Here is a 144,179-nt window from a genome sequence, read left to right on the forward strand (position 1 = left end):
GTCCACTTGCTCTTCTTCCTGTTTCATTTCTTTAATATCTTTCTCCTCCTCTTCTTGTTGGCACCATTAATGAAAACGTTTGTGGATCAAACAAATCAAAAGCAGCTTTAAAATCATCGATGACGAGTTACAGGCGCATGGGCAGGAGAGGCTCTAACAATGGAAATTCCAAACCACCCGTTGTATAATTAAGCAATAATACATGAGAGGCCATGTGTTATGACCTTTTTCTCATGTCTGTGATGTGGTCATAGCCACGAGGCGAAGCTGCTTTTATGAAATGGGTTACCAGCATTAAAAATCAAGATTATTTCCCAATAAGGCCCGAGGAGGTGTGGTATATGGCCAATATACCACTTCTTATGCACGACGCAACGCAGCCCTTAGCGCTGGTATACTGGCCACATATCACAATTCCCAGAGGTGCCTTATTGCTATTATAAACTGGTTACCAATGTAATTAGAGCAGTAAATTGTTTTTGTCATACCTATGGTATATGGTCTGAATTACCACGGCTGTCAGCCAATCAGCATTCAGGACTCGACCCTCCCTGTTTATAATTAGATTTTCATAATGGCAAGCTAGGACTGATGATTTGGTTTGCGAAACTAGCAAGTCTGTTTGCTTGGTTACCACGGTAACTACTGTAGTTATCTAGTAAACTTGCTAGCTACTTCAGTTGATGTTGAACACAGTCCTACCGGCAAATGAACACATTTCCAGTGGCAAACGTGTTCAGTTATAGCCATGTTATAAAAGCGATAATCAACGCAGGGCTCTATGCGTTCTCTGGAAAATAAGCGCAAAGCTCCTCGTTGATCATGCCTTACATATTTCATCCACACAGATGCCACCTTGCATACTGTAATAATGTATTGGCCATGAACAGCCTCATCTTGTGCATGCTGGTTCTCTATGCTACAATAATGCAAACATAGATGTCAGCATGATTTAGTCAGCATGATTTAAGAGCAGATTATATACTCTTATCATTGGTATTTGGAAATTGGTGCTCAGATAATTATCCTAAAAGGAGCTGCAATATGCTTATTAAAGTGGAGGAATATTCATGTTCATGTATGAGCGCAGCATTCTTAATCGTTAATGTAGTCCATGTGTAAAATACCTTGTGGAGTTACAGTGACATAATAAATAATGCAGGGATGATGAATGAAATTGTCTGGCCCAAGCTATGCAAGTAAGATAAACACACAGCATATGTGTAATGGCACTGCTGTTGCCACAATGTGCTTTGTAAAGTCCATTCCCCTGACAGAACATATGTATCAGTGAGACACGCAAGCACACATACGCATACACACGCACACGCACACACACACACACACACACACACACACACACACACACACACACACACACACACACACACACACACACACACACACACACACACACACACACACACACACACACACACACACACTACCTGAATTCACGATGATCCGGCTCAGTTTAATACGCCAGTATTCTACAATATTGTGTTTCTCACCTTGGTTTATGACCTGTATCTGCAGTAGATGAGGGCGGTGTACGTAATCAACAAACGTGTCTCTTTCAGGTCTTTAGTGAAGGTCGGCCGAGGTAGGAAGGGAGTCCATATTAATTACCTTCAGAATGGAGGGTATTCAGCTCTTCAATCTTCTTTTTCAGATTTAATCAGGCTCTGGAAGGACTGGCTGAGATTTACTAAGAACGAGCAGGAAGGAGAGAGGAGGAGGGAGAGTAGGAGGGGGAGTGTTGAAAAAGAAGGCTTTCTCTGAGAATCACTATGAGGCCGTTTTTACATTCATTATGGCTTTTTAATTTCTATAAGTAATTGTGTCTTTTCACAATGGGATTTATTTTACAGTGCAGCTCACACGGCCTATGGTTACTGCCCATAGAGCTGCTTGTCGGCTGCTGTACTGCTCCACCGTGGCTGCCAATGCGAGCATAGCAGGCTCTCCCTGAACTGTAATGGAATGATGAATTAACGATCACACATTCAGTACTGGCACACGAATGCCAGCATTAACGGACAGGCATGCACGCACGCACGCGCACACACACACACACAGCTGTGTCCTTCAGAGACAGCTGTTCCATCACAGGTCTCCATTCTCTTATGCAGTGGTTACAGGAAAAGCCACTCTATCTGCTAGTCATGCACTTTTTTCCCACACTCTACACCATAGCCCTGGACCACTCTGCATAATGGTGTGCTTGGCCCTCGCTTATCGATTTTTCCACTGTTTTCACCTGACTCCTGGATTAGGGTTAATTCTCTGATCCAGCAGCATTCTCAGCATTTAAAGGCCATGGCGTATCCATGGCGATGGCAGACAGCAGTCTGTTCTTCATAAAGGTGTGACAATTCAGGACCCCCTTTTCTTCACCCACCTCTCTCTCCATTCCCACACTCTTGAATCCTGAGGTGTGATATTTCTTTGTCAACCGTCACCCCTCATTTTCAAATTATTACAGTGCAATGTGACACTTCTGGGTCAATGAATACTGGAGATATTGATTTAAAAAATACACTCTGCTTGACTTTTGTGTTATATGTGTATATGAATACTATATATAGTAGTCAAATATCCCTCAAGTAGAGTTATTATATGAGGCCCCCCTCTTTATATTAACTACTACCTCCAGGCAATAAAAAACTTATTGGGTGCTGGAACAGAGGTGAGACCTAATGGGGAAAAAAACACAATTTCATATTATTCTCCAGCAGTATCTGAAGGATGAACTTTTTTTGAGCAGTCAGTAGTACTTGTGACGTAATTCGTAATGTGGTGTTAATTCTCCATTATGAAGGAATCAAACAAGATGAAGCTACATTGCTGACATAGATACCTGTAAGTGATACAACAGTGTGTTGTTAAAGCTTTTTACAGTTTTGAGAGACGTCACATTCTTCCCATGCCACAACCACTTACATCAATGAAGAACTTGACATCTAATAAAAAAAGACAGACTTCCATTTACACTTGAAATGATGAAGAGTGGAATATGTAAGGTATCTATCACATGTCACAACACATACTGGAATTTTTGCCTAAAAGGCACTATTTGACCAGGGCAAAAATCAATTTAGGTCCATTTCACACTTTCAGGTTTTTCTATCTCTCTGGTGTTATTTTATTCACTCAGTTTAAACAGATTATGCTGCTTGGAGGAACTCAGAGTTCTTTGGGGTTGACAAATTGAGCAGTTCCTTTCTCAAGGTTTCCCTTTATTTGCTATGGAAGACTAAGGCAGACAGGGAGGATGAGTAGGAAGAGGAGGGGGGACTGAGAGTTCTTGGCTGATAACTTATTCCTCTGTTGTCAAAAACTAAGTTAGAGATATTTTTTTTACATAAAAGAAGATGGAAAGTCCAGGCTTCATAACGCAGCCTGATCAAGCTGGTGTCCTGTGTGTTTTGGAATACAAATTAGTAAAATGTGCCGAGCAAAGACAGTTTACCTCTGCCCCACAAGGACACTGACTGTAATCTCAATGTCAGACAATTTACTGTGTGTGTGTGTGTGTGTGTGTGTGGGGGGGGTTGTGCAGAATTCTGAAAGAGCCATATCTGCTTGACCTTGCATCCAATAAGAAACAGTAGTCTTGCCTTGTTTCCCCATGCATTTTGGCCACTACTTTATTTATCAATTTAAGCTCTCTACTAGCACACTGGTTTATCACCAGATCCACAATGCAGACACATCCTGCTAAGTTTAGCAGCACAGTGAGCCCAGCTTAATGGTCAGACTCATTGGTAAGTGGAAATGGGAGGTCAAGAAGCTAATATGTCCTCGACTGTCCCAGATAAAATGGTCTCGGATAAAATCTTTCTAAATTAATTTCCTTTATTTACTTATTCCAGACACTGTCTGAGACTCTTTTGATCCAGGGGATGAGATCACCACTAAACCAGGCTTCTGTATATCATAATCATTTCTCTACAATTAACCTCACTTTTATTTATCTGATAGATAGATTCAGAGGTTTGCCCTTGCCCCTTGCTTCACAGACACTTCTGTCATCTGTTGTGGGCACAGAAATACTCCCAGGAACATTATGTAAGTATCTCTAAGACCATGCCTCTGTCAGTTAGGACATCACAAAGTAGAAGAGCTGGCTGGCTGGTTCAGCACCTTGGAGAGCTCAAGACAGAGTAGTGCTCGGTTTCCCGATAGTGATGGAATTTAGGCTTATTAGTGTTTTAACAATGCAACTTTACTACAACGGCCGAAGATGTAACATTTGTTTCCCAAAATGCCACGCAGAGAGAACAGTCGCTAAGGGCGTCATTGGAGCATGTGTCGATGCTGATAGGATCGAAAGAAAGGTACTGTAGCGCTGCTCTCGGATCAGCTTTCTCAATTCTAATCTTTAACATTATAATTATTTCACAATACTGACCACAGATCAGCTCCTAGAGACATATTGCCACCTACGGCTGCACATATTGAGGCGGCTTATTCTAATGCTTACCCAATAATAACGCAGAAAATCACAGATTTGGCACATCATCACATGTTAATTTGATTTAACTAGGCAAGTTTACAATGAAGGCCTACCCTGGCCAAACCCAGAAGACGCTTAGCCAATTGTGCACCGCCCATTGGAACTCCCGATCATGGCCGGATGTGATGTAGCCTGGATTCGAACCAGGGACTGCAGTGACACCTCTTGCACTGAGATGCATTGCCTTAGACCACTGCACCTTTCAGGAGATATGTTAGGCTACACATCATTAAATATATTGAGACTTATTACAGAAAGTAGCCTACAAGTTGCAAAGTAGTGAAAATGAAAACGGTATATTTCAATACGATTGAAGTAGGCCTATATCTTACTGTATTTATATTTAATGCAGTCGTCTCGGTTTCATTTGAAGCATCTTTTTAAAAGTCACTTGTTTGTATCAATTGTAAAGACATGGTCAACTTTGTATTTGTAGTCAACTTTGTTCTGAAGTTATCGGCAGTCACAGAGAGACAGATAAACCATGAGATTCTATGTTTAGCGGAGAAGATCTCTGTATAAATTGATGCGGTAAGGCAAAAAAAGGATCTAAAGACGCACTTAGCCGTTCTATGACTGGTCTGAGGCAGGCATTAGATTATGAGTGTTTTCGAGTGTAACATTAATTATGACTGTTTTTGGAAACAGCTTGCAGATTTACCGATGCTCCAACGAAGGTTCTAATGTTGAACTTAGCCTTAAGATGCTTTTGGGAAACTGGGCCAAAGTCTGAGGAGGGATGGAGGCTAGTGGCTTCCTGTCCCATCCTGTGGCAATCTGTTTTGCCAGTAGTGGGCCGTAGCAGTCACACTGACCCCGTGGCACAGTATAAACAAGATTTAGTGGGCAGTCAATATGTTCCAGACAGCTCCAGCCCCTTTCCTCGGCCTGATGTAATTGGAAAGAGCTCTCAGATATGGTGGATCCACACTCTCTCAGCTTCTCACTCAGTGACAAAAGGAGAGATCCTGCACGACCAATGAATCCCATTTTACTCTAACTGATGTTGTTAGACACAGACAAACTCCCTTATGACAGAATGAGGGGACAAACTCCTTATATGTGATTGTGAAATCTTAGCTGATAGCTTTGATTGCAGTTAAACTCTGCATTCTAAACATTTCTGGTTGAATATTTTCGGCATCATATCTAGACAGTATATTAGGCCGACAACGACCATTGTTGCTTCCTTGTTGTCTTTCTCATTTAATTTCACTCTCGCCTCTCCCCCCTTACAGATTCATTACAGTTTGATGATATCAGATGATTGCCCTCACTCCTGGAACAATAGGCTGCTGGTCCCCCTGGCATGAGATCTAAATTTGACGGGCTTTTCACTCAGACATCAATGAGTCACTTTGCCAGAACATGTCTGCCTCTTACCATATCCTACTAGACATGAAGGGAGAAAGAAATTCAATAGAATGACTTGAATGCCAAATCAGTGTGAATGGGATTCTGGTACCAACATTTTTGGGGTTTACATATATACTGTACAGTAGAGCAGGCGTATAGGTATTGTTATCACTACTCTTTCAAAACTTGCATGCCTTGATTAGAATGTTATGTTGCTGACATTCTATTGATATATTGCACAGCAGAACTCATCATTGCCTCTAGAGTTTTGCTACAGTAGCCTTCCAAATGCAGCTCAGTAGTAAATGTTGCAGATCCTCTCATACTATGTTTAATTTTTTTTTAAATATGGCTAAAGACATTCTTTGTTTAGAACATATAACATGGCAGTTGTAATTTCATTTGAAAACAATCATGCAAAGTGATTTACTTCGTATTTCAGAATGGAATGAGAAGCACTATTAGAGCAGCCAGTGAGGACACAAACCACACTGTCATTACGGAATACCTGTGGAACAGATCGTGGCTGACAGCTCTCTCTGACACATGGGAAAAGCAATCACAAATGGAAGCATTTTCATTTCCATTAATTTAGTTATGGATTAAAACCTGACCCATTTACTAATCGCGGCAGTGGCACGCTTTTGTCAGCGCCCGTGCTGGGGTCCTGGTTGTTAGACAGATTACACCATTAGACTATCATCCCTGCTCTGTATCCGGGACCACCTGAAGGCAGGTGGTGGGTGGGGCTTTAAATCAATCACAATATTTAGAGATAAAGAGACCTACTTTGCTATCCTTTGCAACCACATAGTACATGGAGGATTGGCAGGCAGTTGAGTAGCGGTATATACAGTATGTGATGATGGTGGGGCATGGGTTATTTTTAGATTGGTGCTCTTTTCAGATTTTGTATCTCTTGCTGGAAGGGAAATCAGTGGGTGAGGAACAGGAGGGGGAGATAGAGGAGGTAGAGGAGAAGATGGTGGGAGGAGAAGTATGAGGAGGAGATGGAGGAGGAGGTGGGGGAGATGGAGGTGAAAGAGATGGGGGAGAAGGCGGAGGGAAGAGAAGTTGGAGGATGAGGAGTGAGAGGAGGAGGAGAGTGGGTCAGAGGAGATGGGGGTTTGCCACAGAGACAGGCAGCTCCTCGGAGTCAGGAATAGGCAGGCCGATCCTCCAAGTCTGCCCGAGGGGGGCCTGGTTATTACACCAGCGTCTGCCTGGCACCGTGCTCTCCTCTCTCCACTTGGGGCGATGAAGCCATGTGGTGCTGTACCCAGCCTCTCCTTCCACTGTCTCTCCCTTGCCTCTCCCCTGCCTTTTTGTGTATCCCCTAACAGCTGTCCACACGCTTGTTCCACATTGTGCATAGAAAACGACCTATAGGTCTCTGCATGAGAATGATACACCTCAGAATGATGGCCCAGGCTGACTTATGGAAAAGCTGGCGGTGCTTCATATGGTTCTAGAGAGGACCTCTCCAGCTTGGTCCTATGTACCTGGGTAGAGAGAATGGTATGGTGAATGACCAACGTGTGAGTAAATTTCAAGTGTCTCCCAATAGCCACTCCATCTCGGAGATCATCTTGTTGGACATGACATAAATTATAGACAGGATAGATGCTGTTGTAGTACTGAGCATGAGTCGTATGGAGGACACATACTTCACTCAGGCATTGAGGAGTGAACATGGATCCACAGAGGAGAAACGTGTTGGTGTAATTTTCATTGTTTGTGGTTCTTTACAGATATTAGAATCCACAGTCTTTAATCAGAGTATCCACTGGCAAAAAGCAGCTTTTAAATTCTGTGGGTGGAATGAATCATGGCTGAAGTCAGGGCAGCGTTTCACTGCTAATGGCCGAAGTGCATTAATGTGAAAAGTGCATTAAAACTTTCAATGGTTTATCCGGTAGTCTGTAATAAAAACGGAGAATGTCAATTAAAATATGCAATATTAATGAAATCATATAAGGCGCAACGATACTGTACAAGGAAGACCCAGTTAGCTGGAGGCAATTTTTTTTATTTTCAAATGGTTCAGCTCACTCAAATGGGAAACAGGCTGTTATCCAGTCCTTTCAGTGACAGCAACAAGCAGTCACAGCATGTGGGTAGCTAGCCCAGTAGTGGCCTTTTGTGACCACACACCAGTCTTCAAGGATAACAATACACCCTCTTGTGGCAGACAGAATCCATATCACAGTGGATTTCCAATATAGCTACCTCTTTGGCAAAAGTGGTTGCTAAGTTTCCCCTTATTCTTAGAAAGCAATTCCATTTTCCCATTTGCCATATCAACAGTAGCAGCTGAGTTGCCTGCTACAGTATCTGTCACTGCAGTTATCACAATCGAAAGTTCTGTTCAAGTGCTTATTGAGGGGATGTTCGGTTGAACATCAGTCTCTTGTTCCCCAGTAATCTGATGACCGTCAACAAAAGGACAGCCCGCTTCAAGATATCACAGACATTGTTTTGCTCTATTACTGTACCTCTGTAGTAATTCTGAAATTACCACAGCCACAACATTGTACTATGCTCTGTCTTACCACATGTTATTAAAGGTCAACATAGGGCAAAAACACAAAAATAACGTATTTAAACTGTAGAACTGATCAATGTACCATCATACCAGGTCATTTAATGTTAAAAATAAAATACAAATGGATGAATAAGATATTTGGCTACAGAAGTGCCGTTTCGTACCGGTCTCTTCATCTTCTGTCCACCAAAAAAATCCTATGAAATGAAGTCAACACACACTAGAGGGGTTGTTGGCTAGCTAAAGTGGCTAGTTTATCCAACGAACTAGCTGCGTCGGTCGCGGCGCGCATGACCAAAATGACACATTGACGAACTACCAAAGGCACACTCCATTTCTGTTTGAAAATTGAGAAAGGCGAGGAGTTGAACCTTTAAAGAAAAGTAGCTTTATAGCAAAAAACTATTTCTCAAGCAATAATTTAGCTAGGACTGTCTGGGAGTGCTCTGAATAGGCAGGGGGAAACTGACAACTAGCTGTAACTTTACATAGAGGTTTGGAACTCTCTTTGTTATTGGTCTATTAACCAATTTACCTCATGGTGATGTCACCATGGAAAGCCAAAAACTCCTGCCCATGCAAACCTGCTGATAAAAAGGTAATGTGTAGATTGTATTTTCAACCAGCAACTACCAGGAAAAAACACTGATACATTTTCATTTAGTTTCATTAGCTGTTGTACAATATGACAAAAAACGAATTTTGACTAACCTTGGCCTCTAACATGGAAGTCTTGTCTGTGGTGCTGAAAATATCCTTTAGGTTAAATTATATGTAGTGGCAGTCCCACAATTATTGTAGCAAGCAGAGCAATAATCTTAGCATTCTCCATGTGTAGGGTGCTCACCCACTCTGCCCAGACTACAGCTCGGCTTTCAATACCATAGTGCCTGCACAGCTCACCACAAAGCTCAAGGCCCTGGGACTGAACTCCCCCCTATGCAACTGAGTACTGGACTTCCTTACAGGCCACCTCCAGGTGGTGAAGGTAGGCAACATTACCTCCTCCACACTGGTTCTCAACACGGGGCCCCACAAGAGTGCGTCCCCAGTCCCCTCCTGTACTGCGTGTCCTCACACAGTTCCAAGTCCATCATCAAGTTTGTAGACGACCTGACAGTAGTAGGTCTGATTACCAACAACGACAAGACGGCCTACAGGGAGGATATTCGCACTCTGACGGCGTGCTGCCAGGTAAACAACCTCTCCCCGAATGTCAGCAAAACAAAAGAGCTGATTGTGGACTTCAGGAGGAACCAAGCTGGGCACGCCCCCATCCTCATCAACCGGGCTGCCATGGAGATGGTCAAAATCTTCAAGTTCCTAGGTGTACATATCTCAGAGGAGCTGAAATGGTCAAACCACACATACACAGTGGTGAAGAAGGCACAACAGCTACTCTTCAACCTCAGGATGCTCAAGAAATGTGGCTTGTCCCCCCGAACCATGGCATGTTTTCCCCGTTTCTATCACTCAGACGTTGGCAGTATAGGAGCATCATGGCACAAATTGTAAAACTGGCCAATAGTGTCTACCCCCAGACCATCAGGCTGCTGAATAGCCACCACTAGTCAGCTACCTGCTCACCCTGTGCATTGTTTTATTTCACTTTGTCCTGTATTGTTTGAGCCCGTAGCTCAATCATTTCACTGTACACTGTAAGTACATCTGCAACCCTGTACATGTGACTATTAAACTCTTTAATCTAATCAACATTTCACTTTCTTATGTTTTAAATACATTTTAACAAGACAAATATAATTTGTAATGTTCTGAATCATTCAGCGGGGTCTTTCTCTAACATAATCATAAACATTAGAGTGCTGTGAAAAAGTATTTTGCCCCCTTTCTAATTTTGGTCAAAATATATATGCGCTTCAAGTATCAATGGTAAAGTGCTTGCAGAACAATAGCTCCATATGGAGCCTAAGTCCCATTCATGGTTGAAATAAATATCGCTCTCCTGGGGGTGATATGCCACTGAGAGGTACTCATACTATTCTAGAAAAACAATCATGCAAAACAATTGTAGTCAACAAGTAACTGTGAATGTGATGCAACAGCAGCAAGCCATTCATTGTGGGAAATGCCCACACAGGACGTGTGCAATACAATAAGTAGCCTACAATAGGGTAGAGTAAAATCGTGACTTGATATGGGGAAGTTTATTTGCAGACATTTAGGGGAAAATAATATTCCTTGTCTCTTTAAAAATATTAAGCAGCTTTATTGAAGTTCCTTCCAGGGCCACTAGATGTATCTCTGTTCCATTTTTCGATCAGCGCATCCTCTCGCCAACAGGGACGAGAGGAGACCTCGGCATTTTGTCAAGCAAGTGCACCCTGAATCGTGAGCGAAGAAAATATATTTAAGTTATTTATTTTTCGTGTCGTTAAGATAAAGAGGTGTGCGCAAGAGCCGGAGCAAATGGTCGTCTCTGGTGAAGGAAACCGTTTTTGGATTAAAAACACTTTATTCCGGCAGAGGGGGATCCTTTAGTTTTTCTCTTCTGCAAAATTGTTGGACGGAATTATGACGGAGTATGAAAAGGCGAGTTTATAACCTTTGAAGTGAAGTATTTTTCTTTGCCAAAGCTTGTGCCTCAGATTTTTGGGGAGATGATTCTAAAGAGCTTTGCACTCTGAAATAACGGGACATGGCACTGAGGGAAATTGTCTGAGGTGACGAGTGGTGGAGATCAAGCCTCATGGTAAATATACAATATTGAAATATGACTGTTCAAACATACTATTCGGTCACAGCCCTTGTCTACTTTTATCAAATGGCGATTTTAAATGCGAGCTTTGAGTCGAGGTCAATTGTAAGATATTGGGAAGGAGGGAAAAACTAGTTCTAGACTACCTAGCCTACATGCATTTATTTTCATGCATAATGTGTATATTAGCCTATATAGCCTATATACATATCCTAGAGTTATGATGAATTTGAAATTGGGATGCTGGCATGGTGGCTACATTCAACGACAGAGCATATTTTGCTATGTTTGGCACATATGCTCCTGTCCAGCTCTCTGTTGAAGTCTCTGTCTTTTGGAAGCTCACACACTCACGTGCTTTCATGTTTAATATGAAAATGTGATTAAACTACTTTCATAATGGTCGGTTGTGCTGATGCCAGTTGCCCAGGTGCTTAGGTCCAAATCACCATCCATTTTAATACCACCTGCAGCCCTGTGAAGAGACCTAACCCTATTTATTAAGTGCAATAAAGAACCAGTAATGCATTTCTCTGTGAATTGTAATACAACATAATCATCACTGATGAAGGAAAATTAATTTCCACCCGTCTAAATTCAATTGAAATGTTAATTGATATTCATTTAGCCATAAGGGTAAATACCTAACGCTGAGTCGGGAATGTATTAGCCTTCATTCATTCATTAATTTCAATGACTATGTTCGGAAATGACTCTCAGATGGTGGATAAGCATCGCTATGCTATGAATAACGGAATTAGATGGTAAATCGTGTAGGTGACGTTTGAATGGGAAAGTTCAACACTATTGGCTATAGGTACAGGGCACCAGAAAACTGGATAAATGCAGTATTTGTGTGTGCTCAATTTATAGCCCAAAGGCAGAAATAGTCATAGCAGTAAAAAGCTGACTGGATTAGTTCATTTGGCTTTGGCAAATAGTCGTTAATAACATTATCAACAATATGGATGTTTTATGCATGTTTGATATGGGGGATAAACTCCCCAATTATCATTACGTGATCTTCGAGCTATTAGTCATTGACTTCCATTGCTATATGCATACGTGGCCATTTTTCCTACAGTGAGCTCTGTTGTGGTCCTGTTAATTACAGTTTGTATAGACGTGAACACTGCATGCCGTGTCGTTATAGCCACCTTGGATTTTACTCTTGTAAAAGCTCATAAAATGAGGTACCCAATCAAATCTTACACAATATTAGATTCAAGGACAAAGTTGAATGTGATTTGAGATAGAGAGAGACATATGATTGTCCTCTATTGTGATGCAGGGACAAAAAAGTATATATTATACACATCCATTTGTGACATCGCTCTCAATGCAACTATCCCAGAAGGCAACACCTGGTTGAAAAGAAGTCATTATGATGTCTTATTTATATATAGCCTACATCTTTTTACTGACAAGAATATTATGTATGTTTCTGACCACCATATAACCAGTTGATCATAATTGTGGCCTATATCTTACCAGTTGGTCATAGTTCTGACCACTACTGATTCAGAAGGGTTAGGTTAAATGCGGAAGACACATTTCAGTTGAATGCATTTATATTATGTGCTATATTATGTACTGGTCATAATTAAGACCTCATCATAACCTGGCAATGACACCTGACTACAGCACTACAGTATTGCAGAGGACAAAGTTGGATATTGAAAAGATTGTTCATTACATTTCTATTTGTTTCCATAGGCACCAATTCAAGTTCAAATCAGCAACATTCATACATTTAAAATAGATCAAGCAATGGCAAAAAAAATCTACATCACAATTTTTTTGCACATGTGCATACAGTTATTGTTTCATAATTCCCCCACAGACATTACATGCCTAGAAAGACTGGGACACAATGTATATAGGCCCATTGTTTTGTTTTATTAATGATTAATAAGAGTGGCGTGATTGGGTAGATACTCATCAAGGACTTCTGAGCATAGAATGCTATCTGGAGTGTAGTGGCTCTCCTGACGAGTGGTGTGATGTGTCCGATCTGCAACGAAGATAATCAGCGTATTACAACTTTATACATTTCAGATTTGAAAAGAACTAGAGAAGGACATTCCTGAAGGAACTTTGTGGACCTCCATGGTACTAGTTGAAAAAGTTTGTGGCAGTATAGCTTAGAGATAGATGTCTTCCAAAAAGAGCAACTTGCTCATATACAGTGCTTTCGGGAAGTATTCAGAGCCCTTGACTTTTTCCACATTTTGTTACATTACAGCCTTATTCTAAAATTAATTAAATCGTCTTTTTCCCCTAAGCAATATACACACAATACCCCATAATGACAAAGCAAACACAATTGTTTAGAAGTGTTTGCAAATTTATTAAATACAAAAAAAACTGAAATATCGCATTTCAATAATTATTCAGACCCTTTACCCAGTTCTTTGATGAAGCACCTTTGGCAGTGATTACAGCCTCAAATCTTATTGAGATTGATTTTACAAGCTTGGTACACCAGTACTTGGGGAGTTTCTCCCATCCCCCTCTGCAGATCCTCTCAAGCTCTGTCAAGTTGCATGGGGAGCGTCGCTGCACAGTCATTTTCAGGTCTCTCCAGAAATGTTTGATCAGGTTCAATTCCGGGCTCTGGCTGGCCAGTCAGGGACATTCAGAGACTTGTCCCTAAGCCACTCCTGCGTTGTCTTGGCTGTGTGCTTAGGGTTGTTGTCCTGTTGGAAGGTGAACCTTCACCCCAGTCTGAGGTCCCGAGGGCTCTGGAAAAGGTTTTCATCAAGGATCTCTCTGTATTTTGCTCCGTTCATCATTGTCTCGATCCTTACTAGTCTCCCAGTCCCTGCTGCTGAAAAACATCCCCACAGCATGCTACCACCAAGCTTCACCATAGGGATGGTGCCAGGTTCCCTCCAGATGTGAGGCTTGGCATTCAGGCCAAGGAGTTCAATCTTGGTTTCATCAGACCAGAGAATCTTGTTTCTCATGGTCTGAGAGTCTTCAGGTGCCTTTTGGCAAACTCCAAGCGGGCTGTCATGTGCCTTTTAGTGAGGAGTGGCTTCCGCCTGGCCACTCTACCATGAAGGCCTGATTTGTGTAGAGATTAAATGGTTGTCCATCTGGAATATTCTCCCATCTCTACAGAAGAACTCTAGAGCTCTGTCAGAGTGACCATTGGGTTCTTGGTCACCTCCCTGACCAAGGCCCTTCTCCCCAGATTGCTCAGTTTGGCCGGGCGGGCAGCTCTAGGAAGAGTCTTGGTGGTTCCAAACGTTGTCCATTTAGGAATGATGGAGGCCACCGGGTTCTTGGGGACATTCATTCATTCATTCATTCAAGGTTTTGCTTAATCTAAATTGCAATGTTCAAACAACTTTTTATTAACACACCGCTCCATAATCCTTAAGGCATTTTTCTAGACAGAGGTTCCCCAATTGATGACAGCTTGGCAGTCTTAAAAAAAACAAATTGAATGCAACAATTAAAGTATAAAATAAAATAATAACGAGACAATAAAATATGATCTTTTTCAAAAGTTGTGTGTCTTTCATATCATTCCTGCACCAAACATAGTTAGAAATGGTTGTAATTGGCAAATCTCTTCCTCTTCTCTGCAACTGTGCACATTTGTGTGTTTGAGTGAGGGCCAGGGAGAATGAGCAAGAGAGAAATGGGATAAACTTTACATGACTCACCGAGGGAGGTGTCTGTTGAATCTGGACACAAGGATTTTGCACCTGAAAAAAAGGCGAGTTAAAATAGGATTTTATTTGCTTTACAAATGTATATTATTAGAGTGGTGCTATTTCAATTGGATCTACTAACACTAAGATCAGGCAAGCATGGGCAGCTGAATGGCATGTCTCTTGGGGAATCCAGTCTCACCTGATGCAGAGAAGAAACTTTAATGATCATCAGCATAGCTATTACAAACCTAGCTCTTACACAAGTGGCTAGTATGAATCAATAAACATTAAAGATCAGAGTATCTTTTTGCACACACAACTAACTGTCAATGATTATGGATTTAAGAAGGGGTGGTTCTGCGCTCTCATTTCCCTGGGATGTGGCAGAATAGGTCAATGGTAAGTGAATGGGTGGCCAAACACTGCTGTAGAGGCCATGCATTTGGTCATTGCCATGTTTCAACTGTAAAGGCAGAGTCAAATCATGATGAACCATTAGTTAAGGCAGGGATGGGCAACATTGATGAGGGTGGGGGCTACAGAAAAATGGAACTCATAATGAGGGGCCGCAGTGGCCCCACCTTGCGAGCAAAACATTTTAGCAGCCCGCCTCGTGACAGCGAAGATAAAAAAAAAAAAAAACGCTTTAAAATTTCCTGCAATTCTACACATTTTGCCTTGCGGCTGAGAGAATATTTTGCAATTTTACAACTAATTTCATGCAAATTTACTCATTTTGCCATTTATTATGATAACTGGTGATCAATCGGCCCAACCAAGGTCATTAATTCAACCATGCTTACTACAAGTTTAGATAACTGGCTGCTAGAATAACTTACCAATAATTTAAAAAAGAATAATGCTGAAATGGGCTCATTAAGTGACTGCTGATTCACAACCAAATTTAGTGTATTCTATTATTCTAACTCTTAACAGTAAGTTGAGATCCCGACTGAGTCCTCCCGCCAAAAAAATATTAGACTAGCTTAAAATGTCTCACACACACAATAAATGTTTCCTATATGTAAATTCATCAACCATCTCTCTCTCTCTCTCTCTCTCTCTCTCTCTCTCTCTCTCTCTCTCTCTCTCTCTCTCTCTCTGTCATTAACTAAACAGATATCAAAATATCAAAATGTTTGCTAGTTAGCTACAACCAATGGCTACAACAGGTAAAAATGAAAAGTTACCATGTCCTTGGAGGATTAACCATAGAGCTAACATTAGCTAGCTACAATTACCCGGCTAAGCAAATCTTTCCTTGACATTTTTCTCTCCAACAAACTGCCGCTTTACTTACAAAAATTAAAATAACAATGCAGGAGAACAGGGACTACCACTTAACAGTAAAAACGTTTAGATTTTTTGTGTCAATTTTAAGAAATGTTATTTTTCAGCTGTGTTGTTGTGGAGCCTACTGGGCGCTCTGTCCCAACGGCCTTATGGAATAATGACAAGTTTTAGCTTGAACTGAAGTTTTAGCTACTGAAATGTAATTACTACATGCATTATGTTAATTGCTTAAAAACTTTAAGCGAAAACACAATAGTCATATTGTCATGGTCAAATTCAGGAGCTTAAATTTTTGACTAATTATTGATGGGAATAAATAACATAAAAATTGGGTTTTGTAAATCCTGGTGGATTGTAGTAGGATATTGAAATGAAATACATACTGTAGGTCTACGTGTTATGTATTAAACATCAAAACAGCGTTCATTGGGACAGAAGAAAATGTGCAGCACAATAAACAGTGCAATTAGCTAAACCAGACAACAGGTTACCATTAGAACCCAACATACACAGCAAGCTATCACATACAGCATCATTAATAAAGCAAAGATTATGTACTGCTGTTTTACTGCATTTTAATGGTAGTGAATTTTTGTTAGGGTGTCCTGTATTATTGTGCATGTTTATCTTACATGCTGGTAGCCTATAACAAATATTATGGAAGTGAATGTTCACTTTGCAATTGTGTGGAGTGCAACTACAAAAACCACTGCTATAGCCTGTTGTCAAATGTGCTCAGCTGAATCATACAAACTCTGCTGAAAAAGAACATTACTCCAATTGTAATAATTGTAATCGTTCTAGTGTGGGTCCATGGCCCAAAAACTCTATACATGTTTATAACGATTGCTGTCTATTAATTGAGTAGAATTTAGATAACTGGTCAGTAGTTATATCAGATTTCAACCAAAAATCAGATATCAACAAAAGTAAGACTTACTATATATCATGAAAAATACCACTTAATCCCAACCAGATTTCAAACAGAAAAAGACGTCTTTATGACGTCGTATGCCCACTGGGTAAAGATATGATCATGACTCACTCAACTCACATCAATGAAGGGTTGTATAGTAGGCCTAGCCTGTGCCTCATAGCCAAATGTATATGAAACAAAGGGATAGTTTGTTGAATATTGCCAAGGCTACTGTGAATGTTTTTTGGTGTTGTTTTTTACGTGTGGCATCTAAAAGTGCAGAAGTTCGTACAACAATTTTCTAAGTCCATTGATTTAGTGTCACGTCAATAGCCTGAAAGGTTAGAGCTCCTTACAATAGGCTGCCTCCTCTCCTTAAACTCCTGGCAGCATCCAACTCAGCTACCCACTCTGTACATAGGAGGGAGCTAGTTCATAAATAATGGAAGTGTTGACTCTTTTGTGTTCCTGTTGTTTCAGGTGCGTTCTTTTTTTTGTAACCAACTTATTATTTATACTTTTTTTTAAACAATCAAAGACCTGCATACAAAGATAACCCCTAGCCCATTCCCCTGTTCAGATAGGAAAACTGTCATTGGGATGATTCTATTTTCTTTTACAGTATTGTCAGAGAGCTTCCAACTGTTGTATGTCGTCGTACAGAATATATTTTCCGTCTGGGCGTTTTTCCTTTTATACTACTATTTTTGATTATTAGTTTTTTTTTAATGAGGGAACTATTTCCCTTTACACCTTGCCCAGACAATATTTACACATAATCACAGTCAGACAGCGTGACTTTTAATTTGAAAGGATAATTCCACAAGCTATGCATGTAGGAGGCACACCTGTAATGGATTGTGTATTACCATACTACAACACTATAGAGACCCAGAGAGGAATTCTGTGAAGAAATGAAGGGATGGTTTGTGAGTACAGTATACAGAAACACTACACTGTAAAAAAAAAAATGTTGTTTTTACAGTAACTTACTTGCAGCCTATTACCTGTAAGTTACTGTAAAAAAAGATATAGTATATTACTGTAAATTCCAAAAAACTTTGCTTAACAGTACATTACTCTAAAGTGTATGGTAATGTACTGTTAAACCAAAGTTAATGTAAAAACAACATTATTTTTTTTTTATAGTGTTTCTTTTGCTATGGGATGGAGACTATGGCAGCTATCCGCCACCCTTTCCTCATGAAATTATTGCTGGCGAAGGTTTCTGTAACAAGTTCTAAAATGGCAGACAGTGTTGCTTAATTTGGGGCCATTTCGGAACTGTCTGCATATTTTTCAGATTTTCTAGCATAGGCTCCAAATGGCCCTTACGGAAGAGGGCTTTGTGAGTGCCTGTGGCATGTATAGTGTTAGAGATTTGCCAAGGAAGGTGGTTTTTCATGTAACCCAGTCATTTCAGGCCATTTGCTGGTTATTTAGCCCCCACAGTGTTTCTTCAGCTCAAGTGGACTGATGCACTCCTCTTGTCAACATGAGAGCTTTAGTGGCCATTTGCTGTGTTTTCGGTCAGTTCATTGTGTCCTGACTGATCTGAGGTGGGAAATGGGGTGCAACGAGAGCCTCAGCCCTGAAATGGGGCATTAATAAGGTCTGAAGAGTGTGTGTGTGTGTGTGTGTGTGTGTGTGTGTGTGTGTGTGTGTGTGTGTGTGTGTGTGTGTGTGTGTGTGTGTGTGTGTGTGTGTGTGTGTGTGTGCATGCGTGTACCCAGTGGAGGGACATTGGAGCACCCCATCTAATGAGTATACAGAGTCACAGAGCTCTCCTGTGGCACCTGACCAACCCTCTGGTATGATGACTCAGGTTCTCACCTCAGAGGGCACCTAGTCCTTTCACACTTTTTCTGTCCATTTCCCGGGGAAACAAAAACAAAACACATGAAAAGTGGAGCACACAGTACGTGCCAGAAAAAGCAAGACAAAGCTAAACAGCCGTAACGGACTTGTTCCTGTGATGAGTGTAGTTTGTACTTGCTGCTCACCCCCTCCCATCTAGGGTTGTGTGGCAGCGCCGCGGTCAAAACTCCACTTCCCACCTCTCCACATCTGCTGGAGTGAAAGGACCTCTCAGTCAATCGATCAGAGTCCTGCTGTTCTAAAGGTGAGAGAGAGCTGGGTCATAGAAGCGCTCACACATTCCAATTCAGCCCACTTAGGCTCTGTGTTTGCACATAGACACCTGTCCTTCCTCTCAGGAGGGTGACTTTTAAAGCCAGAGCAAAGTGAAAAAATAATGGATTAATATTGTCGAGAATAAACTGCTCAAACGCCCCACTGAAAAGATTGGCATTGAAATGTATGGCGGCCGTTGTACGGGCTCTCTGACCAATTCTGCTATTTTTATTCTTATTTTTTGTCCCTTTTTGGTACATAACATTACCGCCATTGTTTCCTAGGATCGAAAATAGCTTTTGGACATCGGAACAGCAATCACTAACCTCGATTTCAATGAAAATGTCTACCTCAGTGAGTCAGATGCGCAGGACATACTGCTCACCCCGGACCAGGCCCTTATCCTCGAAACTCGGAAGAGAAAGAGACAGCAATTTAGAGGCCGACATGCGGGCACCCTGATGAAACCGCAGTGGCAAGGAAGTAAACCGCCTCTACCCTCTTTTGTATTGGCGAATGTACAATCACTGGAGAACAAACTGTATGAGCTCCATTCGAGACTGTCCTATCAATGGAACCTGAACAACTGTAATAGCCTATGTTTGTCGGAAACTTGGCTAAACAAGGACATGGATAATATTCTAGCTGGTTTTTCTATGCATTGGCAGGACAAAATGGGAGCGTCGGGTAAGCTCAAGAAGTGTGGTGTTTCTCTCTTTCTTAATAACTGTCATGTCCTGACCTTAGTTCCTTTTTTATGTCTCTATTTTAGTTTGGTCAGGGCGTGAGTTGGGGTGGGAATTCTATGTTTTGTTCTATGTTTTGTATTTCTGGTTTTGGCCTGGTATGGTTCCCAATCAGAGACAGCTGTCAATCGAACCATACTTAGGCAGTTTTCCCACTATGGGTTGTGGGTAGTTGTTTTCTGTCTTTATATTAGTTACCAGACGGAACTGTTTCGGTTGTTCTTTTTGTTTACTTTGTATTGTAGTGTTCAGTTTAATAAAATTACGAACACTTACCACACTACATATTGGTCCGATCCTTCCTACTCCTCCTCAGAAGAGGAGGAAAACCATTACAATAACAGCTGATGCGCTCTAATATTCATTTGTTGGATGCAAATTTGTTGGATGGATTTGCTGTTTTTTTGGGTTGTGTTTCAGATTACTTTGTGCTCAATAGAAATTACAAGAGGGGTTTAATAAATGTAAATGAATTTGGATGCTACCATGATTACGGATAATCCTACATTAATTGTGAATAATGATGAGTGAGAAAGTTACAGACTCACAAATATCATGATCTACTATTCATTCAGGATTGTCCGTAATCATGGTAGCATCCACATTAATGTAGAAGCGTTGAGAAACATATTCTATTCTTATTTACAATAAAAGTGACTCCAAAATGCATTATTTACCTTTTAATTTCTACAGGGCATAACATAATCTGAAACACAAGTTTGTAGAGTCACAAGCTTGATGTAGCCACTGCGTGCTATGAATATGGGACCAAATACTAAACTTTTTACTACTTAAATGTACATAAGGGAATTTGTCCCAATACTTTGGCCCCCTAAAACGGAGGGACTATGTACAAAAAGTGCCGTCATTTCTAAACGGTTCACCGATATGGATGAAAATACCCCCAAATTAAAGCTGACATTCGTCATGTTCATTGCATCAATTTAAATTCCAAAGTTATCGTTACTCATTGTGTATCTATTACGTGTTTTCCTTTTCCATCATTTCTCTATTTTCTTTCTCTCTGCATTGTTGGGAAGGGCCCTTAAGTAAGCATTTCACTGTTAGTCTACACCTGTTTACGAAGCTAGCACAGACTGGAATATGTTCCAGGACTCATCCAATGGCATTGAGGAGTTTAACCACATCAGTCACCAACGTCGTCCCCACAGTGACAAAAGGAACACTTACATGATAATGCTGTTCAACACCATAGTGCCCTCCAAGCTCATCACTAAGCTAAGGACCCTGGGACTGAACTTCCTTTGCAACCAGATCCTGGACTTCCTGACGGGACACCCCAGGTGATGAGGGTAGGCAACAACACCCGCCACGCTGACCCTCAACACAGGGGCCCCTCAGGAGGGCTTTTGTCCTTTCCTGAACTCCCTGTTCACCCACAACCGCGCACAACTCCAACACCATCATTAAATTTGTTGATGACACAACAGCGGCAGGCCTGATCACAGATGACGATGAGCCTATAGGGAGGAGGTCAGAGACCTGACAGTGTGGTGGCAGACCAACATTCTCTCCCTCAATGTTAACAAGACAAAGGAGCTGATCGTGGACTCCAGGAACTGTAGGGCCGAGTACTCTCCCATTCACATCAACAGGGCTATAATGGATCGGGTCAAGAGCTTCCCGTTCCTCTGTGTCCACATCACTAAGGATATATCATTGTCCGAAAACACCAGCACAGTCGTGAAGGGGGCACAACAATGCCTTTTCCCTCTCAGGAGGCTGAAAAGATTTGGCATGGCTGGAGTGGTGTAAAGCTCACTGGCCCCTTAGTTCCAGTGAAGGGAATCTTCACGCTAACTTTGTGGCAACAGTTTGGGGGAAGGCTCTTTCCTGTTTCAGCATGGCAATGACCCCATGCACAAAGCAAGGTCCAAACATAAATCGATCAGTGTGGAATAACTTGACTGGCCTCCACAGAGAGCCCTGACCTCAACCCAATCAAACACTTTTGGGGATTAATTGGAACTCCGACTGCGAGCCAGGCCTAATCGCCCAACATCAGTGCCCGACATCACTAATGCTCTTGTGGTTGAATGGAAGCAAGTCTCCACAGCAATGTTTCAACATCTAGTGGAATGCTTCCCAGAAGAGTGGAGGCTTTTATTTCAGCAAACAGGGGACCAATTCCATATTAATGCCCATGATTTTGGAATGAGATGTTCAACGAGCATTTGTCCCCATACTTTTGGTCATGTATTGTAGTTAGTTAAATAGCTACCTGGACTATCTGCATTGACCCTTTTTGCACAATCTTCTTTGACTCATCACATATGCTGCTGCTATTGTTTATCATCAGTCACTTTAATCCTAGTTGTACATACAGTGAACTCCAAAAGTATTGGGACAGTAACACATTTATGGCAGAGGGGAGTGTATGTGGCCCAGTACATCACTGGGGCTGAGCTTCCTGCCATCCAGGACCACCAACAACAAAAGTCACTCTCCCAATACTTTTGGAACTTACTGTATCTACCTCAAGTACCTTTTACCCCTGCACATCGACTCGGCACTGGTCCCCCTTGTATATAGCCAAGTTATTGTTACTCATTGTGTATCTATTATTAGTGTTTTCCATAACTTCTCTATTTTCTTTCTCTCTGGAAGTAAACATTTCACTGTTAGTCCACACCTGCTTTTTTACGAAGCATGTGACTAATACATTTTGATTTCATATGATTTGACTGAAGTTTTGCCTCGTTTATATCTCTGAAAGAACGTTTTGCCCTCTATTTTTGCCCATTAAGAAACCAAACCCAAGTTTGAGTCCCACCAGGGGAAACTAGTAGAGAGCAGGTTCTGTGTTTACTCTCCCCAGCTCACAGGCTTGGCCCTTGAGGGCATCCAAGTCCCCCATGAGATCTGCGGTAAGTAACTAATTATTGCTTTTGATGTAAACCAATTTGAGGAGGACCCCTGGATCCTAGGGGTGGGCTAAAGTGGAGCCGTAAGATCTGTGTACCCCAGGAGAGCAGAGCTGGGGAGAGCCCGCTCCATTTGCATTACGGTAAAATATAATCTAATAGTGGAGTTTATCATTTTTCTAAATGTATGATAATGACTTTCCCAAATACACTCCTGATCAGGCCTGGTCTCTGTGCCCTGAAGTGAGAGAGTGGGAGGTAGTGTTTCTCACTGAGCACAGGGACTCTCGGAGAGCAGCCAGGAAGCTTTTCCATTTTTATTTTTTCACGCCAAACTGGTGCTTCAGCTGTGACCCCTGGCAAGAAGACACAAAGATGGCAGCCAGGTGAACCAAATGGAGGGGAAAAACAGATGCCCTCCCACACAGCCATTCAGCCACAGCCATTTAGAAAGCTAAATACAGTCAGGCTCTAACAAGGGCTGTGATCAGCATCACAATGCTGATCACAGCCCCTGCCAATGCCACCCCTACTCACATCCTGCCCCTGTCTTTCTCAATTGATTGTGTTATCAACTTGTATTCCCTTTTCTTGCATTGTTTTGTTTGGCTGTTCTTGCAATATTTTGTGAACACACATGAAATGCACTTAACAAATAAACTTGATTTGATTTGAGAGAATTGACCTGATAAGCTAAGTAGAAGCACACATGGAGCTGTCCAGTTATGATGCTCTTCAGCCTCCTGGTAAACAGTGTAACGTGGGGATGTGAGACCAGAGGAGGAGGTTTTCTTGAGGGGGCCAATGAAGGGTAAGGGGGTAGTGTATGGAGGCTGCAGTATGCAGTGTGATGCAGGACTTGGCTGGGGCAGCTGCAGACGCTGGAAGTAGAGCAGGATGAATAATGTACAGCCACGTCACCCCTGTCGTCATGCACCTCAGTGCTCCGCCACAGGCTACAGACATGTGCTGGGCACTGCACGTCATGTGTATATGTGTGTGCGTGTAGTTTTTGTGCAGTGTGTCTGTGTGTGTGTGTGCAGAGTGAAGCGCTCATAGCTTGCCGTTACATTTGAACTCCTCCATGTTCCCAGCTCCAGAGCACGGAGAGTTGATGTGACATGACAGCATGCGAGAACCTGCTAGAGTCAGAGGGACTTAAGCAGTAAATTGGAATTTGTTAACTGTCATTAGCCATAATTTAGATGGTAGCAATGGTCAAAAACCCAAATGGTGGATACTACTACTATTACAATACTACTGCTACCGCTGCTACCATTTGTAATGGATGATAGCATTGGTGTAAGCGTTCTATAATTTTTTGTTAGTAGCACAAATATTGTTGCCGGTAATTTGTACTATGATCAGAATTGTTTCTTCATCATCATTTCCTTCTGCATTTAGATTGCAGATTTCTTCTTATTCATGTGTGAATACCAGACTTATTCAATTGCCAGCAGCATACCATCCTGCATACCACTGCTGGCTTGCTTCTGAAGCTAAGCAGGGTTGGTCCTGGTCAGTCCCTAGATGAGAGACCAGGTGCTGCTGGAAGTGGTGTTGGAGGGCCAGTAGGAGGCACTCTTTCCTCTGGTCTAAAAAATATCACAATGCCCCAAGGCAGTGATTGGGGACGGTGCTGTCTTTCGGATGGGATGTTAAATGGGTGTCCTGACTCTCTGAGGTCATTAAAGATCCCATGGCACTTGTTGTAAGAGTAGGGGTGTTAACCCCAGTGTCCTGACTAAATTCCCAATCTGGCCCTCAAACAGTTACCTATTAATCCCCAGTTTACAATTAGCTCATTCATCCCCCTCCTCTCCCCTGTAACTATTCCCCAGGTTGTTGCTGTAAATGAGAATGTGTTCTCAGTCAACTTACCTGGTAAAATAATGGATTTAAAAAATCATCAGTCTTTAATAACCCAAGCCTTGGGATTTCCCCCAGCTTGTGGAGACAGCCTCAGTAGAGCTGCTGCAGTCAAATCTAGTTACCATTTACCTCACAATGTCACTGACACATTTTTACTAAAGGGTGGTGATACAATGGGCATTGTCTCAAACAGCGCTCGACTTTTGATGAGTGCCAAGGAGAATTCCGACTTGTGTTCTTTAAATCACAGCAACGTCCCACTGTCACACCACAAAGTCCACAAATCACAGCAGGCGGACCTGCTGGCTAATCATATCCACTGAAATAGTCATAAGCAGCTGACTACAAATTCCCCAAAAGCCTTCCTGGAGGTGAAATGAGATCATTAATGTCAGCGGTAGCTCGCATGGAAGTAAACCACACAGTGATGGAAGGTTTAGTCTGTTGACTGACTGCCGGCATAACTCTACTTTGTGCCCATATGTTCTCTACTTTTGACAGCTTGGGCTGAAATAATAGGCCGTTTGTTTTCCAGAGTACACCTCTATATAATCGGGGACCTTCCAATGGCTCCTATTTGGGAAATGTGCTGAACCTCATTAAATGCTCTTCCTCTACCATCGTCTCTCAGTCTATGTATATCCATGCCTCATCTGTGGTATTTTGCCACCCTGTAGACCCATCAGTAAATGAATAGGGTAATAAATACAGTGGTGATGACGTATTGTGATGCATCAGGTATATATTGTCTATAACTGAAGAAAAGAAAGCGTAGTTCTGCTATGTATTAAGTCATAACATTGCTTCCCATTGCAATGCTTCCTATTTCAGCATTGGAACTTGGCTGCAGGGTCCCTGAGTGGGTTAGTGATTTGACTCACACTGGGACAAGTCCCTGCGGGGGATCTGCATGGCGGATGCCTTGCCATAAACTCTGGGAAAGAAACAACAAATAAACATGAAAAAAACTTAGTTGGAAAAACAGGATGATAAATGAGTGACTCCACATGTAAAATAAATGGCAAGGCTGATTTCATAGATCACCTCTTTCTGCTTGATCTGCTGAGCTTATTATGGTAGGGTTCTTAAGCAGGGGATTTTCAAAGGATTTGTTAAATGGATATCCTGGCCACGTGTGAAATTTGTTCTCAACACCTGGAAGAGTTTAATCACATACAGAAAGCATTGAAATTGGAGGCAAAGTTGCAACCATTTTCTGTCCCCATTTTTAGGGTAAGGTAGGACAATGGATTGAGAATGAATTGTCTCGAAGGAAAACATGCAAATACAGTATAGTATTGGATTGTATTTTTGTTTCACTTGATTGAAATTGCATCATGGTGACACTTCTGTTATGCTGTAGGTATGAGAAAGATATTACAGGGTGTTAAGGTAGCTACTGTAGGGTTTTACCTAGTGATATGTGTATGTTACCACCCCTGAGAGATTTAGCTTTGGTAGAGACCTCACTAAACTCCTCTCAGCATAGGCCTGTTTGAGTTAGATTGTTGTAAAGATTAAAGGCCACAATCAAATCTCATCCTCTGCGCACACTCATTCACTTAATCTCCCTCACACCACTCACACCGTGCAGCACAATAATGTTACTAAATTCTGTTTTGCTCCGACAAGCCAGCAATCATCGCTCGAGCCAAACCTAGCCCCTCCTGGACTGAAAAAAAGAGTTCAGATTAGAGCCAACACCTTGGATTTCGTTTGCCTGTCTGCAGTCTAAATATTTGGCTGGTGTGTCAGAGATGACAAGGCTTGTGGCGAGGCTCATGTGCAGTTTTTCTTAGCCGCTCCATTGTAAAAACCTCACAGTAGTTTTATAGTCTCATTAACAATACAGTACACAATCAATGCTGGAGGTTTTTCATTTAATTCTGTTTATCTGTTTGCCTAATTATTCCAGAACGCAGAGTGCTTTGCATTTGTTTGCATGCATATCATTTGTACGCCTCTGTCAATAGATGTGATTTGTTTTAAAAGATGGTTTTGTTGCGAGGGTTGAAGTGAGAGTGATGCCAATAATTAATATGTTTGGCCATAGACAAAATAGAAATGACTGCAAATATTACCATTGGGCACACAAGGACATCTAATCTGCCGTGACTGGGATGGTTTGAAACTCAAAGGACTGCCAAACTCCTCCAACGCAGAGCTTTTAATTTCTATTTAGTATGAGATATATATAGCTCTGTCCCAAACCCTGTACTCTTGTATATTCACACACACACACACACACACACACACACACACACACACACACACACACACACACACACACACACACACACACACACACACACACACACACACACACACACACACACACACACACACACACACACACACACACACACACTAGTTTACTTAAGTCTACAGGAGGACCAATAAACCATTGGGTCTGCTTAAGCAACCTAAGTGCTTCTTTCAACATGCCCACAGCTACAGCTGCTATACAAAAATGCATGTGCTTAGTGTCTTAGGATTGTTGGTTGTTAGTATCACTTCATCTCCTCGTGGTGTCAACCTACTTCACCCCTGTGCCACTCATTTAAAAGTCACATAGTACAGGATTACTACATGACACTGTAAAGTCTCCACTCCGGATGCTGATGTCTCTATGTCTTGGTCTGTCTCTCAATGATGTGCCTGTTCTGCTTCTGTCTGTGACTCTGTGAATCTGTGTCTGTGGGTCTGTGTGTGGCGGACCCGGTACAGTAATATTGAGGACAAGCGTCCCATTGTGGGAGGACATAAACCTGCTTTGTGTTGCGCTGGGAGATCTGGCGCTGGGTTCATGTGCTGGACCAAATGAATGGCTGATCTGAATCCGCCTTACACTGGCTTCACTGGGAGAAAGAAAGAGATAGAGAGAGAGAGAGAGAGACAGTCTCTTCTAGTTATAAACCAACCTCCCATTCCTCCTTGTTTTCTATAGAGGAGGATACAAATATAGCTACAGTTGAAGTCAGAAGTTTACATATACCTTAGCCAAATATATTTAAACTCTTTTTCACAATTCCTGACATTTAATCCAAGTAAATATTCCCTGTCTTAGGTCAGTTAGGATCACCACTTTATTATAAGAATGTGAAATGTCAGAATAATAGTAGATCGAATGATTAATTTCATCATTTATTTATTTCATCACATTCCCAGTGGGTCAGAAGTTTACTCAATTAGTATTTAATAGCATTCCCTTTACAGTAAGTTGTTTAACTTGGGTTAAACATTTTGGCTAGCATTCCACAGGCTTCCCACAATAGGTTGGGTGAATTTTGGCCCATTCCTCCTGACAGAGCTGGTGTAACTTAGTCAGGTTTGTAGGCCTCCTTGCTCACACACACATTTTCAGTTCTGCCTACAAATTTTCTATTGGATTGAGGTCAGTGCTTTGTAATGGCCACTCCAATACCTTGACTTTGTTGTCCTTAAGCCATTTTGCCACAACTTTGGAAGTATGCTTGGGGTCATTGTCCATTTGGAAGACCCATTTACGACCAACCTTTAACTTCCTGACTGATGTCTTGAGATGTTGCTTCAATATATCCACATAATTTTCCTACCTCATGATGCCATCTATTTTGTGAAGTGCACCGGTCCCTCCTGCAGCAAAGCACCCCCACAACATGATGCTGCCACCCCCGTGCTTCAAGGTTGGGATGGTGTTCTTTGGCTTGCAAGCCTCCCCTTTTTTCTCCAAACATAACGATGGTTATTATGGCCAAACAGTTCTATTTTTCTTTTATCAGACCAGAAGACATTTCTCCAAAAAGTACGTGCAGTTGCAAACCGTAGACTGGCTTTTTATGGCGGTTTTGGAGGAGTTGCTTTTTCCTTGCTGAGTGGCCTTTCAGGTTATGTCGATATAGGACTCGTTTTAACTGTGGATATAGATACTTTTGTACCTGTTTCCTCCAGCATCTTCACAAGGTCCTTTGCTGTTGTTCTGGGATTGATTTGCACTTCTCGCACCAAAGTACTTCATCTCTAGGAGACAGAACGCGTCTCCTTCCTGAGCGGTATGACGGCTGAGTGGTCCCATGGTGTTTATATTTGCGTACTATTGTTGCTACAGGTCTACAATTTTTCTTCTGAGGTCTTGGCTGATTTATGTTGATTTTCCCATGATGTCAAGCAAAGATGCACTGAGTTTGAAGGTAGGCCTTGAAATACATCCACAGGTACACCTTCAATTGATTCAAATGATGTCATTTAGCCTATCAGAAGCTTCTAAAGCCATTATATAATTTTCTGGAATTTTCCAAGCTGTTTAAAAGCACACTCAACTTAGTGTATGTAAACTTCTGACCCACTGGAATTGTAATACAGTGAATTATAAGTGAAATGATCTGTCTGTAAACAATTGTTGGAAAAATGACTTGTGTCATGCACAAAGTAGATGTCCTAGCCGACTTGCCAAAACTATAGTTTTTTAACAAGAAATTTGAGTGGTTGAAAACTAGTTTTAATGACTCCAACCTAAATGTATGTAAACTTCCGACTTCAACTGTATATGTTTTATGTACCGTACTGTATGGTTGAAAAGTCTCTCCTCAATCAATTTGGAAGTAGTCAGTTAAAGGGGAAATCTGCAGTTGCTACATCAATTTTTGGACTTATAAATTAATGATAAATACCCATTGAATCTTGTAGCATATCACTTATAACAGCCTCACATGAGAGTATTTCAACTCTTGTACCCCATCAGAAACCAAAATAATAGCTTGTTTTACTCCAGTGTTTGTAAACAAAGTAAATGTAAACAACCTCTGTACTGTATAGCATGGATCAACAACTAGATTCAGCCGTGGCCCGAAACTTGTCTTGGGTGGATGGTCAGGGAGCCGGAACATAATTACAAATCATTTGAATGCAAATTAACCGCAAGAAGCCCCTACAAATATAATTTTTTACTAAAACATAATCATTTCATACCTTACTTACATTTGTATACAATCACATATAACTGACTAGTGTGCGTGGGAATACGTTGGAACAGATATCCAAAAGTAAAATCACTTGGAGCTGATTTGCTGGTGTTTTTACAGTTTTATGTCCAACAACAACAACAACAAAATATATATATTTTACCTCAAAGCTTGGTTTTCAGCTTTATTTGTTATTCATCTGAGCATATTTCCTTCATTATTATCTCTCCTTGTCGAGTAAACATGTTTAAAGTGTGCTCTAGTCATACGAATGTGGATGCTCTATTTTTTTATGTTTCCATAGAAATACTGTCAAAAACTGAATAGTGTATTTTTGTCCCCCACCATGTGTCTGCTCCTGCTCTGGCTGAGAAGTGTCTATGAGATGTATCATTACATTATAAACAAATAAGATTTCTTTCTCTCTATGAAACATGATCGTCTTAATTCTCCCTCCCAGGTCTGGAGGAGGAGGAGGGATCCCATAACTAGTACAGTACCTAGTCACTCAGTCAGTCTGCTTGCACATGATTGATGAAGTGTCACTAGGCAGACTGTGATTGCCCTGTGCTCTGCTTGATGGGAACATCCAGATTGTAACAGCCAATAAAGCCCTGCTCTGTTCATATTTCTTCCCTTCACCTTAGCACTAATGAATTATTTTTTATTTCCTGCAGGATATAGACCTACGCACTGACTGGAGTTGATTTATCTGTGGAAGACCTGCTGCAAATGGCTGCCCTGCCTGTGTCGCCAGGATGGACAACAGGATTGTCAATAGGATGCGGCCTGAAAAATATCGGCAAGTGAAGATGTCACCTCCGCCAGTGTGAAATCAATGGGGAATACTTGCCATGCGAAGAGCCTTTGAAAGTTTTGACAGCCGCGTGTTTGGGAGGCCTGATACTTTGCCTTTGATTGCACCCCTTCCTGTGTGTGGATCTAAAGTGGATTGTTGCTGCTAGCGCTGTGGTGTGATTAGCCCTTTTAGTGTGTGTGTGTCTACTGGTGTGGCAGAGGGAGCATGCCCCTGCAGAGACCTGGCTGTCTGAAGCTGTACCCTGCCTGGAGGGCCATGCAGCCCCGGCTGGGCATAGGCCTGGGTCTGGGCCTGGACCTCACCTTCCTGCTGTGGATACTGAGCCTAGCACAGCAGGCCCTGGTCACGGCCTCTCAGAAACTGGACGAGACGGACCCCGTGGTCACCACCGTCTACGGCAAACTGAGGGGCGTCAAGAAGGAGCTCAACAATGAGATCCTGGGACCCGTCATCCAGTTCCTGGGGGTGCCTTATGCCGCACCCCCCACGGGCGAGAGGCGCTTCCAGCCCCCAGAGCCACCCATCTTTTGGCCGGAGGTCCGCAACGCTACGCAGTTCGCCCCTGTCTGCCCCCAGACCATCGTGGAGGGGCGTTTGCCGGACGTCATGCTGCCTGTGTGGTTTACTAACAACCTGGAGATAGTGTCTTCTTACGTACAGGACCAGAGCGAGGACTGCCTTTTCTTAAACATATATGTTCCCACTGAGGATGGTGAGTTAATAGCCAGACCAAAAGGGAAAACAGACCTAAACCAACAACCTCTTTTTAAATATATTCCTGTCTGTTTGCTGACAACAGAGTGAGAAAAGCATGACCTTTGCATGTTTACGTGCATGACACTGCTTTTATGTATGTTACTGTGTACGTGTGTGTGCCAAAGTTTATGTGTGCCTCTGTATGTGTGTGAGTGTATGTGTGTGTGTGTATGTGTGTGTGTGCCTCTATGAGTGCACCACTGTGTGTGTGTGTTTATGTGTGTGTGTGCCTCTATGTGTGCACCACTGTGTGTGTGTGTGTGTGTGTGTGTGTGTGTGTGTGTGTGTGTGTGTGTGTGTGTGTGTGTGTGTGTGTGTGTGTGTGTGTGTGTGAGTTTGTGTGTGCATGTGTGTGTGAGTTTGTGTGTGTCTGTGTGTGTGTGAGTGAGTGAGTGTGTGAGTTTGTGTGTGCATGTGTGTGTGAGTGAGTGAGTGAGTTAGTGTGCGGCTGTTCATTAGTCTCCTGATCCCTCCACCCACATGCACATCGTCCTGTCCACCACAGCATGTCCATTCAGGTGAGACTGGTTCCTCCCTTCTTTCTCCTCTTCATCCTCTTCCTCCTCTTCCTCCTCTTCCTCCTCCCCCTCCTCTTCACTCCTGACTGACAGCGGCTCATCATCTGTCCATTGTGTGTAGGCACAATGAATAGAGCTCATCAAGGAAGAAGCTCATGTAAATAATGATTATTGATTGATTCACTGACTTATTGATTCATGAACTAAACCAATAAGAGCAACTCTCTTTGTTAACTCATTTTTACTTCCTCAGCAGTCAGATAGTGGTGTTGCATGCTCCAACTGTCCTTAATGGAGCTCCATGTTATTTTTTAGTCTTCTATTCATTTTACAGTAAAAAGAATATCCAAGGAATGTGCCAGGAAACCGGGCAAGAAAATATGTAGACAAGGAGGTATGTATGCACTGGAATAAATAACACAGAAAACAGAGAAGGACCCCAAAAAAGCCAGCTGCATGGGGCCACAGAGAGAGGAGTCTCTCCTCCCCAGGCAGCACACTACCAAGAGGAGAGGAGATGGGGCACTCTGATTGGCTGCCAGGTCCTAGGTCAGAGAGTCTCCTGTAATTGATGACATGTGTGAGGAGTTAACTGTGGGGAGACGACGTCCACTCTTAAATTAGATGGGCGCACGGTGAACTTGCAGAGTCTAATCTCAATTAAAAGGGATGGTATCCCTGTTCCATTGGCTTGATCTGGCTGTATCGATCATGGCTTCATCAAGATAATGTCCTCTAGGCTCCCTCCCTCCCCACTCCTCCCTCTCCTTCCTTCTCTCCCTCTCTTCTGCTGGTTGGCAGAGTGGCAGTTCATTGTGCCTCTCAGGGCCGGTGACAGTGCCCTTGATAAGGCGTGTGGTGTTAATGCAGCCACTCTGGCAGGCAGGGAGCACTCATTAAACATCCTCTCTCTGTGTCCTCTCCCTCCTCTCTTCTGAGTGACACACACACAGGGCTGGGCAACCCCTCTCCAACCCTCCTCCCCTTCGTTGATCTAGTCACACATATAGTATTTTTGTGAACATATAGCTCCAATCTCTTTAAGAGGTGTATATACTTCATTTACCCTTACTAACTAATCCTGTCATAACATGCCCCCTCTCTCCCTGTTCGTCCTTGCCTTACCATTTGACCTCCCTTCCTGCCAGTCAGAGCTACCATGTTGACCCCCACCCCCACCCTTCCACTTAACAGAGAAATGAGAGTATGACAGATTTCACATGACCCCCTCCCCCATGTGATACAGCAAGTGCAGGCCATGAAGTGGCTGATAACACCTTTTAATATTTTATATTTTTTATGCTCACTTTATGATGTAAAAAATTACAATGAACATGTTACTGTGTTTTGCCACATTGTCTATCCAGGTGTTCTTATTGCCTACAAATACATTTAGACCTCAGTGACATCAGTAATGCAGTAAAGAGTCATGTTTTGGTAGTAAGCTATTTATCATAATTCCAGCCCACATTGTTAATAGGATTTCAACTTTACAGATGAGAATTTCTCAGTCACATTGATAGTTACAGAGGAGAGCTAGTTCACCCTCTATATCCTATGAAATACTGCAGAGCTTTTCAGTTATGGTTGGTATTCATTCAATATTCTGTTCCTTTGGGCACATTTGAAGCTGGGTGTTTGGTGGTAATTCAGGTTAAACTGTGATAATGTGGTCCTTCTACATGAGTGCATCTTTTGATCCATTGATATTCAAACATAGAAGGAATGCCACTCTGCATGAATGTCTTTGATGTGGAAGTAATTTGCAGCAGCATTTTGACTTAACATAGTGTTATGCAATATTATGATTTGCCAGCTCTCATCTGTCCGAATAGGACATGAACACATACTACCCATCCACTAAGATATTAGTTAGCTTGTTCTTGGAATTTGCGTCGACATTGAGGGTACACTCTTCGAAAGAAAAGGTGCTACATAGAACTGAAAATAGTTCTTTGGTTGTCCCCATAGGAGAACCCGTGGAAGAACCCTCTTGGTTCCAGGTAAAACTCTTTTAGGTTCCACACAGAACCGTTTCCACAGAGGGGAAACCTGTTGGAACCCTTTTTTCGAAGAGTGTACTACAGAACTGATTTAGAATGAATCTGTGTAGTTGGGGAAAGTTGGTGAAGCTTAAATGAAGCTCTTTCTGTCAGCTCTATAATCGGTTTGAACATGGATTCTATGAGCCGCTGTTCATTTGTTTCAATAACACACAGCAGGAAATGCTCACTTCTGCTGCATGAGTTTTAAAAAAGCTTCCAAAGTTAGTAGCTTCCACATTTACATTTCAGACTTGATTTGCCCTAGTGAAAAATGTACTACTAAAAATGTCCATTAATTATAATCCACATAATAATTCACATTTCCTGTTGCTGCAGGATTATTTTCCCACTGTAGCAAACTGTCTCAAATGAAGATCCTACATCTGTAGTAAGTCTGCAGTACTCCAAATAACTGAAACCCAGTGTAGTTAGTAGTGTTATGATGATGGCAGTTTTACACATAGCATTGGTTGCTCCAGCGGGGTACATAGTTGCCCTTAGCACTATTTGGTACTTCTCAGTTGACACAGAACCCCCCTCCCCCACCTCCCTCAGTCCTCTTTCCATTTATGAGGCCTCGTCCCAGTTTTGTAATGGTTGAAGGGGGCTCCTGGGGGAGGTGCAGGGCCTCACACGGAGGCAGGAATAGATTTTTACAGCTTCAATACATTTCCAGCATTCTCCCCACTGTGTCTCCGGAGAGAAGCTGTCTGTAAAACCTGGGCTAAATTTCTGTCTGTTTTTGAGGTGTGCTGTAACTTTGTTCATGTGGGCTGAAGTACTATAGTATGTGTGGGTGAGTGAATGTGTATGATTGTCTGTTTGTGTGTGTGTGTGTGTGTGTGTGTGTGTGTGTGTGTGTGTGTGTGTGTGTGTGTGTGTGTGTGTGTGTGTGTGTGTGTGTGTGTGTGTGTGGACATATTGGTGTTACCATGCATTTCAGCCTTTTTCTGTAAGAGAGAGAGAAAGCACCAGACTTGTGTGTATGTGTTTGTGCAGGACGTGGGTGTGCATGTGTAGACTTTTCTGAACACTTACAAATTGCCCTGCTCTCTCTCAGGAAATCAGAGATTAATTATTCTAGTGGCGATTGTAAAAATCACCTGTAGTTTGTGCTAAGTGTATTACATTTTAACAGAAGTTTACAATGGTGGGCTCAGCATTTTGAAATGCAGCTTGCAGAATAAAAATCAGGCCATGAGTGAAGGAATTATAGCTTGGTAGAGTGTGGAAAGACCCTATATGTTATTCATGTTGGATTGGAGTCTCTCGGAGGACTGCAGGGTATGATATGTGTCCACATGGACTGCAGGGTATGATATGTGGGGCACATGGACTGCAGGGTATGATGTGTGGGGCACATGGACTGCAGGGTATGATGTGTGGGGCACATGGACTGCAGGGTATGATGTGTGGGGCACATGGACTGCAGGGTATGATGTGTGGACTGCACATGGACTGCAGGGTATGATGTGTGGGGCACATGGACTGCAGGGTATGATGTGTGGGGCACATGGACTGCTGCAGGGTATGATGTGTGGGGCACATGGACTGCAGGGTATGATGTGTGGGGCACATGGACTGCAGGGTATGATGTGTGGGGCACATGGACTGCAGGGTATGATGTGTGGGGCACATGGACTGCAGGGTATGATGTGTGGGGCACATGGACTGCAGGGTATGATGTGTGGGGCACATGGACTGCATGGCATGATGTGTGGGGCACATGGACTGCAGGGTATGATGTGTGGAGCACATGGACTGCAGGGTATGATGTGTGGGGCACATGGACTGCAGGGTATGATGTGTGGGGCACATGGACTGCAGGGATATGATGTATGATGGGGCACATGGACTGCAGGGTATGATGTGTGGGGACTGCACATGGACTGCAGGCAGGGTATGATGTGCAGGGTATGAGCACATGGACTGCAGGGTATGATGTGTGTGTGGGGCACATGGACTGCAGGGTATGATGTGTGGGGCACATGGACTGCATGGCATGATGTGTGGGGCACATGGACTGCAGGGTATGATGTGTGGACTGCACATGGACTGCAGGGTATGATGTGATGGGGCACATGGACTGCATGGTATGATGTGTAGGGCACATGGACTGCAGGGTATGATGTGTGTGCACATGGACTGCAGGGTATGATGTGTGGGGCACATGGACTGCATGGTATGATGTGTGGGGCACATGGACTGCAGGGTATGATGGGTGTGCACATGGACTGCAGGGTATGATGTGTGTGCACATGGACTGCAGGGTATGATGTGTGTGCACATGGACTGCAGGGTATGATGTGTGTGCACATGGACTGCAGGGTATGATGTGTGGGGCACATGGACTGCATGGTATGATGTGTGGGGCACATGGACTGCAGGGTATGATGTGTGGGGCACATGGACTGCAGGGTATGATGTGTGTGCACATGGACTGCAGGGTATGATGTGTGTGCACATGGACTGCAGGGTATGATGTGTGTGCACATGGACTGCAGGGTATGATGTGTGTGCACATGGACTGCAGGGTATGATGTGGACTGTGCACATGGACTGCAGGGTATGATGTGTGGGCACATGGACTGCAGGGTATGATGTGTGTGCACATGGACTGCAGGGTATGATGTGTGGGGCACATGGACTGCAGGGTATGATGTGTGGAGCACATGGACTGCAGGGTATGATGTGTGGGGCACATGGACTGCAGGGTATGATGTGTGGACTGCAGGGTATGATGTGTGGGCATGGACTGCATGGCATGATGTGATGGGGCACATGGACTGCAGGGTATGATGTGTGTGCACATGGACTGCAGGGTATGATGTGTGGGGCAGGGTATGATGTGTGTGCATGGACTGCATGGTATGATGTGTGTGCACATGGACTGGGGTATGATGTGTGTGCACATGGACTGCAGGGTATGGACTGCAGGGTATGATGTGTGCACATGGACTGCAGGATGTATGATGTGATGGGGCACATGGACTGCATGGTATGATGTGTGGGGCACATGGACTGCATGGTATGATGTGTAGGGCACATGGACTGCAGGGTATGATGTGTGTGCACATGGACTGCAGGGTATGATGTGTGGGGCACATGGACTGCATGGTATGATGTGGTATGATGGGGCACATGGACTGCAGGGTATGATGTGTGTGCACATGGACTGCAGGGTATGGACTGCATGTGTGTGGGGCACATGGACTGCAGGGTATGATGTGTGGGGCACATGGACTGCAGGGTATGATGTGTGGCACATGGACTGCAGGGTATGATGTGTGGCACATGGACTGCATGGTATGATGTGTGGGCACATGGACTGCAGGGTATGATGTGTGTGCAGGACTGCAGTATGATGTGTGGACTGCAGGGTATGATGTGTGGGGCACATGGACTGCATGGTATGATGTGTGGGGCACATGGACTGCAGGGTATGATGTGTGTGCACATGGACTGCACATGGACTGCAGGGTATGATGTGTGTGCACATGGACTGCAGGGTATGATGTGTGTGCACATGGACTGCAGGGTATGATGTGTGTGCACATGGACTGCAGGGTATGATGTGTGTGCACATGGACTGCAGGGTATGATGTGTGTGCACATGGACTGCAGGGTATGATGTGTGTGCACATACACATGGTTTTATCCGCTGTGGTGTGTTATAAGTATGTGAGTCGTGGGGACTGCTCTGTAGATTTAGCAAGGTGCCTCCAGACAATCTTTGTGGGAAATCGAATCCGTTAATTTTCAATTGATCGATCGTGATTTCAATACTGAGAGGCACTTTTCAATCTGAAAAAGTAATATCTCACTTGGTTCTGAAGGCTCCATGCTCTCTCCCTGAGTTTCCATCAACTGAGGTATGAAAACATTGATTGGAAATTCGCCCCTGATCTTTTATGATGCAGCAGGAAGAATGGTGGCTGAAACATGTACTATTGTTGTAAGGCTGAGAGCTAGGTACAGATGGCATTCCAAGGTGCCAGTGTTGATAACTACAGCTAACTATGAATGACAACTGTATTATGAGAAATATAGATGAGTATCTTATGTTTTGAATCTTTAATAAAGGGCATTAAACTGGAGTAAATAGGCTAGACTCATTATACAACTCCTCATGTAGTCGGGAAACAATGGCAAACAACAAACCTAATATTGCTTTCTGTACTGTTCATTTCTCAGAAATTATATTTTGCTGCTGTATGAAATGAATTGCATTTCAAATATGCTGTTGGAACAACACATATTGCTGCCGAGAAGTAACAGCTTTTTGCTGTAGTTTCAATTTCATATTTGCAGCCATTCTTTATGGGCATTTGCAAAAATGTCCTTACACTATGTAATGCATGAGGCCATTTGTTACAATGATGATGGAGAACATTCAACAATGACATTGCAGTGAGTACAACATGTTCAGAGCAGTAGGCTTTGATCCTGTCACTTCATTTTTTTGTGATCTCATGGCCTATTCCTTGGAATTCAGAGCAGGGTTGAATAGAGGCTCTTTAAGAAAACACAGGCCCGGATGTGCAATGCTGCAGTGAAGGGAGAGAGAGAGAGAGAGAGAGAGAGAGAGAGAGAGAGAGAGAGAGAGAGAGAGAGAGAGCCAGAGCCAGTGGGTGATATAATGTTTGGACCGACTTGGTCGGTGGCAGCTGTGATAAATTCTGAAATGCCAATTCACTGCGGCCCATTTTAAAGGGCCAGGCCACACTTTAGTTCAGAGCTGCTGTGTGCCTTATTTGACCATTTATTTATCTACATTGGGAAGCTGTTGAACATCATCTTCCTTGACTTACAATCCACTAATTGCCAAAGGACATGTCCGCTTTGTGTCAGAAGACTGGAAGTTTCACTCAAGCAGAATGGCAATGCCAATGGCAACCTATGATGAAACCTTTTGAACTTGATTTAAAGATAATACCGAATTGAAAAGCGGCTTGTTTGTTGGTTCCGTGACTGATAAAACCCCACAGGGAAACTTTTACTGAATTAGTAGGCTTTATACAGGCCTTGAATTATGGATACCTAGGATTGTATACTAAGGATACCTTGTACTCTACCTGACAGAGGAGATGTGTTTTTTCTATTTGCACTATAGCCCAGAAATGTGTCAATATACATTAATCAATTGCCATTGATAGTTGTACATCAGTTTGAACACATGTAATAGCTGTCAGGATGGCATTTACATAAGTCCACAGCATCAGGCTTTTTTTCTGGCTACCAACTGCACACCCATTCTTGTGATGAGGGAGGAGTATGACATTTGGTTTTAGCCGACTGCCAAGTCACTTTAATTACAGTTTACTCTAAATTGGGGAGCGTTGGATGAAACAGACTGCATGCTGCACTTAGGGGAGGGGGGGAGACAGAGAGAAGGTCTGAGTGACAAGCTGTTGCAGATGGCCACCATGCAGGAGAATCTAAGTAAATGCAGGTTTCACCTTGACTTGACAATGGAAACAGAACATCTGACCCAGAGAGTGTTAATCACTGGGCTCTAATTTTTACCTCCCAGCTGCTACATCTAGTATTCAACTCATCCTACAGTTTTTCTGTTTACTGTAGTCACACATGAGCAGGAGAAAGGTCATCGGCACACTCTCATTCCCATGAAAACATTTGTAATATTTATGGCCCCCTAACAATTATGTTTAAATTACAGAGAGGTTAGTGCTGGAATAAAAAGTAATAAGATGTCATTTGCACATACAGTCTACCATAAATTATTATCCAGGAGCCACATTCTACTGAGGTGCTCCATACCAGAGGGTGTCATTAATAAATGTTTAACCCCAGTAGTTGTCGAGGCGGCTTTGAGATGCCTATTAAAAAGAAGTCCATGGGGATTTGAAATAATTAAGTTCTGTCACCCTGTGTCCACCTGTTTTAATGTTTAATTTCAAACCAAAGTCAGGACTGGTCAAGAATGGTACAGGGGGACTTGAATGCGTCGAAGACCAAGCCACAAATTACCCAGCTCCCAGGTCTCCCATGCTCCCACTCCCCACCAAACATTTCGTTATTGACCTGGAGTTAAAGCCAGTAATTAGTTTCACCAATCCGCGGAAGTGTGACTTATTGGAATTTAAGGCTTCTGCCAGTCAAAGGGATAGCAGATCACTTTCTCCCCTGCCTCGCCATCTCTTACACACTCATATACAGTACACACACACCAATACACCCTGAAGTGTCCAGATACAGTCCACCACAGCAAAATCAATGGTCCTCTTTATCTGCTGTCACTGCCAAGGCTACAATAGACACCTCAGTGCCTCTAATTAGATGAGAGCTGTCAATAACTCATCACTCCCATCATTAAGCATATTGGAAACCAGGAAATGGGCCACAGTCATTTTCTTTTCACTGGTTCAGCGACTTGCCACATTGTCCGTCCCCTGACGATGACAGTGTGCATTGTTGTTATACCAGGGGTCATTTAATCACAGAGAGTTCATAATGTGTGCAGGCAGGTGGAAATGTAACATGTACTCTGGCAGGTGGCTTCTCCACTGAGCTTGCAGCCAAGCGAAAGGCAAAGGCAAAGGTGATGAATAACGCCGGGGTGGAGGAGTACATTGAGACGATCAGTAAACAGGCAGACTTGGAGAAATCAGGAAAAGCCTGAAGGTCCACAAGCAGTTGAAACTATGAGGAGTTCACCTTGAATAATAATGACCGGGCAGAACCATCAATCCCTGTGGCAGTCGGGCAGTGGCAGGGAGGGAGTGAGGGGGGTAGGGGGAGCTTCAGTATCAGATCGCTGTTAATATTCTGTGTCAACTGTGCAGTCTGCTTACAGCAGAATTGTACGTGGACACAATAGATCATTTAAAGCAAAAAATAACAAGCAAGATGTCTTATACAGTGCCTTGCGAAAGTATTCGGCCCCCTTGAACTTTTATACGGAGACTTGATTACACACAGGTGGATTGTATTTATCATCATTAGTCATTTAGGTCAACATTGGATCATTCAGAGATCCTCACTGAACTTCTGGAGAGAGTTTGCTGCACTGAAAGTAAAGGGGCTGAATAATTTTGCACGCCCAATTTTTCACTTTTTGATTTGTTAAAAAAGTTTGAAATATCCAATAAATGTCGTTCCACTTCATGATTGTGTCCCACTTGTTGTTGATTCTTCACAAAAAAATACAGTTTTATATATTTATGTTTGAAGCCTGAAATGTGGCAAAAGGTCGCAAAGTTCAAGGGGGCCGAATACTTTCGCAAGGCACTGTAAGTAAGCTAAAGTAAATCCAGGGCAGAGTATTTGCATCCATTTCTTTTCAATAGAGATATTTAATGAGGACACTGTACAAGTCAAATCCCCTCCATCTTCTGCTTTCAAATTGAACAACAGGAATGGCGGCATACTCCAACATTAGATGTACCTTCATGCCTTTCAGCCTATATGTTTGTCAATAATGGATCCAAAGATATTCACCCATGATGAAAGCAGGCGTTTGAAGTCACCAGAGAGAGTTCTTGATAGATTGGAGCTGCTGGACCCGCTGGCAAAGAAACCGTTTCTCCATTAATATTCATTCAACAAGTAGACAATCTTATCAAAAAGGGGCAGAGGGGAAAAAACATAAATGTGTGTGATTTTAGAGTTTGTCAACTCAAAATAACCAATAATTAGTACATGACAATGCATGAAACCAAAACTATGACAGATCTATCAAATTTGAAAATACAGTGCATTCGGAAAGTATTCAGACCCATTTACTTTTTCCAGATTTTGTTACGTTACAGCCTTATTCTAAAATGGATTTAAAAAATACACAATTCCTCATAAATCTACACACAATACCCCATACTGACAAAACAAACAGTTTGACATTTTTAGAACACCTACTCATTCAAGGGTTTTTCTTTATTTGTACTATTTTCTACATTGTAGAATAATAGTGAAGACATCAAAACTATAAAATAACACATGTAGTAACCAAAAAAGTGTTAAACAAATCAAACAATATTTTATACTTGAGATACTCCGAAGAAGCCACCCTTTGCCTTGATGACAGCTTTGCACACTCTTGTCATTCTACTCAACAAGATTCATGTGGAATGCTTTTCCAACAGTCCTGAAGGAGTTCCCACATATGCAGAGCACTTGTTCGCTGCTTTTCCTTCACTCTGCAGTCCAACTCATCCCAAACCATCTCAACTGGGTTGAGTTCGGGTCATTGTGGAGGGCAGGTTAACAGAACAATGACCCTAAACACACCTCCAGGCTGTGTAAGGGCTATTTGACGAAGAAGGAGAGTGATGGAATGCTGCGCAGTGATGGAGTGGCCTCCACAATCACCCAATCTCAACCCAATTAAGATGGTTTGGGATGAGTTGGACGGCAGAGTGAAGGGAAATCAGCCAATAAGTGCTCAGCATATGTGATAACTCCTTCAATACTTTTGGAAAAGAATTCCTCATGAAGCTGGTTGAAAGAATGCCAAGAGTGTGCAAAGCTGTCATCAAGGCAAACGGAGGCTACTTTGAAGAATCTAAAATCTATTTTGATTTGTATAACACTGTCAGGGAGCTAAGTGGGTGCGGAGTGGTGGGTGGTGGGTGCGGAGTCAGGCGCAGGGAGCAGAGGGTTTTGGGTTTCCGTAATTTATTCCGGACAGAACAAGGTCATGCCAAAACAATAGGCGACAAATAATTACCTACCCAAAACAGGACACCAAAACAGTCCAACAAATAAACAAACGCAACCATCCAAACGCAGCAGAAAATAAGCCCGCACAAAAGCAGGCGGGCATAGACGGCTTAAATAGCCCTGAACAAAAACCCCAAACGAGAAACAGGTGAAACCAATAAAGACATAACCAACAGAAAAGGAAAAGGGAATCAGCGGCAGCTAGTAGACCGGTGACGATGACCGCCGAGTGCCGCCCGAACAGGAAGATTAGCCACCTTCGGTGGAAGTCATGACAAACACTTTTTAGGTTTTGATGTCTTCACTATTATTCTACAATGCAGAAAATAGTTTTTTTTAAAACAAGATACTCAGGTCTGATGAAACCAATATTGAACCCTTTGGCCTGAATGCCAAGCGTCTAGAGGAAACCTGGCACCATCCCTATGGTGAAGCATGGTGGTGGCAGCATCATACTGTGGGGATGTCTTTCAGTGGCAGAGATTTGGAGACTAGTCAGGATCGAGGGAAAGATGAACGGAGCATAGTACAGAGAGATCTTTGATGAAAACCTGCTCCAGAGCGCTCAGGGCCTCAGACTGTGGCAAAGGTTCACCTTCCAACAGGACAACGACCCTAAGCACACAGCCAAGACAACGCAGAAGTGGCTTCAGGACAAGTCTCTGAATATCCTTCAGTACCCGAGCAAGAGCCCGGACTTGAACCTGATCGAACATCTCTGGAGAGCAACGCTCCCCATCCAACCTAACAGAGCTTGAGAGGATCTGCAGAGAATAATGGGAGAAACTCCCCTAATACAGGTGTACAATGCTTGTAGCGTCATACCCAAGAAGACTTGAGGCTGTAGTCGCTGCCAAAGGTGCTTCAACAAAGTATTGAGTCTGAATACTTACAGTATGTACATTTAATTTTTCCGTTTTTTAAATTATAAATCAGCAAAAAATGTTTTATAAAATGAGTTTTCATTTTGTCATTATGGGTTATTGTGTGTAGATTGATGAGAGAAAAAATATATTTAATACATTTTAGAATAAGGCTTTAAGAAAACAAAATGTAGAAAAAGTGAAAGGGTCTGCATATTTTCCGAAGGCAGTGTATATACAGTAGAATAGAGGAGAATATCTTCTATCTCTACTCCTAATGTTGAGAGTTAATTACACTCACTGGAGTATATGACATAGGCTTTGAAAAAGCACCCGCAAGTACCAGCCGCAGCATATGCCACTTGCTGTTCGTGAGCTTTCTTGACTTGGACATTTTTCCCAGCACGTGTCTGAACTTTGTTTAACCAGCTTAACAGCTGCTAGGAGTTTATACTTCCTATTCCAATTATATTGTGGGGAGTTCAAATAAATTAAAAATATCTACCATATCTATTAATTTTTAAATGTTGATTAGGCATACTTTTCTTGCCATTATCATTCACCTGATGATAAGACAATATGTGCATTTTTTAAAATGTATTCTAAGATATAATGGGGGCTCCTAGGTCGCTGGGTTGCCTGGGCAAGAAAAGATTGAAGTCCCCTGCCTTAGCATACTTCCCAGAGGTTTTAAAGCATGTCCCCCACTGTGCCAATCACATGCCTGACTTTATCGAGACAGTGATCTACTCTATATAGATGGAGCACCTTTTAAAGTGTGAGTTTAGCTCCTTTTCTTGTGGGACTGACTTGGATCATCCTACTTAAATCGCTCCCTAAGCTAGGATGTCATGCTTTGTTGTCTATTTTATGTTTGTGGGTGATCGTAGAAGCTGAGTGTATCAGTGTCTTTGTGTAAGAGATCTAAGCCCAAAAGAAGTTAATGTTAGACATGCTGGTTTGCCTGTGAGCGGGGTCCCTAGGCAAGTAAAGGTTGAAGACCCCTGGCGTATAATGTAGTTACATTATTTTCATATATTATAGGAATTTGTCTGTTCAAGGCTGACCGTGATACTGCAGGTTGTTGTATCCAGAAAGTAGGATTCCCCATTAAAGTCAATGTGAAAAAATGGCAATCATTCGTGGTAAATATTAATGTAAATACGTATATACAGTACCAGTCAAAAGTTTGGACACACCTACTCATTCAAGGATTACATTTTTTTTTGTTATACTAATATTTATATACATTGTAGAATAATAGTGAAGACATCAAAACTATGAAATAACACATATGGAATCATGTAGTAACCAAAAGGTGTTAGACAAACCCCAAAATATATTTTAAATTCTTCAAAGTAGCCACCCTTTGTCTTGATGGGATCTTTGCACACTCTTGGCACTGTCTCAACCAGCTTCACCTGGAATGCTTTTCCAACTGTCTTGATGGAGTTCCCACATATGCTGAGCACTTGTTGGCTGCTTTTCCTTCACTCTGCAGTCCAACCCATCACAAACCATCTCAATTGGGTTGAGGTCGGGTGATTGTGGAGGCCAGGTCATCTGATGTAGCACTCCATCACTCTCCTTCTTGGTCAAATAGCCGTACACAGCCTGGAGGTGTGTTGGGTCATTCTCCTGTTGAAAAACAAATGACAGTCCCACTAAGCACAAACCAGATGGGATGGCGTATCACTGCAGAATGTGGTGCTAGTCATGCTGGTTAAGTGTGCCTTTAATTCGAAATTCATCACTGACAGTCACACAAAGACAAGAAGGTTGGAACCAAAAATCTAAAATCTAAATCTGGACTCATCAGAGTACAGATTTCCACTGGTCTAATGTCAATTGCTCGTGTTTCTTGGCCCAGGCAAATCTCTTCTTCTTATTTGTGTCCTTTAGTAATGGTTTCTTTGTAGCAATTCAACCATGAAGGCCTGATTCACACAGTCTCCTCTGAACAGATGACATTGAGATGTGTCTGTTACTTCAACTTTGTGAAACATTTATTTGGGCTGCAATTTCTGAGGTGCAGTTAACTCTAATGAACTTATCCTCTGCAGCAGAGGAAACTCTGGGTCTTCCTTTCCTCTGGCTGTCCTCATGAGAGCCAGTTTCATCATAGCACTTGATGGTTTTTTCGACCGCACTTGAAGAAACTTTCAAAGTTTTTGACATTTTCCGGATTGTCTGAGCTTCATGTCTTAAAGTAATGATGGACTGTCATTTCTCTTTGTTTTTTTTAGCTGTTCTTGCCATAATATTTGCTTTTACCAAATAGGGCAATCTTCTGTATACCACCCCTACCTTGTTGCAACACAACTGATTGGCTCAAATGCATTAAGAAGGAAATAAATACCACACTTTTAACAAGGCACACCTGTTTATGGAAATGCATTCCAGGTGACTACCTCATGAAGCTGGTTGATAGAATGCCAAGAGTTTACAAATTTGTCATCAAGACAAAGGGTGGCTACTTTGAAGAACCTCAAATATAAAATATATTTTGATTTTTATAACACTTTTTTGGTTACTACATGATTCCATAATTTTCATGTCTTCACTATTATTCTACAATGTAGAAAATAGTAAAAATAAAGAAAATCCCTTGAATGAGTAGTTGTTGTCCAAACTTTTAACTGCTACTGTATATATTTTTAGAAGACAATCAGGGTACCAATAATTGATTCTATTCCACCAGACGTATATCCTTGAACTGACTATTTTAAAAGTCACACACAGAATATGTTATTAGGAAAGTTTAGTTGCTACCTGCAATACCCATGTCTGTCTTCCACTTGAGCTACTCAATGAGAGGGGGCAGTCGTTCGCCACTGGTACCATCCTGCAATGTGACTTTGGAGTAGCTCAAACTGAGCATGTTATGTCTTGAGAATCCCCCCATTAGATGCCATCTTAACAAACTAAAACCGACTTCCTGATCTTAAATTGGTTTTGTCCATTTATATATACGTTCTATGGTTCAACTCTTCAGTGTTAGTAATTATACATTTGTTTGCTCTTACATGTGGTATACCTGCCCTATACAGTACCTTCGGAAAGTATTCAGACCGGAGCAAAGTACAGAGAGATCCTGTACTGATAGAACATCTCTGTAGAGACCTGAAAATAGCTTTGCAGCAACGCTCCCTATCCAACCTGACAGAGCTTGAGAGGATCTGCAGAGAAGAATGGGAGAAACTCCCCAAATACAGCTGTGCCAAGCTTGTAGTGTCATACCCAAGAAGACTCATGGCTGTAATCGCTGCCACAGGTGCTTCAACAAAGTACTGAGTAAAGAGGCTGAATACTTATGTAAATGCATTATTTCCGTTTTTAATTCATTAGCTAAAATGTTTGTTTTTTTAAATGTTTTTGCTTTGTCATTATGGGGTATTGTGTGTAGATTATTGAAGAAAAAAATATTTTATTAATTTTAGAATAAGGCTTTAACGTAACAAAATGTGGAAAAAGTCAAGGGATCTGAATACTTCCCAAAGGCACTGTATGCTGCTTTCTGCCACCTTCTAGCTACAGTAATTGTAGCATAACCTTTAAAACAGCAGGATCGTCTCTATGCATTCAGCTTGAATAATCTGTCTGTCTGTTGCAGGCAGCACAGGACCCAGTCACTGCAGGCATTGCATCAGGGTTCATTTTGTGGGAGCAGTAAATTCTGTTCTAGTCATGGTCGCAGGTAAGAATTCCAATGATATTGGACAGGCAATGGTCAGGGTCACATATGCCATCTCCCTCCAGTACTACTCCATAAAGAGCGCAATTGGAAGCCTTAGCACAAAAAAACAGAACCACAGAGAAAAACAGCAAAAACATTTAGACTAATGAAAGATTAAGGGCCAAATCTTGTAGGGGTCAAATCATTTTTTGCTGGAGATTATAACACATGTAAGGAGCATATTTTCCATGTATATTTCAGGACTATTTATGACTTCATATATAGCTAGCAGCGATTTTACCTCTAAAGCTGTCAGGCATTCTAATTGTTGGTTCTGATTGACCAGTGTAGTGGCATATAATAAACTTGGCTAATTATCCACCTCCTTCCTCATTAAAAAAAGATGACAAGAAAACCAGGCTGAAAATCAGGTCAGCCTCTTGACACGGCAGAGCCACAGCAGTCCCTAGATTTGAAATAGCATGATTGTAACTCACACTCATCTTCTGCTGTTCCCCGATGTTTGAATAATCGCAGGGAGTTAGCCTGGCTTTGACACCTATTGTGCTTGATGGCAGTCCACTGTGACTTGGCCCTCTTTGTTCCGCGGTTTAAATGTTCTATCTGGCTGCGGACACAGAGGCCTGTGTTTAAATGTATTCAGGGCTGTTTGCTTGGGATTCTGGAGCGCCATTATGCCAGGAAGTCGGGTTAATTGGTGTTTCTGCTGATAGGAAGGACCTTTAAACAGCTCAAACTGAGTTTGACGTCTCTGGCCACTTATTGCTCAATTCCTCTCAAGCCACTGCTATAGCAGAGCAGTAATAGTTTCACTGAGGCAGCTTAGAGCAACAGTTCCCACTGTACTGTGTAACACAGGATGTAGGAACAGCGAATTGTCATCATCTCCTCTCGTGACACCTGTCTCAGTGCACTCTCAATAGTGGGAATGAGGGAAACCTTAACAATTTACAAATTGTGTTTGCCAAACGTTCCCATATATCAAAGGAAATTTGCACCTGGCTGATGCCTTGCTTTTTACTTCCAAAGGCATTTCAAAGTTTGTCAGGGAGATAAACAGCTCCAAAGAAATAGGGTGAAATGCTGTTTTTCTTCAAATCATTGTATTTCTGGCGTTCCTCTTAAGCCCTCAGAATTTATGGTCGCCTGCTTGTCGCCTGCAGTTCTTAGGCGATGAAGCTGAGGCTCACCACATCCCAGTGCCCCTCCCATCTTGCTCTCTGATATCTGCCACTGTCATCTTCCTTCAGCTAGTCATTGATCAGGCCTTGTTCTCGGTTTCTTTGACAGAAGCCAATTTGTTTGGATCATGTGGTTTGTGAGGATGCGTCACCAAAGCCATGGCTGGACCCCTCTGTAATGTGCCCTCATGTCCCCTCTCCTTCTACTTCTGTACTTGGCAGAAACGGGCTCTTTTTGACGCCTAATGATGATTTGACAGACTTAATAACGAACAGGCATTGGCCTTTTAGCATTTAGCGGAAATATGTTTTTGACACAATAAAAGGAGGGCCGATAAATCACTGTGGTCTCTAATTATCCCAGGGGAGAAGAGTGATTAATGGGAGCCTGGACCTTTTGAAGGACAGACAGACAGGCTGCTAGCCCAGCAGGAGAGATGAGATGAGACAAACAATGGGGTGTCAAATAGATGATTCCCTCCCTCGCCCCACTTAGCTATGGGCCATGCCTGCTGTTTAGCACAGCAGCACACCTTTTGTGAGGTGCCCTCTTAAAGCAGACAGAGCACTAACTACCCTAAGGCTGGTTCAGTCTTCGGATAGTAAGATGTAACCTATAATGATTCATGTGCAGAATTGATTGATAGGAAATGGTGGGTCTGTTTCAACATATATTAATTGTAAATGACAGAAGGGCACCAAGCTTTTGCAGTCAGCTATAAAGTCAGTACAGTATATTGTATTACAACTCCATCAGGCCTAGATTCAGAAGATTACATTTTCAGAACTGTATTCAGCATTCATTTTCCACAGCGCCGTAATGGCCATGCAGCAGACTTTATGGACAGGCTGAGTCTGACAGAAAGCCCCTCTGATCGCCCCTTCCTTCCCATTCTCTTTCCCTCCCCTCCCCTGGGTTGACACACACAGGAGACCACCAGGGAAAGCACTTCCCTTTTGTTGAGAGCAAACAAGCTTGAAGGAATGTGTGAACTCTGGGGCGACATCTGACTCATCGGGCCCTGCAGCCTGACCTGCCAGATTGGAGCTTCTGGGGAGGGGAAATGAAACACCGATTTCCACCGATGTTTGGTATTTAAGATTTGAGAGGAGAATAAAGGGAGATTGATGTTGTGATGGATAGTCATTGACTTATGACCTTTTCCCACACATTTCAGTGCGGCGAGCCATTGTCAAATGGCAGAGGAAATTTGCAAAGCTATTACCTTCGTGTCTTTCTAAATCATATGCCACTGAGTGGAGATGGCTCCCATAATACCTGCAAATTACTGGCCAAAATATCTATTATATTCCTGTTTTCATCTTTAATTTTCTTGGTTAGGGAGGTGACCAAGAACCAGATGGTCACTCTGTCATAGCTGCAGAGATCCTCTGTGGAGATGGGATAACTTTCCAGAAGGACAACCATCTCTACAGCACTCCACCAATCAGGCCTTTATGGTAGAGCGGCCAGACGGAAGCCACTCCTCAGTAAAAGGTACATGACAGCCCGCTTGGAGTTTTCCAAAGGCACCTAAAGACTCTAAGACCATGGGAATCAAGATTTAACTATTTGGCCTGAATGCCAAGCTTCACGTCTGGAGGAAACCTGGCATCATCCCTATAGTGAAGCATGGTGGTGGCAGCATCATGCTGTGGGGATGTTTTTCAGCAGTAAGGACTGGTAGACTAGTCAGGATCGAGGGAAAGATGAACAGAACAAAGTACAGAGAGATCCTTGATGAAAACCTGTTCCAGAGCACTCAGGATCTCAGGCGGGGGCGAAGGTTCACCTTCCAATAGGACAATGACCCTAAGCACACAGCCAAGACAATGGAGAAGTGGCTTCGGGACAAGTCTCTGAATGTCCTTGAGTAGCCCAGCCAGCCAGAGCCTGGACTTGAGCCTGATTTAACATTTCTGGAGAGACGCAATCCAACGCTCCCAACCCAACCAGACAGAGCTTTAGAGGATCTTCAGAGAAGAAATGGGAGAAAGTCCCTCAAATACAGGTTGCCAAGCTTGTAGCATCTGCAATTGCTGCCAAAGGTGCTTCAACAAAGTACTGAGTAAAGGGTCTGAACATTTACAGTTGAAGTCGGAAGTTTACATACACCTTAGCCACATACATTTAAACTCAGTTTTTCACAATTCCTGACATTTAATGCTAGTATCAATTCCCTGTCTTAGGTCAGTTAGGATCACCACTTTCTTTGAATAATGTGAAATGTCAGAATAATAGTAGAGAGAATGATTTATTTCAGCTTTTATTTCATTCATCACGTTCCCAGTGGGTCAACATTTCGGGTAGCCTTCCACAAGCTTCCCACAGTAAGTGAATTGTGGCCCATTCCTCCTGACAGAGCTGGTTTAACTGAGTCAGGTTTGTAGGCCTCCTTGCTCGCACACGCTTTTTCAGTTCCGCCCACACATTTTCTATAGAGTTGAGGTCAGGGCTTTCTGATGGTCACTCCAAAATTTGACATTGTTGTCCTTAAGCCATTTTGTCACAACTTTGGAAGTATGCTTGGGGTCATTAGACCCATTTGCAATGTTGCTTCAATATATCCACATAATTCCTCACGTTGCTATCTATTATGTGAAGGGCACCAGTCTGCAGCAAAGCACCCCCACAACATGATGCTGCCACCCCCGTGCTCACGGTTGGGATGGTGTTCTTTGACTTGCAAGCCTCCCCCTTTTCCTCCAAACATAACAATGGTACTTATGGCCAAACAGTTCTATTTATGTTTCATCAGACCAGAGGACATTTCTCCAAAAAGTATGATCTTTGTCCCCATGTGCAGTTGCAAACCGTAGTCTGGCTTTTTTATGGCGGTTTTGGAGCAGTGGCTTCTTTCTTGCTGAGCGGCCTTTCAGGTTGTCGATATAGGACTCATTTTACTGTAGATATAGATACTTTTGTCCTTGTTTCCTCCAGTATCTTCACAAGGTCCTTTGCTGTTGTTCTGGGAGTGATTTGCACTTTTCGCACCAAAGTACGTTCATCTCTAGGAGACAGAACACGTCTCCTTCCTGAGTGTTATGATGGCTGCGTGGTCCTGTGGTGTTTATACTTGCGTACTGTTGTTTGTACAGATGAACATGGTACCTTCAGGAGTTTGGAAATTGCTCCCAAGGATGAACCAGACTTGCGGAGGTCTACAATTTATTTTCTGAGGTCTTGGCTGATTTATGTTGATTTTCCCATGATGTCAAGCAAAGAGGCACTGAGTTTGAAGGTAGGCCTTGAAATACATCCACAGACACATCAGAAGCTATCAGAAGCTTCTAAAGCCATGACATCATTTTCGGGAATTTTCCAAGCTGTTTAAAGGCACAGTCAACTTAGTGTTTGTCAACTTCTGACCCACTGGAATTGTGATACAGTGAATTATAAGTGAAATCTGTCTGTAAACAATTGTTGGGGAAATGACTTGTGTCATGTACAAAGTTGATGTCCTAACCGACTTGCCAAAACTATAGTTTGTTAACAAGAAATTTGTGGAGTGGTTGAAAAACAAGTTTTAATGACTCCAACCTTAGTGTGTATAAAATTCCAACTTCAACTGTATGTAAATGTGATATTTCAGACTTTTATTTGTAATACATTTTCTAAGATTTTACTTTACTAGTCAAGTCAGTTAAGAAGAAATTCTTATTTGTAATGACAACCTAAGAACAGTGTGTTGACTGCCTTGTTCAGGGGCAGAACAACAGATTTTTACCTTGTCAGCTCAGGGATTTGATCTAGCAACCTTTCAGTTACTAGCCCAATGCTCTAACCATTAGGCTACTTTACCATAGTGGCTTTCTAAATCATATGCCTCTGAGTGGAGATGGATCCCATAATACCTGCAATTTACTGGCCAAATGATCTATTACATTCCTGTTTCATCTTTCATTTTCTCCTGACTGGCTCTGAGTCTGAAGGCAGGGAGGAGTGGGAGAATGCAATGAGCCTCAGCTTATTTTACACCATGCAGGCCTGGTTTCTATAGTCGTCCTTTTTCTAGATGAAAGATTTTGGTAAGCTTTGATATAAATTCAAATGGATTTTTAAAAATATATTACCACAGAGATTAATCAGTTGGAAATCTCACCTTTGGAGATTTCAATTCTGTATAGAATATTAAACATTTCCCCAAAAGGTGCTTCAGACAGAAGCACTTTACCATATTGTTTGTGATGGCCTGGTGAAAGCAGCAACAGCTGTGGATTCACAAAAACTATAATTGTGTGATGAAAGGAGCATAATTGAATTCAGTGATGTAGGATGCCACGTTATTAAGCCCTACTGTGCCTGTTTATAAGGAATTAAAAAGCCTAAAATAAACCAAATGGAGGAGATGTTAATTGAATCATAAGTTAGACTTTCTGAGCAGGATTGATCTCTTTCTTATGCTAATCTGACGGATTTAGCATGCCTGTGGTAATCTTTTGCCATGCAGACTCACGCCATGCAGACTCACTGTTGCTACCTTCATCTTTCTATCCATCTGACATGATGCGTTGAGCAAGGGTAAAGCTACATGGCCTTGTGCTCCATACTAGCTACTGTGTGTTCATAAAAAGAACATGGAATCAATTATCAATAATGGACATTGAGAACCTAATGTCAGTTTTAATTATAAATATTGAACAGAAACAGGTATATACCCTTTTAATTAGCACTCTTAACATTGTTTATGTTTTGAGTATATAACAAATAAATTATTCTGTGTGATATACAGTGGGGCAAAAAAAGTATTTAGTCAGCCACAAATTGTGCATGTTCTCCCACTTAAAAAGATGATAGAGGCCTGTAATTTTCATCATAGGTACACTTCAACTATGACAGACAAAATGAGAAAAAAATCCAGAAAATCACATTGTAGGATTTTTTATGAATTTATTTGCAAATTATGGTGGAAAATATGTATTTGGTCAATAACAAAAGTTTATCTCAATACTTTGTTATATACCCTTTGTTGGCAATGACAGAGGTCAAATGTTTTCTGTAAGTCTTCACAAGGTTTTCACACACTGTTGCTGGTATTTTGGCACATTCCTCCATGCAGATCTCCTCTAGAGCAGTGATGTTTTAGGGCTGTTGCTGGGCAACACGGACTTTCAACTCCCTCCAAAGATTTTTTATGGGGTTGAGATCTGGAGACTGGCTAGGCCACTCCAGGACCTTGAAATGCTTCTTACGAAGCCACTCCTTCGTTGCCCGGGTGGTGTGTTTGGGATCATTGTCATGCTGAAAGACCCAGCCACGTTTCATCTTCAATGCCCTTGCTGATGGAAGGAGGTTTTCACTCAAAATCTCACGATACATGGCCCCATTCATTCTTTCCTTTACATGGATCAGTCGTCCTGGTACCTTTGCAGAAAAACAGCCCCAAAGCATGATGTTTCCACCCCCATGTTTCACAGTAGGTATGGTGTTCTTTGGATGCAACTCAGCATTCTTTATCCTCCAAACCGGACGAGTTGAGTTTTTACCAAAAAGTTATATTTTGGTTTCATCTGACCATATGACATTCTCCCAATCTTCTGGATCATCTAAATGCTCTCTAGCAAACTTCAGACGGGCCTGGACATGTACTGGCTTAAGCAGGGGGACACGTCTGGCACTGCAGGATTTGAGTCCCTGGCGGCGTAGTGTGTTACTGATGGTAGGCTTTATTACTTTGGTCCCAGCTCTCTGCAGGTCATTCACTAGGTCCCCACGTGTGGTTCTGGGATTTTTGTCACCGTTCTTGTGATCATTTTGACCCCACGGGATGAGATCTTGCGTGGAGCCCCAGATCGAGGGAGATTATTAGTGGTCTTGCATGTCTTCCTAATAATTGCTCCAACAGTTGATTTCTTCAAACCAAGCTGTTTACCTATTGCAGATTCAGTCTTCCCAGCCTGGTGCAGGTTTACAATTTTGTTTCTGGTGTCCTTTGACAGTTCTTTGGTCTTGGCCATAGTGGAGTTTGGAGTGTGACTGTTTGAGGTTGTGGACAGGTGTCTTTTATACTGATAACAAGTTCAAACAGGTGCCATTAATACAGGTAACGAGTGGAGGACAGAGGAGCCTCTTAAGGAAGAAGTTACAGGTCTGTGAGAGCCAGAAATCTTGCTTGTTTGTAGGTGACCAAATACTTATTTTCCACCATAATTTGCAAATATTTTTTTTCTTCTCATTTTGTCTGTCATAGTTGAAGTGTACCTATGATGAAACTTACAGTCCTCTCTCATCTTTTTAAGTGGGAGAACTTGCACAATTGCACAATTGGTGGCTGTCTAAATACTTTTTTGCCCCACTGTATATATCATACCATTTGACACCAGGTTGCATTTGGCTTTCTGGATTTCCAGGAAGTCCAGACTAGTTGCATGTAATTAAGGGTTTTGTGATGCTTAAACACAAGATCTCAGTCGCTAGGTCCTTGTCACTAGGTTAACACACTTTTAATGACTTTGGAATGTAAATATATATTAAAATATAATTAGCTGATCTCTGGCGATCATCTCAGTCAAGCTAATTAGTCGTTTATTTTTGTTAACGTGACAAAGGATCCAGAGATAGGGAGGTGGTGTTGACAGTTATTAATTACCTCAGCTTGTCAGGAGCGCTCTACAGAGACACCCAGACACCAGGGTAAATTTTCTGACATGCCAGCCGTAGCCCCAAACAATGGAGAATTGAAGATACTTGACATACTGTACAGGCTGAGTGAACACCCTCTATCCTCTGGTGCTATTCTATTCTGGGAGCCATTTGTTCCTTTCACTGGCCTTATCTATGCCTCCTCCTGCCCTGCCTTTCTTAGTTGGCCGTGCCTAGGTGTGGGTAATGAGGATCTTCAGACCTCATTGCCCTTCATTACCACACGTCCTGCTTGGTCTATTTCTCCATCTATGGAATGTCACCCTCAAAGTGTTATCTAGTGGCGCATCCGTGGCAAAGAGCCCTTACAATTTTCATTCTGTTTGAGGGTTTTAGTGATCAGGTCCTCATATAGGCTTTAGAGTAGAACCATTACACCTATTCACCCATGTACTGTATAGAGTTATTTGAAAGGAATTGACGTAATTCAAGCTTGATTGTTATTTTTTCATGAACGGTGTCCCTATGAGCAAAAGATGTTGAAAAGACGCTGAATGTGTGTGTGTGTTATGTGTTCTTTAGAAATGTATTTCCCCCACATTCCTGCTATATCACATCACCCCTGTATCCCGTAAGCTAACACAACGTCTTGAAAGATCCCCATTTGATATTTGCTTTTGTATCTAATCCCCTTCACTCATAGCATGTTCACACATTAGCTATGCCCTGGTTAGCGGTGTGCTGAATAATACTGTCAAAGTGAAGAAGACTCTGTCCTGCAGTACCATCACTAACAAACACGGATGCAGTTGAGGGAGGGGAATTTGGAAAAGAGCAGAGAAAGAGGGGCTTAAAGAAGTACTCCAGATATTTATTTTGTGTCCCCGAGAGGACCGAGCAGTCTATTTAGTTGCCGTGGTTTCAGCAGCAGTTGAGACGGAGGCAGTAGATCAGGTGCAAACATAGGTAGTATTTATTTTACAGTGCAGGTCACCAAGAAAACTGGATCCAGAGTTGTTTAAAAAATGCCCAAAATGACTTGAGAAACTTTTAAGAGATTTTTTAAAAATAAACTTGGTTTAAAGTTTGATTGAAGGCAATACTTTTGCACAATTCACACGTTACTGAAAACAAAGACATAAGTTGCATAACCATTAACGTTTCTAATAAATTATGAAAACACACCCTACATGGGAGAAACCAAATACAAAATGGCAAACAACAGAAATACAGATATGATATGATTACCAGACTCTGGTGTTTGTTCTTTTATAATGCAAAACGGTATTAGAGGAAGGCCTGAAAAATGGCCAAAGACTCCAGCCGCCCAAACAATAGACTGTTCCCTCTGCTACCGTCTGGCAAACCGTTCGGGAGCATCGACTCAAAGGACCAACAGACTCCGAGACAGCTTCTAGCCCAAAGCCATAACACTGTTAAATAGCCAAACTTCTAAATAGTCAATTAATGGTAGCCAAACTATCTGCACTGACTCTATCTTGCATTGACTCTACGCACACTCACTAGACTATACTGTAAATACACACCATATACACACTCAATCACACACACTGCATTTATAATCCCACACAAAACCCCCACACATTCACATACTGAACAGTGCATTCGGAAAGTATTCAAACCCCTTGACTTTTTACACATTTTGTTATGTTACAGCCTTATTCTAAAATTGATTAAAACAATTACTTATCAATCTACACACAATACCCCATAACGACAAAGCGATAACAGGTTTTTAGAAAATTTAGAAAAAAAACACACAAAAAACAGAAATACCTTATTTACATATGTATTCAGACCCTTTGCTCTAAATTGAGCTCAACTGCATCCTGTTTCCATTGATCATCCTTGAGATGTTTCTACAACGTGATTGGAGTCCTCCTGTTGTAAATTCAATTGATTGGACATGATTTAGAAAGGCACACGACTGTCTATACAAGGTCCCACAGCTGACAGTGCATATCAGAGCAAAAACCAAGCCATGAAGTTGAAGGAATTGTCCGTAGAGCTCTAGGACAGGATTTTGTCAAGGGACAGATCTGGGGAAGGGTACCAAAAATGCATTGAAGGTCCCAAAGAACACAGTGGCCTCCATCATTCTTAAATCGAAGAAGTTTGGATCTACCAAGACTCTTCCTAGAGCTGGCAGCCCGGCCAAACTGAGCAATTGGGGGAGAAGGGCCTTGGTCAGGGAGGTGACCAAGAACCCGATGGTATCTCTGACATAGCTCCAGAGATCCTGGATAACTTTCCAGAAGGACAACCATCTCTACAGCACTCCACCAATCAGGCCTTTATGGTAGAGCAGCCAGACGGAAGATACTCCTCAGTAAAAGGCACATGACAGTCCGCTTGGAGTTTGCCAAAAGGCACCTAAAGACTCTAAGACCATGGGAATCAGGATTCTCTGGTCTGATGAAACCATGATTGAACTATTTGGCCTGAATGCCAAGCGTCATGCCTGGAGGAAACCTTGCACCATACCTACAGTGAAGCATGGTGGTGGCAGCATCATGCTGTAGGGTTGTTTTTCAGCAGCAGGGACTGGGAGACTAGTCAGGATGCAAAGATGAACGGAGCAAAGTACAGAGAGATCCTTGATGAAAATCTGCTCCAGAACATTCAGGACCTCAGACTGGGTGAAGGTTCACCCTAAGCACACAGCCAAGACAATGCAGGAGTTGCTTCGGGACAAGTCTCTGAATGTCCTTGAGTAGCCCAGCTAGAGACTGGACTTAAACCTGATCTAATATTTCTGGAGAGACCTGAAAATAGCTGTGCAGCGACACTCCCGATCCAACCTGACAGAGCTTTTTAGGATCTTCAGGGAAGAATGGGAGAAACTCCCCAATTAAGGGTGTACCAAGCTTGTAGCGTCATACCCAAGAAGAATGGAGGCTGTAATCGCTGCTGAAGGTGCTTCAACAAAGTACTGAGTAAAGGGCCTGAATACTTATGTAAATGTGATATTTCAGTTTTTTATATTTAATAAAAAACATCCGGTTTTTGCTTCGTCATTATGGGGTATTGTGTGTAGATTGATGAGAAAAAAGTGTTTTAATCCATTTTTAGAATAAGCCTGTATAATTTGCTGCTGCTACTTTGTTCTTTATTTTACTCTTATTATTATCTATCCTGATGCCTAGTCAATTTACCCTGCCTTCATGTACATATCTACCTCAAATACCTCATACCTCTGCACGTTGATCTGGTACTGGTACTCCCTGTATATACTGTAGCTACTTTCTTGTGTATTTATTGTATTCCTCTTGTGTTACTATTTTATTTGTATTGGTATTTTTAAACTGCATCGTTGGGAAGGGCTCATAAGTAAGCATTTCACTGTAAAGACTACACCAGTTGTATACGGTTCATCTGAGAAATACATTTCATTTTTGATTTGGAACACAATGTTTGATGGGTCCAGCGTTAGAATAGGTTAGCTAGTAAACAATGTTTGCACCAAAAAGTTAGTCCGTTCACGTAGGGGAGAAATTGAGAGAAATGTCCGACTTGAGGAGTTCACATTCACAGCGTCACAGGCCTCTCCCTACATTAAACAATTGCTGCTTTATTGCCAGAAGCTGATGCAATAGGCCTACCTTATGCCCTCTGCCATAAATTAGGTGAAAATAATCTGGAGGAGTTGGATAGAAGCTACAGTGTGAGAGGAAACTATCTGGCCATCGCAACCAATGCCAAGCAGAGGCCTAGATACAGTAGAGGTAGATGAGAAAACCTCAACTCTCCACATACAAATAGAAGGGAGTTGAGTGGCGACGAGTGTTCGCGGACTACATTGAGTCGCTGTAATCTTAAAACCTTATCATGTACCTATGTTTGTCCTGCCTTTGCTTGCTGAAATCCATACTGTTTATGAAACTTTCGTCAAATACAACCACTGACTGTTTCTTTGTTTCTGTTGCTCTAAAATATCTCCAAGACTTAGATTTCCCTACATAATCTTTGATTCAATTGGCAAATGCTCATTTGTGCGCCTTAGAATTGTTTTTGCATAGTGTAGTACTGTATACTGTAGTATTTACTGTAGTGTTTTTTGGGACATTACTGTAGTATTTACTAAAGTGTTTTATTATCTTTGACAAAGAAGTGGGGGACTTTCTCCTTAAGGAATCCTACTGGAGAAATATTAAAATAGCAAATTTCCATAACCTGGAGGGAGGACTAGGTTCTGAACAGTGAGTTCAGCACTTCTGCTATTTTCTATAACCTGTTGGGAGCACAATATATCATCTATTCTTGGCATGTAGGTTTCTCACTTACAGGTAACACAAATTGGTATATGGAGGAGGGGAATGGACAGGGTATATGCAAATTAAAGTCTGTAGTATTTACTGTATTTAAATAAACTGTACTATTTTTGCACACTGTAGTGTTTTTGTGGACATTTCTGTACTATTTACTACAGTGGTTTTTGTGGATAGTACTGTAGTATTTACTATTATATTCTACAGTATACTAAAAAATTATATACTAAGTACTACACATAATCGAGACATACAGTGAGGGAAAAAAATATTTGATCCCCTGCTGATTTTGTACATTTGCCCACTGACAAAGAAATGATCAGTCTATAATTTTAATGGTAGGTTTATTTGAACCAGAAAAACACGTCAAAAATGTTATAAATTGATTTGCATTTTAATGAGGGAAATAAGTATTTGACCCCTCTGCAAAACATGACTTAGTACTTGGTGGCAAAACCCTTGTTGGCAATCACAGAGGTCAGACGTTTCTTGCAGTTGGCCACCAGGTTTGCACACATCTCAGGAGGGATTTTGTCCCACTCCTCTTTGCAGATCTTCTCCAAGTCATTAAGGTTTCGAGGCTGACGTTTGGCAACTCAAACCTTCAGCTCCCTCCACAGGATTAAGGTCTGGAGACAGGCTAGACCACTCCAGGACCTTAATGTGCTTCTTCTTGAGCCACTCCTTTGTTGCCTTGGCCATGTGTTTTGGGTCATTGTCATGCTGGAATACCCATCCACAACCCATTTTTAATGCCCTGGCTGAAGGAAGGAGGTTCTCACCCAAGATTTGACGGTACATGGCCCCGTCCATGATGCGGTGAAGTTGTCCTGTCCCCTTAGCCTAAAAACACCCCCAAAGCATAATGTTTCCACCTCCATGTTTGATGGTGTGGATGGTGTTCTTGGGGTCATAGGCAGCATTCCTCCTCCTCCAAACACGGCGAGTTGAGTTGATGCCAAAGAGCTCGATTTGGTCTCATCTGACCACAACACTTTCACCCAGTTGTCCTCTGAATCATTCAGATGTTCATTGGCAAACTTCAGACGGGCATGTACATGTGCTTTCTTGAGCAGGGGGACCTTGCGGGTGCTGCAGGATTTCAGTCCATCACGGCATAATGTGTTACCAATTGTTTTCTTGGTGACTATGGTCCCAGCTGCCTTGAGATCATTGACAAGATCCTCCCGTGTAGTTCTGGGCTGATTCCTCACTGTTCTCATGATCATTACAACTCCACGAGGTGAGATCTTGCATGGAGCCCCATGCCGAGGGAAATTGAAAGTTCTTTTGTGTTTCTTCCATTTGCAAATAATTGCACCAACTGTTGTCACCTTCTCACCAAGCTGCTTGGTGATGGTCTTGTAGCCCATTCCAGCCTTGTGTAGGTCTACAATCTTGTCCCTGACATCCTTGGAGAGCACTTTGGTCTTGGCCATGGTGGAGAGTTTGGAATCTGATTGATTGATTGCTTCTGTGGACATGTGTCTTTTATACATGTAACAAACTGAGATTATGAGCACTCCCTTTAAGAGTGTGCTCCTAATCTGAGCTCGTTACCTGTATCAAATACACCTGGGAGCCAGAAATCTTTCTGATTGAGAGGGGGTCAAATACTTATTTCCCTCATTAAAATGCAAATCAATTTATAACATTTTTGACATGCGTTTTTCTGGATTTTTTTGTTGTTGTTCTGTCTCTCACTGTTCAAATAAACCAACCATTACAATTATAGACTGATCATTTCTTTGTCAGTGGGCAAATGTACAAAATCAGCAGGGGATCAAATACTTTTTTCCCTCACTGTACTACAGTGTGTAGTATAGTATTTTACAGTATTTTACTGTACTACAGAATTCTATAGTAAATACTGTGGTATTCTATAGTGAACTGTAGTATTTTTTATGTGGGTACGTGGAGATGATTTTCTCAGCAATGATAGAAGGTGAGTGAGGTGTGAGAGATAGTGAGGAGCAGTCCTGCTTTATAGCTGATGACAGCCTCTGATTAGACTGTGTTTACCAAACACTCCAGCATTAACTGCGCTATGTAGCTATGTATTTGGATTGGAATAAGGTGTAAGGTTCTCTGTCTTATTTGTTGGCCTTTACAAGTACTGCAGGGTTTGGGTTTTATTATTTGCTTAGCAGATTGAATTGTTGGTGAGAGGCTGTATGTGTATTTGCTCATTATTGATTAAGTGACACCATGGAGAGCTATCCTCTCACCTTTGTTGGCTGGTTTTGATTACTGTAATACCATGGTGACTGATGCACTTTACATTTGGTCACCATCCTTATCTGCAGAGAGTAGGGCTACACTGGAGGAGGTGCTGTCAACAGGTCAATTTTCATGTTCCCCTGAAATATTTTTGAACGGATGTTTTGGAAATAACTTTTTTGTTCTCAATCAAATGCTGATAATGGTGAACAACAGCCTTGTGAAAGTGCCCAGGAGTAGAACATCACATCTAGTAGGCTACCCAGGAAGAATCCATTGCCAGATCTATTGGGCTTTGTAAAAACCTTGGCCCAATCCAGCTTCACCTCTATCCCGGGGACGTGTGTTTACCCTGCTGCTCTGCATATGAATCCCAGTAGAATAATTCTCCACTCTGGAGCATTCAGTCTCAGGAGAGCTAGCCCATGTTTAACCTTGCAGTTTGTCTACGTTCAGGGGTTTATTGTCACTAAAGGAAGGGAAACAAAATCCCTGAAATGTTCTCCCTTTGTGTTCAGCAGTATTGCTATTTGATGCTGGGGGTCTTTAGATGTTATTAGCTGTGGATATTGAGCTTTAGAGAATATATGGCGCCCTCTGTTTTAATTTAGAACCTTAAAACAAAAAGTCTTGTCTGTCTAATTAGCTGCGGTAGATACTAATTGTTAATGGCACTGCCGTTATTGCACTGGGCTCTCTTTTTTATTCCAAATGGAGCATGCTGATTTTGTGAGGCATAATTAGGTTTTATAGTGTTACTCCAACACGAGTTTTTGTGGTGGCAGACACTCCACAAGGTTTTATCAGCCACTATTCTAGAGAGCAATTAGTATGACTACAGCATTTGTAGTTCCTACCTGTGGAGGTTCCTCAGAGGAGGAAGGAGAGGACCATCAACAGCACTCTGTAGGGTAGCATCAACAGCACTCTGTAGGGTAGCAGCATGGTGAAGCCGGAGGACAGCTAGCTTCCATTCTCCTCTTGGTACATTGACTTCAATACAAAACCTAGGAGGCTACCCCCTTCCATAAGACTTAGACAGTCATTCCTTCAACCTATCAGAGCTCTTGCAGCATAAACTGACATGTTGTCCACCCAATCAAAGGATCAGAGAATTCATCTAGTACTGAAAGCATAAGCTACAGCTACTTAGCATTGCAGTGCATGAAATGTGGTGAGTTGTTGACTCTAAGAGAGAGAAAGACAATAGTTGAGCAGTTATAAAAAATTAATTTATTCAAAAATGAAGGAGAAGCAAGAGAGGGAGAGAGAATGTATTTTTTTCTTTCAGTTTCATTACTTAGCTAGCAAATGCAAATGTCTAGTTTAATTACTCAAACACCCTGCTCAAACAGAGGGATGCTATGTTAGCTAGCTGGCTATGACTATCCAACACAACACTGGAACTCCAAGTCAAGGTAAGCTTTTGGTTTGATTAATTTATTGCCACTGGGGCCCGGTGCTTACACCGGTAACGTTACTGCATGATTGTAGCGGGTTTATTAATGCATTAGTTCTATTAGCTATGTTTACTAGGACATTACTTTAGCTAATATGGGGACAACAATGTAGGCTGTGTGTAGTGGTTATGACATGGTTTGGCTTGGAAAGGTTTTTTCAACTGGTCACATACATCTGATGTGTTGTTCATTGAAGTCCACAAACGAAGTGAAAAGGTAAGAGGAGGAGAGTGCATAGAGGCTAGAATGAATACAACGTGGCTGCTATGATCAGGGATGTATTCATTCCACCGATTCTGTTAAAAAACTTTCTTAAATGGAAGCAAACGAAACGTGGATAAAAATACCAGAATTTGTCCAATAGACAATAGAAACTCTTGTTTGCAACTGTTGGACCAATGATAACATCCTAGATAAGCTAGATGCAGGCAAGAATGTGCAAGGCGGTATTGAATGTGTCACTGTCTGTCCATGTGTCACTGTCAGTCATCTCTAATTTCTCTCTCAACCTGTGTTGTAAACTTTCATTCATAGGCTAGGTTGTAGCAACCTCATGATGGGTATAGGGGAAATGTGTGGATCAGGTAGTAGCCTAAATGACAATGTTACATTGAACTGGGTGAATGGAATATGAATGACAGTCATCCAACATGCTGTAATAGAAATTAGGCCATGCTCATGAAAATGACACTGATCGCCACTGGTTCCTACTTCTCTTTCTGTTCAAACCAACAGGTTGTTATCACTGTTAAAAACACTGTTATGCTCTTGCTCTCAATCTGCTGTAAGATGAGCAGCTTTCCAGTCATTTATCCTGTCAATTTGTAGAGAGTATTGTTTGAACAAAAAAATATATAATAATATATACACTGCTCAAAAAAATAAAGGGAACACTAAAATAACACATCCTAGATCTGAATGAATGAAATATTCTTATTAAATACTTTTTTCTTTACATAGTTGAATGTGCTGACAACAAAATCACACAAAAATTATCAATGGAAATGAAATTTATCAACCCATGGAGGTCTGGATTGGAGTGACACTCAAAATTAAAGTGGAAAACCACACTACAGGCTGATCCAACTTTGATGTAATGTCCTTAAAACAAGTAAAAATGAGGCTCAGTAGTGTGTGTGGCCTCCACGTGCCTGTATGACCTCCCTACAACGCCTGGGCATGCTCTTGATGAGGTGGCGGATGGTCTCCTGAGGGATCTCCTCCCAGACCTGGACTAAAGCATCCGCCAACTCCTGGACAGTCTGTGGTGCAACGTGGCGTTGGTGGATGGAGCGAGACATGATGTCCCAGATGTGCTCAATTGGATTCAGGTCTGGGGAACGGGCGGGCCAGTCCATAGCACCAATGCCTTCCTCTTGCAGGAACTGCTGACACACTCCAGTCACATGAGGTCTAGCATTGTCTTGCATTAGGAGGAACCCAGGGCCAACCGCACCAGCATATGGTCTCACAAGGGGTCTGAGGATCTCATCCCGGCACCTAATGGCAGTCAGGCTACCTCTGGCGAGCACGTGGAGGGCTGTGCGGCCCCCCAAAGAAATGCCACCCCACACCATGACTGACCCACTGCCAAACCGGTCATGCTGGAGGATGTTGCAGGCAGCAGAACATTCTCCACGGCGTCTCCAGACTCTGTCACGTCTGTCACGTGCTCAGTGTGAACCTGCTTTCATCTGTGAAGAGCACAGGGCGCCAGTGGCAAATTTGCCAATCTTGGTGTTCTCTGGCAAATGCCAAACGTGCTGCATGGTGTTGGGCTGTAAGCATACCACCCTCATGGAGTCTGTTTCTGACCGTTTGAGCATACACATGCACATTTGTGGCCTGCTGGAGGTCATTTTGCAGGGCTCTGGCAGTGCTTCTCCTGCTCTTGGTGTTCTCTGGCAAATGCCAAACGTCCTGCACAGTGTTGGGCTGTAAGCACAACCCCCACCTGTGGACGTCAGGCCCTCATACCACCCTCATGGAGTCTGTTTCTGACCGTTTGAGCATACACATGCATATTTGTGGCCTGCTGGAGGTCATTTGCAGGGCTCTAGCAGTGCTCCTCCTGCTCCTCCTTGCACAAAGGCGGAGGTAGCGGTCCTGCTGCTGGGTTGTTGCCCTCCTACGGCCTCCTCCACGTCTCCTGATGTACTGGCCTGTCTCCTGGTAGCGCCTCCATGCTCTGGACACTACGCTGACAAACACAGCAAACCTTCTTGCCACAGCTCGCATTGATGTGCCATCCTGGATGAGCTGCACTACCTGAGCCACTTGTGTGGGTTGTAGACTCCGTCTCATGCTACCACTAGAGTGAAAGCACCGCCAGCATTCAAAAGTGACCAAAACATCATCCAGGAAGCATAGGAACTGAGAAGTGGTCTGTGGTCAACACCTGTCTTGCTAATTGCCTATAATTTCCACCTGTTGTCTATTCCATTTGCACAAAAAGCATGTGAAATTTATTGTCAATCAGTGTTGCTTCCTAAGTGGACAGTTTGATTTCACAGAAGTGTGATTGACTTGGAGTTACTTGTATTGTTTAAGTGTTCCCTTTATTTTTTTGAGCAGTGTATATATTACATACATTACATTATATATTACATACAAGATAATTACATCAATTGTAGTATTTATGTCAAGGAAGTATGCAATACCAGGGATTAGGAGATGGGATTCCTCCTCATTTGTAATTTGGTGTTGCTCTCTACTAATGTAACACTTTTCATGGATTTCTCAGCGCCGCTGTATGTTTTCCCTGCTCAGATATTTCACTACAACTCAACTCTGCTCTAGCCCGTTAGATGTTGCCTGACACCCACTTCTGTGTTGTGTTTGATCCGTTGCCAAAATTCGAAAGGATATTTAACAAACCAAATGAAAACAACCTATTCTTCTTCTTCTTCTTCATTGTGTCTCTACTTAGACAGTCTCACTCCCAGAAAAGTGTTTTCACTATAATCCTGTCACGTGAAGCGACTACTGAGAAAAAAGCAATTAAGAGGGAATCTTGGAGATGATCCATACTGTCTCCCACTATGGAAACCATATTTAGTCTCTCCCGTTGCTCCCACAATAGGAGAGTTGTTGTTCTGTTAATCTCTATGGGCTGCAGGCTTTTGCATTCTACCAGTTAGCTGATATTGATCCCCAGCTAAGCAATTAGTCCAACCACACCATTTAATCTACAGCCTGAACTTAGTGCAAATACCAGTGGATTGTGTTCAGTCAAATGACACCAAATGCCTTTTCATTTCTCCCTTTGTTAAATTCACCTGCTGGGTTGTGTGGGTGATCGTGTGAGTCCCCCCACCCTGGGCACAGGTCTCCTCTGTAATGACGGAGTCGTCCTATCCCAGGCAGAGAGCTGGAGCTGGGGGACTTGAGCTGAGCCCTTTAGACCATGTAAGTGGGAGGCTTAGCACACAGCATTTTCATCTCCATCCGCAGCCCATTTACCGGATCTCCAAAGGGCTTATCGGTTACACATCAGAGCAGCCTTTCATGTCCCTACCACACTACCTCACTCCCATCTGAACCCAAATTGACCAATTTTCTTGTTTATAGAAGCTGGGAAATCTGTGTTAAAAATATATTTTTTGAAGGTGGTGGAATGATATAGGTAGATGTACGTAGATGTTGATGCATAGATGTTGATGCAATCAGCTGTTCGATTGATCAACTATTTATCAACTATCAAAATGCTGTTTGTGGTTTTGCCGTATGTTAGAGAAGATCAAGGTATTGTAGGTGAAATATTCTCACGGATGGCTGAATGGAACAGGTATAAATGATAATGCATATCCGTTAGAAATTATAACACCACTTTCTTTTGAAGTTTGATTATGAGCAAGCCTGCAGTGGATTTGATTAGGCTGCAGCTCGGCCTCCTATAGTTGAACACCCTATTATGAGAAAATAGGTGCTAAGCCTGTCTTTATTTACTGTGTGAGAGTTAGCAAGGACACTAACTGAGAGCTCAGTGACTTTGTGGATTCAGCCGGTCTGGACACATTAGGTTACAATATATTGCTTAAACAAAATTGATTGTGAGCCTTGAGCCATTCTCAGGAGATTGTCTCTCTTTGTCATCGTTTTTCACATGTCGGCTCCATTAATTGATGTAATTAATTTGCTTATTGATGGACTCACTTGCCTGATGGTTTTAACTTTGAAATAATATGACATTTTAGTCAGCTAATGAAGCAATCATGAGAATTATTGTTTATACTTTACAAGAAGTTTGTATGAAACTAATGGTTTTTCTGAAATAATTAATTAATCCCAACCAACCTGAATAAGCAGACTTTTAATGAGTTGTGACAGGGAAAACAGGTTCCACTCAGAAGCAGTTCACGGGAAAAGAAAAGCACTGATTAATGATATGCTCCATCAGATGTCTAGGAAATGGCTCTTTGCGGTTGGTCCAATGGTACATTGTACATATTAATTACTGTTTTAGGATTAAGTGTTGATTTTGCTTGAAATGGAACTTATGTTTTCAAGATTCAAGCACTTCTCTGCAAAGGGGTCCTTCGCAAATGTGAAAATGACTTTTAGAGAAAGTCTCAAAGCAGGGCCGAGATATACGGTGGGGTTTGAAATTATTGATGCCCTTGATAAAGATTAGAAAAAATGACACAAATAAATCATTCAAATACAGAGAGATATTGTATGCTTAAAGAAATTGGGAAATTATATTCTGTTAACTAATAACAAAAAGGCACAAAGAAATGGCCACAAAATCAACAGTTTGGCCATCTCAGTCTTCGGACTTGAAACCCATTGAAAGCCTGTGGTTTGATTTGAAGAGGCTAGTCCATAAGCCCAGATGGAGGATATCAAGAATGTGGAAGGATTCTGTATGGCGGAATGATCGATGATCCCTCCCAACTCATTAAACATTTTAGAAAAAGGCTCAGTGCCATAATTCTTGCAAGGTGAGGTATTGAAAGGTATTGAAAACAGGGGTGTCATTAATTTTGACCACTACCTTTTTGAGAAAAAAATAGTTTACAATCATTCCCCTATTTTTTGGAGGATACAATTTTTTACTTTAAATAGTCCTTTTTTTCCTCATCTTTATCAAAGGTGTTAATAATTTCAGACCCCACTGTAGATCTATTGGGTGGGAGAACAAAAGACCGCCATAAACCCAAGGGAAGGGCAACGTCTTTTTTCCCTCACCTCTTCTCTCGTTTTTGCAGAGTATGCACATTGACTTTATCCTTCCATCCTACAGTATGAGAGAGAGACATGGAAGGCCAGTCACATGCAATAACGATCTTTCTGCCAGTAGAGTAGTATGGTGTAATTGGATGAAAGAGGATGACCTTCGCCTCATTCGCTCACACCCGTCTAGTGGTGAAATCTGAGAACTACCAGGTGTTAACATGGAGGTGCTCTGCCCCAGCTAATACAGGTCACGCCATATCAGATTTCCTGTCTCTGCTGAGTGACACAGATGCAAAGAGAGACATCATGGTGATGTGCTCTGCTGAGTGACACAGATGCAAAGAGAGACATCATGGTGATGTGAGTAATGTGAATCACTGGTATTTGTTTAGTTATTTTTTTTTTTTTTGGGGGGGCGTAGTCATGATGTAGAATTTACTTTGATCTTGTGGCTCCCAATCGGTTCTGTGGTTTGATTACCCTGAAGCTACAATTACAGGTATGCTGTCATATTGGAAAGCTGGTAAAAGCCTTGTGCCAAGTTTTTGGGAAGCTGCAGGTGGAATCTGAGTTTGCTGCAGTTGCAACATTTACTAACATATATCCTTGGAATGTTCTCCTAACATTTACTAAAATGTTGTACAACATCTGTAACAACCATCACAGAACATTCCCCAATAGTTCTCATTAGGTCTCCAGGTAATGTAATATCACAATATACCAGTACTGTTTTCCCAGAAAACCAATTTCTATGAAAGTTCCTTGACGTTTTTGCAAGAACATTCCTATAACACATTTAACCAGTTCTTTCAAGGTTCCCAGAATGTTTCATTTGGTTGTGGGAACAGTCTGGTGAGAACATTGTGGGGACATCACAAAAAATATGTTCTTAAAGCACAAAAACTGTCCAGTTGTGCTGACATTCATTCCATTGTTGTTGCAAGAAAGTTGACAGAACAGTCTTTCTGAGTTCTTTAAAGGTTCCCAGAAGATGTAATTACATTGTGGGAACAGTCTGGGTACATTACAAGAGATAGGTTCCTAAAATACAACATATGCTCAGTTGCGATGACATTTATACAATGTTTAAGTATGATTGCACACGACATTCCCTTCATTTTGTAATAATGAAATAAGTCAGTTTTGATTACGTTCATGGCATATTTGTTTGAGGTTCAACATAATATCCCATTTATGTTCACGCAATATACATTTGACCTTGTCTTGGAGGTCCTCAGAACATTTCAAGAACATTCTGAAAATATAAAAGTTTTACCAAATATTACCAAAACATTCTCATGCATGCAAATGAAAGCATAATAAAGCAGATTGGAATACATCCCCATTATGTTTCTCTCCAGACTCAATGGCAATTCACATTTGAGGACTGTATTGTTGGTGATATAGAGACACATGGCATTTGAATTTCATTCATAGGACATTTGAACAGGATTTAATCATATAAACACAACCATATAGTTTTTAACACTATTCTAAAATACTACTTATGAACAGAATTTAGAATGTTCGTACAAATGTAAAAAGTGTGATTGATTAGGAGAGTCATATGCACACCAGTAGGAGATCGCCATTGGTAAATACCAATTGTTCTCAGCCTCAGTGCTCAGTCCTCAGGTCTCGTGCACAACCTTGGCTATTTCCAGAGCGAAACGCCCCTAATTAACCATATATGGCCAAAATCATCCCTTTACAGTCCGTGGGGAATATACAACGCCGTAACCATAAAATACAATGGCGCAACCAAAACATTTTTTACTTTTCTGAGACTGAAGAAGTGCTAGTGTCAGAGGTTGAGTACCAAAAGGTTTTATTTGTCTCGCTCAGTTGTGGCTTGACCAGTAAAAATTAAAGCATAGCTACAAAGAGAGGACCATTAGGACAATTCAAGTTGCTTCAGCAATGGCAAATATACTTCAAATGAGTAGACAACACTCACAAATAAGCCATTCATCCTCAACATCCCGTGTGGCTGTTTATGGCGATGTGGGCGCCATATATTGCTCCTTTCCTATTTGTGAACCCATTGATGGCAAAAAGAAACCCCTCTTGACTTCAAGCTTTTGTGTTTATGGTGTATGGAAATTCTGTTTTTCAGTTAGTTTTGCATCCAAAACATTGGCTCATTTTTTATTTAAGTAGACAAATCAGTTCAAAATATATATTATTTACAATGAAGGCCTACTGTTGCCAAACCCTAACGACGCTGGGCCAATTGCGCGCCACTCTATAGGATTCCTAATCACAGCTGGTTTTGATACAGCCTGGAATTGAACCCGGGTCTATAGTGACACCTCTAGCACCGAGATGCAGTGCCTTATAGACCACTGCACCACTCGGGAGCTGAGGGATGTGAGATGTAGATGCTATCGCTGAAAAGTAAAAAAAAAAAACATAGGGTGGATAGTAGCACTTGGAAGTGCACCGAAATGGCATGTGTTTGTGTTTCTAAAATAGGTCTTACATCCTCATATAAGATTGGTTTTAGGAAATGGTATCTGATGAGCCAATCTTTATTTCTGCGAAAGAGTCCAACCAGACTCTAAAAACACGCTCTCTGTGAAATGCAGCGTGTGCCAAATCTTACCAACAGAGCAAGATCAGCCATCTCTCATTCCATTTCCTATTATCTCAGTATTTTATAGTATTTCAACAATGGTTTCACTTTCATATGTGCCTCTAATTAACAAATGACTGTACTTTATATTGATTATTATCGAAACAAATGCACTGATGTAGTCAAATTATATGATATAGACTGTTAAGATATGTTGCATGAATTCATAACGGAAATACAATGAAATAGAAAAGGGTTTTAATTATTACTCTCACAATTTCAACATATATTTCCCCCCATTCTACGCTTGACAAGCAGTTCCCTTATTCCACCACTTGGAACTGTGGGTACGCAATGTCATGACCGTGCGTAAATGTACCCACACTTTCAAGCAAACGTTCATATTGATAAATCTCATGAATCTAAATGCTCCCACACATGGTTTATGCACAGATTTGTGCCTACTTCATTTTTGTAACCCTTATTTTATCAAGTAAGTTGACTGAGAACACATTCACATTTACAGCAATGACCTGGGGAATAGTTAGGGGGGAGAGTAAATGAGTCAATTGGAGCTGGGGATGATTAGGTGGCCACGATGGTATGAGGGCCAGATTGGGAATTTATCCAGGATACCGGAGTTTACACCCCTACTCTTACGATAAGTGACATGGAATCTTTAGTGACCACAGAGAGTCAGGACAACCTTTTCACGCCCCATCCAAAAAACAGCACCCTACACAGGGCAATGTCCCAAATCACTGCCCTGGGGTATCATTTTTTGGACCAGAGTGAACGGTGTCTCCTACTAGCCCTCCAACACCATTTCCAGCAGCATCTGGTCTCTCATCCAAGGACTGACCAGGACCAACCCTGCTTAGTTTCACAGGCAAGCCTGCAGTGGGATGCAGGGTGGTATGCTGCTACGCATTACTGATACACGAGGCCCCAGGTCTCATTATCTAACTCAAAAATTGTGTTCTGTGTTCTGATTGAACATATCTGACTGACAAAAAACAACAGTCCACAGCTCTCCCCTGGTGGCGCAGAGGTTAATGATCTGGCTGAAGATTGCTGATTTAATCCCACAGTTATTAACTTTTGGGAAAAAAATCAAATAAGGCTCAGATATACGCTACTAAAAGAGAGGATGTCTTTATTTCGTCCAGATTTATAAATCCAGTCAAATGCAAGAATTGGACTAACTGTACAATATAAAACTTTTAAAAATGCACCTGGTATAATTCCTCATTTGAGACACTTGATATGGTCCTGATTTATTTTTCATGATCTGGAAAACAAAATGTATAATAATTTAGCACTCATAGTCTTGGACAACTTGTAAATATGGGCCCAGAAGTACGCAGCACAAAAAGAGGATGTGTGACGTAATGGTGAATTACCCAGTTACTAGTATTTCCCTAAAAAAAATAACATGAAAGAGAGCTTCCTTGGTGGCCAGAGCATAAAAGACCAGTTTTGGTAACTGACCATTGCAGGTTCAAACTCAACATGTACAGTTTGTCAACATACTAAGTATAAGCTAGAGGGTGGTGTTTACATGATTAAATACTCTTCAAATGTTATATATTCTAATTTGCATGCTGGTAGTAACTTAAATTGAACATTTTCTAAATGTTATTGAAATGTTCTGCGGACCTCCAAGACAAGTTAAATGTATATTGCATTAACATCAATGGAATATTACGTTGAACCTAAAACATATGCTATGAACGTCATAGAAACAGACATGTCATTCTTACAAGATTAAAGGAATGTCCATGTGTAACCTAACTTAAAACATTGTAGAAAACCTTGTTCCAACAACCTTAAGGTCTGGGAACCTTTAAAGATCAGACCAAATCTATTCTGGGAATGTTCTTTTAATATCAGGTGAATATTTTTTTTACCCTAAAAGAAACATTGTATAATCATCCACACAACTGGACAGTTTTTGTGTTTCGGGAATATATCTTTTCAAATCAAATAAAATCAAATCAAATTTATTTATGTAGCCCTTCGTACATCAGCTGATATCTCAAAGTGCTGTACAGAAACCCAGCCTAAAACCCCAAACAGCAAGCAATGCAGGTGTAGAACCACGGTGGCTAGGAAAAACTCCCTAGAAAGGCCAAAACCTAGGAAGAAACCTAGAGAGGAACCAGGCTATGTGGGGTGGCCAGTCCTCTTCTGGCTGTGCCGGGTGGAGATTATAACAGAACATGGCCAAGATGTTCAAATGTTCATAAATGACCAGCATGGTCCAATAATAATAAGGCAGAACAGTTGAAACTGGAGCAGCAGCACGGCCAGGTGGACTGGGGACAGCAAGGAGTCATCATGTCAGGTAGTCCTGAGGCATGGTCCTAGGGCTCAGGTCCTCCGAGAGAGAGAAAGAAAGAGAGAAAGAGAGAATAAGAGAGAGCACACTTAAATTCACACAGGACACCGAATAGGACAGGAGAAGTACTCCAGATATAACAAACTGACCCTAGCCCCCCGACACATAAACTACTGCAGCATAAATACTGGAGGCTGAGACAGGAGGGGTCAGGAGACACTGTGGCCCCATCCGAGGACACCCCCGGACAGGGCCAAACAGGAAGGATATAACCCCACCCACTTTGCCAAAGCACAGCCCCCACACCACTAGGGGGATATCTTCAACCACCAACTTACCATCCTGAGACAAGGCCGAGTATAGCCCACAAAGATCTCCACCATGGCACAACCCAAGGGGGGGGGGGCGCCAACGCCAACCCAGACAGGAAGATCACATCAGTGACTCAACCCACTCAAGTGACGCAGCCCTCCCAGGGACGGTATGAAAGGGCCCCAGTAAGCCAGTGACTCAGCCCCTGTAATAGGGTTAGAGGCAGAGAATCCAGGTGGAAAGAGGGGAACCGACCAGGCAGAGACAGCAAGGGCAGTTCGTTGCTCCAGAGCCTTTCCGTTCACCTTCCCACTCCTGGGCCAGACTACACTCAATCATATGACCCACTGAAGAGATGAGTCTTCAGTAAAGACTTAAAGGTTGAGACCGAGTTTGCGTCTCTTACATGGGTAGGCAGACCATTCCATAAAAATGGAGCTCTATAGGAGAAAGCCCTGCCTCCAGCTGTTTGCTTAGAAATTCTAGGGACAATTAGGAGGCCTGCGTCTTGTGACCGTAGCGTATGTGTAGGTATGTACGGCAGGACCAAATCAGAGCGATAGGTAGGAGCAAGCCCATGTAATGCTTTGTAGGTTAGCAGTAAAACCTTAAAATCGGCCCTTGACTTGACAGGAAGCCAGTTTAGGGAGGCTAGCACTGGAGTAATATGATCAATTTTTTTGGTTCTAGTCAGGATACGAGCAGCCGTATTTAGCACTAACTGAAGTTTATTTAGTGCTTTATCCGGGTAGCCGGAAAGTAGAGCATTGCAGTAGTCTAACCTAGAAGTGACAAAAGCAAGGATTAATTTTTGTGCATCAATTTAGGACAGAAAGTTTCTGAATTTTTGCAATGTTACGTAGATGGAAAAAAGCTGTCCTTGAAATGGTCTTGATATGTTCTTCAAAAGAGAGATCAGGGTCCAGAGTAACGCCGAGGTCCTTCACAGTTTTATTTGAGACGACTGTACAACCATTAAGATTAATTGTCAGATTCAACAGAAGATCTCTTTGTTTTCTTGGGACCTAGAACAAGCATCTCTGTTTTGTCCGAGTTTAAAAGTAGAAAGTTTGCAGCCATCCACTTCCTTATGTCTGAAACACATGCTTCTAGCGAGGGCAATTTTGGGGCTTCACCATGTTTCATTGAAATGTACAGCTGTGTGTCATCCGCATAGCAGTGAAAGTTAACATTATGTTTTCGAATGACATCCACAAGAGGTAAAATATATAGTGAAAACAATAGTGGTCCTAAAACGGAACCTTGAGGAACACCGAAATTTACAGTTGATTTGTCAGAGGACAAACCATTCACAGAGACAAACTGATATCTTTCCGACAGATAAGATCTAAACCAGGCCAGAACTTGTCCGTGTAGACCAATTTGGGTTTCCAATTTCTCCAAAAGAATGTTGTGATCGATGGTATCAAAAGCAGCACTAAGGTCTAGGAGCACGAGGACAGATGCAGAGCCTCGGTCTGATGCCATTAAAAGGTCATTTACCACCTTCACAAGTGCAGTCTCAGTGCTATGATGGGGTCTAAAACCAGACTGAAGCATTTCGTATACATTGTTTGTCTTCAGGAAGGCAGTGAGTTGCTGCGCAACAGCCTTTTCTAAAAATGTTGTGATGTCCCCACATTGATCTCACCAAACTTTTCCCACAACCTAATGAAACATTCTAGGAACCTTTAAAGAACAGATTAAATGTGTTCTAGGAATGTTCTTGCAACATCAGGTGAATGTTGTATACAAACATTCTTTAATCATCACCACGGCTCGACAGTTTTTGTGTTATGAGAACATTTGCGTTTACCTAGCTAATGTTCTGGTAACTTTCACAGAACCAATTTTGGTTTGCAGGGGTGACTTTAAGGTGAATTACTGAAGGTAGCGTGAATGGGTCTCGGCTCAAATCAAGGCCTTGTGGTATTGAAGCCTCCCCACTGAGTTATAAAGCTAAGTGTAGTAGTCTAAGTGTAGGGCTCCTGAGTGGCACAGTGGTTTAAGGCACTGCGGCTCAGTGCTAGAGTTGTCACAACAGACCCTGGTTTGATTCCAGGCTGTATCACAATTGGCTGTGATTAAGAGTCCCATAGGGCGGCACACAATTGGCCCAGCGTTGTGCGGGTTAGGGTTTGACTGGGGTAGGCCATCATTGTAAGTAAGACTTTTTTCGTAACTGACATGCCTAGTTAAATCAAGTTTAAATAATGAAGAATCTGTAGTATTCCAGAAATATTTCTCAAGGACTCATACAGATGTACAGTATATTCTAATTAGTACAATGCAGTGTAAAAGGCTAAATTAAATTATGTGTTCTGGAAGAAAATCTATTTCAATCAAGTACAGGCTTAACTGAATGAACCACAAAGATGGAATGCAATATAACATTTTATTAAATAGTTTGGGGAATGGCCTCGTCTCGAGACGAGGGAAGATCCTTCCTCCTCTTTTAGAGGTCATCTCCCAGCCAAGAAGTGGTTAGTCAGTCTTTGGGGTTCTGAAGGACTTATTCAAGACCACAGGGCCAGCAGGCCATGGTTATCCAGGAGGAGTTAGTCTCCTAGTCCACTCTCAGCCTCTGCTCTCTGGGTGTTTGTGTGTGTGTGCCCGTGCCCGTGCCCCAGCCTCTCCATTAAGCCAGCCCTCTACAGATGGTGGCAGCCACAGCAGATCCCTGCATTCCCATGCACGGCACGTCCTGGGGCGATCGCCACAGCGATTGACCCGCCTCTCTGTTGCCGTGACGACTGATTCGGAAGGTCCAGCTGGGGCCCTTATTATGTGGTTTTCACCATATGGATGTCCTCCCGGAGTGACATATAACTTTTTAAAGATTTCACATCTTGCCCTTTTTTATAATTTTTCTGCAGGGGGCTAATTGTTCCCTGAGAAGATGCAATGCTAGACACCAGACTTGTAGTCATTCATAGTTGAAGCGGTGGGGATATTTTTCCAGGTCTTTTTCATGCAGCTATGCAAAAGACTATTGCAAAGCACACTTTTCAAAATTGTTCATACTTAAATGTTCTTTTGTTGCGTGTGCGAAAAACAAAACAGAGAAAATGGAATTTGGGAAAAAATACTTGTAAACAGGTAAAGCAAGTCCCACAATTTTACTACATGTACAATTATTATCTAGTTATTGTTGTTATTTCCTCTTCCGCAACCACCTCAGAACCAGAAAAGCTATGAACACAAAACCAACTTCAAAACGTGCAGATACTACTTATACTTTTACACTACAACCATATTTGCATGAATCCCAATGCATTTCAATGGCCATAGAAATGCCATTCAAACTTTAAAACGTTCAGACTGGTCTAGAATATGTTGGTTGTATACAGCTTTTTGAAACCATTTATATTTTTTCAACTATAACCATTTTAAACGTGGATAAAAGCTCCATAGGCTCGAATGGGAAGTCTTTGGATTCGCCACTGCTCTTGAAGCATTAAAACTACAAACACCAGACCAATTTTGACATGTGTAGACAGACTCAACTTAGATGGCTTCAACACAGCTTTTTGCTACCATTTCTACTTTATAAACTACAAAGCTTGTTGTATCCCCATTAATGTAGATGGTGGAATGCAGGCTTCAACATTCTAAACTGAAATCACTGCCACAAAACTTTCAGAATGTTCAAACTAAAACATGTTCAGAGTTTAAAAGCACATTATATGGCTTATGATGATATAGTACCCATTCCAGCCTACTATACTAGCCCACTATAATCCACTATAATAACTACAATAAAAACCACCCCAAAATAGGTCACTATAACTAACACAGCCTATGAAAACCCTATTACTACCATTACTACTGCCATCACTACCACTACTGGTTCACATCCAGAAATACTTCAAGACTAGCAACTACACCACATTTACTTCAGTAAATGTCCTTTTCTACTTTATTATAATTTTGCATAATTTGTTATATCAGATACTTTCAATTTTAGTGGTCGGACTTGAAATTTGAAAGCTGAATAACATTAGGCACTTACTTAGAATACTTAATAGTGTGGATGAAGCCTTAATATACTTCTTATTAAACATAGAATTATTGCTGGAGTGGGAGGCGATGTATTATAATTTGAGGAGGGAGCCTTTGAGAAGTTGCTGTGAGCTGTGCTGAAAAGGAAAGGATGGGGGCTGGGAGATTAGAGTTGAATGGGAATCTCAGGCTCATTTTGAGTTGATATCTCTTGTCTTTGGTCTTGTTCGTGAGGGGATTGGATTAATCAAGGCTGAGCTCATCCGTAATGGATGTTTGAGCACACAATCTGAAGATTTGTATGCAGGGAACGGACAGCTCCCTCTCGCTCGATTCCTCCTGTGCATATCAGATCTTCATAAATAGAATGGTAAAATTAACATCTAGTTATTATTATTCGCCTTCCGCTGCCACCTGTAGATCCACAACCATAAAAGCTATCAACACGAAACTAACTTTTTAACGTGCAGACTGACAGTCCGCAGTGTACTTTATTATTATTATTTTTATACTACTTATACTTTTCACACTTCAACCATATTGGCATAAATCCCAATGCATTTTAATGGCCATAGACTTGAATGGTAATCATTTCCACCATAATTAGTTTTCAGCCGTTTAAGCTAGAAACATCATTCAAACTTTAAAACGTGCCGACCGGTTTGGAATAGGTTGCTTTTATACATCTTTTTGAAACCATTTATATTTTATAATGGATGTATGAGCACACAATCTAAAGATTTTTATGCAGGGAACAAATGGACGGCTCCCACTCTTCTCTATTCATCCTGTGCATATCAGATCTTCATAAATTAAGATGGGGGATGCTTTTCAGTGTTGCACACACAGTCCTGCCTGTCTGTCTGGGCTGACTCTAAAGAGAGTCAAGGGGACTACATGTTCTACATGACATCTATCTCAATGGGAAGCCAGATCTGGCAGTCCCCCGTCACAAAGCATGACAACAATGCACTGTGCAATTTGATTATGTTGGGTGATTTCCTGTTTTTGTTGGTCACTCAATGTGTCATTTATATAACAAGGACGAAAAATATTGCTGTTTTTTTTGTTGTAAAAAATAACACTTTTCTAGTGTTATTTCATAAATATTATGCAACAAGAAAACAACCTTCATCCTTCTTCTTCTTCCGTCTGTACTGTAGTTGTGTACTGGAGGTGTGTATCACTGTTTTGTGTCACTGTGTGTACCGCAATGTGCATGGAAGAAATTAAGAAAACCAGTTAATTATCTGAGATCAGACACACGATTGTAGCCAGACGGACAATCAAGGCTACAAGTCCATCACCAGAGACCTTGAAGTTCCTGTTTACACCATACGTATTGTTACGAAGAAGTTTAAGGCCCTTGCCACTGTATCCAACTTCCCTGTATGTGGCCACAAGAGAAAACTTGATGGAAGATTGCAGCGAAGGATTGTTCGAATGGTGGAGAAAGCACCTCAATCAACTGCCACACAGATTCAAGTTGACCTTCAACACAAAGTACGACAGTTTCAACTCCCACCATGCATCGCCAACTCAATGAAAGGTTGTCATATGGTAGGAGACCCAGGAGAACCCCACTGCTGAGAGAGAGACTAGAAAGCCTGAGTACAATTCTAAAAAAAAACACGAGAACATGCCAAAATCCTTCAGGGAGAATGTCCTGTGGACAGATGAGACCAAATTAGAGCTTTTTGGTAAAGCACACCATGTCTATGTTTACGGAAAACAAAATGAAACCTTCAAAGAAAAGAACACGTTCCCAACAGTCAAACATGGAGAAGGTTCAGTGATCTTTCGGAGTTTCTTTTCTGCCACTGGCACTGGGTGCTTTGAACATGTGCATGGCATCATGAAATCAGGAGAATACCAAGGCATTTTGGAGTGCAATGTCGGACCCAAACTGCCAGTGCAGAGGTGCAGGAAGCTCATCGATGGCAATAGGAAGCGCCTGTTTGCAGTTATTTTGACCAAAGTCTGTGCTGCCAAATATTAAGTCTAGGGTGTCAATCATTTTGTCAATGCCATTTCTGTTTATTTTCTGATTTAAATGGATATATTATATTCTGAATCAAAAACATAGGTTCTGTAATATTAAAAGTGAAACAATGAATACTTTGGTCAATTTCAACTTATTTTTAGGGAAAATTGTGAGTTACATGAAAAAAGTGCAAGGATGACAATATTTTTGGCCACAACGGAAATTGGAAATTTAAGTCAGAATTGTCTGTCAGAAAGAAAATAAGGCCTTTTTAGCCTTGGTTCATTGTTGTTTAATATATATTCACTGAACAAATATATCAATGCAATATGCACAATTTCTAAGATTTTACTTAGTTACAGTTCATATAGTATAAGGACATCAGTCAATTCATTACGCCCTAATCTATGGATTTCACATGTCTGAGAATACAGATATGAGTCTCTTGGTCACAGATGCCTTTAAAAAAGGTAAGGGCATGGATCAGAAAACCAGTCAGTAGCCAACATTTTTTCAGCACTTTTAATATCATGACTGAGTCCCAAAAGATGTGCTCTCTCTCTTGCTCTCTTGTCTCTCTGCAGCAGACATATAGTGAGCAATATGTTTGGAAAATGAAATTGCAATAGAATCACAAAAAAGAAACGTCCCTTTTTAAGGCCTGTCTTTCAAAGATAATTTGTAAAAATCCAAATAACTTCACAGATTTTCATTGTAAAGGGTTTTAACAATGTTTCCCATGCTTTTTCAATGAACCATAAACAATTAATGAACATGCACCTGTGGAACAGTCGTTAAGACTTTAACACCTTACAAACGGTAGGCAATTAAGGTCACAGTTGTGAAAATGTAGGACACTATAGAGGTTTTTCTACTGACTCTGAAAAACACCAAAAGAACGATGCCCAGGGTCCCTGCTTATCTGCGTGAACGTGCTTTAGGCATGCTGCAAGGAGGCATGAGGACTGCAGATGTGGCCAGGGCAATACATTGCAATGTCCGTACTGTGAGACGCCTAAGACAGCACTACAGGGAGACAGGACAGACAGCTGATCATCCTCGCAGTGGCAGACCACATGTAACAACACAGGATAGGTACATCCAAACATCCCATCTGCGGGACAGGTACAGGATGGCAACAACAACTGCCCGAGTTACACCAGGAACGCACAATCCCTCAATCAGTGCTCAGACTATCCGCAATAGGCTGAGAGAGGCTGGACTGAGGGCTTGTAGGCCTGTTGTAAGGCAGATCCTCAACAGACATAACCGGCAACAACGCCCCCACTGGGCTCAAACCCATCATCGCTGGACCAGACAGAACTGGCAAAATGTGCTTTTCACTGACGAGTCGCGGTTTTGTCTCACCAGGGGCGATGGTCGGATTTGCGTTTATCGTTGAAGGAATGAGCATTACACCGAGGCCTGTGCTCTGGAGTGGGATCGATTTGGAGGTGGAGGGTCCGTCATGGTCTGGGGTGGTGTGTCACAGCATCATCGGACTGAGCTTGTTGTCATTGCAGGCAATCTCAACGCTGTGCGTTACAGGGAAGACATCCTCCTCCCTCACTTTGATTTGATTTGATTTGATTTGATTTGATTTGGTACCCTTCCTGCAGGCTCATCTTGACATGACTCTCCAGCATGACAATGCCACCAGCCATACTATTCGTTCTGTGTGTGATTTCCTGCAAGACAGGAATGTCAGTGTTCTGCCATGACCAGCGAAGAGCCTGGATGTCAATCCCATTGAGCACGTCTGGGACCTGTTGGATCGGAGGGTGAGGGCTAGGGCCATTCCCCCCAGATATGTCCTGGAACTTGCAGGTACCTTGGTGGAAGAGTGGGGTAACACCTCACAGCAAGAACTGGCATATCTGGTGCAGTCCATGAGGAGGAGATGCACCGCACTACTTAATGCAGCTGGTGGCCACACCAGATACTGATTGTTACTTTTGATTTTGATCCCCACCCTTTGTTCACGGACACATTATTCAATTTCTGTTAGTCACCTGTCTGTGGAACCTGTTCAGTTTATGTCTCAGTTGTTGAGTCTTATGTTCATACAAATATTTACACAAGTTTTCTTAAACTAAACGCAGTTGACAATGAGAGGACCTTTTTTTGCTGAGTTTATTTAGAATTGTGAGAATCGTCAGAATCGCAATACATATTGCTTCAGCAGTTATGTATCGTGATAATATTGTATTTTGAGATCCCTGGCAATTCCCAGCCCTATTGTTTTGGGCTGTGGCTGCATTGCCAACCTATTTGGGGATGTAAAGGGGTTGTAGGCTGTCAGCAGGGGTTTGCTTGATGCCAGGCAAGCAGGCATAGTAGACATGTGAGCTGGCGGAAGAGAAGAGGCTACAGCTCATATCCCCTGAGGCTGCAGCTCAAACCTCCAATACAAACCCCATCTCAACCTACTAATGCAGGAAATACATTACTCTTTCTCCCTCCCTTACCTTTCTTCTCCGTGTCTTCTCCTTATTCCTTAATTCCTTATGTCCCTCCCTGTTACCTTCAGACTCCTCTTCATCTGATTTATCTCCTCTTTTCCATCTCTCTGTCATGATTTACAATTTACAATTGGCTCATTCATCCCCCTCCTCTCCCCTGTAACTATTCCCCAGGTCGTTGCTGTAAATGAGAACGTGTTCTCAGTCAACTTACCTGGTAAAATAACGGATAAATCCTTTTTTTGTTTTTTTAAATGATCTCCCTTTTTCCCAGCTTTCTCTTTAAATCAAACATACTGTAGACTACATCCTCCAAGTATGATAAAAACTGACATGGACAGGTAAACACATATTACCAAGAGATAACATATAAAATAATTTATCTTTCGTCTCTTTGTCTTTCATAATTTCCTTCAATTCGCAAGAGGCTGAATGTATGTCACCGGACAAAGCATCCGAGTTAGCGAAACAGCACCCCTCTGTCTCTGTAGGCCATCTATTTGATTCGGTATGGTCAAAAAGAGTATGACATTGTTGCCGCCCATAGCATTGAATGCAAAGGAAACCAGTAAGCATTTGGCCTCCCTTGATAATTAAAAAAAATCAAATAATAGTCAATCATCATTGAGCTCAACTGTGAATGGTCCTGATGCAGGCTTCAAGGGAAGTCTGTTTGGATTTGGCTTCACTCCAATCACATCACATCGAGAGCAGTACCTCATTGACAGAAACAACTTGAATTGTTGAATCTCATTGTGTTGTTGTCCTCTGATGTCTAGCTAGCTAGATAAAATTGACGCTTTCCTAAATTAGCCATGGATGGAGATAAGGATTTGGACTTGGATTTAATTCTCCGTACTGACCAATGATTATAACAGTAATTCTGATCCTACCATAAATGCATACATTGTGCCTTTGGCCTGAGAGGATGGGAGTTCAATATGTAGCTAGATGTAGAAGGTTAATGTTAACAAGCTAACTTTTCCCATGAAAGGAAATTAGGCTAGCGAGCAAGCATTTTAGCCAGGTAGCCGAGGACAACAAATAATAAAAGCATGTTTTGTATGACAGAGTCGTAGACCATTTCGTCAACATGAATGAGAGGAGGATGGCATTAGCGTTTCTCTACAAGTATGGTGAGTCAACATGTGTTCTCTACTTACACACACACACACACACACACACACACACAAGTTGTTTAGTTCTCCAAAATGTCGAGAACATTAACTTGTTTGACCATGCTGTAGGTTAGGGGTACTCAACTCTTACCCTATGAGGTCTGGAGCTGGTTTGCTGTTTTTCTTGATAATGAATTGCACACAACTGGTGTCCCAGGTCTAAATCAATCCATGATTAGAGGGGAACGATGAAAACATGTAGTGGAAGTGGGTTCGGTGTCTAGAGCTGTAGGTCATGTAACTGTTTGTTACTTCCAATATGCTTTGTAGACTTCACTGGACAGAGGGTGCTCTCCGGTTTTGTGATGAAACAAAGGTGTGGTTGAATTTATGCTGCCACTTCTTATTGTCTCAGGTTTAGGCCTATACATATAACGGTCTCAAGTCATATGAACTAAGAGGTTATAGAGCAAACAACACAATTATCACAACACAGGATGTAATATGGCTTTTTTTTCTGGCTTCCCCAGGGATTTTAACCACGCACTTCCACTGGTGAAAGCGGTGTCTATCTTCTCTGACTTGGTGCAGAAAACATAATGAAAAACATAATGTGGGGGCTGAAGCAGGAGGCTGCCATGACAACTCAGAGCTTACCTGTAGCACTGAGTAGGAGGTGTGAAAGTAATGAGTGTTTGAAATCGCAGGTGGATAAGATATGTACACTAGCCATGCGACAAGTTTCCTGATATGATGGGGAAATTTGCTCCATCTTTCTCCGACACTTCCTCCCCAGTGACTTTTTGAGATTACATAAGTCTATAAGTGTACTAAGCATGATGTCGTCCAGTCTTACTGGGCATATATCGGTCCACTAATACAGAACGAGTAAAGGCCCAGTGCACGAGTTTTGTGAAAAAATCTCTCTCTCTAATGACAAAGAGAAAACATTTTTTTTGAAAAGCAGAAATACCTTATTTACATAAGTTTTTAGCCCTTTGCTATGAGACTCGAAATTGAGCGTAGGTGCATCCCGTTTCCATTAATCATCCCTGAGATGTTTCTACAACTTGATTGGAGTCCACCTGTGGAAAATTCAATTGATTGGACATGATTAGGAAAGGCACACACCTGTCTGTAAAAGGCATATGACAGCCCGCTTGGAGTTTGCCAACAGGCACCTAAAAGACTCAGACAATGAGAAACAACATTCTCTGATCTGATGAAACCAAGATTGAACTCTTTGGCCTGAATGCCAAGTGTCACATCTGAAAGAAACCTGGCACCATCCCTACGTTGAAGCATGGTGGTGTGTTTTTCAGCGGCAGGGACTGGGAGACCAGTCAGGATCGAGGGAAAGATGACTGGAACAAAGTACTGAGAGATCCTTGATGAAAACCTCTTCCAGAGCACCACCTCAGACTGGGTCGAAGGTTCACCTTCCAACAGGAAATTACCCTAAGCAAACAGCCAAGACAATACAGGAGTGGCTTCGGGACAAGTCTCTGAATATCCTTTATTGGCCCTGACTTGAACCCGATTGAACATCTCTGGAGAGACCTGAAAATAGCTGTGCAGCGATGCTCCCCATCCTACCTGACAGATCTTGAGAGGATCTGCACAGAAGAATAGGATACATTCGTCAAATACAGGTGTGCCAAGCTTGTAGTGTCATACCCAAGAAGACTCAAGGCTGTAATCGCTGCCAAAGGTGCTTCAACAAAGTACTGAGTAAAGGGTCTGAATACTTATGTAAATGTGTTATTTAATTTTTTTAAATTAAATTAGCAAACATTTCTGAACCTGTTTTTGCTTTGTCACTATGGGGTATTTTGTGTAGCTTGATGAGGAGAAATAAAACTATTTAATCCATTTTAGAATAAGTCTGTAACGTAACAAAATGTGGAAAAAGTGAAGCGGTCTGATTACTTTCCGAATGCACTGATATAGTATATATCCATATATATATATATATATATAAGTTTTAGCCAAATCTCTCAGATTCAATCTAACATATGCTGTCCCCTCTCTGCCTGTCGCCTCCTCCCTCAGTCTGTCTTCCTCTCCTCGGATGGGCAGCCATTTTAAAATCGAACAGACTTAAGGTTAAACTGGTTCTATATATTGTAAGATCTAGTCTTAGCTTCATAGTTTCCCTGTTTGTTAGAATAACCTACAAATAACAGATGTTCTTCCTTTAGACTGTCTGCGTATTTCTTCAGAGAACTGTTCTATCATCCCTTGTCTTCTCTATGGGCATGTCTGTAGGGAAAGTCTGTAGTCAGTTTGATTCTCCTCCGTGGGGAGAAGACCAAAATAAACCCCTGCTTATCAAGCTGTCTGCCGTATAACTACAAATCCAGTTTTAAATAGCTAAACTACAGCCCTGATTCCTGCTTTATTGGGAAATATAGCTTTTAGTTCGGTCAAATTTGCAGTTGGTTTATGTCACTGCAATGTCGTTATGCTCTCCTAACCCACACTTGTTCTGTGCTGTCTGGGACAGGGTTGTTCTCTAGTGCATTGCAACTTACACAGAGAGATGATCAAATCGGCCACCGTCTTCCGTGCGATCCATAGACGACCGTATGCTCATCGATTTTCTGCCAGCCTTTTAATGTATCTATAGGACAGGTCGATTGCCTCCGTGGGAAGAATTCTATATTTTTGTGTGATGAACTACTTAATCATCTCCGTTGGTCACTTGCGTGAGAAAATCCATATCCATTTTCCTTTTGTCTTTTATTGGCCTGTGCTTTTCAAGTCATCAGAAAGGGAGAGGGGGGATAGCAGATTAATGGGTCTGCTTCGTACTTTGATACTAATTAAAGCTTTCTGAGACTAATTTACTAGTTCATTACCCCTTCCTGGAGTAATGATATGGGGGAGTTTACCCTGATAATCCTCCAGAGTGCACATGGTTCTCAGCGTTTAAAATAGCATTTATGCTAGGAACCACCTTTTCACCACTCCTCTGCCTCTCTGTCTGTCTTTCTCTTTCTCCTACTTTAATCCACTATCTGTGTGTCCCTGCCTCTCCCTCCCTCTTTCTATCCCTCGCTTTGTGTTCCTGTATCTTGTTCACCCCCCTCCATCATCTGTTTTCATGCCAACTACTTTATCACTCTCCATAGAGTAGAGCTTGTCTGTACAGGAACTGCCCTGGTACATATTTATACAGTTTGAAGGCAAACACCAAAATGGATTTGAAATGAATTTGGAGCTGGCGAGCAGCTTAGTGTCATAGCTATTTTTTTTACCAGTGTGCCCTCCAAATGGAGACATTATCTTCCTGTAGTTTAAGTGTTCTTGATACACTTTGCAATAGGCCTAGATGCCAATTAGTGATGGGGGAGAAATTGATACAGCTACATATTATATCGATATTTTGACTCCAAATATTGATTTATAAAAAACAGAATTATTACCGGTTTTCTTAGTTGGTAGCGTTAGCTAGCGCTAGTCGACCATCCCTACACCAAACGTGTATATTTTTCATCCTATTGCTTGTTCTCCATCTTCTTTTTAAATAGAATTGTGAGAATCTCAGTACATATTGTATTGGCACCTAAGTATCGTGATATCATATCGTAAGGTCCTTTGCAATTCCGAGCACTAATGCCAGTGTTTGCATGTAGCACTCTACAATGACATCCATTAAAATATAGTCCCTAACTGTTGAAAAGACTCACTATGGGGATAACTTATTCTGTAAATCCAGGCTTTAGTTTCCTGAATACATGTATACTGAATGCACTTTGATGCATGTTTTACATTTAAATTATAAATCAATAGTGACAAATGGTTGGATGATTTTGAATGTTTCAGGAGCCAGATATGATCGTTGTGGTATTGTCAACTGTTTATGAAGTCACCCTGAGCTGTCAGTTAGACACGTCACTCAGGTGATCTGCCAAAACTAACACTATACGACCATTGCCCAATCTAAGAGATGATTTCAAATCATTTCCAACATATATCTTATGTTGAATATATCAAAGTAAGCTGATGCTACTTTGCAGTGTTGTTTCCTCAAACATGTTGCCCCTATATAATCAGACTTTTCCCTTTTCGTAGATTTAATTGGAAATCGACGATGAATAATTATTTTTGCAATGTTTCTCCATTCAGCCAATAAGTGGAGCCAGCCAATACTGTACCAGGCTGGCCAATTGAGAGGCCATGTTGTTCAGACTGGATGCAATGCTGCTGAGATGTGCTCATTAACTTGAAAACAGGGAAGTAGGAGATCAATTAGCCAGGCTTGGGTGCTGCTGATGTAATTGAGTGGTCTGCAAGTGGACAACATTGATTCAGCATTATGCTGTGTACTAGCATTCTGACCATAGGTGGACACCAGGGGATAAACAGAGATAGTTGTTACAGTAGTTGGCAAAGATTATTGCAGTAGCATACTTTGGAGCATACTTTGGATACCATACCATAGGTCTACACTAGGAGATACAGAGAAATAGGCTTAGAGCTAGTTGCAACAATGGTAGAGTTTGGCAAAGATTCCTTCCCACTTTTGAAACCTTTCTGTACTGAATTACCTTGGTCTTGATTTGATGAAAGAGTAGATACGTGGTTTAATAGATAGAAGCATAGATGAGTTACTAGATAGGGGATTTGTAATGGAAATCGACGTCCTCCTTGCGAGGGTAAAACTGATGGAAAACAATGTTTTGATGATTAATTAGCATGCTGCTATATTTTTCAAATGTGTTTCCTTCTTTACAAGTAAGATCTGACAGCGAATGCTTCTCTTCTGTGCCCATGTATTGTTGAACAGTAGACCATCAGGGGATCGTTGTTGTTAATGTGTTTTTCTCTTACATTTAACTGATAAACAGAAACAGTAGCAGAGAGAGGAGATAAGAAGAACATTGGAGGAAATCCAAAATCAACATTCTTTTTTTTCTAAAGGAAAATCTCTTCATCTTATCACTCTGGATATCGCTACTCTATTTCTAATTTTGCCTTTTTATTTCTTGATCTATTTTTGTGTTTTCTAAACGAGCAGGAGATATAGATATAAAATGTACCTCGGGGTGTTGTTGCTTTGGTTTACTAATGCTCTTGTCTCCCTGGCAAGATGCAACGTTCACTTTTAACCTTCGCTCCACTGTTTCTCTTCTTCTTTTTAAGTGGGTGACGGGGTTTAAATTTAGCTTTGATTAGACAGGGTTGAACTTGGTGATAGGGATGATAGATACAAAACCTCTTTTTCCTGGAGAAGATTAAGGGGAGTTGAGCCATCCATTATTCAGCCTCACATTACTATCAAAGGCAGCCAGCCTTGTGTCGTGTCTTTGGCTATGCCAGATTAATAAGTGATATGACATGCTATTCTATAAAACAATTTATCCGTAATTAATATTACCTGATTGAGCTAATCATGAATATGTAATTAACTAGAGTCGGGGCACCACAAAATAATATTTATAGAGCTGTTATCTTCCGAATAAACTCTTAAAGACCTAGGAATATTTTACATCAATAGCAGTCAATATTAATCGTCACCTTAATTCAGTCTCACCTGAAAGTTGTACATTCTTGGTTATCTTCACGAACCCTGGCTAACAAGTTGAATCGGCAATACAAAGTTGGGTTTAATTATTTATTTACTAAATACCTAACTAATCACACAGAATTACACATACACATAATTAATCATAACTTGATTACAAATTACGTCATAAAGGAAAACGTCCCTAGCGGGCGGAACAGATATTACAGCTTGTTACACAAAAGAAAAGGGGCTGGGTTTGAGTGAAAGAGCGGGAAGATTGAGTAACAAAGGAAGAAGTTATGCTATCGTAAATACAGTATCTAATGTATTCTAAATTACCGCCCATTCGGAAAAGGAAAATGCAATAAATATTTACTCTGAGCTGTGCTTCAGTAGGTTGATGGTAGATGGAAGGCCGTGTTGCCAAACCGAGTCCTTTGTCCTTTGAAGAATGTCTCTGGTGGTCAATTGGATATGTTGTAGTAATGTCGTTGTGTGATAGACGGGTAACTCTGTCTGTTCCTTCCTAACCTTCGTTTGCAGCTGCTGTTGCTAACTCAACGGCTAGGAGGTATCACTTCTGTAGTGAATAAGAGTTCAAAGTTCATACTATTCGCAACCAAAGCTCACGCTGATGTTGGCTTCGTTCTGTAGTTATTATCTGAACTATTCTGACATCGGACCATTGTCCTCTCATCCCCGGAACAGGAGGTTATATTGTCGTCAAGGCTTTATATAGTGGAGCGAGAAGGTTGTGTTTGAAAAGTTTTATAACCCATGACTCTTCACAGGGACAGGCCCCTGATTGAGCAGAGCCCTAACCTTACGAATACCCAATTCTCACATTTTAGAAGCTAAAATCACATTTCATCCCATCACGAATAATTTCATATTCAAACATATAATTTGAACAACAATTCCATGTGAATACGAACTCTGATGTGTAGACTTTCCACTGTAGAGTTCATGTCATCTTATCATTGATGAGAATATCTCAGATGACAACCGAACTGACATCATATTCATTAAGTACCACTGCATATGTTCAATTGGTCGGATTACCAGAATATATTTCATTTCCCCCCACTTTCTGATGTTCCCAGAATCTCTATGTTAACCAAGGGGTTTTCAAATGTAACATCAGTAGGGTGGAGAGAGGAAAAAGGGGGGGAGTGGTATTTACGACTGTCATAAACCTACCCCCAGGCCAATGTCATGACACTTGCATATTGTGAAACTGTTCTTCACCCTGCCATTGTGTTGCCTGATTTTAAGCCTGGCTCTCAACAGGTAATGGGCATAGTTTTGGTTCATATCAGTGTTGTACTGTCTGAGATAGAGTTGAATGGCGGGAACCCGGTTACTGAAATTTACCGGGATTTACCAGCCAAAACCACTCCCTTTTTCTGAGATAAATAACTGAGAGAAAAAGGTCAATTGTAATGAATTATTTATACGAACAGCATGGCGTGAAATGGAACTGTGAAATAATATGCGATGTCTAAATTTGGCTTCTCTATGGTCTCTGCAGAATGAATCATCAATGCTCCAGGTGGGGACAGACAGCCCATCTCAGGATGGAGCGCAGTTCACAATGCATGTAGACCCATTATTTCATCATGTTAACTTTTTTTCTTGTGACAGTAGGCCTACATTTGCTGTAGACACCTTATCATTTAATTGTAAATATTTTACTTTTTTTATTGCAGCTGCAGAGTTTTAAAACATCTTATCACTCGAATATCATTGCTTTAAATCAGTGCAGCGTGAGCACTCTCTGGGTCTTTCTCTCCATCAACTCCATTCAAATTTAATCCAAAGGCCTATACAGTGTTTCGGAAAGTATTCAGACCCCTTCACTTTTTCAACATTTTGTTTCATTACAGCCTTGTTCTAAAAAATAATAAATCAAATATCATGAATCTACACAATACACCATAATGACTAAGAGAAAACAGGTTTTTGGAAAAACATGAAGACCTTATTTACATAAGTATTTACACACTTTACTATGAGACTCAAAATTGCACTCAGGTACATCCTGTTACCATTGATCATCCTTGAGATGTATCTACAACTTGATTGGAGTCCACCTGTGGTAAATTCAATTGATTGGAAATTATTAAGAAAGACACACACTTGTCTATATAAGGTCCCACAGTTGACAGTGCATGTCAGAGCAAAACCAAGCCATGAGGTTAAAATAATTTTTCATAGAGCTCCAAGACAGGATTGTGTTGAGGAACAGATTTGGGGAAGGGTACCAAAACATTTCCGCAGCAGTGAAGGTCCCCAAGAACATACAGTTAAAGTTGGAATTTTACATACACCTTAGCCAAATACCTTTAAACTCAGTTTTTCACAATTCCTGACATTTAATCCTAGTAAGGATTCCCTGTCTTAGGTCAGTTAGGATCACCACTTTATTTTAAGAATGTGAAATGTCAGAATAATAGTAGAGAGAATGATTTATTTCAGCTTTTATTTATTTCATCACACTCCCAGTGGGTCAGAAGTTTACACACACACAATTACTATTTGGTAGCATTGCCTTTAAATTGTTTAACTTGGGTCAAACGTTTCGGGTAGCCTTCCACAAGCTTCCCACAATAAGTTGGGTGAATTTTGGCCCAATCCTCCTGACAGAGCTAGTGTAATCGAGTCAGGTTTGTAGGCCCCCTTGCTCGCACACGCTTTTTCAGTTCTGCCCAGAAATTGTCTATAGGATGATGTCAGGGCTTTGTGATGGCCACTCCAATACCTTGAATGTATTGTCCTTAAGCCATTTTGCCACAACTTTGGAAGTATGCTTGGGGTCATTGTTTATTTGGAAGACCCATTTGCGACCAAGCTTTAACTTTGTGACTGATGTCTTGAGATGTTGCTTCAATATATTCACATAATTTTCCTACCTCATGGTGCCATCTATTTTAAGTGCACCAGTCCCTCCAGCAGCAAAGCACCCCCACAACATGACTGTTATGGTTTACTTCCGTCGAAGGTGAGTCGGACCAAAATGCAGCGTGGTTAAATCGAGACATCTTTAATGACGATGAATACGAACAATACAAAACAACAAACGGAATGTGAAACCTATACAGCCTGTCTGGTGACAACTAACACAGAGACAGGAACAATCACCCACAAATACACAGTGAAACCCAGGCTACCTAAATATGGTTCCCAATCAGAGACAACGAGAATCACCTGACTCTGATTGAGAACCGCCTCAGGCAGCCATAGACTATGCTAGACAACCCTACTCAACCACAATCCCAATACCTACTAAAACCCCAATACAAAAACACACCACAAAATAAACCCATGTCACACCGTGGCCTGACCAAATAAATAAAGAAAACACAAAATACTAAGACCAAGGCGTGACAGAACCCCCCCCCCAAGGTGCGGACTCCCGGCCGCACACCTAAACCCATAGGGGAGGGTCCGGGTGGGCGTCTGTCCACGGTGGCAGCTCCGGCTCGGGGCGTGGACCCCACTCCAACCAAGTCTTAGTCCCCCTGTAACGCGTCCTTTGATTGGCGACCCTCGCCGCCGAGCTTGGCCTAATAACCCTCACCAAGGACCCCACTGGACTGAGGGGCAGCTCGGGACTGAGGGGAAGCTCGGGACTGAGGGGTAGCTCGGGACTGAGGGGTAGCTCGGGACTGAGGGGTAGCTCGGTACTGAGGGGAAGTTCAGCATTGAGGGGAAGCTCAGCACTGAGGGGAAGCTCAGCACTGAGGGGAAGCCCAGCACTGAGGGGAAGCTCAGCACTGAGGGGAAGCTCAGCACTGAGGGGAAGCTCAGCACTGAGGGGAAGCCCAGTACTGAGAGGAAGCCCAGTACTGAGAGGAAGCCCAGTCCTGAGAGGAAGCTCAGGCAGGTAGTAGGCTCTGGCAGATCCTGGCTAGCTGGTGGTTCTGGCAGATCCTGGCTGACTGGCGAATCCTGGCTGACTGGCGGATCTGGAAGATCCTGGCTGACTGGCGGATCTGGAAGATCATGGCTGACTGGCGGATCCTGGCTGACTGGTGGCTCTGGCTGCTCTGGCTGCTCCATGCAGACTGACAGCTCTGGCTGATCCATGCAGACTGGTAGCTCTGGCAGCTCCATGCAGACTGGCAGCTCTGGCTGCTCCATGCAGACGGGCAGCTCTGGCTGCTCCATGCAGACTGGCAGCTCTGGCTGCTCCATGCAGACTGGCAGCTCTGGCTGCTCCATGCAGACTGGCAGCTCTGGCTGCTCCATGCAGACTGGCAGCTCTGGCTGCTCCATGGAGACTGGCAGCTCTGGCTGCTCCATGCAGACTGGCAGCTCTGGCTGCTCCATACAGACTGGCTGCTCCATGCAGACTGGCAGCCTTGGCTGCTCCATGCAGACTGGCAGCTCTGGCTGCTCCATGCAGACTGGCAGCTCTGGCTGCTCCATGCCGACTGGCATCTCTGGCTGCTCCATGCAGACTGGCAGCTCTGGCTGCTCCATGCAGATTAGCAGCTCTGGCTGCGCTGAACAGGCAGGAAACTCTGGCAGCACTGGAGAGGAAGACTCTGATAGCGCTAGACAGGCGGGAGACTCCGGCAGCGCTGTAGAGGAGGAAGGCTCTGGCTGCTCTGAACAGGCGGGAGACTCCGGCAGCGCTGGAGAGGAGGAAGGCCCTGGCAGCGCTAAACAGGCGGGAGACTCCGACAGCGCTGGAGAGGAGAAAGGCTCTGGCAGCGCTGAACAGGCGAGGCGCACTGAAGGCCTGGTGCGTGGTGCTGCAACTGGTGGTACTGGGCCGAGGACATGCACAGGAAGCCTGGTGCGGGGAGCTGCCATCGGAGGACTGGTGTGTGGAGGTGGCACTGGATAGACCGGACCGTGCAGGCGCACTGGAGCTCTTGAGCACCGAGCCTGCCCAACCTTACTGGCTCGATGCCCACTCTAGCCCGGCCAATACGAAGAGCTGGTATGTACCGCACCGGGCTATGCACCCGCACTGGAGACACCGTGCGCTCCACAGCATAACACGGTGCCTGCCCGGTCTCTTTAGCCCCCCGGTAAGCACAGGAAGTTTGCGCAGGCCTCTTACCTGGCGTAGCCATACTCCCTGTGAGCCCCCCCCCCCAATACATTTTTGGGGCTGACTCTCGGGCTTCCATCCGCGTCGCCGTGCTGCCTCTTCATACCAGCGCCTCTCCGCTTTCGCCACCTCCAGTTCTTCTTTGGGGCGTCGATATTCACCAGGCTGTGCCCAGGGTCCTTTTCCGTCCAATATTTCCTCCCAAGTCCAGAAGTCCTGTGATCGCTGCTCCTCACGATAAACAGGGGGAGTTGGCTCAGGTCTGAACCCTGACTCTGCCACACTCTCCCTGAGCCTCCCCCCCCAAGAAATGTTTGGGGCTGACTTTCGGGCTTCCTTGCCAACCGTGTTCCCTCGTATCGTCGGCTCCTCTCTCCGGCTGCCTCTGCTCTCCTAAGTGCCTCCACCTGTTCCCATGGGAGGCAATCTCTTCCAGCCAGTATCTCCTCCCATGTCCATTCCTCCTTTCGCTGCTTCTGCTGTCGCTGCCTGTCACTACGCTGCTTGGTCCTGGTGTGGTGGGTGATTCTGTTATGGTTTACTTCCGTCGAAGGTGAGTCGGACCAAAATGCAGCGTGGTTAAATCGAGACATCTTTAATGACGATGAATACGAACAATACAAAACAACAAACGGAATGTGAAACCTATACAGCCTGTCTGGTGACAACTAACACAGAGACAGGAACAATCACCCACAAACACACAGTGAAACCCAGGCTACCTAAATATGGTTCCCAATCAGAGACAACGAGAATCACCTGACTCTGATTGAGAACCGCCTCAGGCAGCCATAGACTATGCTAGACAACCCTACTCAACCACAATCCCAATACCTACTAAAACGCCAATACAAAAACACACCACAAAATAAACCCATGTCACACCCTGGCCTGACCAAATAAATAAAGAAAACACAAAATACTAAGACCAAGGCGTGACAATGACGCTGCCACCCCCGTGCTTCACAGTTGGGACGGTGTTCTTCGGCTTGCAAGCGCCCCCCTTTTCCCTCCAAACATAACGATGGTCATTATGGCCAAACAGTTCTATTTTTGTTTCATCAGACCGGAGGACATTTCTCCCAAAAAATACTGTGGCTATAGATACTTTTTGTACAGCTCGGCATTCAACACCATAGTACCCTCCAAGCTCGTCATCAAGCTCGAGACCCTGGGTCTCGACCCCGCCCTGTGCAACTGGGTACTGGACTTCCTGACGGGCCGCCCCCAGGTGGTGAGGGTAGGCAACAACATCTCCTCCCCGCTGATCCTCAACACTGGGGCCCCACAAGGGTGCGTTCTGAGCCCTCTCCTGTACTCCCTGTTCACCCACGACTGCGTGGCCATGCACGCCTCCAACTCAATCATCAAGTTTGCGGACGACACAACAGTGGTAGGCTTGATTACCAACAACGACGAGACGGCCTACAGGGAGGAGGTGAGGGCCCTCGGAGTGTGGTGTCAGGAAAATAACCTCACACTCAACGTCAACAAAACTAAGGAGATGATTGTGGACTTCAGGAAACAGCAGAGGGAACACCCCCATCCACATCGATGGAACAGTAGTGGAGAGGGTAGCAAGTTTTAAGTTCCTCGGCATACACATCACAGACAAACTGAATTGGTCCACTCACACAGACAGCATCGTGAGGAAGGCGCAGCAGCGCCTCTTCAACCTCAGGAGGCTGAAGAAATTCGGCTTGTCACCAAAAGCACTCACAAACTTCTACAGATGCACAATCGAGAGCATCCTGGCGGGCTGTATCACCGCCTGGTATGGCAACTGCACCGCCCTCAACCGTAAGGCTCTCCAGAGGGTAGTGAGGTCTGCACAACGCATCACCGGGGCAAACTACCTGCCCTCCAGGACACCTACACCACCCGATGCTACAGGAAGGCCATAAAGATCATCAAGGACATCAACCACCCGAGCCACTGCCTGTTCACCCCGCTGCCATCCAGAAGGCGAGGTCAGTACAGGTGCATCAAAGCTGGGACCGAGAGACTGAAAAACAGCTTCTATCTCAAGGCCATCAGACTGTTAAACAGCCACCACTAACATTGAGTGGCTACTGCCAACACACTGTCAATGACACTGACTCTACTCCAGCCACTTTAATCATGGGAATCGATGGGAAATGATGTAAATATATCACTAGCCACTTTAAACAATGCTACCTTATATAATGTTACTTACCCTACATTGTTCATCTCATATGCATACGTTGATACTGTACTCTATATCATCGACTGCATCCTTATGTAATACATGTATCACTAGCCACTTTAACTATGCCACTTGGTTTACATACTTATCTCATATGTATATACTGTACTCGATATCATCTACTGTATCTTGCCTATGCTGCTCTGTACCATCACTCATTCATATATCCTTATGTACATATTCTTTATCCCCTTACACTGTGTATGACAGTAGTTTTTTTTGGAATTGTTAGTTAGATTACTTGCTCGTTATTACTGCATTGTCGGAACTAGAAGCACAAGCATTTCGCTACACTCGCATTAACATCTGCTAACCATGTGTATGTGACAAATAAAATTTGATTTGATTTGATTTGATTTGATTTGATTTGAACTGTTTCCTCCAGAATCTTCACAAGCTCCTTTGCTGTTGTTCTGGGATTGATTTTCACTTTTCGCACCAAAGTATGTTCATCTTTAGGAGACAGAACGCGTCTCTTTCCTGAGCGGTATGACGGCTGCATGGTCCCATGGTGTTTATACTTGCATACTATTATTTGTACAGATAAACGTGGTACCTTCAGGCATTTGGAAATTGCTCCCAAGAATGAACCAGACTTGTGGTCTACAATTTTTTTCTGAGGTCTTGGCTGATTGATTTTGATTTTCCCATGATGACAAGCAAAGAGGCACTGAGTTTGAAGTTAGGCCTTGCTATACATCCACAGGTACACCTCCAATTGACTCAAATGATGTGAATTAGCAGAAGCTTGTAAAGTCATGACATCATTTTCTGGAATTTTCCAAGCCGTTTAAATGCACAGTCAACTTAGTATATGTAAAGTTCTGACCCACTGGAATTGTGATACAGTGAAATAATATGTTTGTAAACAATTGTTGGGAAAATTACTTGTTATGCACAAAATAGATGACCTAACCGACTTGCCAAAACTTTAGTTTGTTAACAAGAAATTTGTGGAGTGGTTGAAAAATGAGTTTTAATGACTCCAACCTAAGTGTATGTAGACTTACGACTTCAACTGTACAGCAGTGACCTCCATCATGCTTAAATTGAACTGAGCCAAACTGAGCAATCGGGGGAGAAGGGCCTTGGTGAGGAAGGTGACCAAAATCCCAATGGTCACTCGGCAAGAGTTCCTCTGTGGAGATGGGTGAACCTTCCAGAAGGACAACCATCTCTGCAGCACTCCACCAATCAGGCGTTTATGGTTGTTTCCCGGTCCCTGACGCTGAAAATCATCCCCACAGCATGATGCTGCCACCACCATGCTTCACTGTAGGGATGGTGCCAGGTTTCCTCCATACTTGAAGCTTGGAATTCAGGCCAAATAGTTAATTCTTGGTTTCATAAGACCAGACAATCTTGTTTCTCATGGTTTGAGACTCCTTTGGGTGCCTTTAGGCTAACTCCAAGCGGGCTGTTATGTGCCTTCACTGAGGAGTGGCTTCCGTCCGGCTACTCTACCATAAAGGCCTGATTGGTGGAGTGCTGCAGAGATGGTTACCCTTCTGGAAGGTTCTCCCATCTCCACAGATGAATTCTGGAGCTCTGTCAGAGTGACCATGTGGTTCTTGGTCACCTCCCTGACCAAGGCCCTTCTCCCCCGATTGCTCAGTTTGGCCCGGGCGGCCAGCTCTAGGGAGAGTCTTGGTGGTTCCAATCTTTTTCCATTTCAGAATGAAGGAGTCCACTGTCTTCTTGGGGACTTTAAACGCTGCAGAAATGTTTGGCACCCTTCCCCCTGATCTGAACCTCGACACAATGGTGTCTTGGAGCTCTTCGGACAATTCCTTCGACCTCATGGCTTGGACATGCACTGTCAACTGTGAGACCTTATATAGGCACGTGTGTGCCTTTCCAAATCATGTCCAATTGATTGAATTTACCACAGGTGGACTCCAATCAAGTTGTAGAAACATCACAAGGTATTTCCAATGGAAACAGGATGCACCTGAGCTCAATTTTGAGTCTCATATTGAATGGCCTGAATACATACTGTATGTAAATAACGTATGTTTTTTTTTATTTGACACATTTTCAAAAAATTCTAAATCCTGTTTTCACTTAGTCATTATGGGGTATTGTGTGTAGATTGATAATTGATTGATTTTTTTTTTTTTTTTAATGATCCATTTTTGATTTTTTTTAAATCATTTTTTAAAACCATTTCAGAATAAGGCTGTAACGTAACAAAATGTGGAAAAAGTCTGAATACTTTCCGAATGCACTGTATATAGATGTCATACCCGACCTCTTTCAGGTAATAAATTCAATGCAATGTTAGCCTTATATTTAGCTAGTTAATAATGGGTTATGCATAATAAGCTTTGTACTTATAGCCTCTGTCTCTTGCGCAATATACATGCACCTGTGCTCTGATGGCCTCTCTCCTTAAAAAACGCTCATTAGGTCTTGGAGTCCCATGCAGAAAAAGCTAGACTAGAACAGCTGGCTGGACATCATTTTTTTTGCATTTCCTATACCAATAGACTTCAATGAGGGATGCAAAGCTTTTCTTTTGCTTAATGTTAAATACAACAGCCAATATAACCCATGGGTAGTTTGAAAGAAGAGCAAACGCTCAATGCTGGTAGGCTATAGCAGTTATTTATGCAGACTTATAACCATTCAATAGTTGTGAAGAGAACTGAAAGCCTTCTGCAGCTAATTCTAGTTCTAGTGCTATATTATTCAATAATGTAATTAGAATGATGAAGATAAGGTCAACAAATGTATTTAACTGTTGAAAGCGAGGAAGGAGTGAAACAACAATAGAGAGAGAAAGAGGAGGTGGGCGAGTAACATATTATGAAAGGTATACATTATTTGTGTTTTTCTGTTGTGGGTAATGTGCAGTAGCCTATATCATATATGTATTTAATAACAACACAATCATTTGGGTTTTTTGGGTCTTGGGATCATGAAATGTAGGGCTCATAAAATGTATTTAATGTATGGCTCATAAGGCTCAGCTAGCATCCGGCTTGAATTTTTGATCAAAGCTCTAATCATATCCAGACATAGGCCTATTTATATGCTTTTGAATGACACTTCCGGTTTTGGCGGGAAATACCAGGTTATCCGGGAGAAAAGGGATTTATTCTTGGGATGGAACATTTGTAAAATACCAGGAAAATATTCAGCCCTAGTCTGCAACACTGTTATGCTTACAGCTTATACTGAGGTCTGGTTTGAATTATGATGATGATAATGATTAGTATTATTACCTAATCTGTAACTTATGTTCAAAACAACAACAAAAAACAACCTTGCATAGTTTTTGTGATTTTTAAAAATGTACTTCCAAATTCCATTTTGTGAGTTAGAGTAGGATGTATACCGGTTCATTGGATAGGAGAGATTTAAATATTGATTAAAAGCTACATTTGTAACTTGCAGGTCCACATCAAAGGCACGCACTACAAAAAGAGAGAAAGAGAACATGTTTGCATTAATTTTGGAGCTGGGAAATAACGCCTAATTCTGCTGACGTACTGTTTGAGAGGAGAGGAGGGGAGGGCTGGGGTTGAGGGATGTTGATGGCAGAGCTGAGCAACGCACTGCAGTCCTCTCTTTCATCCCCGCCGCATGGTATTACAGCACTTTGAAATTGAAATGATTTGAAAATAGAATACGGTGGCAAATTAGCCCGTTTGCTCTCCCGCTGGTAACGGGGTCTCTTTGAACATCCCTCTTTCCCAATCATCCATTGCCTTGCTGAGGCCTGGTCTCGGAGGCACGCTCCGTTCTCCGTGTCATGTTGGGGTCCTGGGCTATAACCCTGATGAACCATGGCTGTCCCTCTCCTGTCAGAGTACAACACATCTGGAGTCTTAGTGCATCCAGCTAGTATAACACCATATCGTTTTGTTTTTGAAGCAGATGCATTGGTCACCTGCATGTTGGATTTGGCCTTTAGTCAGGGCCATGGTGTGGTGCTAGTGAGTGGGGAAGTTTACAGGTGTCAGGATGTAGGTAGATTTGAGCTGTTTGAAGATGAGCCTCCTGAATCACTCTCAGCATCAACTGAAACTGGAATAAGAAAGTGAGAGAAACAGAGAGAGATAAGCAGACAGACTGTATTTGTCACATGCACCAAATACAATAGGTTACTTACAAGCCCCCAAAAAGACGAGACACAGTGGGGGAGAGACAGAGCAATGCAAACTGTCAGAGTAACTGTTACTGGAAGTTAAGTCGAATCCCTCAGAATCTCCTTATAGCTGTGACATGAAAGGTCCAATTTGAGAGTAAAGGAACCAAACCAATTTCAGCAGGCTGCATCCCTGGCAATGACAGAATACATAAGCAGATCATGCAAAAAGTTAGACTCATGAAGGTTGTTTTATTGAGGGGTATTAGCTCAGTTTTTAGTTAATTCCTTGTTTGGTCTTTGTATCCATGGCGGATTTCACATGCTAAACCTTAGGGCGACATCTAACTCAACCACAGCCATCTCCACACTTGATTTTCTCATGTCCTTTTGATCTATTAAAGTGATTTGGGATAGAAATGAAGCATTCTTCATAGTGAGGGGATGCAAAAAATCTGCACCAAAAAGACGTTGCCTGACTTGCTACCGTATCAAATAAATATGTCTGTATTTGACATGTACTAGCCTTAGTAGGCCTGGAGGAGAAAGGCATTGACAGGACTGTGTATGTAGACTGGGTTATGAGTGAGAGAACATACGGTAGATTGATAAGAAATAACTATTTCTGCAGAGTAGGACATAATAATCAATGAGAATAGGAACATGTGAAGCATCGATAAGAAATCATCATTATCATATTTCCAATACTACATCTTGTGACTCCAGTACAATTAGCACCATCTGTATCTGCACTTTTAATTGGGTCAATATTTTGCTCTGCTGGATAATTGGTCATACTCTATCTAACTGGTCCTGGTGCTTACGAATGGAGATGCCACTCTTCATGATCAAATTATCAAGTTCTGAAAGGTTCTGCGCAGACCGGCTTGGCCAATAGCAAAGCTACTTGCTCCATCAAATGATTGATATTTCTGTGTGCTCCTTGCAGCGGGGCGGGGGGCTGAGTTGCTGACCCTCTCCCCTGTCAACTTCCCCTCAATAGGAAGGGTGCTCATTACTAGGTGTGTCATTTTCTATGTTCCTGTTATCATTTTGACAGCTCCTAATGAACCCCCCTCCACACACACACACACACACACACACACACACACACACACACACACACCAATGTTACCTGCCTTTAGATCCTGTCAGTGGCTGGCTCTAATGAGCACCAGCACCTTCACAATCCAAAGGCGCTGTGACATTTGGGTCCCCAGGTCCTCTCTGCTCTCCCCAAGGGGGGGTTCCAAGAAAATAACCTATCTTTTTGCTGGAATTCACTACTGATATTTGAAACCCAGCATCATAACCTTTTTCGTTGGGTCCAGAGACCCTTGTTGACAGTCATTAGAATGTCAGCCGTGTTACGGGAATCAAATATTTATGAGACTCCTGTTGTTACCATTTGTGACTGATGTTACACAGTATTACACAGTGAGCAGTACGTGTGGAGAATATTTATCTATATAAAAGTATACGTATGAATCTTGGTTCATTAGGGGAGAAAACACAGAAGCAAATTCATATAACATCATGAAATATTCATGCTGGCAAGGTTACAAATGATTTTTGAAGAAAGAAATGATGATTGATGGCAGATCTAACACTGTGCCTATACAGTATCCTACTTAGATTATCTCACTAGCAGCTGCATGGAAGAAAGCAAACAGAAAAGATGGGGATGCTTTGCAAAGAGAGTAAAAGGGTTTATTCATGTTGATTCCTGATGATTCCTGATACAACTGCTTTGTACTGTATATGACAGGCCAGGATGTAAAATAAGTCCCCTCTAGATGCATCTTGGTCAATTCTGTGGCAATTGGTCAACAAAAGAGAAAGCATACAAGCGCCATCCTTTCCCCCTCATACTGTACTTTAGATGTCACACATTTTAATATAGTATGTCTCCCCTCTACGAGGGTAGCTGATGCTCTCGCTCTCCCTGTCAGACGTGACCAGTAGTAGGATCTCATATTTTTGTTACATGTGCCGAATACAACAAGTGTCGACTTTACGGTGAAATGCCTACTTACAAGCCCTTAACCAACAGTGCAGTTCAAATGTGTAGTAAGACAGTAGGACAGCCAGGGTGCTGGGTTGGAACTGAGGGAAAATCAGGGCGGTTGCCGAGACTTTTGTTCCATATGGTCTGGTTGGTTGCCTTGGGCTCGATGTGTTAGCCTACATGTGTGAGAAGCCTTGTCACAGGCAGGCAGACAGCTGAGAGGGTCGTCTGTTGTACTGGATGTATACTCTGCGACACATCACGAAGTGTTAGCCAGAGGATGTTTTTCTTCTGCAGAGCACATGGTAGTCACATGGTCTACCCTGCCTGTCTGTAAGCCTATAGTTTGAATACAGAGCACTGGAGAGCTGCATACCTGGTTTAGTTGCTGGCTTAACGATGAGTGCAGGTTGAGGTTACTATACTGTTTTAGAAAGTTAACGCAGTCAAATCATCCCCAGCCGTACAACAGAGAATTTGTCTGGGAGCTGTGTTATTGTTTCTGCTTTGAGAGTGTGAATCAGTCAGTCAGTCAGTCAGTCAGTCAGTCAGTCAGTCAGTCAGTCAGTCAGTCAGGTCTCTGTCTGTCTGTCTGTCTGTCTGTCTGTCTGTCTGTCTGTCTGTCTGTCTGTCTGTCTGTCTGTCTGTCTGTCTGTCTGTCTGTCTGTCTGTCTGTCTGTCTGTCTGTCTGTCTGTCTGTCTGTCTGTCTGTCTGTCTGTCTGTCTGTCTGTCTGTCTGTCTGTCTGTCTGTCTGAGAGCCAGCCTCTCTCTGTTGTGTGCCTCTAATATTTGGAGAGAGTCGGACGTCATTGCATCAACTGCACATTACATGGGTGGACGTTGTCAGTAGTGTCCTAGTCCATAGTGTCCAAGTCATTACTCAAAGAGATCTACAGAGCTGTGAGCCCTGTAATTGGCTGCATAGTCAAAGATAGGTTATTGTGCTGTTGGACTACATAGAAAATTCTTTTGTATTCTGCTCATGATCAACATGTTATGGCACCACCTGCATTGAATTAAATATTTCAGCATATATATTTCACCATAGACACATTCAGTAATTTATCAAGGGATGGGAAATATTTATACATGGAAAAATACGTTTTATAACCAGTACTGTATCAGAGGTCCGTGCATAATCCCCAGATTTATTAACTTGTGTATGTTATAGACTGAGAGCCTATTGTTTTAATGGTCAAATCTATGATTGAGTTGGTTTGTTTCCATTTGATAGGTCTAAGATCCTTGACGAATGTGTCGTAATGTGCACAATGTGAGATAGATTGAGCTCTAAGCATTAATTACCTCATCTGGCTGGAGCCTCGGGGTTCATAGTCTATTAAAGTGTTAAGGGCGCTAGTATCCCTGGAGTCGGCCGCCTGCTGCACGCTGCACTGGCGTACCTGTTTTCCTGCATTACAGAGTGCTCGAGCATGAAGTTGCACTTTGTCATTCAGAGATGAACACAAATCAATATCGTCAGAAAGAGGGATATGGAAATTAATTTAGAAAGGGTGTGTAAGGGCTAGGCTACAGTAATAAATCAATCTACCATCTGACTGGGAGACAGCATCACTGGTAAGACAGGCAGAGAGTGGGGGGGGACATGGACAGAGACAGCAACACAGGCAGACAGGTTACCAGTCAAACAGATGGAGAGGCAGAGGAAAGAAAGGAAGAGAGAGGTAGACAGAGGTCAAGGGACAGAGAGAGACAATAAAGACTGGGAAAGACAGAAAATCAGAGAGCCTCTCTAATCAGTGCAGTGGAGCCAGGTGTGACACACAAGTGTTGAGGTCCTCTAGTTCTCCAAGGGGGTCAGAACAGGTTGAGAGGTCATTGTGTGGGGCCTGCCCCTCAGTCACTTGGAGTTTAGTAGTGACATGTGATGCTGACAGCATGCTGTCATGCTTAGGGTTGCAATTTCTGGGAACTTTTAATACATTCCCTGGTTTTTCCTGAAATCCCGGTTGGAGGATTTCTGGAAATACAGGGAATTTATTGAAATTGCTGTCCTGACTGATATAATCCAACCATCCCCTCAGTTAGGGGATATGTTACAGTCATGTCACAGGACACTGCAGGACACTGCTCCAGCATTTCAATTCAGTTACCATACAGGCTTTATTTTGGTAACTTTCCTTTTTTGCTATGTATTTCACAAAATCAATCTCATCAACCCTGCTGGGTGAAACGTGATGTTAACGTCAAATGTTTTTCTTCTCCAGAATGCTGCTAGAAATTAAAGTGTTGTCATGCTATTCCCTCTCGAGTTCTGTTCTGGCTACAAGACATGGGAAAAATACTGGACTATTTTCATAGAATGAAATAGAAAACAGAGCATTTCGATTTCCCCCCCTCTCATCCCTGCCTCGCATTACTTCCCTTTTTTTTGATCTGCTGTGCTGTATGGTCATGTTGGAGCATGATCATAGGCAGAATGACTTTGAGTGGTGTGTGTGTGAAGGCTTCTTTCATTAGCCATACTGTCTCTCACTCTTGCCTCTGCTGCTCTCTGCTTACACATGCTTGACCCTAATGTAGGCTTGCATGTGTCTAGACTACAGCTTTGTCAACCTTGTAGTGTGTGTGTGTGTGCACGCGTGTGCCCGTCTTTCTCTCTATGTGCCTGTCTGTCTGTTTGTCCATCTGTGTCGTGTTTGTATTACAGTCCATTACTGTGGATTATGTGCTGTTTCTCTCTAAATGAATCCTGTCTTGGTTTACTCTGCTGCAGTCTCTGACCTATTCCCTGTTATATAATGGAACCTATAAGAGACAATGAAGCAAATTAACCTCTCTGTGTGTTTGGAATGACTTCATCCACTTGGCACTGTGATCCTGCACTGTGTGATCTGCTGTGATCCTGCACTGTGTGATCTGCTGTGATCCTGCACTGTCTGATCTGCTGTGATCCTGCACTGTGTGATCTGCTGTGATCCTGCACTGTGTGATTTGCTATGATCCTGCACTGTGTGATCTGCTGTGATCCTGCAATGACATTACTTAATTTAGCTTCTATTTTGCATATGTCCTCTCTCCTTCAAAAGGCTGAGATTGTTTTATATATGTTAAGTCCACTTGTGATTCAATCTTGGGTATTCTCTTTTAGCACATTCAATCTCCATGAACATTTGCAGACGTGGGCTACTTATTGGAACTTCATTTTACAAGACACCCCCAAAAATGTCCTTACATGTTGAGTCTAAATGATGCAGAGGATATGGTCATTGGCTTCTTAGCAGTAATCAAGAACAGTTAATTATATGATTGTCAATTTACTTGAAAAATTGTGATAGAGGGGTGATAATGACATGAGGTAAAGCTTTGTTCTGAAAATACACTTTCTGTTTTACTGAAAAGGACTTATCTTACATTCTTGAATCTTTTTGAAAGAAACAGTCCTATTTTGAAAACCTTTCTTGTACAGGACTTGAACAAAAGTCATACTACCAAGCTCCACAAATGTGTATCATATTGTTTACATTTTTCTCTTTCAGTCTGATTTTTCACAGGGAAAATCACTTAAGATGTATTTTTCTTTAGAGCATTTATAAGGTTTGTGTGTTCTTGTATTCTCTGTTTCCTCCATCTTCTCCATTCTTGATCCTAGGTCCCCTTACAAAGAAACACAATGATGATTTAGATGATAATGACGGGGTGGAGGATGAAGGTATTTTTTGATGCCAAACTGATTTGCATGACAAGGAACTCTCAAATTTTTCTTCTTTGTTTTTCTTACATTTCTTGTCCTTTTTTTTTCTTTTTTTATTGAAGATTTTTTTTCTTCGTCATTTTTGCTGGATTTGTTTAATCTTTTTTGCTTGATGTTTTAAGAGTATGTTTAATGTCTCCCGTCATTCCAGAGTACTTAATCGTTAATAATCTAACGTAGGTTTTTGCTTGATGTTTTAAGAGTATGTTTAATGTCTCCCGTCATTCCAGAGTACTTAATCGTTAATAATCTAACGTAGGTTTTTGCTTGATGTTTTAAGAGTATGTTTAATGTCTCCCGTCATTCCAGAGTACTTAATCGTTAATAATCTAACGTAGGTTTTTGCTTGAATTCTTTTTATTGATTTTTATTTTTATTTTTACATGTTGCATCCCACCTAAAAGAGACTATTAACCCTTCAATCAAATCTTAATACATTTTTGCATGATTTTTTAAAGCTCTCCTCTTTTTTCTAAAATAAAAGATACCATTGCAACCCTGGGGAATTGGATACCCCGATCAATACTAACACAAGTCACATTCAGTTGTGTTATAAAAAAAAAAGTTTCCTATGCAACATGTATGGATGTTCCTGGATTGTTATGGGCAATGACTTGCAACATGTTGATCAAACTTCCTTCTTAATGAGGCCTCTTCATCACTATTTTACACAAATTCAAGTACATTATGGCACAGTGATATAAGCCTTGTGATCAAGGCCACAATTTGAAATTGACAAATATAAAAGGGGTTCCTCACTGAAAAGTAATAAACAGAAAAAAGTACTCTAATAACCACAAATGAATTGATTCAAAGAGAAAGTGAGGGAGTGAGAAAGGGATCTTCCTACTGAATGACACAGTCTTAATAATGTACATCTCCTGTATAATCTGGTGAAATCAACACCAATTACAGAAAACTAAACCAGAAATGCAACAGCTATCTTTGATCTGCAAGCAACTTGCGATTTGCTGAGTACACACATCAAAAGATTAAAGAAGGCACAAATATACAGTGAAATCCCAGCAAGCCTTTCAAGTAGCCTATTCACTTGATAAAGAATCCAGGGCATATGAATAATCCTCTCTGAGACAGAAGACAATATGTTGCGAAAACCAACGCACTGAGATCTGTGAATTAAGTTTTCCAAGGACCAATCGGCTTGCTGTCTCACTGATAGTGCTCTTTCAACGTGTAACCTATAGCCACACAGAGATATGAAGTCAAACAAAAACAACACCGGCCATGGAACCTCTCCATGTCATGGAATGTGAGATGTGCAGTTCTTTGTAGCTGCCGATACACCCGTGGATTTGTAATGGCTGGAAGCTTTGGTCCTCCGGAGGATTATTACAGGGACATTCTCTTTATATCTTGTCTGCAAGGTCATACAGATATTACGTGGGTGGCATTGCAGTGCAGTGCTTCTGCAGCTTGTCTTCTGTTATGTGAGCATCTTTATAGGAATGCACCTGTCCTCACTTACGCTGTACCTTGTCTCCATTTACCTCCAGCTAGGCCGAGCCTAGCACGCCATGGTGTTCACGTAGCATGCATGAAAGAAGCCTGTGATTAGTAGGCCCAGTTTAGACCAAATTGCCATTGAATCTCAAAAGCCAGTGAAACGGATGCCAGTGTGCTGCTAACAGTATAGTTTCCACCACCCCTTCTAAACTTGCCACACAGCGAGCGACCCTAGCCGTTGAGCTGAGCCCAACTGCGGATCCGTGGCTTGACGGCACCAGTGAAACAGACGTCACTGTGCTGCTAACAGTATAGCTTATTCTACTGTCCCTGCCCTTATACCGGGTTCGAACCAGTGATCCTCTGCTCGCAGACACACGTGACCACCCTCCTTGACAACGTACCAACTGTTTGAGCTATTGAAAAATATCTTCATTCAATAGCTCCAACTGCGACATTTCAAGCTAGCTGTGGAGTGAGCTTACTGTACGTTCTTAACTCCGTTACACCAGCACACATAATTCCCTGGCTTCTATTCCTCAGTTATGGAGGTTTACAATTCTTGGACCTTGGTCAGAGAAGCCTGGAATCCCTCCAAAGAAATGTGAATGTACACTTGCTTTTTTTTGCCACTCACAAAGCTGAAGTGAACAAAAGAACAAACAACATAAAGGACAGTGAATGACATGCATTATGTAATGGAAATCCTGACAGACAGTACTCTACACACCATGGCCATAACCCTCTGTGGCCAGATGTATGTCACTTTAATCTGCTACTGGCACCCGCACAAGAGACAGAGAGGGGCGACACAGTTACTGTAAGAATCTCTCTCATGCACACATGTATGCATGCACTTACACAGACAGACACACAATCTTTCCAGTTAGTCTTAATTTCTAGTTTTATTTTACAGATTTAATAAATTGCCATGCTGTTCTGTTTGTAACTATCTAGAGAGATCAGGTATTACTCTCCTGTCTCAATGCATCACTAGTTTTCACACTTGCATGAATACAGCTGCTATTAAAATCAAATCAAATCATATTCTGCGATTTAAAGTAATTAATCAACGTGAATGGAAGATGTTAGGATTCTGATGTGCAAGTTCAGAAAATAATCAAGATTTTTCCTTCGGAGCTCTCTTTCTCTCCTTGTCTCCCTCTCTTTTCTCCCACTAACTTATGTTTTTGCGCACACACACACACTCTGCAGCTGCTCAGTCCCAATCAATAATATAGGAGTTATGGTGCATTGCCTACTGAGGAAGAGAAGATGAGAGTTGCCCTGGCCTTTCCTTCCTTCTCTACTCCTCTGTAGGAGCCTTCACTTTCACTGGAAATGTGAGTGAGAGTGAGAGCGAGAGAGAGAGAGAGAACAAGAAAGATAGAGTGGGAGGAAGAAAATCAACTAAAAGAACAGAGAGAGGGCCTGGATTCTGCAAATACGGCCTCATTTTTTTGCCGTAAGAGAAGGCTTTTTGGAAAATTCTATTCTTTTATTTTGTTACTATTTAATTACTTTCCTCAGCACTGAGACCTCTTGCAAGTGAGTCCCCCAACACCAAACATCAATGAGTTATTGAACATGTATGTGGACATTTTGCACTCAAGATGAAAAGCCTTTCTGCTTTTATGAAAGATGAAAGTAATCGGAAGCCATTTTTTTGTATCCCTATCCCCCATTTAATTCGAACCCAGTGCCCAATCTAGATGTCCTCCTTTGTAAAGACTCTGGACAGCATCAGTTGAGCTGAAATCATTATGCGAAGTTCAGTAAGCATAACACATTGTTAAAGGGAAAAACGTTGGATGTCTGAAATGTAATTAAAAACTTTTCTTCAAGAATGTTTGTGAAAACATTTAGGTTCAATCTGTTTTATTAGATTAAAACTAGATTTTTGTGCCGCATAAATTGAAATGTCAATTTGAATCTCTGCTCTTCTTTAATGCTGACAGTTTATTGGCCCTCCAAAAATTAAAAACAGCCCATAAAATTTCCTGAAACTAAAAAATATGATTAATTTTCAATTTTCAATCAACAGGAACATGTCATACTTGTCACGTAGAAAATGAACTATCTGACGTGTAAACCAGAAATAGTCTCAAAGCAAAGTCAATGTGCCACAAATTATGAGAAAAGCAAAGCGTCCACAATTCAGATTGCATCTCCAGCTGTCGACTTTAATTTGTCCTTTAATAATTTCCTTCCCCTTCTTGCAGACATCCGTGAAAGCGGCAGCCCTAAGCCTGTGATGGTATTCATCCATGGGGGATCCTACATGGAGGGCACTGGGAATATGTTTGACGGCAGCATCTTGGCAAGTTACGGCAATGTTATCGTCATCACAGTGAACTATCGGCTTGGAGTATTAGGTAAGGTTTCTCAGCTTTTGTCCTTATCACTAATCTTCCAATACTAGCTACCTATATACAAACAGTACAGTAGGAGTCAACACTTGGGGACACAGAGTGAAACAAAGGTGCCATGGTTTCACCTTCAATTAGATTATGCTGTCATTTGTTTTCATGAATATCATTATTGTCCCGTCATATGGTGATTTACAGTGCCTTCAGAAAGTATTCACACCCCTTGACTTTTTCATATTTTCTTGTTACAGCCTGAATTTTAAATTGATTAAAACACTTCTAAAAGTCTCAGAAACACATTGACTAACAAATTCATAAATGACAGAAAAGACAGTCAAAAGGAGATTTTTGGGACACAAAACGACCTACATACATTTGTTTGTATGGGTTACCTTCAGACGAGTCCCGTGACACTTGTTGGGGTCGCAGAGTAAAACGGGGGAAAAAACACTGTGTTCGTGAGAGTCTCCCCTTTCCATAGACTGGTCGTAATAGTTGGACGCCAAACCGTTCGGACGCCACATGTGTTTTCAGAGAAGACAGATTTTTTGCATGTCTCATGGTCTGACACATGCTGTAGCTCCACCACCTTCCTCCGCAGACGCAGCATGCCGACGTAGGAGGATGCAAAGGTTCGAGGCGCAGCCCATGCTTCCATGGGGATTTTGTATTATGTTCCGTCGATTGACGCACAGGTGTCACTGGCCTACCCACAAAACCCCATAATGTCCAAGTGGAATTATGTTTTAAGAAATGTTTACAAATTAATTAATCATTAAAAGCTGAAATGTCTTGAGTCAATAAGTATTCAACCCCTTTGTTATGGCAATCCTAAATAAGTTCAGGAGTAAAAATGTGCTTAGAAGTCGCATAATAAGTTGCACGGACTCACTCTGTGTGCGATAATAGTGTTTTACATGTTTTTTTAATGACTATCATCTCTATACCCCACACAGAAAGGTCCCTCAGTCAAGCAGGGAATTTCAAACACAGATGGGTAAAAATGTAAAAAGAAGACATTTAAATATCCCTTTGAGCATGGAGAAGTTATCAATTACACTTTGGATGGTGTATCAATACACCCTGTCGCTACAAGGATACAGGCGTCCTTCCTAAATCAGTTGCCGGAGAGGAAGGAAACGGCTGTGATAGGAGAAAACTGAGGATGAATCAACAACATTGTAGTTACTCCACAATACTAACATCAATGACAAAGTGAAGAGAAGGAAGTCTGTACAGGATAAAAAGAAAGAGAATAGACCTAAGCACAGACAAAATCTCAGAAGAAAACCTGGTTCAGTCTGCTTTCCAACAGACACTGGGACACAAATTCACCTTTCAGCAGAACAATAACCTAAAACACAAGGCCAAATCTACACTGGAGTCGCTTACCAAGATGACATGTTTCTGAGAGACCTTGTTACAGTTTTGACTTAAATCGGCTTAAAAATATATGGCAAGACTTGAAAATGGATGTTTAGCAATGATCAACATCCAATTTGACAGAGCTTGAAGAATTTTGGAAAGCTCTTAGAGACTTACCCAGAAAGACTAACAGTTGTAATATCTGCCGAAGGTGATTCTAACATGTATTGACCCAGGGGTGTGAATACTTATTTCTGTATTTGATTTTCAATACATTTGCAAAAAATTCTAAAAACATGTTTTCACTTTGTCATTATGCGGTATTGTTTATAGATGGGTGAGAGAACAATTCAGGCTGTAACAAAAAAGTCAAGGGGTATGAATGCATTCTGAAGGTACTGCACTCTTCCTAAGTAACATCAAGGCTTATGAGCACACAATTGTGGCAAAAAATCATTTTGTCACGCACGCCAGCAGCAATGTGTCAAAGGAAACCTAGTTTGAAGGCAGAAGATTGAATATTGTAGTAAATATGGTGGATTATGGTAACCATTAATACTTTATGTCCCGCCCCCAGCATGAGCCACAGAATTGGTCCCCATCAAACGACAATTTCCAAATAGATTTCTCTCCATAACTAGTCTTTATTTGTGCAATTTATGAATATTAGAAAACATGGCATGTCAGATTGAACACCACCTGAACTAGCAACGTAGATGATTGGGAATTTAAAAACATTAGGCCTACCTGATTCCTCTGGACTGGTTTCATATTGGGATTGTTCATCTGAAGTTCTAAAAGCTACCGGTTTTGGCGATGATCAGGTAAGTGGCGTGTCTGTGTTTTCATTATCTCTGCTTCTCCTGTCAAGCTGTGGCTTGGTGCTAGAGGTAAATTGGGAGCATATTTAATCAGATGTATCTTTTAGCATCACAAAGAGTCTTGTTGACATTTTCCTCAGTGTTTCTATTTACTCCTGTGGCGGTGGGGTAAGCGGATCAAACCACTCAGCTCTGCTGAATGAGATGAGAGCAGGGTAATGTTACAGGACTAAGCAGATGCTCTCATGTGTGACAAGAGCCTGCTCTCAGTTTGTCTGACCAGCCAATCAAGGGCCTGTCTAACAAGGCCCAGAAGTGCCTTGGCCTCTGTGGCCCTTTTGTTGTGAGGACTGTGTATAAATCTACTGTAAGAAGTAACAGAGAGGCTCTGTCATTGTGGCCCCTTCACCTTATGGCTGTGTGTAGGAGCTGAGGACAGGCTACTTAACCTCCTCCTCCTAATAAACCAGAAAATTAGAGGAGAGTAGAAAAGAGGACTGGAGAGAACGAGAGAAATGGAGAGAATGTCAGACTGAGAAATGGAGAGAATGTCAGACTGAGAAATGGAGAGAAGGTCAGACTGAGAAATGGAGAGAAGGTCAGACTGAAAAATGGAGAGAAGGTCAGACTGAGAAATGGAGAGAAGGTCAGACTGAGAAATGGAGAGAAGGTCAGACTGAGAAATGGAGAGAAGGTCAGACTGAGAAATGGAGAGAAGGTCAGACTGAGAAATGGAGAGAAGGTCAGACTGAGAAATGGAGAGAATGTCAGACTGAGAAATGGAGAGAAGGTCAGACTGAGAAATGGAGAGAATGTCAGACTGAGAAATGGAGAGAATGCTCGTGGTGCTTTTCACCCCCATTAATGATCTAGCCAACATTATTGCACTTGTTGGGTTCCTGGTCAGTCTTTATGACACATTTGATACCTGAGGATTTGTTTTTCTTTGCCAGGCGAGGTACACAGAGCCATTAGGAGACCTAAACATGCAGAGCAGCTGACGTGAGCAGTATTTATCTGTTTGGGCATAGCACGGGGTGGATTTGGCCAGGGGTCGCTCCCTGCTCGTCTGCCTGCCTGTGTGTAGATGTGTCAGGCTTTGTAGGATGCCGTAATGGAATGTAATGCACTCTTCTGTCAGCGTGTCATTATCAGAATTGTTCTGAATTGTTCATCTTGGCCTCCTGTGTAAATCCACAGTCTGGCTGTGCTTCAACTCACTCTAGCACAATGTTTCTTAACCCTGGTCTTCGAGTACCCCCAACAGTACACATTTGTATTGTAACCCTGATTCAACTTGACAACTGATCATCAAGCCCTCAATGAGTTGAATGAGGTGCGTTTGTCAAGGGCTACAACAAAACTGTGTACTGTTGGGGGTACTGGAGGACCAGGGTTGGGAAACACTGCTGTATCATCCTTTGAATCCCATCTATACAAAAGAACATGTGATTTGTAGAAGCTCGCAAATATGACCTTTAGTAGTTTAAGCCAATGCTAATAAAAGCAGTCCCTCCAGGATTTTGCAGGGATTTTCTTGTGATATTTGCAAGCATAAATGCTTGATTTTGCTGCGGAAATTCTGACATTTCGCAATGATTGTTTTGCAAAAATACGCTGACGAGGAAAAAGGTTTATTGACATTATTGGTTGAAATTTGCTACCCCTCTTTTTGTACTGTGGTAATGGGTCAATTATATGCAATAATGTTGCTATGATTTGACTGTTTTATGCGGAAATAGTGCCAGGATTGATCAAATTTGCAAGCCCTCGCATAATATGCAGGGAATTGTTGATTTTAGAAAATGTGATTGCAGAATCCTGCAGGGACTGGGTAATAAAGGAGTTAATAACATCATGGTGTTTTTTATTGTGCTTTGTGACTCATCTGGCCTTGAAAGCATCTGCTGATCTCCCAGCAGTCGGTAAAGCAGCAGAGGAAAGTGATTGGCCACTGCTGTCTGGGCATTAGCCAGGTAAACAGCCCAGGTTCCACTGCTCCTCCCATGCTAGGCCTGCAGCACGCTGTGTCAGCCTGATAGTGCACCAGGCAGGGCTCTGGGAGCAGATGCAGCCAGCGTGGGTTTAATTGTGTCTGAGTTGTTTGCGCGCAGCCAGCCAGGCTCTCCCCATTGTTTACCCTTTCAACAATCTTTACCGTTGCCTTTTGTTCTGCCTGAAATAATTGGGTCGGCAGTTTTTTCATTAATCATTGCATTTGGCCTGCAATGTGTTGAGGATTATTATTTTTCATGCTTATTAATTTCTTCACCCTGAAATAAATACCCCAGATAGTCTGTTTCATTAGTCTGTGTTTCTTTCCTGTCTGTTGCTTCACGCTCGCCCGCCTGTTCACCCGCCTCATGTGTTAGCTGCTGGCTCCAGTCTCTGACCCTGGGGTTGCCTAAGGATCTTCAAGAGGAACATGGAAAGTGTCAGACCCCGTTCTATGAGCAATGCGTCTTGGGAGATGCTTAATTTGAGTATGTTTATTCATTTCTTAACAAACACTTAGCGGTTCTTCTTGATTGCCATCTCTTTACAAATACTACATGTACTGTATACAGTGTCTTGTATCTTAAGCAGTGTTCAATAAGTGGCTATTGTATACTTAAGCAATAAGACCAGAGTTTAGTTAGTTTGGTATATATATATATATATATATATATATATATATATATATATATATATATATACACAACAACCCCCTGAGGTGCCGTATTGCTATTAGAAACTGGTTCCCAATGTAATTGTCATACCCGTGGTATACGGTCTGATATATCAATGCTGTCAGCCAATCAGCATTCAGGGCTCAAACCACCTAGTTTATAATATTATATAGCATGTCCACTGGCACTTTTATTCAATAGAGTCAACAGAGAACACAGTCGATAAATAACCTACCCATCTGATCTGGTCACAAAAGGTCATCTGTATTCAGTTGTGGTCTGGGAATTGTCCCCAGGTGACTTGATGTTTTCGTGGAGAAAGAGAAAGGCTGTGGCGGAAGGATGTTGGCATGTGCCACCAGCAGGGCTGCGAGGGCTGTGGCCTCAAGGTCTGCCTGAGGGAGACATAGTCAGAACCAAGATGGAGGCTTTAGTCTACTCAGGATGTGATGCTTCCTCATAAACAGGGATGACACACAGGGATGAGTGTGGCTTTGTTCCTCTTGTTCACTCCACTGCTGTAATCCTCTCTGGATCTCACCAGGCCTGCTGTTAGTATTGGTCGGATTTCACTGGGAGGTTATCTGACTGAAAGCTCCCAGCTAACTGTCCTGCCCCCCTCCTACCTTTATATACTGTATCTGGACTGCTTGGGAAAATTGCATTGTGGCTCCATCTCATGTGAAGCTCCTGCAATTTATCTCCAAAGCTCCTGGAGTTATCTGGGCGTTGGCCTCAGGGGTTTCTGTCAAGCTGACCACCCTCATTCAGCCCCACCGTGGCATTCATTTTGCTTGCAGATAGGAGATACTGGGAGCTGACAGATAGGGGGCACCAACAGATGGATGGATGCGGACTGACACATCCATCTTTGCCACAGCGGAGGGATTAGCTTGCCTGGCTCCTTGGCATTTCTGTGGAAACCAACTGCCTGTGCAGATGAAGAAGGTGCTTGCTAGGTTGGGCAGGGGCAGCACGGTGTGAGGCTGCTGTCTGTGCCCAGGGAAATCAGATAGACATGTTTAACACCTTGGAAACGAGGCGTTGGAGGATAAAAGCGGGTGAAACCTTGTAGCTCAAGGGGGCACGCTGTTCACATGTACGCATGTAGCGGGGGAGCGGGAGAGCAAACCTATTCACGTGCCCATGTCAGGGGTTTTTATAGACACTAACAATCCTCACTAGCCTTAATCCCTCCTCAACATTTGATCCAGTGTATTTTGCAGATGAATAATTCATGCCTCCTGCAGTAATTTGACACAGCCCAGCGGTGTCTTTCTCTTTGTCATAGCAAATCTATTTTATTCTGCCTCGCTTAAATAAACCACACTCCTGTCAACTCTTGGCTCGAGGAGAAGTGTCTGTCTGCCCCGCTGCCATGGCCCTGGATGCTGATTGGTTGGCTGGGTGCTGTAACTTGTGCCATATTTTTAGAGGTCAGAGAATTTCTGTCTTTCGGTGGCAAGAGAGAGGGCTGCTACTGATGAGGGTCAGCATTTTCCAATCGACCCTCACAGCAGATGGTAAGTGGGGATGAAGAATATCTGACATTTGCCGTGTTGTAATCATGCCATGATGCTCTCCCCCTGCTCATGAAATGGACACTTATCTGAGAAGATGCTCAGAGGAGGCTTAGGCAGGCTAGCATCTAACAGTTTGTTTGTAATCTCATGAGTCTAGGTCACATCACATTCCCTCCGGCTTGTGTCAGTCTTATGAATCTTATGCATTACCTAACCTGTTGATAAACTGAGGTACTTTTTAACCATTGGGCGTAAAGATCCTTGAAAAGGCAGGTGCGATTCTGTGCTTGTAACCAGTCCTTAGTCTCGTCTCGACTATACCCTGAGTTCATAAACAGAGACTTAGAATGAGACTGGAGTAAGAGAGAGCTTGAGAAATATTGTTCCGAGGATTTTTCTTTAGTCTGAGCCCCGACGTGTCTGTGCTCTAACTCTTTTTCTTGACTCTGCTGGCCTTGATTATTGAGGATTAAGATTGCCAGACGGTGCAGAAACTCGCAGCAATTTATCTTGGGCCTGGCAACCTGCAGACATCCAGCCCCACACCCCATATATTCATTTATTGGTGGGTTTTAACAGAGATCCACCACTGTAAATTGTCCACAAATGCGGTTAGTTAGAGCTGAAACAGCGTCCCAGAAGATGTATATCTTCGACCACAAGCCTGAGGCTGGTGCTGGAGCTAGCGTAGCGGCTTACTGTGGTTTGGTTTAACCTGCTAGGCTTCAGCCACTGTGGACAAAAGACTGTCATGTCCTCTACAATTGCCCACACTTTCCTAAGGACAGGAGCTCAAGGTGATAGAATAATGGTTGTTGATCTCAACATGAGACTTTCTTAGAGAGATTACATCTTAGTTTATGGTGATATCAATGATGATTATTACGATGAGACTTGATTAGTTCTCACTAACAGACAACAGACATCCAGTGTCTATTCACTGGGGTTTACAATGCCATTTTTCTTACTTTTATCTTCATTTACAGTAATTTCCTACAACCATATTTTGACTGCAGTCTTTTAGTAATATCGTATTTGAGTAAATGCACCTGCCATTGTCTTTCTAACTAGTCTAATGTAATTTCAAATCTCCCAATCCCCTTGAAGGTCACTCATCTTTTTCCCTGGGACATGGCGTTTTTTATTCTTTACTTGTGGAAAAACCAACACAATTTGGAGGATTAAAGGAGAAAGAATCCAGCTCTCTAACCACGTCGCGTGAACAGTGAGACATGCCAAGTTTTCTCCTCGTGCCAAATGGTGTAAACCAGAGTGCCTGGGTAGACCACAGGCTGTATATCTCATTTCAGAGGAGAGAACATAGAGAGCAGCTGGATTTACCTGTAAACATTTTAACCGCAGTTTATTTAATCCTGCTGATTCTAATTACTGGAATAATCATTAATAGGAACATTGAACCATTGATATTAATCTTGGTAATTAGTATTAATTTTGTCTCTCAAACACAACTAGGAAGCAACACAGTGGTGCATGCATACAGATGTAGGATCGTAATTTGAGCCTGTTTGCTACAGGAGGAAAATAATCCTGCAGCAACAGGAAATGTGAATTATGTGGAATATAAATAATGGAAACCTTTTTTGTAGGGGTTGATACATTTTTCGTTAGGGCAAATCAAGTAAAACATTTGAAAGTGGAAATTACAAACTTTAGAAGCCTTTTGAATAAACTACAAGTTTGCATTTCCTGCAAATTATCATCTACAAAAGAGTGATCAAATTAAGATCCTACATCTCTATCAACATCTGCCTTCATTACCTTGGTTATATCTCTCTCGTTCTTGTTCTTTATTCTCTCTCTTTCTTTCTCACTCGCTCTCCCTCTCTCTTTCTCTCTTGCTTTGTCTCTCTCCATCAATTTTTCTTTGCCTTTTCTGCCCCTCTCTGTAACATGGAACCCCTGGAGGGAGCATTTGGGCTATGTTTTTGTATGAATATACTGTGTGGGTTTTTCTCTCTCTCTCTCCCTATCTGTCTGTCTGTTCCAATATTGTGCATAAACATTCCACGTTTTCATTTTCTATACACTACACATATCTCTTACTGCCATAATTTAGGTTTGATGGATGAGCATGAGGGAGATTGGTTGTACCACGGTCTGCCTGTGTATGTGAGAGCCCATGGCGCTGTGGTTTAACTCAGACATGGCGGCGGGCAGTCATCGATAGGGTACCCTCTCATACGGCCCATCCCAGACAGAAGGCATTGATTTAGCACGTTCTGTCTGCTGTTCTCCAATCTGTGTGTTCTCTGTGGCTGCCATCGACAGAACAGACAGCGTTCTCCTCTCTATGCCTGGCCCTGCACGTGTGTGCACAGAGGAATCTGTGGGGACTGCAGACTGGGCTGGATGGTGAGGAAGCGGAGGTGGTGGAGAGATGTTGGGGTGGGGTTATGGAGTGCTGGCCCATTGTGCCATGCTGCAGCCCCAGGGTTGTGATGAAGAGGGGGTAGGCGTATTTATAAGCGCTGTACTTGCAGATTCATAACATGTCCCCAGGGACCTGTGAGCTGGCCGGGGTTCCGTTTCGAGGGGGGTCTGGATGAAGATTTGAAAACCGAGAGGGTGCTTTACAGTTCTCCAGCGATGTGCGCTAACATATGTTTGCTAACACCCCTCTGTAACGCAGTGGCGTGCCGTGGGCCAGGGACCTGGGCCTTCAGTGAGGTCCTACACAGTCCCACCCGAATTAATCCACCTCTTATTACCATCATTATGATGCCATGGCTCTAGACACTATACATTTAGACAGAAAAGCAGTATAACCAGGCGTTGCGTCACCTTGAAATTGACATTTGTATTCAGAGAATTGCAGGGGAAGAGTACAATACAGTACAGTTCAACTAATAGGCAAGAACATAGTCGAGTGCAACAGAGTTATATTAATATTCTTCTTTCTATCCATTTCTGGTCCACAAACTTTGAGCTTTAAGTCCCCCCCCCCAACAAAATACAGTGTGTTCACTAAACAGAGCATTGTCGCACCCAAAGCAGTTTCACCGTGATGATAAAGACACAGAACTTTTCACTGAAAATAAAAAAATAAAAATAAAAATTTGCAACATAGGCTATTTGCCATTTTATTTTGTTAATATATAGGCTATTTAATATTAACGAAATAAAATGCAAAACATACATACACATTTAATAAAAAATAAAATGCATTGTATGCCTACTCACCAAAGACTGATTATTTGAACACAAAATCCTTCCTCCTTTCTTTCCTCAAGAAGACTTCAATGACTCTGTTGTACAGTCTATCTGTGCATTTTAGTTCCACCAATAAGTCCTTTTCTATCGACATGGAGGCTAATGCTGAAAGCCGAGTCTGTCCAGTAGCATTTCTGGAATACGTTTGGATTCGCTTTAAGGCCGAGAATGACCGCTCGACAGAAGCCGTGGACACAGGGATGGTCACTGTCACACATGCCAATGTGTTAAGTTGCCCCATGTCCTCATTCAGATTTTTCTGCTTAAGGAAATCAAGGAGATCAGAGGGACTTTTCCCTTCAAAATCAGTCATAGCATACATTACAGTCAGTTCTGTTTTTGGAGAAGGCTGTTTGCGGGAATTTTTTCCAGTAGGTCTGAAAGTGCTGGGGGTCCAGGAGGGAGAGAAACATACTTTTTTCGTGGTCTTGAAACCTGTTTCGTATCTGGCAAAGAATGTTGTCCAGAATATTGCTGTGGAGTTGTTGGTAGTATGTGCGAGGGTCTCCTTGTGCTGGGCCTCTGCGTGCGCTGGGTGAACTTGAGATGCGCGCTGTGTCATCGTAGACTTGACTGAACCTGCACCTCTCTCGCTCAATTGTGTCACAAAACTCGTTCACCCTTGTCAGGCAGAATTGTACATCCAAAGTTTGTTTCTGTAGAATTCCAAAAAGCTCATCTGAATAAATAAAAATCCCACTGAATGTTTCAAGCAAAAAACAAAACACAAAATCATCCAAACGTGCATTAAATCCATCAGCCATAAGCACAGTATTCCCGTCATGGTCATCATGAAGTTCCAGTAAGTGGTTAAACAGCTCCTTTAGGGCAACTCTCTTTTCAAAGACTGCATTGACCAATCTAGATGTATATTGCCACCTCGTTGGTGCAACCTTAGGAAGACGACGCTTACAGATGTCATCCAGCAGTTGCGTGCGTTTAGGGGATTGTGAGAAAAATGCTGCAAGGCCATTGAGGTTGGCAAAGAAGACCTTGCATTCTTTAAGCTTTGAGGCTCCTTGAGTCCGTACTAAATTTAGTCGATGTGCATAACAGTGAATGAATAAGGCCATCGGTGCCCACTCCTTAACTTTAGCCTGCACCCCATTAAGTCCAGATGCCATGACTGCTGCCCCATCAAAACACTGTGCCACAACTTTATCCAGACTACATTCATTTTCCTCCAAGAAACGGAAAATAAGAGCGGCAATGTCATCAGCTCGCTTGCCGCTTGTCACATCTTCAAATCGGATAAATCGCTCCTTGACTCCTGTGTCCGTCACATAACGCAGGACGAGTGAGAGCTGTGCTGCATTTCCCACATCTGTTGTTTCATCCACCATTTTTAGCAACAAAGGGAGCTTTTTTAATCTCCATTTTGATCTCTTCTCCCATCACAGCAATAGCATAAATTAGGTCATTTTGTATTTTGCCTGACATCCCAATGAACACTTTGTTAGTGGACAGGTGGTATTGTAAATCTGTGTTGCTTTCAGAAAGAAAAGAAAGAAGCTCCACGTAGTTCCCTTTGTTTGTGGAGTCAGCACTTTCATCGTGTCCCCTAAATGAAAGTTCCTGTTTACCCAAAAACATGACACAATCAATGAGTCTTTTCAATATTTCCCTATTTTTCTTCACCTTTTCATTGTGCAGCTCTGTTGCCCTGCGCGCTTGTTCGTTGAGCTGTAGATCCACTCGGGTGTCCCCAAATGTTTTCAAAAAGCACCATTGCTTGTAAGTTCCCAGCCGTACTTTGGTGTCTCGTTGGTGCCTTGGTTAGACAACTCAAGTTTGCAAAGCCAGTGTGGCTCCAAACACCAAATCGATCACTTGCAAATAATAGGCATTCCCAGCAGTACAGTTTGCAGTGCTTCTCGGATCCTGTGAGCCATTGATAGCGCTCGTAGTTGGAACTTTGAAAGTGGCGAACGAACCCCTTTCCCGCCTGTGACAGGCTTTGTAGCGTCGGGCGACCTCTCCTTACAACGTCTAACTTTTCTTGAAAAGTTCGTCTTGAGAATGGCGTTATAATTATATCCTCGACCAAATCGATATCTTCTCCTCCTTCCGCCATTGTGGGTTGAAAAAACAGCTTAGTAGTACGCAAATTAATTTGTTTATCAAATTCAGTTTCCTAGTTCTGAGGTTCTGCATAGCCCTGCCCATAGGACCTGCCTCTCAATATTGGTAATCCAATCAAAAGACGTGCACGCACTACACCTGCTAGATGGCTCCTGTGTAACACTGGAGCCAGCCAGCAGGCGTACAATAGCCAACTCTAAAGCTGATTTTCATTTCCATTCACTTTAAGCTACAAGCGCCCACACTGTTGATTCTGAAGGCCTGAGGGCAGATTTTAGGCCCCTGGTAACACATGATGGCTGAAAATGATTGGATAAAAGATCTAACATAAAGACCAGCCCTCCAAATCTCAACCTGGGGCTGGAAGCAGTGCAACCAAGAGGAAAGCTATGAAATGAAGAGTATAACTCTTACTCTGGGGAATAATTGAATACATATTTGTGGGAAAATATATTTAAAAAAAATTATATTCTGATGATGTTTTGGCCAGCAGAGAAGGCCTTGCTGGCCCTGATGGCCCACCACTGCTGTAACGGCTTCTGACATAGGAGAGGGCTTTCCCGTCTGGGCCAATGCTGCTCACTCCAATAAGATTTCTTCCCCATAGTGATGCATGCATGAGCTAGGAATATATTTCTAGTTTACCTATAGTACACACCATGTACATCTTTCCTTTTACCAAAGCAGCACAGATTACTAGTGGAGGAAGATTGCCTGGTGTGTGTACAGAGTGTTTGTGCAGTGTGTTGGTATTTTTTAAGGAGAAGAGAGTGTGTCTAGTGAGGCGGTGACACAAGGTATTTGTGCAGGCAGGCGGTAGTGAGTTCCCTGTCTCATAGACTGATAACCGTCTCTGCTCCAGACATTGTGGAGATGGCGATGGGCTAGACAGACAGACAAATAGCAGGCTGCTATGGACATTTAGAGTGGGAGCCCTACATACTGTACACCTATGCTCTACTCAGTGGCAGTGGTTTCTGGTGTTTGTGTATCTGTCAGTATGTGGAAATACGACATGTGTTTCAGTATGTGAGAGAGTGTGTCTGCATGTGTACATTTGTGTGTGTGCACATGTGCATGCGCACTGGTCGGTGTGTGTGTATGTGTGTACCTGTGGTGAATCCAATGCCAGGGGCCTGGAGGAGGGACAGATGTTGAGTGGTCTCCAGAAGCCCTCGCCAGGCCACTTCCCAGCACAGGGAGACAGCACAACGCTCCCGGCCAACAGCATCCCTCAATGCTGGCAAAAAGAAGAATCTCACATTTAGCTGGAAACTATACTCATGCCGGCTGTTTGTTGGCATAGATTGTTTTCACAGGTTGCTCCGAGGTTTTCTAAACCATACATATTCACTTAGGGGCTGAAAATGAGATGTTTTCTTTTCTTTACGAATGCAAACTAGTTTTAAGTCATTGGTGTGATGGAATGAGCATTAAAGTTTCAGGTTGAGCATCTGTAGGTAAGGTACTGGTTTGAATGTATCCTGGCATTGAAGAGCTATATCTCCTGCAGCACTGCCAATGGCTCTGCACTCTCTCAGACTCATGACAGCCACCTGGGAGATTGGATGTAAAAGTTATTTTGTTGCTGTTTGATGCATTTGAGAAAATATTTGATTATAGTTTGTTTCCACCACTGTCACTGCTCTGATGTTCTGTAACACCAATGAACTCTGTTTGTAGGATTTAGGAGTGCTATAGTAAAAATACATTACTAGAGGCAGACTGTGTGTCTGTGTCTGTGCCTGTATATGTTTGTGACAGTTACTAGCAGCTGCCACGGTTGGTCCCTTAGTCGAACAGACAGTACTGAGTGGGATGTTTATCACAGTGATTCATACTCTTTAACGCGTTACAAATGATGAGTTGTATTAATCACACTAATCCAATTACCTGTAACTTTACCATATGTCTCTGTGTTTAATGTCATGAGGCAAATCCACCCGCCGCTGGCAAGTTAATTGGCTTTTATCCTCAGAAGGCTCATAAGTCATCTGTTCACTTAAATCAGGAGGTTTTAGTCACCAGATTTACTCTGCTTGTTCACCGTCCCTGCTTCCACAAGCTACTGCTGAATACACGGCTATGTCCACCAGTGGAGGCTGCTGAGGGGAGGACGGCTCATAACAGTGGCTGAAATGGAGTGAATGGAATGGAATGGAATGGTATCAAACAAATGAAAAGCAAAAAAAAACATGTTTGATACCATTCCATTCACTCCATTCCGGACATTATTATAAGCCGTCCTCCCCTCGGCAGCCTCCACTGGTGTCCAAATGTTTTCTAACTTCTCTACCAATGTAAATCAGTTGTAAATGTTGAGAATTAGAAATATAACCATTAAAACTCCTAACACAGCTTCCAGTTCTTACAAAAAGAGCTCCCAGTGGGTTAGATGGTGCTGACTTGTTTTTTTCATCCACTTTACACAGTAGGTGTCAGTCACAGCTTCCTAGACACAACATCACCACAGACAGTTTAGCTACATCACAGGCCTCCATAGTACTCCATGATAAACTGCCTTTTAGCCTCTGGTCCTGCTGTCCTGCTGCTCCTCACATCCACTGCCCTGTCAGTTCCCTATAGCCACCATGCAGGGGACAGACAGACAGACTGACTGACGGACAGACTCAATGGAAAAGCCATGATGGTAGCTAGTATAACTCTTATGACATTACCACGGATACAGTGAATGAACTAAGGAGTGACCTAATGCTGAGCCTGTCAAGTGCCAGATTCAGGCAATGATTGATTTTATACCTACATCTGGTTTTGGAGGGGAATTGTTACACCATGGTACAAAAGAGACCGTTACACTGGATGGTTGCATGCAATATGATTATGAAACTTGACACCATTGTTGTCGAGTTTCCATTGTGTGTTGTTTAATGTGTGAGCAGTTGTGTTAAATAAATTCTGTCTTGAGACGTATTGGTGAGAATTAGCATAAATCAATAGAAAAACAATTAGGATGGGGTTAGAGCTAACAGATTATTCCTGATGTGGAAGGACAATGCATTTCATCATTTATTTGCATCGTTAAAACTAAGACAGAAAAGACGGAGCCATATGCATATACCACAACATGGTAAATAGCTTTTCAATGAGCAGAAAATGTATTCCAGTCTGGGACGTTCCAGGACCTCAGCAGCATTGCAATAATAACATGGCAGAGGGAGGTATCAAGCAGTCTCCTTTCAACCCTATATTCCTTTCCTCTCCTTTTCTTCCTCTCCTCTCATTTGCTCCTTTCACATCACTCGTAGTTAGTTTTTTTTAAATGCAATTTTGTCCATTCAAATTTAACAGTGAAAGATTGTCAGTTGGTATTGAAAACAATAATATGGATATTTAAATAGATGACTGGCTTTCAATTTCATCTCCTTGTCACATATGTACCATGCTTTACTGCCGGCCTGTCACAAAAGGACCAAAAAAGCGTGAAGCATGTTTTTCCACCGCTAATGCATATTAGTCAGAGACGTAATTCAAGCGCCTGTCTCATCAGCAGTTTTAACACTATATATTAGTCTCTTAACCAGGAACAGTAGCATGGAGACTCCTCCCAGGCTTATAACTTTTAATTTTTGAAGAAATACTCCTGGAGAATGTATGCACCAGTCAACGTAAAGTATACACTTCCAGGTCATCATGGCATAGTATCAGACACAGTTCCAAAATGTGTTCACTGTGAGCAATAAATGGGATTAGTCGATGAGCAGGCATAATTCTGATGAGATCATTGTCGGGCTGTGGTTCTCATGGTCAATCTGAAGGATTAGGATGGCACAGAAAAGAGTATTTGGACGGATTAAAACAGACAGTTTGTGGGAAGAGAGCAGTCTGGCTGTTTCTTTTTTCCAAGAAATTGCACAAAATGTTAAAACACAGAGAAAATAAATACACAGAATTGTGTCAGAAGGCTTTTATATTGAACATCTGAGGCCTGGAAGACATTGATAAAACCTCTTGAATCTCTCGTTTTGGTGTTTCATGCATATGCCACCTAAGATATGGATGTTGAGCAGGGGTAAATGCATCATGAGTGCATGGCTAATTGAAATCATGGTTTTCACTGTCGTGTTCCAGCAGAATCTGTTTAGCACAATTCTCTGCGCTGCCTGGTGCTCGCAGCATGCTCCGTCTTGAGAAGGGGATATAAGGTGAGATGTGCTGCAATTATTCCCAAATAGATTTCACACCCATTATTTTCTGGGAATAGGGGGCATGATCAACATTTTGTTGCTTCATTAATACATAGACGTCACCCTCATTTGAGCCCGCTGTGTGCGTGACTAACACCAGACATCATTAGTCATAACCAATATTAAGGTACATCCAATTTTCATACCTCCCACCATGTGAAGGCAACGCCAGCCCAAGTGGCCATTGATCCCCCGAACTGGATGACAAGCACCAACATAACGAGCACACCCCAGCTAGCACATAACGTTCTGAGAACCATATGTTTCTTAGAGCTTGGTGAGAGCGTGGTTGTCCTATGGTTATTTTGCAAACAATCTTCCCACAGCTTTCTGGGAATGGTGCAAGACCCGATGAACTTAGCCTTAAGATGCTTTTTGGAAATGGGGCCAAAGTTTATTTGCTTGGCTTTGGAACATTCTCAGCTCATTTAAGGAGCTTGAAAACAAACAATTTTCATTACTTTAACAGAATGTTCCCCAACTGGTTTGACATTGGGCATGTTCTCAAATAGTTAAGAGAACATTAAGAAACAACGTTCTTCTGTGGGGATTTTAGTACTTCAGCATAACATTTCCTATACGTTTCCTCATGGTTCTATTTAAAGTAATGTTCTCAAATTGTTCTGAGAACGTTAAGAAAATGTTCCATAAAAAACACAAGAAAACTTTAGTAACATTTAGAGAATGTTTTAAGAATGTTATTTAAAAACAAGCTCCCACATTTTTCAGCATGTTTTTTTCAAAAAGATAGATTTAGAGTTAGTTAAACTTGTGGTTTTCGGCAAGGATATATACAGGATACGACCCTCCACAACATACTGTAACCTTCACTCCAAGTCAAAGCTCCAAACCTACGACCTGATTTTGGATATTCCTTTTTCCAAGCTATACAGCAAATGCTCTGGCAAACAAACAGAAACCTGAAAACACCACCCAACCTGGAACTGAGTGAGTAATGTTTAGTCTGAGCTATTTTGAAAGCCAAGAAGAAAAATACATTGCAAGGATATATTTTACTTTATAAGAACTGAATGCTAAGTTAAGGCTGCCAAGCTTGCTAGGACAGAACAGATACAACTTCAATTAGCACTGAGGTGTGAAGTGAGAGGTGTCAAAGCCTTTGAGCCCAACAATGGCAGGAGAGTCTCACAGCCTACCCCACCCAAATTCAGAGGCCTTTGAAGCCCCCTCCCACTGTTCAGAGACCACCCCCTGGCATTTTCTACAAGGAATCTGCCTCCAGAAAAAAGCTTCTCCCATGTGGGTGTGAATCCTACTCCACCTGACTATCACATTTTAAGGTATGACACAGATGCAGACAGTGTTGAAGAAACACAAGTTTCATCTTTGAACAGGTGCAGGCAAAAGACAGATCAAAATAATCCAGAGAGGGTGTAAGGCACCGGAGCAGCGGGTGGGCTCAGGGTCAGTTCAGGCAGAGGTCGGTAATCTAGAGTAGAGGCAAATGTACAGGGTGGCAGGCAGGGTCAGGGCAGGCACGAAAGGTAAAAACTGTGAAACTAGAAAACAGGGACTATAGCAAAGACAGGAGCAAGTGAAACTGCTGGTAGGTTTGAAAAAAAAAAACTGTCACAGACAGACTGAAAACATAGGTATAAGTACCCAGGAGATAATGGGGAAGATGGGCGACACCTGGAGGGGGATGGAGACAAGCACAAGGACAGGTGAAACAGATCAGGGCATGACACTGGCGATCTGTTCACCATCTGCCCTGGCCTGTCTCCCCCTGTCTGGTACAGGTAACCCCGCCACACTCCCCCTCTCTCCTGAGTTTTTGATCGCCTCCAGCATACACACACTGTTGGGGCGAGTGACACTGAATTCACAATGGCTATCCCCAAGTCGTTATATTGTTTTCTTGTGTTTTATGCTATTTCCCTCATGACTACCGCATGCTTTGTTGACTGAACTTGCTTGTTTACCCAACCATGGGACAGACTATGTTTGTTCCCACACTCGGGACTCTGTCTCTCTATTGGTTACACGGACTCTTGGCCTCCCATCCTATTCTAACCACCTCTCGCCAGCTCTGTATTCATGTTACCTGATGAAATTGCTGTACAATTTGATCTTGTTGGCATCTAATGCACATTCAAATGTCATAAAATAACACTGCAGTGCTCTCCCTGTTCTCTGCCGTGCCCTGATTGTTTTACTGATGATGAATATGTCTGGAAATGTGCATGTACACCCTGGCCATCTACTGTTGCTTGCCCCAATTCTGACTCTGGTATCTGCTTCACTGATTTCTGCGCTCGTAAAAGCTTGGGGTTTTTGCATGTTAATACTAGAAGTTTATTACCTAAAATGGATCAATTGAAAGTGTGGGTTCACAGCTCCAATCCAGATGTGTTGGTAATTACTGAGAAATGGTTAAGGAAAAGTGTTTTTGAACACTGATGTTAACCTTTCTGGTTATAACCTTTTTTGGCAAGACAGATCTTCCAAAGGTGGTGTAGTGGCAATCTTTACCAAGGAACACTTTCAGTGCTCGGTTGTCTCCACCAAGTCTGTCCCCAAACAATTTGATTAGCTGGTTTTAAGCATTAAACTTTCAAATAGCTCTTTGTTGACTGTTGCTGTGTGTTATCGTCCTCCATCAGCACCGGCCTGTACCCTACCTGCCCTAAGCTCTCTCCTGGCCCCTTACACAAATTCTCAATTTGTCCTGCTACGTGACCTAAACTGGGACATGCTTAAACCACCTGACCAAGTCCTAAAGCAATGGGATAGGCAGGTAAGGGTGCTCTCGAGCGGCTAGATTCTCTTTACCATTTGGCCATTAGATTTTCCACCAATGCTCCTTATAGGACACATCACTGCACTCTATACTCTGTAAACTGGTCATCTCTGTATACCCGTCTGGTTGATGCCTATTTATAAAACCCTCTTAGGCCTCAGTCCCCCCTATCTGAGATCTACTGCAGCCTTCATCCTCCGCATACAACACCCGTTCTGCCAGTCACATTCTGTTAAAGGTCCCCAAAGCGCACACATCCCTGGGTCGCTCCTCTTTTCAGTTCGCTGCAGCTAGCAACTGGAACGAGCAGCAAAAAAAAACTCAAACGGGACAGTTTTATCTCTATCTCTTCACTTAAAGACACTTACTGACAGTTGTGGCTGTTTCGCGTGAGGTATTGTTGTCTCTAACTTCTTACCCTTTGTGCTGTTGTCTGTGCCCAATCATTTTTATACCATGTGTTGTGCTGCTGCCATGTTGTGTTGCTACCACGTCGTTGTCATGTTGTGTTGCTACCATGCTACGTTTTTGTCTTCGGTCTGTCTTTATGTAGTGTTGTGGTGTCGCTCTTGTTGTGATGTGTGTTTTGTCCTATACTTTTATTACATTTTTAATCCTAGCCCCTGTCCCCGCAGTAGGCATTTTGCCATTTGGTAGGCCATCATTTTAAATAAGAATTTGTTCTTAGCGGACTTGCCTAGTTATATAACTAAGCAAGCAGTGTTATTAAAAGTCTTAATGAAACATGTTCTGAGAACGTTATTTAATTACCTTCAAATAACCTCAAATTTACCTTCTCAGAATGTTAATAAAACCTCCCAGGAAAACCTTCAAGGAACCATATTAAAACATTCTCAGAACCCTGCAACCTAAACATGTACGTTCCAAGAAGAGTCAACATTTGAACTTCTGTTCTCAGAACGTTTAAAAAACATTCAGTTTTACCGGTCAGGAAGTGTATGGCTTTGTTCCCAGAACCAATGGGAAACCAAAACCACACACACCACACGACTTCCAAGGAACCAAATGTGTAAAGCTGAAACATTAGCAAGAGGCATGTACCAATGAGAAAAATACAATAAATACATATGTTGGATGCTAAGTTTGGGGGAGATGTACCGTAAGCTGTGGGAACCAGTCTAGTCCTGTCATGTCTATTATTAACAGCTACTCAATTCACTCCTCAGTTTGGGCTACGCACATCCATCATATGGATCCGCGTCAGGCTGATATTGAGCTGAGTGGAGGGGGAGGAGCTGTACAGGAACATTAAACCCATCCTGAACCCTGAAGGAGGGTCTCTTGTCCTACACAAGGGGATGATGGGAGGGGAGTGAGAGCTCACAGGCTCTCTATCTATCTGAGTAGTGGCTGTGTCATTCCAGAGACAGACGCATCACAGAGTTTAGGGCCTGGGTTGGAAGTGGTGGAGCTGGAGTGGTGGGAGTGGGGGGAGGCATGAGTGACAGGTGAGTGGCAGAGCTTAATTCCGGGGGAATATCTCCAAAGCCTGGGTAAACAGCGTGCTGCATTAGAGGGGCTGGAGCGGATGAGCGGTGGAGGCAGAGCCTGCCGCCCCCTGTGCTCCATAATCTCCCGCCAGTGCAGCCTCCGCCACGCTTTAATTTAGTTTTAGCAGAAGTGGGCAAGCTGTCTGGTTTCAGGGAGTGGATCATTATATTCACTGGCAGGCAGGGCCCAGCAGAGCAGACTCTCTCTCTCTCTCCTCTCCCCAGTAACTGCTGGGCTCACCGTTCGACCAGCCGATCAGACCTCTAGCTGGAGCAGGGGTTTGGGAGATGTCTTACCCTCTCACTGGCACCAAGAGCCAGCCAGACTATCAATGGCCTTCCACCATCTAAAATTATACTGATCTGATTTGGGTGAATGAGCTGGACTTATACGACTTATAGATAGTTGTCTGTCTTTTTATGGTGAAATCACATCCACTCATTTGATTAGTGCATACATCAAGTGGGTTAGTATTGCACAGGGCCAGACACTGACATGTATAGCTTTTCCTTCAATACCTTAAGTTCATTTGGTTTCTGTAATGTTGCAAGGGCTGTAGTACTGCTCTACAGTCTTTATGGTGCTGCCTCTGTGCCCTCGACGCGGGCACGCACATTGTGTCTCCCAAGTTGGGTGTAGTGCGCCGAGTGGGGAGGGTGGGGGGGACACTAAAATTGTCCTCTTGACTTGAAGAGATTGTTCGAGCAATTATTTGAGGACATAGTAGGTAAAACACCCACTACCCTTATCAGAGATCATATATTTCCAAATTGCGATGGAACTGTTTATGGGGAACCACATGGCATGGAGATTCACTTTCTGCTCTGTTTTTATAAGCCGTGGATTTACTGAATGTGAAAGTAGTGTGGTAGTTGCTGATTCTTGTTCTTTTCATAGCACCCCATTAGCTAGTCTGGCCTCTCCTCAGTGCTTTGTGGCAATAGAGGTTCCTTCTAAATCAGTGAAAATAGTAAAAAAATGAAATAAACATTGAATGAGTAGGTGTGTGCAAACTTTTGACTGGTACTGTATATATGCAGTGCATTCGGAAAGTATTCAGACCTCTTGACTTTCTCCACATTTTGTTACGTTACAGCAGTGTTCTAAAATTGGCTCAATTGTTTTCCCCCCCAATAATCTAAACACAATATATCACATTTATATAAGTATTCAGACCCTTTACTCCGTACTTTGTTGAAACACCTTTGGCAGTGATTACAGCCTTAAAGTCTTCTTGGGTATGATGCTACAAGCTTGGCACACCTATACTTGGGGAGTTTCTTCCGTCCTTCTCTGCAGATCCTTTCAAGCTCTGTCAGGTTGGATGGAGAGCATCGCTACACAGCAATTTTCAGGTCTCTCCAGAGATGTTCGATCGGGTTCAAGTCCGGGCTCTGGCTGGGCCGATCAAGGACATTCAGAGACTTGTCCCGAAGCCACTCTTGCATTGTCTTGGCTGTGTGCTTAGGGTTGTTGTCCTGTTGGAAGGTGAACCTTAATCCCAGTCTGAAGTCCTGAGCGCTCTAGAGCAGGATCTCTCTGTTGCTCTCTGTTGCTGAAAAAATCCCCACAGCATGATGCTGCCACCACCATTCTTCAACGTAGGAATGGTGCCAGGTTTCCTCCAGACGTGATGCTTGGCATTCAGTCCAAATAGTTAAATCTTGGTTTCATCAGACCAGAGATTCTTGTTGCTCATGGTCTGAGAGTCTTTAGGTGCCTTTTGGAAAATTCCAAGCGGGCCTAAATGTGTCTATACTGAGGAGTAGCTTTCATCTGGCCACTCTACCATAAAGGCCTGATTGGAGGAGTGCTGCAGAGATGGTTGTCCTTCTGGAAAGTTCACCCATCTCCACAGAGGAACACTGGAGCACTAACAGATTGAAATTACACTACCATTCAAAAGTTTGAGGTCACTTAGAAATGTCCTTGTTTTTGAAAGAAAAGCTCAATTTTAATATATACTGAATAAAAATAACAACACAACATGTAGTGTGTTGGTCCCATGTTTTTGGAGAAATGTCCTCTGGTCTGAGCATTGCCTTTAAAATTGTTTAACTTGGGTCAAACGTTTCAGGTAGCCTCCCACAAGCTCCCCACAATAAATTGGGTGAATTTTGTCCCATTCCTCCTGACAGAGCTAGTGTAACTGAGTCTGGTTTGTAGGCCTCCTTACTCTCACACGCTCTTTCAGTTCTGTCCACATATTTTCTATAGGATTGAGGTCAGGGCTTTCTGATGGCCACTCCAATACCTTGACTTTGTTGTCCTTAAGCCATTTTTCCACAACTTTGGAAGTATGCTTGAGGTCATTGTCCATTTGGAAGACCCATTTGCGACCAAGCTTTAACATTGTAACTGATGTCTTGAGATGTTGCTTCAATATATCCACTAAATTGTCCTACCTCATGGTGCTATCTATTTTGTGAAGTGCCCCAGTCCCTCCTGCAGCAAAGCACCCCCACAACATGATGCTGCCACCCCCATGCTACACAGTTGGGATGGTGTTCTTCGGCTTGCAAGTCTCCCCCTTTTTCCTCCAAACATAACCATGGTCATTATGGCCAAACAGTTCTATTTTTGTTTCAAAATACTTTTATTATCAACAGAAAGTACGATCTTTGTCCCCATGTGCAGTTGCAAACAGTAGTCTGGCTTTTTGATGGAGGTTTTGGAGCAGTGGCTTCTTCCTTGCTGGGCGGCCTTTCAGGTTGTGTCGATATAGATAATTTTGTACCTGTTTCCTCCAGCATCTTCACAAGGTCCTTTGCTGTTGTTCTGGGATTGATTTGTACTTTTCTCACAAAAGTACATTCTTCTTTAGGAGACAGAATGCGTCTCCTTCCTGAGCGGTATGACGGCCGCATGGACCCATGGTGTTATACTTGCGTACTATTGTTTGCACAGATGAACGTGGTACCTTCAGGGGTTTTGAAATTGCTCCCAAGGATGAACCAGACTTGTGGAGGTCTACAATTTTTTTCTGAGGTCTTGGCTGATTTCTTTTGATTTTACCATGATGTCAAGCACTGAGTATGAAGGTAGGCCTTGAAATACATCCACGGGTACACCTTCAATTGACAAAGATGATGTCAATTAGCCTATCAGAAGCTTCTAAAGCCATGACATAATTTTCTGGAATTTTCCAAGCTGTTTAAAAATGCACAGTCAACTTAGTGTATGTACACTTCTGACCCACTGGGATTGTGATACAGTGAAATAATCTGTCTGTAAACAATTGTTGGAAAAATGTCTTGTGTCATGCACAAAGTAGATGTCCTAATCAACTTGCGAAAACTATAGTTTTTTAACAAGAAATTTGTGGAGTGGTTGAAAAATGAGTTTTAATGACTCCAACCTAAGTGTATGTAAACTTCCGACTTCAACTGTGTGTGTATGTATGTATGTATGTATGTATGTGTGTGTGTGTGTGTGTGTGTGTGTATTTGTCTTCCAAAATTGCTTCTAGAATCCATACTTTCTCTGTGATAGTGACAAATGTGCCCAGGGATTAGAAGAACCCTGTATCAGAAGGCATCCGCTCATTCTCCCTCTCTCCCTCCTTGTCATCCTTCCCTCCTCTCTCTCTTTCTTTCACTTTCTCCCTCCCACCCCCCCTCTCCCTTCTCCCTCTCTCCCGTAACCACTGAGTCTCCTCAATGTGGTTTGGTGAATCCTGTTATAGTGTGACAGGGCCCTGCGAAGGCGACTAGGGCTAGGGGAGTTTGGGAAGTGGAGATATTACCTGCATTGCCCTCTCTTCCAGACATAATTGATGGATCACACAGTTTCCACAAGGCTCAGAGGTTCCTACCATAGCTTCTGGTAAATCCAATTGTGTTGTAATGCTATGTACTCTACCATGGTGCTTCCCTGGTACTGCCACGGCCCAGATGGCATCAAACAAAGTGACCAATGCCTTTAAGGCACTCCATACATCTGGGTTAAAGAATACAGACACTGTAATCATAATGAGATGAAGGATACATTTTCTGTTCTAGGTCATCGTCATCAGTGATGTTAACAGAAAATGAGGGGATGCCTGCTGAATTCTGAACAGGCTGATATATGATTTCCAGCAGGAGCCTGATTCAGCAGAGGTCATGGATGGCCAGGGTGCATTACATTGGTTGAAACGTGCCCACACACTGCCGTTAATGTAGTAACAGTCTCTTGGCTGTGCCCTCTAACCCAATCACTGTTCTGCTGAAGGGAGCCCCTGGCTGCTCCTGGCTCCTCAATGGATCCCAGGACCCAGTGATTAGAGTGGGCTGGATTGAGGTTTATTTCATGCTATTCCATCAGACCTGCTTCATGATTCCAGTTCACATGTTTCCTCACTTCACATGTTGTTTCTTTAAATATTGGCTTTACTCTGCAAATCCTAGAAACCGCCTCATTTTGTGACATCTCGTAAAGTGGCATTAGGCACCGCTGGACCACGGCCTCCGGTGGCCCTGTATAGTAACAACCCTGAGGTAAATTAAAAGAAGTTGTGAACTAAAGAAAAAGGATTGAAGATTTACTAGCATTTCGGAGATGACAAGAATAAGCCAATCACATAAAGAAGAAACAAGCAACAGATAGCATTCATCTCTCTGGCCTGCAAATGAAGAGTGTTACATGAGGGAGAGTGGAGTGGAGATGGAGGAGGCAGCAGGCTAGGATTGCTCATTAGATGGGTCTGTTAACCCCGATCCAGACCCCCTCAGCAGCAAACAAGCACATACCCCGTAATTGTCTGTCTGTTTAGCATTCACAGCGGCCCTCTCTGTGTGAGAAGGAATCTGGTTGTGTATGGATTGAAGAAAAAAGGCTCCATAGTTCTTCACTAGAATTCACTGTATAATGTTGTCCACTGGGGCAGCCACATTCTGCTGGGTTGTTTTCCATGGAATAATCATTGCACTGAGGAAAAGACAGACAAAACCAGATCAAAAAAACATTTTGGAAAAGTTGATATTCTCTACTGGTTTAGACGCTTGCTGCATGATAGGGAAAATAGTTGTTTGTTTCTCAAGCAAACAATTCAATACAGTTGATACAGATGATGCAGTAACATAAGAGTATTCTCTGTGAGTGCTTTGGCCAGACAGATGGATTTAAAGGCTTTAGGCGTCAATGTGAATGACATGGATCCAAACCCATGCTAATTGCCATTGTGCTGGTGTTGAGAGCAGCACCTGTATGTGTACACCTCCAGTACCTGCCTGTCAGATCCAGCCAGGGGTCTTTGAACCGCTTGGCTCCCAGGAGGCATCACAACAAGGCTTCAAGACCACAGCTGCAGTAGAGCTGTCCACCCTCTCAAAGAGTTGCTCTTCAATTAACTTCTAAGTGTGTACAGTGCTATTTTTTTTTAGGTACCGGAGCGCAATAATATCAATGACGTCATCATTGTTTAAATCCAAGTTTCGACTGACAGATTTAGCCTATTGAATATCATTTTAGAATATGCATCAAATGCATCCTCCAAATGCCTTCACCCACACATTTTTCATACCCGCAAACACCAAATTAGGCATACCTAATTTCAAAATAGGCCATCTGTAAATCACAAATAATAATTATTCTCATTTTACCAGTGAAACTTACAATCTGCATGCCAATAATTTGAAAACTTTTCTCACCCAGTGGCATATTTCTAGTGAGTGTGTGTTAAGAGTAAATTGTTTGTTGCAGAATATTTAATTTAACAGGTTTAATGTATTATCTTTAATAAAAAAATTGTCTTGGGTGTATTTACCGACGGCCTGTATAGGTCTGGAAAAATAAATATTTGTTTTACTGTAAATGATACACCACCCACTTGTCTACAGTGTCCTAGTGTTGTAGCTAGAGGTTGCAGTTGTTACTAATGTCTCTATTTACTGCTACTTTGCAAGTTTTGCCATTGTTTATAACCTATTCTGCCTTGTTTACATTAGTTTCTGTGGAAGTCATTTTTATTGGAGCTTTACTGGACTTTAACTATGCATAGATAATAAACAGCGAGAAGCAGCAGTGTAAAAACAAAGGAGTCAATGTAGATAGTCCGGATGGCCATTTGATTGGTTGTTCTGCAGTCTTATGGCTTGTTGTTAGAAGCTGTTAAAGAGCATTTTGGTCCTAGACTTGGTGCTACAGTACCGTTTGCAGTGCGGTGGATGCTCTTGATGGTGCAGCTGTGGAACTTTTTGAGGATCTGGGAACCCATGCCAAATCTTTTCAGTCTCCAGAGGAGGAAAACTTGTTGTCGTGCCTTCTTCACAACTGTCTTGGTGTGTTTGGACCATGATAGTGTCATGACTGTCCTGATCAGGTCAGGTTACAGGAGACCACAACCCTACAGATTATCTCTCAACCCCAACAGAGGAGGAGAGATCTAGGGGTCTGAAGATGTGGGGGTTTTATGTCCACTCACGCCCCCTGGTAAATCTCAGGCCACAGACAAATTCCTTTGTCCTGTTACTATGGAGAACCAGCCTCAGAACATTAAACATGAAATAAAGGGACTTTAGAACAATGGTTTCCGTCAGCCACAATGGTGATCACATGACGATAGATGGAATATGAAAATGTGTCATTTTTGTTTTGTTATTGAAGGTTAATAGATGACGTTATTACAAAAACATTGTAATGTGAAGAGTTTTCCTAGTATATGTATGATGTTTATACATTGTACGTTGTATGGAAAATATCCAAATCAAAGAGAATGTTTTGGGAAAGATGAAATGTGAAGTTAGTTGTCTAAAATCGGATTTGAGTCAAATCTACACCTTGCCCTCATAACTTGGTACGCCCAGAGAATTGCCCTAAAGGTGGTTACGCCCACTTCTGATACGAGGGTATAAAACCTGTGAGTAAAGAATTTCCAGAGAAGACTATGTGACCCAAGGTCTAAAAAGTCAACGAACCCAGAACGCAACACAAGTTTGAAGACAAAGAAATCTTTTTCTACCCAAGCTACGGATGAGTAGCTGTGTCTAAGTATCCAATCCCAGCGAATCGTGATATCTAAAAGGGTTCATTCCTATGCTGTGAGCTCTGAGCTACAGAGCTGTCTGTCCTCAGAAGACCCCTTCCATAGCAAGGGTGAGGGAACAGACTCCTAAGCCAAAAGGACACTGACATCGTGAAGATGACCAGAAAGGCGCGTCGTAGAACTGCATCATCGAGCAGCCTGAACGGTCCACGCAGAGGATCCACAGAGAACTTCCCCACGTAATTACATCATTATATTCTGACCCATAAGAGCAGCTGTTTTGTTTAGTAATATCGCCTTATTTCACTGTAGAGCCTCTAGCCCTGCCCAATATGCCGTAGATAACCCTTTAGTTCCACCTCCCACACATGCAGTGACCTCACCTGATTTAAATTGTTTCTAGAGAAAATATTTCTCTCATCGTCACTCAGTGCATAGGTTTACCTCAACTGTATTCACATCCTACCATAACTTTGTCTTTACATTATGCCTTGAATCTATTCTACCGTGCCCAGAAACCTGCTCCTTTTACTCTCTTCCCCGAACGTTCTAGACGACCAGTTCTTAAAGCCTTTAGCCGTACCCTTATCCTACTTCTCCTCTGTTCCTCTGGTGATGTAGAGGTTAATCCAGGCCCTGCAGTGCCTAGCTCCACTCCCATTCCCCAGGCGCTCTCGTTTGTTGACTTCTGTAGCTGTAAAAGCCTTGGTTTCATGCATGTTAACATTAGAAGCCTCCTCCCTAAGTTTGTTTTATTCACTGCCTTAGCACACTCTGCCAACCCGGATGTCCTAGCCGTGTCTGAATCCTGGCTTAGGAAGACCACTAAAACCCCAGAAATTTCCATCCCTAACTGTAACTTTTTCCGACAAGATAGAACTGCCAAAGGGGGCGGAGTTGCAATCTACTGCAGGGATAGCCTGCCGAGTTCTGTCTTACTATCCAGTTCTGTGCCCCACAAAAATTGAGCTTCTCCTTTTAAAAATCCACCTTTCCAGAAACAAGTCTCTCACCATTGCTGCTTGCTATAGACCACCCTCTGCCCCCAGCTGTGCCCTGGACACCATATGTGAATTGATTGCCCCCCATCTATCTTCAGAGCTTGCGCTGTTAGGTGACCTAAACTGGGACATGCTTAACACCCCATCCTACAATCTAAGCTTGATGCCCTCAATTTCACACAAATGATCAATGAACCTACCAGGTACAACCCCAAATCCGTAAATACGGGCACCCTCATAGATATCATCCTAACCAACCTGCCCTCCAAATACAGCTCTGCTGTCTTCAACCAGGATTTCAGCGATCACTGCCTCATTGCCTGCGTCCGTAATGGGTCTATGGTCAAACGACCACCCCTCATAACTGTCAAACGCTCCCTAGAACACTTCAATGTGTAGGCCTTTCTAATTGACCTGGCCCGGATATCCTGGAAGGAGATTGACCTCATTCCGTCAGTAGAGGATGCCTGGTTATTCTTTAAAAGTGCCTTCCTCACCATCTTAAATAAACACGGCACATTTAAAAAAAATGTAGAACCAGGGACAGATATAGCCCTTGGTTCACTCCAGACCTGACTGCCCTTGACCAGCACAAAAACATCCTGTGGCGTACTGCATTAGCATCAAATAGCCCCCGTGATATGCAACTTTTTTTGGAAGTTAGGAAAGCAAAGGTTAGCTTTTTCAAACAGAAATTTGCATCCTGTAGCACAAATTCCCAAAAGTTCTGGGACACTGTAAAGTCCATGGAGAATAAGAGCACCTCCTCCCAGCTGCCCACTGCACTGAGGCTAGGAAACACTATCACCACTGATAAATCTGCGATAATTGAGAATTTTAACAAGCATTTTCCTACGGCTGGCCATGCTTTCCACCTGGCTACCCCTACGCTGGTCAACAGCACTGCACCCCCCCCCCTTAGCAACTTGCCCAAGCCTCCCCAATTTCTCCTTCACCCAAATCCAGATAGCTGATGTTCTGAAAGAACAGCAAAATCTGGACCCCTACAAGTCACCCGGGCTAGACAATCTTTACCCTCTCTTTCTAAAATTATCCGTTGATATTGTTGCAACCCCTATAACTAGCCTGTTCAACCTCTCTTTCGTATCGTCTGAGATCCCCAAAGATTGGAAGGCTGCCACGGTCATGCCCCTCTTCATGCCCCTCTCTAGACCCAAACTGCTACAGACCTATATCTATCCTACCCTGCCTAGTACCTACCTGTCCCTGCAGTATCACATACTCTGCAACATGGAAGGAGATGGAGGGAGTTGGCATTGGAGGAGGGACGATCACTGTCAGATGTGCTATTTATCACACTGGGCATAGGAGAGCACGTCCATGATGGGCACTCACTTTAATTAAGACTCCAGTGTTTGTTCCCTACCGTTGTGTGAATACAATATAGCTAACGCCACCAAGCACTCTCCTCTACTCCTTCTTTACTCCTCTCATCTATTCAGAGCCCTATTTTTTGGGCCATCATCAGAACCTCTACAATCCCTCCCTCTCTCAAAGCGTCTAACAGCTCCTCATCTCCAAAACATGACCTCCATCTCCTTTGTGTAGTATATGCCTGTGGAATGATTCACATGGTAGGCAAAAGGAGAGGGGACAGAGATTTATCCTATTTGAACCTCTCTGGGGTAGGCGGTACGCTTGCGTCCCACATGGCCAATAGCCAGGGAAAATGCAAAGCGCCAAATTCAAATACATTTCTATAAAAGTCTAACTTTCATGAATTTACACGTGTAAGATAGCAAATTAAAGCTACACTCGTTGTGAATCCAGCCAACAGATTTCAAAAAGGCTTTTCGGTGAAAGCATAAGATGCTATTATCTGATGATAGCACAACAGTAAACAATGAGAGTAGCATATTTCAACTCTGCAGGCGTGACACAAAATGCAGAAATAAAATATAAATCATGCCTTACCTTTGACAAGCTTCTTTTGTTGGCACTCCTATATGTCCCATAAACATCACAAATGGTCCTGTTGTTCAATTAGTTCCGTCGATATATATCCAAAATGTCCATTAATTTGGCGAGTTTGAACCACAAAAACACTGCTTCCAACTTACGCTACAAAATATCTCAAAAGTTACCTGTAAACTTTGCCAAAACATTTCAAACTACTTTTGTAATACAACTTTAGGTATTTCTAAACGTGTATAATCTATCAAATTGAAGACGGGATGATCCGTGTTCAATACAGGAGCAAAACAATCTGACGCTACTTTTCTGGTTACGCGCCTCTATCAAAAGGTACACATGAAGTGACGTTCGTTCTGAGCTATGGTACTTCTTCATTACACAAAGGAAAAACCTCAACCAATTTCTACAAACTGGTGACATCCAGTGGAAGCGGTAGGAACTGCAGGAAAGTCGATTAGAATTTAGGATTTCCCAAGAAAACCTATTGGAAAGACAGTGACTTAAAAAAAAAGAATCTGAATGGTTTGTCCTAGGTGTTTTGCCTGCTAAATAAGTTCTGTTATACTCACAGACATTATTCAAACAGTTCAAACAAACTTGAGTGTTTTCTATCCAATACTAATAATAATATGCATATATTAGGATCTGGGACAGAGTAGGAGGCAATTCAGTTTGGGCACGATATTTATCCAAAAGTGAAAATGGCCCCCTACCCCAAACAGGTTCAAACTTCTTAAGGATCGGACCCTTTTAAAATATTTTTTTGCCTAAAATGTCATACCCAAATCTAACTGCCAGTAGCTCAGGAGCTGAAGCAAGGATATGCATTTTCATGGTACCATTTGAAAGGAAACACTTTGGAGTTTGTGGAAATGTGAATGGAATGTAGGAGAATATAACACATTAGATCTGGTAGAAGATATTACAAAGGAAAAAACAAACTTTTTTTGTATTTTATTTATACCATCATCTGAAATGCAAGAGAAAGGCCATAATGTATTTTTCCAGCCCAGGTGCTATTCATATATTGGCCACTAGATGGCAGAAGTGGATGTGCAACGTTTTAGTCTGATCCAATGAAACATTGCATTTCTGTTCAAAATTTTGAATCAAGACTGCACAAATGTGCCTAATTTGTTTATTAATAACGTTTCATGTTCAAAACTGTGCACTCTCCTCAAACAATAGCATGGTATTGTTTCACTGTAATAGCTACTGTAAATTGGACAGTGCAGTTAGATTAACAAGAATTTAAGCTTTCTGCCAATATCAGATATGTCTATGTCCTGGGAAATGTTCTTGTTACTTACAACCTCATTAGCCTACGTTAGCTCAACCGTCCCGTGGAAGGGACACTGTTCCCGTTAACAGCTCCCATGATTCCACACTGGGGAATATTGACTGGATCGAGCCTGGATGTCAATCAAAGTTCACAAGGCAGGACCATATTTATGACAATTGATATAAACACAAGCCTGGAAGTGTAGGCTAGTATGTTGGTGGACTAGTGTCACGCGGGACTAGGTGGGTGAGGAAGGAATCAGGTGCAGAGAGTTCCACAGGGAAAAGGTGCACTTTAATGCGGCACAAAACAACAAGCCCACAACACGCGCGGACAATAATATGGACCACCCAAACCACAGGGTGCCAGGTCCAGAAACACGAACACCTCTACCTAATGCACACACGTAACACAAAATCAATCCCACACAAAACAAAGGCGGGTACACATACTTTAAATAAGGAAGCCCATCAAGCACATACAGGACACAGGTGAAACTAATGACAAAACAAACAGACAACGAAAAAGGGATCGGTGGCTACTAGTAGGCCGGTGACGATGACTGCCGAGCACCGCCCGAACAGGCAGGGGAGCCAACTTCGGCGGAAGTCATGACAACTAGTTGTTTTTTTCACATCAGAGTGATTGTTGCTTTTTGTAAAGTTCTGCTAGCCAGCCGCCCACTTTTCCCACCACATCATAAATTTTTCACCTTGGGTTTAATTTGAATTATAAACTGGGTGGTTCAAGCCCTGAATGCTGATTGGCTGACAGCCGTTGTACATCAGACCCTATACCACGGGTTTGACAAAATATTTCTGTTTACTGCTCTAATTACATTGGTAACCAATGTATAATAGCAATAAGGCACCTCAGGGGTTTGTGGTATATTGGCCATACGCCTCGAACCCTCTGGCCTTATTGCATAAGTATAACCCCTGATCTTTTTCTCCTTATAACTGAGTGCCGTTCACACATTCCTTAAAAATGGAATCCACATTATGCAGAAACAGAGCCACTGGCCGCCCCATCACCGATGTTATTGTTTTTGTTCCCGAGCTGAGGAACATCCAGGAGCATGGTAAAAAGAAAGGGCTATTCTATCATGCTTGCAATGATGTCAGAGGGGGAAAAACTATTTTTGTTGTTAGCAGTAACTTCTTTGTTGAAATATCGCAAATGGACGTGGCTGTTTCACCATTAAGGATTCCAGCTTTATTAAGGGGCACCGAGGATAATTATTTTTTAAATAACCCATTGTGTTGGCAAGCAAGCAGTGCATTCCTGGCAAATGTTTGCTCCTTGTAAGTCTAGAAAATGCTGAGTGGTTTTACATTTAATGGTTGCCTGGGTTACCAGAGACCCCCATGTCAATCAGTACGTTTGGAGCATATTGCAGTGGAAGATGTTTTGGCCTTTATGGAGATGGATCTCATCCCGCCCTCTCTGTGGATGTTGAAGTGATTAAAGCTATGGAACCTCTTCCACTCTGTTTCACAAATAGCTAGATTACATTTCTAGTGACAAATAACAGTTGTATTAACGGATAAATCTAAGCTAATTCATCTGATTCTTTATACTCTCTATGTGCTCAACATCATGCAGCCTAAGTGCCATAACATGCACTATACTAATCCTTCCCTCTCAACGAGGCTTCAGGTTGACATTATCTGCCCATTAGGGATGTAGAGGTTTTTCATAGAGGGTTTGTATCAGTCCCTCTACAGGAGGCGTTGGTAAGCGGTGGGCTTTCTGTGCCACCCTGCTTAGCACCAGAAGCTCTTTCAGGGGATGTGCACACCTGATCTGACCAAATCACCTCCACCCCGGTGAGAGGCATGGGTGGAAATACCCTCTTAACTGTAAACGAGCTCATCCTTTAGAGATAAAGCGCTCTGGTGCATAATTTGGAGCTAGTGCTGTTCAGATTGAGCGAGAGGGAGAGGGAGGGAGAGGGCGGAAGTTTCAGCTCATTAATCTCATCTGCTAAGCCCCCCTTTACATCCCCCACCACTACCACCTCCTCCCTTCTCTCCTGCTCTCCTGCTCTCCCTTTTGGCAAAGTCATGGCAGTCTCTGCTCAGACCCCTTGGGCTGGCTGTCTAGGAGCTGCCTGGGTGGATGAGTGAATGTGTGTGTGACTGTGTGGGCATGGATGTGTGGGTATGTGTGTGTGCACCACCTATATTTCCCTTGGCCTGTGCTGTGACCGCTTATCCTCATTCAACTGCAACGGAGAGATTCCTGTCTGTGTAAGTTGTCGTTCCCTCTCTCGCGTGAGAATGCTTTTCCGCATGAGCTCACGTTTCTTCCATAATATCTAGCATGCTCACGTGAGAGGGAACAGCTGGCCTAGTCCCCGACTTATTGTCCGACCCCCCCTGACTAGAACATTTTTGACAGTGAGCTGTCTCCTTTCTCTACCATCTCTGGGGTACCCCTTCCACGGGGCGGGGGCATTAAGCAGACCATAGAAACCCCGCCTGACCAGAAAACATTAGGGAGTGCGATGTCTCGCTTTCTCTACAGTCTCTGATATAGCTGCCTCTCTCAGTGAAACCATCCCCATTTTAACACCAGTGCTCAGATCTTTCTTTATGACGCAATCTCCATGCTATTCACTAAACCAGACAGTGGGTGTTTCTCAATTTGTGTACTAGCGTGCTCCGAGCACCCTAATTGGAGCATGCATCAGTCTGACTATTTGTCCAAATCAAAGTATGCGAAACAGAGCACAGAACACATGCAAAGCTGGTAATTTAGTATATTCAAACATACCCTATTTCAAAGGAAACAAGCACTCATTAAGATCAGGTGTAGCCAATTAGGTGGCGTGGCTAACACACCTGAACACACTTAAGATATGCTGACCACACCACTCGCATCGTGTGTGCGAGTGTTGCAATTTTTTTTAAACATACATGTTATTCAATTATTGTACCCACACTGCTCGCCCGTGCCAATGAGCGTTTGCATTGCCAAGCACTAAAAGAGAAGTCAGTTCTATTTGTTATGCTGAACACAGTGCAAGTCCTGCCTCTCCCATCTCCTCATTGGTTTATAGAAGCAGATACCCACATGCCATCTCCTCATTGGTTACACCCACATGGGTGATTGTGTAACGGTTTTCTAGTGGTGATGAAGGAGAGTCGGACCAAACTGCAGCGTGTCGATTGCGATCCATGTTTAATACAACAAAGAAACACGAACTTACAAAAAAACAATAAACAAAACCGAAACAGCCTATCTGGTGCAAACTAACAGAGAGTACACATAGGACACTAAGGACAATCACCCACGACAAACTCAAAGAATATGGCTGCCTAAATATGGTTCCCAATCAGAGACAACGATAAGCACCTGCCTCTGATTGAGAACCACTCCAGACAGCCATAGACTTTGCTAGATAACCCACTAAGCTACAATCCCAATACCACCACCAAAACCCCAAGACAAACACACCACAATTACAAAAACCCCATGCCACACCCTGGCCTGACCAAATACATAAAGATAAACACAAAATACTTTGACCAGGGCGTGACAGATTGAAAGATTAACTGAGTTTGGTCGGTTGTCGTGGTAACTATGACAGTTAGATGCCAATCGCCATATACAGTCCTAAGAAGATAAAGCCTGGAAGGATGAGGGATGACTAGAAACAATTTGGTTGACTGTTTTATCTGTGGATTAATTGTCGGA

The 144,179-nt window shown here is 42.5% G+C and overlaps 1 protein-coding gene across 1 annotated transcript; it reads left to right on the forward strand.

The window, feature by feature from the left end:
- The first annotated feature begins 10,727 nt into the window (after positions 1–10,727).
- Positions 10,728–109,382, forward strand: LOC112260299 (neuroligin-1). The gene is made up of 4 exons (XM_042327894.1): positions 10,728–11,130; positions 30,267–31,121; positions 108,980–109,132; positions 109,378–109,382. The coding sequence occupies exons 2-4, from the start codon at positions 30,614–30,616 to the stop codon at positions 109,380–109,382; spliced, it is 666 nt and encodes a 221-aa protein (XP_042183828.1). The 5' UTR covers positions 10,728–11,130; positions 30,267–30,613.
- The last annotated feature ends 34,797 nt before the right edge of the window (positions 109,383–144,179 follow it).

This window comes from Oncorhynchus tshawytscha, linkage group LG01 (assembly GCF_018296145.1).
Source record: "Oncorhynchus tshawytscha isolate Ot180627B linkage group LG01, Otsh_v2.0, whole genome shotgun sequence".
In the NCBI taxonomy this organism is placed as follows: domain Eukaryota; kingdom Metazoa; phylum Chordata; class Actinopteri; order Salmoniformes; family Salmonidae; genus Oncorhynchus; species Oncorhynchus tshawytscha.

Coding starts and splice junctions, on each gene's coding strand:
- LOC112260299 (XM_042327894.1), top strand. CDS start 30,614: ATGCCCCTGCAGAGACCTGGCTGTCTGAAGCTGTACCCTGCCTGGAGG. Junction 31,122..108,979: donor ATATGTTCCCACTGAGGATG/GTGAGTTAATAG, acceptor CCCTTCTTGCAG/ACATCCGTGAAAGCGGCAGC.